General features: G+C 39.3%; 1 protein-coding gene across 2 annotated transcripts; it reads right to left on the reverse strand.

Moving 5' to 3' along the window:
- Nucleotides 1-12,291: 12,291 nt before the first annotated feature.
- NOX4 (NADPH oxidase 4) lies at nt 12,292-111,394 on the reverse strand. Of its 2 annotated transcripts, XM_056493451.1 has the most exons (18): nt 111,311-111,394; nt 110,445-110,540; nt 101,415-101,525; nt 100,702-100,786; nt 99,964-100,061; nt 98,081-98,108; nt 95,760-95,832; nt 91,322-91,402; nt 87,291-87,516; nt 85,167-85,331; nt 84,990-85,052; nt 70,910-70,970; nt 49,531-49,612; nt 26,311-26,430; nt 23,429-23,537; nt 22,817-22,885; nt 20,657-20,757; nt 12,292-15,897 (listed from the first exon to the last, which is right to left on the reverse strand). In XM_056493451.1, the coding sequence occupies exons 1-18, from the start codon at nt 111,365-111,367 to the stop codon at nt 15,777-15,779; spliced, it is 1,746 nt and encodes a 581-aa protein (XP_056349426.1). In that variant the 5' UTR covers nt 111,368-111,394; the 3' UTR covers nt 12,292-15,776. The 2 variants fall into 2 exon arrangements, with proteins under 2 accessions (XP_056349426.1, XP_056349434.1); XM_056493459.1 differs by lacking the exon at nt 111,311-111,394 and having other exon boundaries at nt 15,393-15,897; nt 101,415-101,521; nt 110,445-110,511.
- Nucleotides 111,395-144,179: the final 32,785 nt, after the last annotated feature.

Raw genomic sequence — 144,179 nt, forward strand, 5'->3', positions numbered from 1 at the left:
GCACATTCTTCTTCTTCTCAGGGTCATGCTTAGGGTTGTGTTTACTCCTGTGCTCAGGCATATGTTGAACCAAATGTTGAAGGACTTCTTTTCTTCATAAATGCTTCCCTGAGATGGAAGCTGGAGCTGCAATTTTTTAAAGAATTGGGAATGAGGTAATGCCACGAGGCTGTGCTTGCAATGTGATCCCACTGAATCAGAATGATCAGAGTCTAAACAGAACCTTACCTTTACATTTTCCTCTGTCTGGCCAAGGTATTTTGAAACAAGAAACTTCCCATTGCCATTAGGCAGCTGGATCAGGCTTGGGGAGCTTACCCTGATGGAATCAATGCCAAAAATGGAGCATTACAGTACTTGGTGCTTAAAAATCCAGATCCTGAGTATGTACAACAGGCAACCACATAAACCTCCACCTGTGGGCATTGAGGTCAGGCTTGTACAGAAGTATTTGTCAGATGAGGAGCCCACCACTTTGAATGTCTAGGGAAGTATTTGCAGCATTAGCACCATGTTGTTTCACATAATGAAAAAAAAATTAAAAACTTAGAGCATACCTGACAGCTTCATTATAAGGTACTCAGCTTTGCACATCTCTGGCCTTTGCAAGAGACTTCTTACCTCTGTCAAGTTTTTAATTTTCTAGGCTGGTCTCTTAGTTCTTCAGACTGTTAAGAGTCACATTTAGTCAAGGCAAGACAATGAACAGCTGTCAGTCTTTTTCATTCTGTTCTCCCTTCCACATTTTACCCAATTTTTTATTTTTATCACCTGGCCTCTCCATTGAGTTAAATCTGTAATTCACCATCTGTGTACCCACACATGTATGGATGTAAACTTTAAATCAGTCTCCATAGTGAGATAAAAATTGGCAGCAATGATACCTTGTCATTAAAAATGGCCTCTAACTGTAATTTTTGTAATAAGCTTTGAATTAGATATGAAATAACTCTTAAAACTACAAAATCAACTTATTTCTGCATGTCCATTTCTGCAAGCCCATTAGGCTTTCTGGTACCCTATTTCATAAATGGACATTTCCCCAGAGCTCTGCTCATTACCTCATTCTCTTGAGAGCATCAGTTATGCAGAATTCACATGATGCCAAGAAGTTCTAGAAATCGGATCAATTAATAAAATATGTAGAAAAACAAGTACTTTCCCCACATACAGAAAAAAAAAAAATTCCTCTTTGGAACAAGAATTTGGCAACAATCATTAATGCTGGATCCTCACTGTGGCTTAGCAATTCAGATCATGTTCCTTCATGAAACTTGATTCCCCTCCTATCATTCCAGACCTGTCTTATCTGACCAGAAAAGGGATCCCTGGGGGCTCAGTGGGATTGGCCCACAGTTTTGAGGCTGGTATAGTGGTGGTGTATTTACAGGAGTGTGTCATACAGATTTTAAAGTAACTTGGATGGATAAAAGCACCTCCCTGCTTTTCTTCACCGTTTTCAAGTAAAAGAAACATTCTCAGGCAACAATAAGCAAATAAGGCATTTTCAGGTCAATTACATACTGTCAACAAATTTTCACACATTTTCCTGTAATCAAAACAATGTCAAAATGCTTCTGGTTTGAATTTCCTTCTGCTTTCTTGGAAAACATAAGCACAACCATTTCAATGTGCTGCATTTTCGAACTGATGTACATCTTCCCAAGCACTTTTGACAACAATGCCATAAACATAAATAAAGTAGCCTGCAGAGCCCCTTAACTCTCAGGGCAGAGCCATGAACAAGGCTTTCCTTGCCTTGCATACCAAAACAACCTTCCTTATAATCAGATTCTGTTTTTCCCCCACCAGTGACTAATGATAGGAAATTTTCTACAACATTAATGTCTTTATCCACCTTCATTCCTTTGTGCAACCTTCTTCAAATAAATAGTCTATACATACCACAGAAGAAAATATATTTCTAGAAGAAGTGCTAAAAGCTTAACTTCTTTGCATATGACCCCTTCCTGCAACAGCAATAACATGAAGAAAAAAAAATTCTGGCTATTTTGTCACAGAACTGAACATATTAGGAAGGCATATTAAAACCTTGAAGGCCTGGACCATTTTCTCACAAATTTATGGGACACTGGCAAGATGGTGCTCTGCTAAATTTACAATGGACTAATTACATTGTCAGATGACCTGTATGAAATATATACATGGTTAAACAGCTTGAAGAATACCAAGTTATCAAAATGATATTTGTATACAAAAATACTTAATGGTCCAATTATGAGAAACTATGATTTTTTTTTTTAATTGAAGCACCACACACATCCCAAAGTAACAGAGCTACTATAGCCATTAGCTGATAGCAAAATATATATACCCATAGCAAAAATACAAATACTGAATTAACTATACATACTACAATAGTAAAAGTAGTGCAACATGCATGCATGTTTATGGACAGACACTATAAGAACTTTTTTCCAGCTCCTCTCTCATCTGGATGAAGTTATAGAAGTTTATAAGAAAAGCAAGTGAAGGTAAGATTTCTCAAGTCAGAACAGCAACAATTTGTTTTAAATTTCATCTTGCCAGTTGATACCAGTGACCACTGAAGATACAGACCACTAGAGAATTTAGGCTTCATGTCTGCTTTTACACCATCATGGACTTCAGATGCTACTTTAAAATTCATTTTAGTCTTTAAATTCTATAGTCTGTGGTCTCAATTATTTAATCCAGAGGGCTGATTTTCAAAGCATCAACCTCCTATTAATATTCAGGGAGAATCAGACCCTTAGCAACTCCCATTTGAGAGCAGAAATGAAAACCAGGCTTTTTTGTCTTCCTCACAGCTACTTCAGAAAATCAGCTCACTTCTAGTCAGAAAGACTCTTCCCTTTTAGCAAAACAAATATGCTTAAATCCAAAAGTCTAGACACCAGGTCTTAAAAGTGGTGGCCTTTTGTCTCATGCTGGGAGCCATGGCACTCTAGAGCACCAAACAGGGATGTCTGCAGGGAGGCTGCCACTTCAGAAATTGTGTTTAGCAGTCTGGGCACAGATGATAGATAGGGAAAACTCTGCAGTCATCCTAATTAAGGTGACATTCTCCTACAAGAATGCATACTGCTGTACAAAGTTACAGGAAGACTTGTTTGCAAAATTAATCTGTAGAGAGATCAGAAACTGTGGCCTAACAAAATTAAGTTTCAGGTAAACCAGAAAACAGTTGTGGGGAGGAAGACAAGATGCTGGTTACTCAGACCATCAGTCATCAATCCACAATGCACAATTTCAGACCAGAAAGCACAATATTATTAAGGTCAATCTAATGCTTATGCATATCCTAACAAGAAACCAGAAAGGGAAATGATAAATGGATTTGATGGAGCCATCAAATTCATAGGAATTAAATTTGGGAGGAGGTGGAAAATGAATGAGAAATGCAAATTATTTGAAGTCATCTTACAAAAGCAATGATGGACTTTCAGAAGAAACAACCCAAGTTGTTGCACTGATTACAAATTATTCCCATGTGCCACTCTTCAGCCCTCCTGTAACATCCACATGCCTGCAATGTGCTTTAGGGAACATTTAAGGCAAAGCAGCAGGTTCCCTGCTGTGAACAAGGCTGACTTGACTGCACAGCTCCTCCCCAGCTTTCAGAGGCTGGTGGGAGCAGCAAGGGGGTACTTACTCCTTTTACTCCAGAATTAGAATCAGGAACAGGTAAGGAATCACCTGTGTGTACTCCTCAGATGGTTTCAATTTTTCTAATGTTCAAATAGTTGTTTCAACTGGTTCTTCAGCTGAGATAATGAAGGACAGGGGAGCCAGTTCATATCTAACCAGCACTTACAGCCCATATCATGCTGTATTCTCCAAATAAATGAATATGTTCCCCGTAACACCAATGGAGGGGGAAAAAGTCCCTTTTGAAGGATTTTGTATCCTGAAAAGCAAAAATCCATGTCAGGTGTATCAGATAACCCTGGAGGGTTCTCAAAAGTTTTCACATTTGCTCCCTGACAATGTGAGAAGGCTGTTCATTTACTTTAGGAGATTTGGTCCATTAAATAACTTAGATTCATGTGAGGTTGATGCCCAGGTCAGGCAGACAGCTGCTGCTGAGCCCACAGCTGCTCATTTTCTCTCTAGAAAAGCTCACAGGTTACTGTAAGCAGTCTTTGCCTACTACTGCCCATCCTTCTGCTCTCCTCATTATCAAGAATTTGTCATGGTCCAGGATGCCCATATAGTGTTGAAGTGGGGAAAAGGAAGCAGCTTTTCTCTTCCATCAGGAGAACAGCAGACTGCAAAACATTCTTTGTTATCCACTGTAAGGATAAGGAGAGTTTATTATTTGCATCTGTGTTTTCAGCCAGGTTTTGTAGAAAAAAAAATAGATTTGTGTTCCCCTTTCCATAATCTTCTTGCATGAACATTGAGATTTCTCTCTTTATCAAATGTACTTGTGAAATATATAGTTTCCCATAAAAACTCTCCAAATATCAGACAGAAAATCAAGAGCCAAAACACATTTTGCCAAACCTCATTACTTGGCATGGGGAAGGTGAGTGGGAAAGGACATTCCTCTTAATGAAAAACACCATCATAATTTACAATTTTTGAAAATGTAAATTTTTTTCCTCTGGTAACTCTGCCCTGCCTGCCACTGACCCTGCTTTAATATAATAAACACCTTTTGCAGTTGCATATATTAGGAACTTCTCTAAATTGAAGCTGTTAGCTTTTCCTAAGTTTTTAGTCTAACAGCTAAAAATAAATGAGAAGGACTATACAGTTGTTTTGTGTTCTTTTATTTTTTTTTTATTTTGCTGCTGTTAAAGTCCTTATTCTGGAGGAATGGTACCTTTCCCCATCATAGTATCAACAATACTCTGTAATGAGAAAGTTAAAAAAACCCTCTGAGATCAATGGATGCAGTTTAACTACATACCCTTACTTCTCAAAAACAAATTACCCAGAATTTCTAGCAATTCTGAAAAATCTCAGAGAAGTCTGCACACTTGCATTAATCTATGTTTGATGTGCAGTTTTGCTATAAAAGCCCTGCCAAATGCAGGAATGATTAGGCAGACACCCCCCAGAACATTCAACATCTTGCAGGAAGTGGGTGCTTAGTCTGCAGTGCACCCTAAACACATCACAGCAAAGTGAATAATGAGTTCTAAACCAGTTGTTGCAGATTTGCTGTAGAATCAGCAGTGTCTTGAAGATGACAATAAAACAGCAGCTCTCAGATTGATCAGATCTATCATAAGCAGCATGGTCTGAGCACATTGAGAAATCCTTCACCAGAGCAAGCAGACTAAAGCAAATGCCCAGAGCACGTTTCAATGTCAGGCACTCAGGTGGGGAGGATTTCTACATGTTTCTGGTATGGGAAGGAACTTTGCTGATCACTGATTTTGATAGGTCAGAATCAGGCAGATGCTCCTTCCTTCTTCCACTCTGCTCTCAACAAAGACTGGCTGTAGTGGAGTGATATTCTTCCAAATTCCAGTGTGTGATGATGAGGATGAGATAATGAATTCTGCTTCTGAGGTGGCCTCACTGCCACTGATATCCATGGAGTAAGCATGTCACTCATGCTCTAAGGCAGAAAATTCCTCTGGGTGACTAAACAAGGGTGCCTAGTACAATTCTGGTACTTTGGGTATACTACCCAAGTTCCTGCTGTCATGCCAGAAGATCCTGGGTCTCCTGCAGAATATCTGTGAACCCTGTGTGGATGTATCAGCAAGTTTAGGGCATCACAAAGAGTACCAGAGCCTCTGCTATGGAGTGAAATCCCAGCCTCCCCTACCAGCAGTAATAAACACACACACACACACACACACACACACACACACACACACTGCTTCCACAATTAAGACAATATGTCATTAATTGAAATCAGGTCACAAACAGCAACTCAACCATGTTTTGCTCAGTCTTGGAATGGTTGTTTATTCCAAAGTCATGAAGCTTCCTTGTAAAGTAAATACCTTTAGAGTACAGTGCCATAATTACATGATGTATAAACACGGTGCTTTGTCAAATACAATGAGAGACATAAAATCACATTAAGATGATCTGCTAATATAACAGAATGTAAAAGTAACATCTGAACAGCAAAAGAACTCAGCAGCCAAATACTTTCTTTAGTTGTCAGGACTGCCATTAAAATAAAATGGCTAATTCAGATGAGTATTTTGGGCAAGAAGCCTCCTTTCCATACTGCAACCAGGATTTTGTATTTTAACTAAACAAATTTAAAATGAAGGACTATTTGCCAGGCAAATCAAAACCCTTTTCTGGTGTGGCTGTCCTCATTTTACTGGTAGGCAAAAAAAAAAAAGATGGGTTTTTAGAAAGAAACCTAATGCAGTTGGGTATAAAAATCCCAGTGAATTTGAATTCTTCATGTTACTCTGAAAATCCTAAGCAGAGTGACTTGTTTGTAGGGGAAGTGTAAGAACATGGGATAAAGCTCAAGAGCCCTGTCTGAGTCCTTTTTTTAGCCAATGGATTTAATCTACCCTCTGTGTAAGAAAGGGAAAAGAGTTCTGTACATGACTCATAGAAAGGAGAAGAATAAATAAACCCTGAAAAATAGGAAAAAGGAAAATAAAAACTCAGAGCTTTTTTAATGATCAGTTTTCTAGTTCTGGCTTATTATAGAGACAACTGGTAAAATTTTTCCTTCATTTTAGTGGAACTAACAGACTCAGAAAGCTCATTGTTTGCTCTTTGAAGGTTTATGAGGCATGCAGGTACAACAGCAATGTATTTAAGTCCTTCCAGTCAGTGAAACAGTTCTTCTGTTCTGTTGGGGGGCAGCAAGCTGAAGCTACAAAATGGGCTGTTTCATACAGCAAGAGTATGACTTGTTATAGACATGAACCCACTAATTACTATTCTTCTTCTTAAAGTCAAGCTTGGGTGAAAAACTTACAAATTAAAGTTCAGAGCCAAATTTTGCTTTCTGTTCCACTTGGAAACTAAGCAGACATTTCTCCTCAAAGAATTGTACCACATCCTGATCTATAAAAACATAAGAACAGATTGAAATTACATTAATATAAACAGGCACCTCTGAAAAGAACACTGAGTACTCAAAATTGTGGACATTTATGTGAATACTTTCCAAAATGGTTATCTTGCACATTGTACAGAGATATAAAAAGTAAATGTCGCCTTCCTTTCTAATAAATTATTTTCATTTCACCTCTAGTGGAAAAAATAGAAAATTACAGAACTGGGAATTCAGAAAGAATTTTCTGGTCTCTTCCTTTAGGGACAGGGAAGAGTAAGAGAAGAATGTGGCCAGAAGTGAAAAAGTTAAGACCCACAGCTACAGAAAAGACAAGACATTAATTTTTCAAGCACATTATACATGTTAACTGTAAATAACTGCTTTCACAGCTGATTTCTTAAAAGAAAAATTGGAAAGCTGGCCTTAGTTTATTGCTTTTTCCAAATTTTAGGGATGGCAAGAATTTCCGTTGTGGTCCACATCTTCCTCCCTGAGACTGGATTTTAATTAATTTGACTAGTGGGATAACAGGCTAAGGCCTTTTAACATACACTTGTACCAGTGGCTCCAGTTCCTGTCTGTTTACCACATCAAACTCTCACATGGCTCTTGAGTCCCAAATAATTGCCCAAAGTAAGACAAAAATAGATCATGTCTTCTTCCTCACAGCAACCCAAGTCTAGACCTGCTACAGACATTGCCTGGAAGGTTCAGATGACAGTGTAGACATGATCCTGGAGAGGTACCTTGCTTTAAAAGGAAGATGCTGAATTGCTGAAGCTCAGACTGTGGTACTATGGCTCAGTTTGAGCTGTACTTTTTTACTAATAAAAGTTGGAAAGAAAACAACCCACCAAAACCAAAGAATGCTTTGCTATTAGAAAATAAGAGTTTATTCAAGCTAGTTTCCACTCTTCTTTTAAGCATCTTGGAAGAATTATTTTAAATCAGATGTGTTTTGGACATATGAACATTTTCAACCTAAAAATGATGTTTTGGATTTTTTTTTTGGTGGGTTCTAAAAATGAAATTAGATTTACATAAAAAATGCAGAATCATAGATCATGAAAGAAACTACCCTTATACACATTACGGAATAGCTGGGCCATTCAAAATACTTTTATGGACATCAGTTTGAGGGAAGATACCCCAATTATGACTTCTCAACTACCACAGACCAAGAGAACCATTTCTTACCCAAAAGTGTTTCATCAAATTTCTCCTGCAAACGATCAGAAAGAACACAGAGAAAGTAAAACCCAGCAGGAGTAAGGGTTTCACATTTGGACTAAGGCTACCTGTTTCAGAAAAAGCTAATTAATAAGCTTCATCAATATGTGAAGCCTGGAAGAGGGTCCTGGTCACATCTGAATCTCAGTGAAAGCTCTTCCCTTCTCCACTCACAGCAGCATCAGGGCCTCCCTCTCAGACTCAGAGCTCTGTGCTGGGAGCTGTCTGCTTAACAGCACAATACTTCTTCCTTCCTTTATAAACAATGAGCTCTCAAGCTCCCAGAAGCAAAGAAACCAGGAGAGGAAATATTTAATCAGTGAAAGAAGGAAATTATATGCAGCGGATCAAGTAGGGGCTGTATGGAAATAGCAAATGCAATTGAAAAAAGAAACCCATTCCATCACTGTCCAGTGTCCTGAAATGCCTACCTGTGAAAGCAGAAGCATGGCTTAATTTCAATGGTAGCCACAAGTATCTGACTCTCACAGAACCAAATCCCCAAATCTCATTCAGAAGATGATGCAAGCTTTGCTCTTAGGAGTTTGCCCATTTTCTACACAGCTGCTCTTGTAGCACTGCCCCTCCTCTGGCTGCCAGAAGCATCTCCAGCACTGGGATGCTGCACCCCTCATCTTCCTGAAGGTACAAGAGCCCCATTGGACTGTGCACACCAGGATAATTATACAGATTGGTGTATGCTGCAATTAAAATGGAGGTCCTCTGCATTTCCCAGAATGGCATTTTCCTGAGTTATGGGAAACAGAGAGTGGCAAAAGTGTCCTAATAAAATTTGTGCTATGGAGGGAGAAAGAGCACAAAAGGAGGACTATGTGATACATGGGTGATGATGTATCCAGTAACCTAAAGGTTTAAACACACCTCTATATGAAGGCTAAGGTTATATGCAGAGAGGGAGAGAAGGATCTGAAAGCTCAGCTCCCTCTAATCTTCTGTAGTGATGGAGCAGACAAAGATGAACGAAGCACAAATGCATCCAGCTTCAACAGACAATGATATTTCACTATCAGGTGGTGATCCCCTGCCAAGTTCCATCTCAGCCACATTTTTAAGCTTTGGGGCATTATGTTTTTGTCAAAAAGTGTGCATCAAACTGTTACTAGGGCTTAAACAGTCAAAAAGAATAATGTCGTAAGTGAATCTTCACATTCACAGCAACTATTTTTTAAAAGTTAATTATGCTGCTCAGATACAATAAAAGAAAAATGCAGCACTTGTGTTGTCTCTGCAGAGATTTTGCCATTTATTCCTCAGGAACACTACTGGAAAAATGAGCAGGGTATATTCAGTTGTGGGTGGAAGGTGGCATTCACCATCCTCATCTGTTCTAAACAGTACATGCTTTCAAGCATCTAACACCTAATGAGGTACAATAACATAACCTCCTTCTCTGTCCCTGAACAACATGCTCCTACAAAGCTAGAGAAAAACACAGGGTGTGTCTATACCTTCATTAACCACAGAATTGTGACAGTACCCAAAGGTCAGACCAACTCATTGCCTACACAATTCATCCTCAGGTATGACAGCTCTGAGCTCCAGGATTCACAGTGCACACAGGAGGCTCAGGCAGCTCTGTCCAAAACACCTTTCATCTCACCCTGCAGACTCAGACCAAGAGCCCCTGACTCTCCCTTTGCCAAAGCATACCTAGGGCTCAGCATGGTTCAGAGATGTGACAGGCAGTGAGTTATCTGACCTAGCTCTGACTGCAGATCATGTCTCACTGATGTGCTCTCCTTAAAGCAGAATCCCAGAGTTGGAAAGGACCCACAAAGAATCATCACTTAAGTGGATGGTCCAACCCAGCCTTGCCTCCTCCCAGCAGCTTGCAGAGCTGCTGTGCAGCATTCCTAACCAGTGCTGAGTGCAGCCTCTCTGTGCTCTGTGGCATTCTGCATTTCTCTCAGACTATTCAAGGGAGAAGCAAGAGCTCAGAGGCGTTATTTATTCGATGTGAAGCACCCCGTTATCACAGTGTCACACTTCTAACACACAAACCATGACACAGCTCAGAAGGGAACCTGTGAGCCCTGAAAAATGCTCTTTTGAAATCAAAATATGTGCCCTGCTGTCGATGAATATATTCTTGGGTACAGCACAAGGAGGAAGTTTTTGCTTTTCCTCCCCCACCTCTCATCCAAATCTCTTCCCCAGGGCTGCAGAGTGAGATGAGCAACGTGACCTTGCAATGACAGAATTTTAATGAGTGACTGGTGCACCAAAAAGCGATGCAGCAGCGTCTCCCTGCTCAGCGTGGCTATGTACACTAGACATTTATGTAACACTGCCTCCCATCCTCAAGGCTGTCCTTTCCTAGGGTCAGCAGCAACAAACAAAAAAATTATTTATCAAACTGTCAAAGCTACTTACAGCTGACACAGAGAACTCTACACTCCAGGATTTTGGTGAAAAGGAGTTAACAGGTAAAGCTATTTGCTAATTCCACTGCTGCAGAATAAAAGTAGATGTTTTTTAGAAGTAGGTTAACTTGAAAGAGTAAAGGTTTTATTTCAAAGGAATTGCTTATTTCCAGGGTGTTGGCTAAAATACGCTAGTTTTCTTCTGGGCTTTAGCACTGAGTAGTGCATGGAAATGCAATGTCTCTGCATATATAAGCTCTCAACCCCCAGGGTGACTATATATCCACATCTGGAAAATGGGGTATGCTTTTAATTTCTAAAATTGAGGAGCTAAGAAGAATGCCTCCTCTCCCCTTGGCTTCCAGGTGCAATATATTTTACCCTGTTGCTGGCATTCATCATCCTCTCCTGCCCTCCTTGGCTTGCTCCTCAGTTGACAGCAGTTTACCTGGAGCTTCAGCACCAGCCTTGCCTCTCATCCAAGGGCTCTGTTAAGAAACAATCTGCAACTGGGGCATGTGACTTTTTCCAGCTTTCTGTGCCCATGTAACAATGGGACAGATCCACTGCTCTTACTACAGATCCAGCACCTGTCTCTTACAATTAGGATCCCTCCAGAGAATAACACTTCAGGCATAGCAAAACTTGAGGATTCACTGCAAGTTTAGAGATATTCATAACATCAGAGGAAGTGCACAGCATTCCTTGGTACCAAAATGGATCCCATCTCTCTTACAACATGGGTGATACAATTATTAGCAGGATACTAAACCTTCACATATCCTCATCCAGCCCTTTATGGAGAAGGATTTTTTGCTCAAAACCTTTGTGTCAGAGCATTCATTATACATGTCAGTCCAGAAGAGGACTCAGGGTTTTCAACCTTAAAAAATGCTAATTAATCTACTGTGCCTACAAAGGAAATTTCAGTTTCTAGGATTTACTATGCTTAGTACAGGCACTAAAATACCAGGTTCTTTATGGGAATGAAGAGTCTCATTTCAGTTCCATATATTTTGTCAATGCATCACCATAGTGGCCTTAATGAATGACACCAGCAGCAGAAACAATGAAAACACCAAATCACTGTTCACACTTGAGTCATCAGCTATATATATATATATATATATATGTATATATATATATATATATATATATATAAAACCCTGAAAAATGTACATTCATAGCACACAGCAGAAAACCTCTGCTCAGCACACATGCACCAGTGGCATTTTGATTAAACCTTCTCATTAAACCCTCTTGGCTAAAACAATAAAAACTGGTTGAAATTGTAAGGGATGGAAAATCAGCAGAAAAATAGAATGCATAATCCAGAGAAGAGCAGATCCACCTTGTCTTATATCAAACTGTTGAGTTTATTAAATGATTGCCAGGCTGAAGTGAAAATTAATCTCCCTAGAAGCCCTTTTATTTTTCAAGAGTAAACACTGCATTTTAATAACTATGCCTCTTCTCTGACTTATGGTCCTGGAACTGCTATAGGCAATGACTCTTTAGCCTCCTCTCTGCCACCCCTAAGCCATGTCTTGTGGTTTGAAACATTAACTTGGTGCATTAAATATTGAGTAGAGGTTTTCCTCTTAGGCTGCTCTTCTCCAAGTCCTACTAAACCATCACTTCTCTGCTCTCTTAGGCTGTTACAGCTGAACTACTGGTTTGCTACTTAATGCATTATCTGCCCTCTCTCAGACAGCTCCAAATCTCTTTGCCACCTCTGTGCTAGAGGCTAGAAGAGGAGAAGAAAAGACAAGGAAGAACTCACATGCTAGTAGTGGTACCTGGTACTGCAACAGGGCATTCTTGTTGCAGGGAAAGGGCTTGGTTTTCATCATGATATGAAAAAAATCCTGGTCTAAAAAGAGAGTCCTGAAATAATTCTGATGAATAAAACAAAAGAATCCCTCTGAACAAACACTGAGAGGTCTGCAGCTTTGTGGAAGACTGAGTGAAAACTGGGAGAATACAGGGCTGGATCCTTCCCCTGCCAGCAGGACACTTATGACAGACTCACAGGACACAGTTTAAAGTGCAAAGTGATGCTCAGTTATGTAAATCCAGTTGATCTGCAAATGTGGAATTGAGTCCTGTCAGCCTTCACTTACTTGTCTGGCACTGAGTTGTATTTTTACATACATTTTGATTACAGATATAAAAGCAATGGAGTTTAAAAGAGGGCTTGACTCTTTTGCATTCTGGAGACACACTCAGAAAGAGCAATTACAACATAGCCCATAGAAAGATTGTGTTTGTTGTAATATCTGCCACTCCTGCAGCCAAGTCAGTCACTCAATAACCCTTCAACCTTTTGCCTCTTAACAGAAGCATAGCTCAAGGGAAAGGGAAAAAGCACCTGAAGCTTCCAGACTTTCCCCAAACACTTCCTCACCTGGTCTAGTGATTACTCAAATCAGCAACAGAAAGGTTTACCCAAAATAAAACACAAGCACATTTGCATAGCAATTAGACAGATCTTTCCACTGCTTGTGCACCAAAGTGATCCCAAAACATTAATTAAGCCTCAAGACATCCCAGAAAGGCAGACAGTCCAGAGCTTGTTTTACAAGTGGGTCAGCTGAATCAGATACAGCACAAAGAGACAAAGAGGACAGCTTAGATCTTGCTGTGACAGCACTGCCTAATGTACCAACATGTGTTTAACATGCCTACAATCAGCATCAACTCCTGCAACAATGCAGAATAAGAGAACAGTACTAGTATTACTGTTTTAATTACAAAGTGTTACCTATACAGAAGCTGAGCCAGAAAATATAATCTGCTTTAGCACAGAGCTAACTGCAAAACTAGCTGCTCATTATATGGTAATGGAGCTGATATCTGTCAGAGGAGATGTAAAGCCACAAACAACATAGTGATTAGATGACTCTAAACTGTATTTTAAAAGCATGAGATACTAGATCCTGAAACTAGAGGAAAAGATCACATTCTAGTTGTGGGTAACAGATGCAGGAATGATTTCAATCACGCTTTAAACTAACAGCCACAAATCAAAGAAAAGTGTATATGGCCTACAATATCCAGTATCTATGCATTTTGCCAACAGTTTTATGTTTATTATAAAATCTATGCAGGCAGCATTAGAAATAAATCTTACTAATTAAAAAGAATCTAATCCTTTGCTGCACACCTCCAGTTTTACAGTGGTGAATGAATGAAATCCAGTAGGAAAATAATGGTCCTTTCAGCCTCAAAGAGGAAAAATTAAAATCAGTAGCTGTAATGCAGGCTCCCACCTCACACTGCATTTCTATTTTGGCTTCTCTCATCTGGGCTACTTCAAGAATTTCTGTGAGTAAGAATTTGTCTATCTCTGGTTCTTTCCTTCCTCCCTGGATTTCAAACTGGGCAGAGCCAGAGGTAAAGACTTCAGTGCCAAGTCTGGACACTGAGGAGCCTGTTGAACATTATGCACCTCCATCCTGTTGCTCACTGACTGCAACTCCTGAGCAGAACCTTCCAAGGCAAAGACCAAACTCACTCTCACTAGTTATACATACAGGATGCCTTATGCACCTACAAGAAAAATGCTTCCCTCTGAACACTTACACAGATACTTGCAGACTCCTATACAGAGTCTGTGTCCCCAGCAGAAATTTAGTGCCTTTCCCACTGAAATAAAAAAGGTATTAATTGGACAGCTGTAAATGAAATCAAATGCACTGCCCTCAATACAGGTGAACCACAGGTACAAGAGTTCTCAAGGCAGCCTCTGCAAACACTACACTGTACTGCTCCCACTGTACTATACTTTTCACCATGTTTAAGTGATGCTGCTGTATTAAGAGACACTAGAATGGTGTCTGTCTATGCCAGATAGGTGTCTGATTCCTGTTTAAATGCCCTCATCTCAACAAAGTAAGGAAAAGGGAGAAAAGAAGAAATAAAGGAAGCTGGATTGGCTATTTGGATGGAGAAAAAAAGGTGCTCCTCAGAACCAAAAGGTTATAAAGTACCAGTTTGAGCCTTTGGCTCTCCCATGGCATTTACAGGCAGAAAACAGCTAAGGGGAGGAGAAGGGAAGGAGAGCTTAAAATTGGGATGTTTTGAGATCTTCCTCCTCTATGGAACAAACTGAAAGCATTCTGCAGCTGTCTATCTGCACACACCATCCAAGGAGCCACAGGGCTGAGGGGTTTGTTCTCACTCTGCTGTACATCTGGTGTCATCCTGCTTTCAGTGCCACCAGGGCAAACAAGGGGGACTCCAGGGAAGATACTCAAATCACAGTCAACCAAACATACTCTGGGATCTCTAAAACTAGATTTGTGCTTCAAAACAATCAGTCAGCATCTGAAAGCTTGTAGTATTTGACATTCAGGGCATGTAAGTGCAGAGTGAGTGCAGCTTCTGTGTTGAGTGTGTTGTATAATAAAACTTCAGGTCCTGTCTGCTCCTGTTCATTGCTTTTCTTTCTCCATCTTTATGGCTGCATAAATCATAATTACTTTGCAAACTCACTGAATACTGAACTGATGCAAGATACAGAGTTCTCCACGTACAGATGTGTGCTTGCCAAAAGGCTGTGACTAACATCACAGCAGAGGCTGCCTGCTGGTGCTACACAATTGTGCTCACTTCTCCTTAGGTTAACTTCATTACAGAAGTAGACTGGCAAGAGTAACACTCTATATTTTAAATACAGAATCCCAGTTCTGCAATGTAAAATAAAATCTTTAATATCGAGTATTTTCACCTCAAAGCTGTAAGATTTGTATACCAACAAAAGCAAGAATCTGTGTTTTGCCACTTGGATTAACCTGGGGTTTCACTTACTGATCCAGCTTCAGAGGACTGAAGTGGTAGAAGTTCAAACATTCCATAGATTCTTCTTCTGTCAGCTTTTAAAGCAATTCTGTCTCTCCCCAGCTTCTGTACTTTTTAATTAACAGAAACAAATCCAAAGAATCACTCCCACCACAAATATTGTGTGAGTGCATTTGAGTAAAAGCACTGATTATTTGTTGGTATACTGCTGCATCCATCAGTCTTAAATAATCATAAATAAAAACATTAGTGCTATTCTTTGGTACATTTCTGTCTGTTTAAACCACAGCTGAATTTTTTCATTGTACAAACAAAAAATTGCACTTTTATCTTCTAGAGAGTCTTGCTCCAACAGACTTTCAGCTGAAGGATTCTTTATTGTACTCAAACCTTGTCCCATAAGAGTTGCTGCTGTTGCTCAGTTTATGAAGTATCTTAGAGATCTTGTTTGGTCCACAGCAGAAAACTCCAATGGTCTTCCTGTTATTAAAAAAAAAAAAAAGGAAAAAAAAAGTTATGACATTGTGAATAAACAGTAATTTCCAATAATAGACAGAAGTGGATCCTGGCCTCATGGTATTATACATAATCTACCTACATATAGATTTTAAGGTGAGAAGAGTTCACTAGATGATGCAGTTAGTTTTACTGAAGCCATCATATCACTCCCAAGTATCCCTACAACAAACCCTATTATTTATCTGACTAAGACAACTCTAAGGAAGAAGTGCTTCATCTTAGTCTCAAGATATCAAATGATGAAATGTCACTATTTTCCACTTTATTTTTCTTCCATGATTAATCACTTTTTTGTTAAAAATGTGTCTCACTATAAGACTTCCTTGGTGTAACTTATGAATTACACAAGCATATCTAGTCACTAACAGTGATTTGTTACACTAATGAAAACAGAGCACTACTAACCCATGATTAGTTCTGGCAGCAACAGAATAATTTTACGGCTTTACTTTCACATTAGCATGCAGTTTTTCCCTCACCATCTATATTGGGAAATCTTACAAAAAGTCAAACACAGAGTATGATCCTTGTTCATGACCCATAGATTTCTGTCTGGGTTCTTTAGTCAACCTGACTTTTTCACATCACTCAACTCACAACAGGTCTTTGCTCTCTGGTCACCTTAAAAATAGGCTGCAAGTCAGATTCACAGTCAGACAACATTTGAGGGCTCAGAACTGCAGCCATTATTAGAAAAAAGCACATCCACCACAGAGAGACTGAACCATTCACAATATTCACTATCTCCCTTTTTTTTAAAGATGAGGAGAGGGAAAGGAAGCAGAGAAAGACAATGCAATGCTGCCCTTTCTGTATCATGAAAAAATAAGAAATCATCTTCTTCCTGCTGAAATTGTGCCACTACAGAAAAAGATCTTAAAGATTTACAAGGATGAAGAAAAAGCATACAAGAGGGAACATGGCTCTAACTATTGTGATCTACAGCACTCACCAAGGGGCTGGAGGTTTTTTATCCAGTAACTATTTAATATGCAGTATTTTAGCATATGCAAGATAATCAAACTCAGTTTAGAGCTGTGCATGTGTCTGATGAGAGGAGGGAACTAACATAAGAAGAAATCTTTGGTGCCTACTGCCACGTGTACGTGTCAGGTGTCAGGCAGCTGCTGGAATAGCCTGGCAGTGCACACTGCCATGGTACAACTGAGCACCCAAACACCAAAAATCATCACAAAGTTATGCAGGCACCTTACAGTGCAGATTTGAATTGCCTTCAATGGCATCATCTCTCATATCAATCCATGGCAAAGTTGTAAGTCATACTTTTCTCACCCTTATGTTTATCTATTAAGTTTTCATGCTCTGGCAGTACTCCTTTCAATGGCAATGGATGTTATGCTGGTGGCTGAATTTGCTGCAATAATGAGAGAGCTGTTGCTTGTTGCTCTCAAATAAGATTCCTCAGCACTTGCAGATTCTGAACTCCCTCTAATCTGTGCACACTGGAGAAAAAGGATTCATGAGCTGCCAGCAAGACTTGGTCTTCTATTGTGTATTTAATTGAAAGAATTAATGTTGTTGTTGGGTTTGGGGTTTTTTTTTTGTTTGTTTGTTTTGTTTTTCTTTTTCTTTAGTCTAATTAGTACAGTGAACTGATTAAAAAACCGCAAAGAGCTCGGCTGCCCCTCTCCCTTTCATTACATATAAACAACCAACAAAGTAAATACATGTCTAAGCAGTACATACTGCTAATGTATTCCCATCCCAGCAACATCCTTCTGAGGTATACAGAATTTTTGGCTAGTAATCAGAACTAGGAAGGTTAAATGATTTGCCTGAAGTCACACAAGAGACCCATGGCTAAGGGCTCCTGAGTCAGTGTTCTGTGCAGTGAGCCCACCATCAGTACTGAGTCTGGACACCCCTCCAGGTACCATCTGCCTTCCTCCCCTGTGTCCCTGCCTGCAGATGCCTCCCCCTGCCTCACCCAGCTCCTGCCTGGCTGCTGGAACACAGACAGGAATGGGGATGAGGAAAGCTACTGCATGGAGCAGCACATTACTACCCTGAGCTGATGGGCTTTGACTGTTTATCCATCACCTGTTTGTGGCTTAGATGAAAACAGGCAGCTGTGCAGTCCTATGCCTGAAAATCTTCATTAATACCAGTAACATATTTACAGTTAAGGAAACTATATTATAAACCATTCTTTATAATGTAATAATTATAAACTTCAATATAGTATTTACTCATTCAGAGCACTAAGCAAGTAACTCCTCAGTGCTCCTGTGGGATGAGTAGCTCAGCACATATTCTTACATCCATTATGAACAGCAGGAATTGAGAGAGAGATTAAATACTTTGCTACATTGAGAGGACAAAGTCAGAAGTTGAAATGTTCCTGTTTTAAATCCCACATTCATTCCTAGAAAGAGGTTTCTCCTTTAGAGACCATGAGAAATGTATCATGGTGCTCCATGCTTTTTTCTCCTACAGGTATTAATGTCTTTTTCTAGGTCTTTCTGTACCTGGAATAAAGCACATGCCTATTTGAACTGAGCATGGTGCAAGCTTTTCATCCAGGACACAACTGAACAGGAACAAGGCTGTTGCTCCATCCCCCACAAAAAGCATGAAAAAAAAGACCAGTAATTTATTATATAACTGTTCCAATTCAGATTTCTGGGTCTGCAGGTGTCATATGAAATATGAACAGTAGATGGCATACACCTGCTCCTCTTCTCCTAAAAAAAATAAAGGATCAGGAACCTGATGCTGGGTTGTCCCATGTCATGCTCTGGAGGTCTGGCAAAGCTCAGACACTTACAAATGCACTTTGCTTATTTGGGACCCAAACAGCAACAGCAGCAACAATTCACAAAGCACACAGCAATCAGACAGCTACACAGTGAGAGCTTTGCCAGCTGCCTGTTTATTTATATGCAGCTTTTCCTAAAATCACAAGATAAAAACTGGAAAATATCTTGGCTGCCCATAAACAAGCCCAAGGGGATGATTGCAAATGTGAAAGTCTGAACACTGGCACCAGATGTTGGAAACAACTTGATTGACCTGTTTTGCTTTAGTTTGGTTTTTTTGGTCTCTGTATAGCAGCAGGAACACTTAGGTGGAAAGTTACAGAGAAATAAGACCTGAAAAAAAGCTAGTATATGACCTGGAAATTGGACTAGAGGGAAAAACTGATGTTCTCATCTCATCCAAGGAAATACAGAGAATAATTACCTACAAAAGGTAAATTTCTGCAGGACAGCTGAGGTTCACTACCCTGAAGGCTTCACTACTGTGCATCATTACAAGTAACTACATCTATAGGTACAGACCTAGATAAACCCTGATAAAGAGATGACAAAGAGTGACAAAGCCTATATCTTAGCAAGGTAATTAAAAAGAGTCAGGTATTTAGGTATTAAGGACACCTTGCTTGAAAATGGTGGCCCAATTTAAAGACCTGATGTGAAAATGCAGAGGAAATAGTACCTGAAGTCTAATCAGGAGTAATGCAATGGAAAGCAAAAAAGAAAAATCAAGTATCACTACTACTACTAATGGCTTCATCTATATTATGGGCTCTTACATCCTTGGAAGGAAGTGGCAGGAGCCTCATCATTTTCATCTTTTAAAACTGCACTCACACAGTTAAACAAAGACATTAGAATGGAGCATAAAAGGTCAACATTCCACTATGCAGAGATCTTTGAGCCCATGGAGCCAGCTTGGTTCTCTGAACTCTCCCTTTCTTCCCCATGGTTCTTTGCTCTAAACCCCTTCTCTAAGTGAAAACTCTACTAGAGATGTAGCAGCCTGCTCACAACATCCCCTATGATCTGAATCCAAGACCAGTATTGCCAGCAGCTCACACTCTGACACATTTGGCACTTGGTATTTCTCAGCAGCCAGGGCTCAGTGCTCCCTAGTCATATCTAGCCTCAGAAGAGAAGAGTCAACAAGCCACAGGCAGATTTCACTTTGCAAGTGCAAGAGAAGACAAGTTGTTCTTGAGGGAAAGTCCTGCAGAGCACCTCTCAACCTGATACACCCAGATTACTATCAACAGCTACTCAGGGGGCCTTGCTCCCACTCCACTGACTGTCAGAGGAGGATTAGGGAAGATTCACACAGTCCCTTCTTCCAGATCAGCTCTTGAAGCAATAATCTGCCAGTGGCAGGTAAAACACTCAACCAACAAAGTTGGATCTGGACATAGACATTCCATATGCATTTCTTCTCTGGTTTACAGTTGTCTTGTTTCAGACCATAATATGCTTTCCCAGCACAGTAAAAAGACATGGCCAGGTTTTAACAGAGAATAAAAAATAGCTAGAAATACCCAAAGACCATAAATCTTCCAAATAAAAACAATACAGTTAATTCAAATTTTTCCTTGTGAATTCTGTTTTAAACAAGCATTACAAAGTATGAATCAACAATTTTAGGAAATGTAACTTTATCTAAAACACCAGCATATGTTGAAAGCAAGACATTGCCACGGACAAGATCACATGTAATCTCTGTGCAGTGAGATGGAAATCCACTACTATTATTTTCTGAGCCACTGAACATCTCAGCTGCAAAAAAAGCTGAACTGCTCCGAGCATAAAAAAAAAAAAAAATGTGTTTCAGTTTGTACAGGCTATGTCTCAGCAAGATAAATCCCAGAAATATTTTCATACAGACATAGCTAGAAACAGATGTGCCCAGCCACTGAACTGTGGCACCCTTCAGGTGGATGAGCACTCACCTCCTATTGCACTTTGCTATGTCCTCAAACAGGAGCTTCCACCGGGGTCGGCCAATCAAGAGCCTGGAATTTAAAGCTTGATATTTTTCACCAATTATTTTCTGCAAGAAACAAAAAACTCCATCATTCTGCCTGGTTTGCAAATTGCCTCATATCACCCAGGGCTCCCATTTCTGCTACTGGCTGACTTGCCAGAGTGCTGAGGTGTAAAACCTGAGCACAAGCACCAAACAGTTGTGATGAGAACTGCAGTCCTTTTATGCACCAATACCTCTGCTCAGTACCTTTCCAATGGCTCTCCTTGGAGCTCCTTATACATTGTCCCTCATGCATCTGCTCATTAATTTCCACATTACCTTAAAACAAATTTATTTAAGCCATAAAACAATAACCACACTCCTATTATGCATTCCCACACTGGCTTTTAATGCTAAGCTGGAAGAAATGCTGCTGATGCAAAAATCATATTTCTGTCTGAAGTCTCTTTTAAAACTTTGTACAAGCAGCTATTAAGATGACTAGGTCTGAAAAAGTAACAAGGGAAATCTTAGTTTTCTCCCTGAGAGTAGTTTGCCAGCTGTTTTGAGCTGCTGTAACAGCAGAAAGCAGCCAGAACTGCTCCCCAGATGGAACCCACTCCATTCATGCTAACTCACCAGCACTCTGATAAGGTGAAATGCCCTCCCATTGCAGGCACAGCCCTGGGTGTGCTGCCCTAGTGCAGCAGCAAGAGGCAGAGAGCTGCACACACATTATCCAGGCTCCCACATTCCCTCCCTTGCTGAACAACCAGAAACACTGCTCACACCAATGCAAACACAGCCCTGGCCAGCTCAGCCCCCTCTGGGCTTTTACAGACAAGAGGCACCTGCTGCAGAGTGGGCTCTTACCACACAGGCACAAGGGCTTCTCACTAAGGGAGCACGAAGTGCAACTGCCCAAATTTTGGCAGCAGTCAGCACTTTGGACTAACATCAGGGAACACACCACCTGTATGGCCAGGGAGACTTAACTCCTCCTTGAGCAATTATGAGCAGCATCATGCATCATGGCAGTTCTGTTCAACAGCCACAAAAAAAAAGACTTTAAAGAAGAACTGCAACTAAAAACCTGTCTTCAATAAATTCAGCAGCTGCCTAATTACTATCATTATGAAGTATTAGTGTACTACATAGCACCAGAAAACTCCCTGTGAATTTACTATTATTTCACTTTCCCTATCTCACTGCGTTGCAGTCTCACTTCAGGTTTTAATTTTAACCTAACAATTACATACCAAGTTCATCAATTAGGCATTTTCAAACATTCCATTTCCATCAACACATGTTGTCCAGACATTACATTTGTCATAGTCATAACTACTGTAGCTATCACATCATTTAAACCACAGGACTGAGTTCCTACCAGAGCTGTGAATGTTATTGCTATCTCCACCAAAATCCTTTGGGCATGGTTTTTCAATGCATTTCATGTTTTGCACTAATTTTTAGGCTTGGCTCTGAGCCTCCTGTAGTCAATGGAAAACTTCCTAACATGGCACAGTAAAGACTTGTACCTAGGCTTATGTGCTAAATGATGTAAAATGAAGATTGCAAGCATAAATAGTTACAGGACATGCCAAGAGCTGGGGAATTAGCCTGGCCTTAGCACTGGCAAAAAATGTCAATTGACAGTTCAGTATAATTTCCAGTCTTACACATCAATAAATCTCTACCTTTCATCTATATATGAGACAATGAAATAAAAAGCTTTTTAAAATAGCTAGATTCTTTCAAAATATATATGGAAAAAGAAGATTTGGGCTTGCAAGTTCCCAGAACTATTCTGATTTGGTTCTTAGCCCAGAAACAATGCAGATTTCCCACTGAACACAGCCAACTGTCTGGTCTGTGGCCTGGCCTGGAAGGACCTCATTCCTAGAAAAGGAAGATATGGATTTCTGCCCACAACTAACCAAGTTAAGGGTACTGCACTAGATTCTCTTAATGCTGTGGGGATGAACTGGCTCTCTTGCTCTATTAATGGATCAGTCACTCAAGTTTATGGCCTCATCTCCTGTTTTTGCCATCTGCAGAAATCCCTTCTGCCTTTGACTGACAGTTTGCATTGCCTATTACTCCAAGGTCTGGTTTAGTTTACAAACAACATTTGGCCACCTACCTGTATTCCATCTGTTTGACTGAGGTACAGCTGGATATTTATATAGTCTGGCCGATTCTCCTGCCAAAGCTGGGAGGATGATAAAAACAGCTAGTGAAATAATATTCTTTTTCTGAATGTAAGTGTGAAGTCACTTGTGCCTACTATGCTGAGGGACATGGGTTTCAGCATCAATGAAGTAAGCTTCTTAATGAAGAGGATGTGCTTGCACAGCACATCATGCTGTGTAAAAATATTTTAGGAAGCTAAATGGCTCTTAAAATACACTTGAAATTGTAAATCCCACTCCCTTCTCAATCTGCCTACTAGCCAAATGACTAAAGGCCACTCAAGGCTTCCCAGACTGCATGTTCTGTTTCTTCCATCTCATAAAGCAGTCTGGACACAGGTAAGTGCTCAGGCTGCTGGAACATGGCAACACTGCACTGCAACACTGGTGATGGATACCCAGACTGGCTTGTGCAGCTCCAAGCATAAATGAAGCTTGGATCAGCTACTGCTGGAGCTCACTCGTTTAGAACAAGGCTGCCATTCCCTACAGAATGCCAGGTGTGTGATGTGGGCACACTTTGCCTTTAAGCTGTCAGGATCCCTCCAAACAACACCCATTACCTTGTTATGCAACATACAGAGCAGATCTGCGAACCAGCGGAAAGACTCAATGTCCCTGCACACCCAAATGAAGTACAGTCTTCTGAGCTTGTAGCATCTCCAGCCATCACTTGAAAATAAAACACGTAGGTAGTTAAAAATCAACATTTCAAAAGGAAACATTAATCAGGATGCTTTATATTTATTAATGGAAACATGAATTTCCTTTAGAAGCTAACTGCTAAGCTGCTCTTCAAGCTATGACACATCAGACCCTGAATTGCCCAACACAGCCAATTTGGATTATCCTGAGAATACTAAATATCTAGCACAGAGCTAACAGCCACCACAGACACTGCTTCCATGCTAGGAAGTTGTCAGCTATGCAGATGATTTGGGCAGCAAATATGGATTCATGTATCATCATCAAGCTTTTATTTCAAAGCAAAGGAGACATTCTAAGTTCAGGTGTACTATGTCAGTGCTTTATTAGGTTTATAAAGAGGTGTGTAAGTGGAAAATATTGACAAATGCAATCATGTCAGGACTTAATTCTGCCTTTCTATGTGAAAGGCTCTGGTTGATTTTAATTAACACTGTAGCAAAATCACAAAGACCAAATCAAATCAGGGCTCCATTGTGTTAGGGAGCTGTGTGACATATTCCAGACCTCAGAAAATGCTGGTGGATAAAGTGCAGCCCTGGGCAGATTCTGGCACTGCATTTAGAAAAACAGGACTCTTGTGTCAGATTTCTAATTCAATTAAAACACTAATAAGTACAAAGGATTTAACTAAATTAGGAAAGAAAATAGAAATAAAAATATCCTGATAATGAGCTCAAATAAAGCACAAGTATTCTGGAAGCATTTTCTTAGTTAGCCAACAGTGCTTTTTCTTGTTCTGATCAGTGAAATGGTCAGTGCACAGTTTCCTCCTTTTCCTCCCAGAATGATTTTCAGATAGAGAAGGCTATTCACTTAAAATGCCAATCCTAGGAGCCAGGCCTGGTCAAGAAGTTTCATGATACATCTCACCATACCCACTGTACCTTATTCCAAATTCCAGAGTTGCTGGCATATCCAGCAAGTATACAGGGTTAATAGCTATTACATTATTATATTATTATATCATTATATTATTATATTATTATATTATTATATTATTATATTATTATATCATTATATTATTATATTATTATATTATTATATTATTATATTATTATATATACACATATATAATATTAATAGATGGGGTTTTCTGATACTATTAATAAGATCTCCAACCAGTGTCTTGCCTCCCCATACCTCTGCCCTGAGGAGCAAGGATGGAGACATCAGCAGCACCACAGCAGCATGTAGAGCTGAGAACTCACCTTTCATGTAAACTCCCCTGAGAGTAAAAAAAGTGCTTTCAGACTGGGGAGTACAGTGTCATTCAAGTCCTGATTTTCAACCTTTTATTTGTTAACTGCTGACTTTTCAAACAAGATTTCCTCCATCTCTTTCTGACTGCCTAGATTAAGACAAGCACTTAGGAAGGGTCACAATCTGGTCAGATATGACAAGAGAACTATAAGCAGTAGCAAGAAAAATAAGTGCCTTTCACCATAAAAATGAATAAAAGAAGAGAAAAATTCAAGGCATTTTGTATTGAAATGCCAGCTCAGTAACAAAACACCACTCTCAGTGATGAAGCACTGCAGCTGGACAAGGAAGCTGGACTGCAAGACTTCAGCAAACAAGTCCAGCATGGGTTTGAAACAGCACCCCAGACAAGATGCCTGGGTCTACCTCCAACAGGATATATTGTGCAGAAGTGCAATCCCCCTCTACAATCACATGTATGTAATAATTCTTGTGTGTTTCTGTGTTACGCTGCCCATAGCAGCCATTATTTATGGACTCTTGTGCATAAAAGCTTTCCATAAAGTACATTATCATTTCTTAAAATAGGGCACAGGGTTCAACAGCTCAGTGGAGGGAAGGGCAGAGGCATGAACCAAATTATGTACATACAACAGGAAAACAACAGAGCAGGAAACAAGATTTCAAGGACAGGCTTTGGATCTCTCCTAGAGCTGCATGTCCTTGACACACCAGGACTGGCCTGGCTGCTCTGCAGTGCTGGCACCATGCATGTTCATACCTGCCAATATCTGCTTCCAAGCCAGGGCAAAGACACAGGCAGATCAGCCACTAAACTAGTGCCTTGTTGATGTTTAAATACTGAGGAGGGAAGCAGACTAAGACTGTTAGTTTTTCCCAGAATGATTCCCTTGTATATTGTACATTGCACAAGGGGAAGAGTGGCTACAAAGGCAGGTTATGGAATTAGCTCCTTGGAAGTCAATTTATGGCTTTATGCAGATAAATAGACATTGCAAAATCCTTTGGACACTAGCATTTTCTTGCAGTGTCTGTGCAAATTCCTACAGCCTTGAATAACAACACACTGGAAGAGGCAAACATCTAATTACCTGCTACTGGCCTGTCCTTGTGTTCCGTGACATTTTTGCTAAACACTATCAGGGATAATCCATCACAAGGAAAACAGTCATTTTATCCACCTGAGCCCCAGGCTTGCAGCAAAAATGTACCCTGCTTTTGAGAGGGTGATCTATATCTTCTCAGGAAAAGAAAATGAGGGAGCCCAAGATGGTCTTTGGTGGCAGGATACAAAGGCTGGTGACACTGTCCCAGTTCAGCTGCATCTCTGCCACAACTCTTTGGGTTACAGAGCTGGCATGAGAGGAGTTATGCCCTTTAGGATCACCCCAGTCCTCTACATCTTTTCAAGGAATCATTCACTTGTGCCAGTGGAAGTTTTCTAAGACCCTCAAAGCCTTTCTGACATGCACTGTGAACTGGGGCAAAATGGCTTTAAAGGCTTAAGCTCACTTACAGCAGTGTGTTGAGCACAGATGCAAATGGTGTAACCCCAATACCTCCAGCCACGCAGAGGCTGACCTCATAGTTCAGGGATTCCTCAAAGGGACTGCCAAAAGGTCCATCCACATACAGCCTGCATAAACAGAAAAAAGCACACTTTTAGAGGGAGCTGTTAAGATCAGACAAAGGTGAAGAAAAACAAGCTGGAATTAAAACCCCACAAAGAATTTGTTTTAAATTTTTATTAGTCTTGGGATGCAGAATGTGAAAATCTTTTTCCTGAAAACTTTTTGTGGACGAAAATGAATGCACAGGTGGTAAGAAAAAGTGTTATCTAAAATCTCTTGGAATGTTCCATGATTAGACAAGCCATTTTTTATTTGAACAAGTGGAGGTGACTAAATTATGGCTTCCTATTTTGTCTGGTGTTAGAGGGCAAGGAAAGGGCTGTAATGGAAACAATGACTTGGTTGGTCATACATTGCAAAGAAAGTAGTTTGGCAAGGCCTGCCTAGGAGGTTCATCTTATACATGTTTTCTAAAGAGGGAGAAAAACTGCTGAATTTTTCCCCTTTGACTCATGCCTATCATTATTATAACCATTTTATCCACTTGATTTTAAAGATTATTTAGGAGATTGTGTCCCATTTCCAACCCATTTTTAATACTTTGTATACTACTGGATAGTACATTGACTATAATTTAAAAGTTGGCTTTAGGTATTTTCAGAAGTTTGATCTCCTACAAGATCTTTCCAACACTGCTGACAATCTGAGCAAGGTCACCCATAGACAGCTCAAAGTTTATGGGCTGTAAGATTTCATACACTCTATTCTACCTATGGAAAACCAGCTGCATATCTTACCTTAGTAACAGATTCATCTTTAGAAACTGCTACAAAGAGAACTTGAACAGGACATTTACCCAAGGCCTGTTCTGTGTATGAAAGACTCACTGGATCAGCACTTTTTTAAAATTTTATTTAGGTAACTGCTGAACACAGCCAAGTGTGGTGGGACCAGCACTGTATGCAGCAGCTCAGTGAACAGTATTTGCCCAGAGAGCAAGCTTTGGCTTGAGTCCACTAAAAAGCACCAACACACATCCATTTCACACACACACACACACACACACACACACACACTGGTACTTATTGCACAACTAAGCTGCACATACTCCACATCTAATGAAAGGGCTAAGCATCTCCTTTGTAACAACAGCCAGAGAACTAAACGCAGAGAAGACATCTCTTTTCCCAGACAAAGCATTCCAAACCTCATCTGATTAATTCCTCTGGAGGACTGGATTTTAGCCATAACTTAAGTTCTCAGTCTGATCTCATTTATTTTAGTTTTGTGGTCTGACCCTTGGCATCCTCTTACCAGCCAAAACAACATCTTGTCTGGGTGTCTTTGGCCAATATGGCCCTTTTTAGGAATATTTTTCCAGATCTCTGCTATTGTTGCTTCATGCCTCACATGTTAGGTTCCTTCTTCTGTGGGTATTAATTGAACACAGAGAACTACCAACTTTCTGATGGATCTGAAGGCTCATCCTCAACTATCCTTAACTGTCTGACAAACTCCTTACTTGGTGTCCTACCCGGAGAGAAAGGGAGAAGACACTGGCCCAGCCACAGACAATATCAGAAGGCACTGGAAATGTTTTTAAGCAACCAAATTTTATAACTAAGCCATCTTCAACCTAAATATGCTTGCTCTTATTTCTGCACTTATAGTCTCTACAGTATTCTAAAAGTGTTCCCTTGGAGAATCTCAAAGCTTTGCAATGTCAGGTATGTTAGTTCCAGCATGATGGGAATATTAGAAAAACAAATTCACTCCTTAGGACAATCATATTATTTTACACAATGGGGCCAAGAAAAACTTAACTGGCCACGTGCATACAATATAAAAAGAACTTTAAGTATCTGCTCATTAAATATTTCCTCTTACATAACACTTTATACCACATTTACTTAACAAGGGTTTATTTCCACTAATGAAATGATACCACTGCTGGTGCAGAGTGCAGCAGCAGCTGCTTTAAGAGATCTAAAAGTTGCACTATTTTATGGAGGAGGTAAAGGAGCATCTCTTATTTAAACAAGCAACAGGGGAAATGATGAGAAGCAGGTTGTAACACTGAAATAATCTGGTCCAAGGGATACTCTGAAAGAAATCCACAAATGTTATGGGTTTCAGATGTGCATGTGACAGATGTAACAGAGACCTGATTTTGGGATGTTAGAGTATGTCAAAACCAGATAAAAGACCCAAAACAACTAGATAACAAAGACCAGCAACCTTGACAGTCCTGGCATACCTTATATACATGTTACCCTAATCAGCCCCCACCTAGCTAGTGAAATCTAGAGAATTACTCCTAAAGGTATGAAGGGCAAAAGCACAGGCTTGAGGGAAATTCCTTACATTCTGGACAAGGAGCATTAACTTTCCTTTGGGTACACAAACTTAGAGCCAACATTTTGAGTGAAAAACACAACCCAATGAAAAAAAAAAACAATCAAAGCACATTTTTCCAGAAATTACCAGAGTGGATTTGACAACAGTTATATACTGTAGGGATGCCACTTAACATAACTGCACTGCTTGAGGACTACCTGATTGTATGTATGTAGGTATGCAGAGGGATTAAGCAATTCTTGGAAAGTCTGAGTGCCTCTGAATAATACTGACATGATCAGGAGTGGAAAAATGCAAAACTAGATTTGGTCACCAGAAAACAGTCAAGCACAGTATATGCCAGAAATTCAAGAAACAACCTGCAATTAAATATGCATTTTGGTCAGAATGATCCAGTTTGTGGTCCATTAGCCCCATCTGGCCTGCAAAATATTTCTATTTGCCCACTGTGTCTTCCTGTGAGGGAATGAGGAGCAGTTGCTTGGGCAGCAGATGCACTCAGAGAAGCCAAGAGCCGCCTGCTGTGTCTGCATGTGGTCCAGCACAAAGCAGCCAGAAGTCACTTCTTCCAAGAGTGAAAAAGAGAAATGGGGGAAAACCTGCAGAAACATTGCTACTGTGTTAACCCACTCCACCAGAGTGCCTGAAAAGACTGATTCCAAGCATAACATGATCTCCCTAGAAGATTTTGTTGGAGGTCATAAACATGCACTATTTAATCCCATTTCACCAGAGGGATTATTTATAACTGAGACAACTGGACCTAATGCCTTAATGGCAGTGGCCATTCATCCTTTTCTTATTCAAGCTAGTGGAAGGAAGAAACCTCCTGATGCCATATCAAATGGCATAGGGTGGAACAGAGCAGTGATTCAGTCACAGACTTCTGCAGAGATTATGCAATTTTTGTTTCCTGACAACATGTTCCTACTTTCATTTGGTAGGATGGAAAAGTTTTGCATAAAAGCAGTTCATTATTGAAAATGAAATATCACAGCACTCAATAAAAAGCCAAGGGGGGTAAGATGACTTTTTGCTTCTTGAGCTGTGGCCCAGATATATCACACTACTATGCTATGCTCTCCTATCCCCCCAGCTTTCATTTAATTAACATGAAGGAAGGGAATGGAATTTTACTAAAAGTTTAGAAATTGCCCCTTCAGGCAAACTTATTCAAATAACAACTTGTTCTTTTCACATATATTCATTTCCAGTCTTAGAAGCTCTTGCTTATTATTGTGGGACAATTTTTTAGCTCAGAAAAAGATTAAAAAAAAAAAGCTCTTCAAAATAGAATACATCACAAAAAATAGCAGAGCACATTATTAAAAAGCATCTTATAGATATTTTCTATTTAAAGCACACTCCCATTCTACAGTGGTAGCAAAACAGCCCAACAAGCACTTAAACCAGCTTGTTCCAATGCTGGGCAATGCCACTGCACTAACATGGGCTGCCCCTAAACTGAGGGACACTGTCTGAGGGACACAGGCAGCTGTACTGCCCTTGAGATCCAAGTCATTGTTTTCCATTAGGAACTGCACAGTGATGTGTGGAGATATCTGCTCACACCTCTTGGACTTGGCTCTCAGTGCCATGCTTTACTTCAGGGTGTAAGAGCCCTTAGAAAAGATATTGCTTTGATTGTGCTTCACAACCCAACAGTAAATGATGTTATCACTTTTTTTTCTAGGCTCTCTGGGAGCTACTGTAAGACATTATCTGGGATATTAGTGGAATAACAGATGGATAGGGGAGTTAAATCAGGAGCTCGTAGGAAATTTTAATTAAAGCAGTATCATCATCTGCAAGCTGAACAAAATGCCTGGAAACAAAGTACTGCATAGAGCACAAAAAGTGAAATCCTAGTCTGACTGAAGTTTCAGGCAAAGCTTTTACCAAAGTCAGCTGAAGAAGGATTTATTCCAGCAGCATGAGATTTTATATCCTTGGCATTCAGTTCTTACTAAGATCCATGTGTAAGTATCTTTGTGTGAGCACACTAAGTTCTGGATACAAGTCACAAAACACAGTCAGTAAAGCTAAGGGAGCTGAATCCCTCCCCTGATTCCTTACAAAAACATAACTGACATTCCCCAAAATCATAATAAAACCAACTAAACAACACTTCTCCCATGCTTGTTCTTCTCTTTTACTTGTCCTACCACAACTGCATCTCAGAACTGATGGATTCAGCCTGAGAAATCCAAGTAACCAACTCTCTGATGGCGGAAGAAGTTTCCTTATGCTCTTCTGCTGCTCTAACTCTGCTGCACCAGAGAGATGCAATCACCTCTCTCTGATAACCTACAATATCAGCTTCCACCCCCACATGACAAATATTCAAACAAGTGCCTCCATGTTCCTCCCACATTTTCCTTCTTGCCTGGGAGGGAATCTCAGTAAACATCTGCAGAGCTATTTCATTATCTCCCTTCAAATTCCTTCTTAAGACTCCTCTTTCCTCTGATATCTGAAAAACCAGGCTGATGTGCTCACTGTAGCTCAGTCATGTTCTGGATCAGTACTGTTTCACTGTTTTCTTGAATTTTGCTGCCTGACTGTACCCATCTGCTGTCTGCTGTTTCTCCAGTTTAAGTTGGTTTGTCTCTGCTGTGTGGCTCTGTCTATCAGAATGGCTCCTGATGCATGACTCCTTCTTCAGGGCACCAGCAAAATAGAGATCAGAGAAGGACTGCTGGAAGCCATCCAAATCTGAAACTTGTGCCTGAGACAATCTTTCACAGCCTGCAGAAAGCAAAATGGATACTGCACTGTTCTAGAACATTTTGGAGTCCAAGACTCAATTCACATTTATCAGTAAAAGCCCAGCTACTACAAATTATGTGATTTTTCAAAGAAGCTGCATTTTCTGCTATCAAAGATTTTAAAATATTTTCTGCAGCAAAAATCAAGACAGCCACTTCATTTTATGAAGTCAACATACAATATTTGATGTCCTTATTTAAGCCTCAATCTGTATGTGTACACTGCAACACTATTTTACCAGAGGGGCTGTGATTACTGACAGCACTTCAGTACCAAAAACCTTTTACAAAAGAACCACTAGTGAACAAAGCATGCCATCCTTGGTTTTTATGGATTTTCAAAACTACAACAGCTTTTCAAGGTTTAAAAGTGTCACAAAACCTGGCATGTGTGATCAGAGATTCCCATGTGTTCTGACACTGTGAAGGATGATGTTTCCATTAATGAAATCAGTAGCCCCTCAGACAAGTAAGCTTGCAAAACCCAGTGGGTCCAATTAAATTTATATACTGTTTTGTGCAAGATTGCAAAGGGTTATGATTCTAATTCAGGTTTCATTAGCCATCCTCTCCTGATTTTTTTAAACTGCTTGAGTTAAATTTCTGGTCAATTATTCACATTTTTTTTCCTTACAATTTCAAATATATTCTTACGGTATGTACTAGAGCTTGCAGAAGTTTCCTCCCCTTTTCTACCAAAGCTGATTCCTTGATTAGCTAGTGAAGGATCTGATCATAACAATATGGAAGGCTCAAAAAGCTATAGAATCAATCAGCAACAAATTTTCTTCAAATAGAAACCTGCTAAACCATAATTATTTTTAGAATCCTGTAAGAACCATCAGTTTTAGTACATCTCAGTTCCATGTATTTCTCTCTGACTGGGCAAAGCAAAACAAAATCACCTTTCTCCAGCTTTTTATACTCTCAAGGGCACAGAAGTGACTAAAGAAGAATTTCCAGCTCTACAACATCCTTAGCAAGACTAAGTATGGTGAAGGCATGATGATAAGGGTAAGAAAGTGGCACCACATTTTCATGGATAATGCTCCTCCTGTAAACCACAAACTGAGATTTGTGGTTTTCTATGACACACAGTGCAGGTTTGAGAAGATTCCACTGGAGTGGGCTGGAACACTACAGCAGCAAAAGTTGTACAATCACCTTTTGGGAGCTGGACTTGTAACAGAAGAGTGGGGAGGAGGAGAGAAGAAGAAAAGAACCTCCTAATTATGAACAGAAAGTTCAAAAAAGCATGGGGATCGAACTACCACTGATAGCAACAGAAAACAGACTTTCACCTCTGGGGGACATCCTTATAAATAAATATGGCTCTTCCTTGTTCATGACTCCCACAGCAATCCAAAAGCAACCTCTCAGACCAAGTTAGTTTCCATCGGAACTGAATAAAATTATTTAAGCATTACCTGAAGTATTTATGGAGAACCCATATTTCTGACTACTCATTGCTGACTGTTACAGGAGAGAAGCAACAGTTTAAACCATTGACTTACTCCATTAAAAAGTCTGTAAAATCACTATGAGAACTGCAATCAAATATAATTATAAACTGAGGGAACTTTGTTCTCTGAAAGTACATGTACTTTCTGTACCACATTTTTGGGTCAATATTCTTAATTAATGTTCCATTAAGTCTTCTCCATAGCAACCTTTTAAAGGTCATTCTGATAAAATGTTCTCAAAATGTATTCCTTTGATTAAAGAAAACACAATTTCATTTTATTATAACAAGAAATTGTGTTGTACACCTTTTTCCTTACCAATTCCAATTTCTGTTTTGTGAAGTACCTTTCCTCTCTATAAACTTGTGTCCTACAAATTTTGCCTGAGGTAATCAAGAAAAATTAGAAGAAGAGCATTTGTAATGACTGCACCACCTATTGCTTTTTGAAAATTTATTCATTACATCATTAAGTGATAAAATGCTGCAGACCAGCAACCACAATGAGGTGGAATGTTCTGGCCATATTTCTCCTCAACCCATTCACTGACACAGCAGTTATCTGCTTATCTCACTGCAAACTGTATTTCTGCTTTAGAGTAATCCACTCCCTTATTTGATCTTTGGTCTCTTTCAATATTTACAGGAATCTTTCTGCTGCCTGTACTGCTGCCTTTGGTGGTCACCTCAGAGGTGATGCCATCTAACAGATGGGCTGGAAGCAGTGCCAATATTAGTCCTCTTCCCTGCTTGGTACATGACACTCACTGAGAGAGGATATCCCATGTCTCCACACCAGTGGAAATACCTGCAGCATCAGTTTCTGTAGCAGCCTGGAAGGCAAGGTGCCTAATGTTCATGTTGCAACCAGCAACAACAGCTGGATGGACAGCTGTGGAGCCAAACAAGGACAGTGGGCAGCAACAGCCAAGCACTGTCTGCACTAACACACTGTGAGAAAGGGCAGGATGTGGCTGGAGAAGGGGCCATACAGATGTAGGGCAGCACTTCCCTGGGACAAACATCCTTGTTCTGGCTCCTGGAGAAGAGCACAACACAGCACAGTACAACAGCAGGAATGAGGTCAAAAAGTGGGAATAGAATGTAGGGGGAGATCAGGACCACCAAAGACTTCCAACCCCTTTCTGTACTGATACTGCATCCTGATGCAACCACATTGCAGATTTCAGATGCTGTTTCAAGTTTTTCCTATCTCTAATTATTACACATGAACCAGCACTGGAAGTCTAACTCAATTCCCACAAGCCAGGGTTTGGGTATTTTCAATTGAAATAAGAATGGCAGAACTACATGAGAGTTTAGGACTCCCCTGGCAACTCTTTTCCAGTTACAAATATACTCAAGAGAGATATTATACCAAAGGGCAAAATACTTCTTTAGATAGAGTAGGCTGGGGGAAAAAGATGACCACTCTAGTGAAACATCCACACTGCTGTAGGCTTTCCCACTCAAGTCCAGTACACCTCAGGGATGGAGAAAGAAAAATTGGCTGACAAATCACAAGGAAGACAAAGTACAGGATTTAAAATCCTAGCTAGGTATCTGCAGAAACAAAAGGGGAGGAGAGAAGCAGCTGACTAAGTGCTGGCAGATACAGCTGGCAGCAGATCAATCTGAAGACAAGGACAGGAATATCACAGTTCTCTCCAAAGTCAGCTTGATCAGGCTCTTTGGACTGAATTAAGTAGAGATGAAGAACTCAAAATTAAGAGAATATAAAGAAAAGACACAGAAAGGCAAATCTCACAACAAATTCTTCAGTTGGAATGAAGCAATAAAATGAGATTCTCAATACCTGGTAAACTTAAACACAAATGTGTTATCTAAAATGCAATAAATCCCCTAGATAAAATTGCCATGTCTCACTGCTGACTCTTTTCTGTCTCAGGGCTTACATTAGGTAAACAAAGTGACTTTGTCCAGTCACAAGCCCATCTTTTATTTGAAAAACTCTCTTTTCAAAAGAAATGTCTCAGATATACTTCCTTTAAGGAAAAATATTCTCCATGAGCTTTACATCCTGTACAGGCCAGTGATTGTGCCTGTGGGACTAAGCTTCCTTTGGGACAGCTTCATGAAGCAGCTCATTACTGGCATGGGGTCTGTAAAATATCTTGAATTGCTTGAATTTAGCTGCCAGAAAGCCTAGAAAGAAATTCTCTAACTATTCCTCTGACAGTTGAAGAGAGAGGTCTGCAAGATAGTGATAATGCAACTTCAGATGGATTCCAGATGTTCAGTGATGGTCAGACAAGCTCATTTCCTTAGGCAGAGAATCTCTTATCTGGAAGGGGATACAGAAAAGTGGCAAGGCCAAAATGTAAAGAACACCTGCCCAGCAGTAGTGAAACATACACAGTTGGAATAAAATGGCAGACTAAGGATGAGATCACCCAGCTTGAAGCAGGGATTTCTGAAGTCAACAGAAGCCTACAGATGAGTCTGCACACAGATTCATAGGCAGAAGCTTATCATCTACCAGAAAATATACTGCATTACATCATAGATGAGCTCAATGCAGTCCTGACTATCTTGACCTCTTGTTTTTCTCTGACTATGCTCCAACTTCTTATTTCCAGTTCTAATTTTTAGAGTGAATGGCCCATTATTGTCTGCAGTGTTCGTTTCAGTCCTGCCAAGGCCCTGGATAATGACATTATTGTTCATAGGTGGCAGTGCCATTGCTATTACCTTTCTAGCCATACAAACATGCCTCTGTGCAGCTGCCTTGGGTTATTCAAAATAAAGAAATTTTTACCCTTTGAATTTTTAAGTTCCTTCAAGCTCTTACTTTTCTGTGTGCTCATATTAAACAGAGCCTTACTTTTTAGCATTGCTCTATGAGTTACATTTAAGAAGCTTACAGAGTACAGCTGATCCCAAACAAAAGAGGTGAGTGACTTGGTGACAGACAGAGAGATATGGAACTAGTTTTTAATTACTGTAAATACAGAATTCTTTTCCTAACCCTTCCCATCCCTGTTTTTCATAAATATCCTGATGTCTACAACCACTTGGTGTCAGACACTGCTGCAGCACAAGGTGACTGAGCAGAGCAGAGTCTGGGCATCACAGCAGGATGAATACCTCTGGCACAGAGTCAGGGTCTAAGACAAAGGAGTCTCTTCTGTAGGTACAGTATCAGTCCCTATCAACCAGAACCCCTGAAATTGTTCTGCACATATACAGAGAAACACCACTGATGATAAGACTGGTCCTATCATCATATACAACAACTCACAACATATGAGACTTCTTGCAGAAAATCAATGTCCTGCACCTCACACTGATCCCCATCATGTTTGTGATCACTGTGAGATGCAGATCCCAGGGCTGTCTCAGGTCTAACTTAAAATGACAGTTTTGACCAGCCAGAGAGGAGGAGAAGTCCACACTTTTAATCCCATCTCTCATGCTTACCCACTGTCATTTCCAGAATGTCACTTACATCTTCAGTAAATGCTCTTTGTTTGGGTGAAATCAGAAAGCAACACATTCTCAGAACTCTCCTCCATGAGACAGGGTTTAGTTTCAGTTTAATTAGCTTAATGCTTAAGTTTACTTGTTCAGTTGTGCCAGGGGAGGTTCAGGCTGGACATGAGGAAGAATGTTTTCACTGAAAGAGTGGTTAAGCATTGGAACAGGCTACCCAGGGAAGTGGTGGAGTCACCATCCCTGGAAGTGTTCAAAAATTGACTGTACAAGGCACTTAGTGGAATGGTTGAGTTGACTTGACTTAGTGATGTTTGTTCACAGCTTGGACTCACTTTTGGAGGTTTTGTCCCAGCCCCAATGATTCTGTGATTCTAAGAGGTTTCACACTTTAACACACAGACAAAAGGCTGTTATAAAGTATGTGCCTAACAATTTCCCCAGCCCATGTCAGTTCTTCTTATTCAACAATTTGTCTTTTGATGAACTGTCTGACATTTCTGCCTATTCCAACTCATCTTCCTTTTCTTCCATCCATCTCCTAAAATTTGCCAGATGATTCAGAAATTTCATTCCATCTGCTCTGATATACACTATCCTCCCTGGTCCAATATCATCCAAGGATTTAATTAACTTGGTGTTTACATGTCCCTCCTTATCATTCATTATTTGATATATTGAAAGAACACATCCCAAGATGAATTTATCCCTATTTGATACCTTACTCATTTTTAAACTCTTTGCTTAAGAGCTTTTTGCTGCTTCCCACCTGTCAACATTGACTTTTTCTTCATTTAATACATAATCTATATTCTTATCTAGATAATACTCTGCTGAATTCTCTATTAAAAAAAATATGATTCCATTACAAAACAAATGGCAAAAATGCCACTGACTTACATGATATCAGAATTTAGTTCTGCAGGAGCAAAAGGTGTATCATCAGGCAGAAATGCACTGTAAAAGTAGATTATCTTTAGTGGAACAGCTTTTTGCCATTTATACTGCCCTGGTGCCTATGTCTGCAGGTAAAGACAGTAGCATATGGGCAGTACAGTGTGGATGAAATTCCAGCCCTCTAGGTTCTGTGTATCTACTAAAGCTCATCTTTTTAAGACCTCACTCTTTATCCCATCAGCTGTGATCAGTGATTTAGGTGTTCCACATACCACTTACTTTGCTTCTGTTTAAGGATTCCCTTAACAGCTGCAATTTAAACAAATTGTAAAGGTAAAACTGGACAGACAGATGAATACTTTCTGGTTGTTCCTCTCTGACATTCTGAAAACCACATTAATGTTTTTCCTAATGGCTGCATGTATCAACCATTCACTAAATGACCACTGAACATTCTTAACATCACTTCAACTACTGTGAAAGATCCCTTATCAAAAGGGACTTCCCTCTTGGTGTAGGATGCAGTGCTGGGATTGACCCAGTCCCTGTCACACCTTTCTTAGGAGAACCCTGGCAAGCCAGCTTGACACTGTGTAACAGTATCTACCTGTTAGAAATAGTTGAATTTCTCACACAGAGATGAGCATTGCAAAAATGACTTCATTAAAAGTTTGTGAGGCCCATAAATACCCTGCAATGGTGGTCATGAATCTCATCAATAAGTGGCTCACAATCTTTAATGAGCAAGTAAAAGGAAAAGAGTACAACATTCCACAAAGGAGTGTTTCTAGATATTGTTGTTTTCCAGTTTCCATCTGTCCAACTGATGGCTTTTATCCATAGATCTGACCTGACAGCTTAAAAAAGGGTAAGTAATAGCTTCATATCTCATTGGAGAACCCTTGCCAAGACAAACAAATTAAGAAAGGGTAAAGATGACTGTAGATAAAGCCACCATCCTTGTTATTTCCTTGTTAATCCTATTTCATCAGTTTAGTTAACCTTAGATGACAGTGTTCAAATACCTGAGTGCCCAGGGGGGTTTTTAACACAGATGGCCTAATGGCAATAAAGTAATACCTGATTTAGAATTACTTTTGATATATATTTTTCTGTGAAGAAGTTTTAATGACAATTTCCCCTGAAATTTCATTCTTCAAGGAACCTTCAGTGCAGAGAAGAACAGACCCCAGACTCTGCAAAACTGAGACATTTTTTATTTTTTCAAATATGCTAAATATTTCAGTCATGATTCTTCTTGATGGATATCATAAGAAGGATCAAACAAGGGAACAAGCTATAATTGCCAAAACATTTTTACATGGTGCAGATGCTATTCAGTAGTGCCAGAAGCTGAGTGCAGGGCTTAATAACTAAATCCAAAGTTAATTTGGTGAGGGGGGTGCCTCTGACCACAAACAGCTGGCACAGCCAATGAAGACATAAATGGATTTCTTAAATTCCAGTGGTGCTCTTAAGAGCTGCCTGCAGCAAACCTGCTCTATTTTGCTATCAAATTACTGGAGAGAGACAGATCAAATTTTGATAGCTCCTGTTTGCATGGCTTCTTTAACGTGGATTCCTTAACTGTAGTGCAAATATGCACCAATAAAAAAAGTTAACCATCAACCATTACACATCCAGTTACTGCCATCTAACAACAGAAAGACAAACTATACATAGACACACACTAACTATGCTCTGAGACAGCAAGGCACAGCTACAGATGGAGCAGTGACAGCTAGGAAGGTTCCCCATCTCAGCTTGTGCTGACTCTGAAAAGAGGGAAGCAGGGGCTGAGCTCCAGGGACAACCCCTCTGCTGCACTTAGAGCTTGGAATTAAAATGTTCAAGTGCTTAATGGAACCATGTGTGAAAGAAGACTTGCAGATGCTGAACTCAGCCTGTTTTCTCATCAGGACACAGCAATTTGCAAATAAATTGACAAGAGATTCCTTCAACCTTCCTTCCTAGCACAAAACAGAGGGAGATGAGGCTGTCCATCAATACCAGCATTGCTTGCCTGTCACAGAAGAGCAGTGCCCAGAGGCTCTCATTACAGCCTGTGCCACTGAACAAGCTCATTACATTTTGCTCTGCTGATCCCACAAGGTAAACCTGCTCAATTGAATTAAGGAGTCTTTCTCATGTAATGTATGGACTATGCACAAAACAGAAAAGTACACCTTCCCTTCCCTGAAACTTCCCTTCTCTGAAACTTCCCTTCCCTTCCCTTCCATGAAACTTCCCTTCCATGAAACTTCCCTAAAACTTCCCTTCCCTGAAACTTCCCTGAAACTTCCCTTCCCTTCCCTGGCATGACTTAAATATGAACCAATGACTGTTACACTGGTTACAGACCAGCAGGGATCCTTCAGGACAGCAGCACTCAGAAACATTGGCACAGACACTGAATTGCTCCCTGTATCACATTAATAAATAGATTTGGGTACTTGCTAGTCCTTCTTCCAGCTTATACTAAAAAGTTATGGAAAGCCTGGGTTCAGTTCACAGCTCCAGAGTTTACCTTATACCAGCCTGAATGAAGTTTCCTAGATTTGAGCAAAGTGAGTGGGATCTCTCCAATGCACTTCAAGCTCTTACTCATGGAGTGATGTGCTGAAATCCTAGACATGGTTCCCTTGAAAACTGCAGTGGCAGGAGGTACTCCTGGTGTATTATTAAGAACACAGAGTTTCATCTTCACAATGTCCTAATGGCCAGGACATCAGGTTTGTGATTTTTTCACATGATAACATTACATCTACATGATTTGTCTTGTCTAAGTTGAAGCACAGGAAAATGGATGGCTCAGTTCTCCCATCATTTCTTTGCTTGTTCTGGTAAAAGAGTACCAGGTGATGAGGAAATTGTCAACAGGCACTTCCACTGCTGTGTTTTCCCTAACAACATTAGTAAGTAAGGAAAAAAAAGTACAAATAGCTTTCAAAAGTCTTTTGAGAAGGGATGCAAACACCTTCAAGAAATTACTGCAAATGCATGTTTGCATTTCAAATATTGTTTAGGAAACTTCAGCTATCCATGCAAATAAAATAATAATTTAATCTACTGTAAGACTTTCACAATTGGTTCAATATAATAAAAATATTCAATCTGTTCAGGTAATTTGTCAAAAGATGAATTTATTAAACCTTAAGAATATTAGAAATCACCAGCACTAAGGTACCTAGAAAACCTATTTTAATCCTGAATACACAGTATGCAATGAATGGAAATACAAAGCTATAATATCCTTACTTAACATCATGATGCACGATGCAGAGGGAAAACAAAACCTTGGAAACCCTCAGGCATTTTGCTTTCCTATGACACTTCTGAGTATTTTTTGAAACCAGAGAAGATACAGAGAACATTTGTAATGTAGGTAATCATTTCCATATTGGTCAAGAGGACTTGGGGTAAGAAGATTGACCCTGATGCTGTGGGGGTTTTTGGAGTAGGCAGCAATTTTGCTTTATACAAGCTCCCAGGGGAATGAGAAAGTTTTAAATGTTTGATTTTTAAATGATAGTTTGATTCTACATGACTTTCAACCCCACACAAATTTAATTTAAACCTTGTTTTATAAAGATACCTTGACAGCAATGGATAATTAAGACATAAAGCAAAGTGTTATGTGAAAGTTATTAGGCTCTAAAGCAAATGATTTTCATATCTTTTCTTTCTGGTTGGTGCCTGCAAGACACCTTCTCTCATTGCTTTAATGGAAGAAAAATTGTCACCACATTCTTGATACAACAGAAGCACTCACTAATCACTTCACTTGACACATGTGATGCCTCACCTTAGGTGCAGATGCTTAGACTAATTATTTTATGCAGTCCTGTAACTCACAAAATTCTTCTATTAAACAACAGCAACCAGGAACTCTGAATATCACCAAATTTATCTTCACCATCCAACAAATCACTACACAGCTTTTGTGTTTGGATTTATCTCCAAACTTTATTTAGTCTCCAATTCTGTTTGTGAACAGCCTCAGCCAGCTGATTAGGCAACAATCAGAAAGGATTTGGCAGCTAATATCACGGGCTGTTGCAGTCCTGCAGCTGCTAACAATGTTTTCCAGCTGCCAGCTGCCTGGCCATTCAAAAGCACTTGTGATTCGTGCAAACCACTTGACAAGGTCACAGAAAAGTTTCCTTGGGGCTAGGCTTGGCCCACTGTGCACAATCAACCAGCAGCCAACTCCTGTCCTCATGACTGAGGACAATTAACATCTGCAATAACATACTATAGGATGAGACAGCTTTTCCACCACTGCCAAACTTTACTTAATAGTTCATTTTGACTTCATAGTTCTGAGCTAAGCTCTAGCCCAGATGCTGAGACAGCTTCCTCCATGAAACAGGGCTGAGGTGTTTATTTGAGGATGCTCGGTTCAGGGTGGTCCTCTTGGCATCCCCCAGCCCAGGTCTCCTATACATTACTCTCAAGAGACAGGGAATGGCTGTTGGATCAACATGGGCCTGTTGCCATCTCTGACACCAAGAGTTTAAAGGCCAACATGCTTCATGGAAAAGAATTGTGAAGTGTCTCCCTTACAGATATTTTAAAGAGCCTGGTACTCAGAACTGAACCACTCTACCAGTGCCACAGCCCAAAAGGCTGCTGAAACTGAAACCCAGGACTGTCCTGAAAAGAACAAACCATCCTTGTCCATTTTATGCAAAGTTAGAACACTGTAACAGCCTCTATTGTCTTGAATGTTTGTGCTTTCCTCTCCTCTGCAGTGTTAAAGCATGAAGTGACACTTCTGGTACACATGAAATGCTTATCTGACATTTTACCTGCATCTTCAAACCTATTTGGCAAATGGCCAGAACTGCAATGAGTGTTGATAAATTTCTACATTGTTAAAGATCAGGAAGTACATTTATGGCTTATGTCTTACATGAAACACAAAGGATGACACAGCAGGCAGCTTTATTTTTTTTTCCCTCCAAATATTTAGGGGCATAATATCATCCATTTTGCCCTTTATTACAGCTGGAATCTTTCTTTTCTCCCTTTTCCACCAAGACTTACTAACAAAACACCAATCAAAGATGTTGCCTCCTTTAACAGTTTCTATGAAAGAAAACAGCCTTGGGGTCCCTCACTGAACGAATGGGGCCAAGAATAAAAATGGTAATGTGCAGGTAGGCATACAGGAGTGAATGAATGGTGCTGCCCCCTTTTATCCAGAATCACATGGAACTACAGAGCCACAGAGTGGCTGGAGTTGGAAGGGACCTCTGGAGACCATCTAGTCCAACCCCTCCAGCTCAAGCAGGTTCACCTGGAGGACTGCTGCATCCAGGAGGAAATTACTTCTGTCAACAACCAAAACTCCTTAGCATTTGTTTTTCCTCTTTTCCAGAGCCTGGTGCTTGGACTTCTGTAACTATGGTAATTGTGAAACTACTTTTTTTAAGCTAATATAAGCCATTATTTTTAAAGCTATGATAAAATTTGATTTAAGGGCGGAAGGGATCCTTTTAACTTCCTTACATAATGAATCAAAGAACCTCACTAATAATTTCAGCATCAAACTACTATAACTTCTGAGTTGTTTCAAAAAACATCCCTCAAGATATCTGGTGGCAGATAATTCCCCACAGTCTCATGATGCTGCTCAATAGCAGACATGTATGTATCAATTAATTGGCAAGCTTTATCAAGAACTATGCTCATAGTCCCCTATTGGTCTTACTCCATTCCCTGAATGGTTTCATCTCCCAAAAGTTGAGAAAGGTTTAATCCTCTTTCATTCTCAGTCCACCATTTCCCAATTCTCAACTGGGATTATCACAATGTTTTGCATGAAACAGTTCATGCCTGCTAATGAGCCACAACTATGCTATGATAAACAGGTAAGTTCAAGTAGAATTCTAGAATGCTTGGTACTTAAAAGAGAATATGTATGCACATGGAGCTTCAATTTTGTATGTAAGTTGCTGCACAAATATTTATATTTTTTTTACCCCCCACATCTTTCTACCTAGAAAGATTTGTACTTGTGCCTCAGGTTTCAGGTCTGAGCCCTGGTGAAGTTAGCAGCCTAATTCCCTTTAAGGGGACTGGTTCATTCTGTGCTGTTGTTACACGAACTCAAGGCTTTTGGAAAAAGAACAAAAGTGTCCTTTTTTTGCAAGATACTGCAGTACTCTGGCACTCTGAACAAATATAGCTTATGTCTCGAGGAATCTGTGACCCATATCTTAGTTTAAAATGTAGTCCTAATATTTCAAGATACTGACTTGGTCCTGTTTGATATTATCTGGATGGGTCCACATGAGTTCTTTGTAGAATCTGAGCTCAAAGGTGTAACACACAGTATGAATTACTGTCCTCTTTCTTTCTGTTTTCATTTCAGTTCCAAAAATATTTAGATCCAATACTTGCATTTTTATTCCTATAACATGACTGCTCTTTTTAATGAGCAGCTACCAGCTACCCCATTGCTACTTTTCTTTCAATTTCCTAAAAATCCCTAATGACAGGAAAATGCACTTTACTTAGAATGGAGGTTTTATTATCATGGAGCTCAGCCTTGCACTGGTTTGTAAACTCTACAAAACAAGGTGTTAAGGGGTTATCACTGCAAAAAGTCACATTAAAAAAAAAAAAAAAATTTAAAAAGAGACAAAATCTCAACCCCCTTAAATATTCTTTTCTATAAAAAGCTTGAATTTCTTTTAAAGGTCATTCCAGATTCCTTAAGCAAGTCTCTTATTTTAATCAAGTCATCAAAATTCTCTGAAACTCAGGCTTCTGAGGACTCTGACTGATGATGAGATAGTTTGCTTCTAGCCTGCATTTTGAAATGAATCTTGGAGCACTTCAAAACCAGTAATTATCATGCTTCATGTACAATGCTACACAAAGCATTAAAAGTGCTTGTGTGGGCACTTCTGAAAGGCTCCCTCATTTGGCAGTTTCCCATCTGATTTCAGCAATATGGGCAGGCCATGTGTTTTTGCAGTGGAAAACAGGACAGATGTTATTTCAGATGAGAGAGCCAACTGCACACAACTGGAAGGACTGTGGAAGACCTGATTTCTATTTCTGGTCTCATCCCAAGGAGAATTGTTCCTGGATGATGCTAGTAACTCACATCACAGTCCCATGCCTCAGTTTTTCCTCTATAACAAGAGGACATCTTTTGTAAAGCACTTCACAGGAAGCCTTTAATAGAAAACCACTCCATAAAAGTTCTCCACCCCTTTGTAAAATTAAAAATGTCTTTGCCTTTGCAATGAAGACTCGGTCATGAACACAGAGGTCACAATTTTTCCCCTTGAAGAACATCAGGGAAGATGTTGCCTTTGTTTCTTGTGCAAACTGAATGGGGTTTCAAGGCCATGATCCTGCTAGCTGCTCTCATTCATGTTTCAGTCTGGGATTCAAAGGAATCTCAGTGGATGCACTGATTGTGCAGCATCACTTCCAGCAGCCACAACTCACTACTTTCTTCAGCTAGACACAAATTATTTTCCTCTAAAAAGAAAAATGTTCTCAAGACAGCTGCAAATCAGACAGAAGTTTTATTCCTGGGGTATTATTTATGAAATTTTATCTGTTTCTTGGCTCAGATCTCAAGCTGTAGGAAATTGCCACAGATCCATTACAGATCCATTATCATTAGAATGAATAGCAATTGGGAACCAGAAGACACAATGGTTTAGGGAGGGCACTAACTTTCTGCCGTCTGTTTGTCTAGACTTCTCAAATGAGAACTGAATAACAACATTTAGCTTTGCTTGAGCTGAAACTTTTCAGCAGCTTTTCAAAGATGACCTTCACAAATATGTATTTGAACACACACACATATATAATATAAATCATGATCCTGTGTTTTCTGGGATTTTTGTGCATATACCAGAAGATACCTTAATTTACTGTGAATTTGTAACTTTATGATTGATGGAAAGTCAATGTATTTGAAATATTATTTTATCATATGTGCTAGGTTCTAAGTTCATTTTTTTCCCCAAAATTCAATACTTTGTCATTCCATTTAAAGAAAAGGATTTATTTCTTATACAGTCAAATTTATGAGTTTAGATTGTCTCCCTATTTGACTATAAAGAAGTACTGTTATTTCTCTATTTGCACATTATGGAAACAGTCATCAAAATTTTGTTTTTCTTCATTCCTGCCTTTTTCTTGTTTGTTTGCTTTTTTTTTTTTAATTCTTTAAAATTTTATTTTATTTTGTTTATTTTGATTTGTTTTAAAAAAATAAGTGGGAATACTTTTGAAAGGTTTTTAAATTTTGGGAGAGAGACCTTTTTTTAAGCCTTACCCTGCAAGAAATTATTATTTATTTTGTTCAAGAGAAGGGCAAGTTTTAAACTGACCTCCACCCTTTTGTATGGAGGTGTCATTTCAGATGATACAAGACTTTCTTGCTCAGCAGAAAATGCTACAGTGAGATGGCAGAAACTGGAAACTGAAGTTAAAAAACATTATCACAGGTGAAGTAACTGACAACTGAAACAAGCTGATCTAAAGGCTTGTGAGTTTTCCAGTTTTTAACATCTCAATTTGATTCTAAATTCCTGCTCTGGCTGAATGAAAAACTTGCTGCAGGGATTATCAGTAATGCTCTATGGCTTATGTTAAGAAGGGACTCAAATTAGCTGGAACATTAGCTGGAACCACTCCTTCTGTTCTTAAAATCTCTGAATCATCCAAAAACTTTTTTACCAAACCCACAGAAGATATGAGTGAAGACTGCAAATATTTCTGAAGGGGGAAAAAAGAGAAGCAAATAATCCATCTAAAAAACCCATATTTATGTGAGGATTTCAGCAATAACTTGAAAATATAAAGGACAGCTGAACTGTCAAGTCACTTCTAGACAGAAAAAACCTGCTAAAAACCTGCAATGCCAAAACCATGTACGAATGTCATCAGCAAAGCAAGCAAGGAAAGAATGAATTAGATACCAGCATGAGAAAAGCTCCTGCAGAAATGTGCTAAATGTGAAACCATTAAAGTTTTTTTATGTAATGCTCATTTGAAAAGTAAAGAGTTGGGATAAGATTTGTTGACAAAAGTTTGGTTTGCTGACAGACCTGATTGTGTTGGAGTAACTCCCCCCAGTGACTTCATCACTTGAGGAGTGATGGAGAGCAGGACCAAGCTGCAGATAAGTCTGTCTCTTGTTTTGTGAGCAGAGGGCTTTCCCAAGAGGCTATGTCAGCAGCAGCTCTGCACCCCAAACCATCTGCTTGCCCACAGCTGCAGGTTTATTCTTAGTTTCAGGAATGTGAATCCTTGTGGACATGGTAATGGCTTCATGTCAGCAAGGAGACAGGTTTTTCCCCTCAAAATATTTCTCTTTGTTTCCAGATGAGGTGGATAAGGGGGGTTTAGTGACATTCTGACTCCTGAATCACATTAGTTACCTGAGTATCAAAAAGACTTGCCTGATTAGACTGCTCTTTCTAGTTCTGTGACCTGTAACTACACACAGGGCAGTGTGTTTCATTAAAAACTCCACTCTAGGCATGAGGCTGAGCATAAGACTGAGCCAAGCTCCTTCTGCAGCCCTGTGGAGGGAAGTGAGAGGCCAAGCCCTGCAGGCTGGGCTGGCTGGGTGGGTGCTGTCCCCAGCTGGTGCTCATGATGCCATGAGACTTGCAGGCACACAGTAAAAAGTCAAGGTGATGTGCTGTGTGGCTTTGTAAGACTTGATCTTTGTAAGATCAGGCCTCTCTATAGTCTCCTCTGCTTGCCAGAGCAGGTATTGGCTCCGTGGCTAAGCCAAGGCTATCCAAAGAAAGCCCAGCAAACACAAGGACAATAAAAAAATCCCACATTTCTCCATCAGCTAGGATTGCAAAGCATGTTTCTTAGACACATTTATCCCAAAAAATACAGGAAAATGTCCAGGCATATTCTAGAAAATTTCTCCCAGCCGTCCCAGTGCATGAACATCTCTGAGAACAGGCACCCAAAATTATCCTGCAGTTACCTGGGAAAGAGTTCAGGTCTTAATGTAATAAATGAACAAGGACATAATTCAAGCAAGAACGACAAGGTTTCTATTTCTTCCAAAAGTTGATGGATTATAGTTTGCCCATTTAGCCTTTAATATTTATTGCAATAATTCTGAATATCCTGAGTGCCTGAGTGGTGCTGAACATCCTCCTATCCAATCTCCTTCCTTTGGACATTTGTCTCTTAGATATGTGAAAACTTTTATCCTTTCTACCTACTAAGCCCTGCTTAGTCAAGCTATTCAGCTAACTCATTACTAAGAATTCTCTTCTATTTTTAACCTTCAATATTCTTAGGATTTCTTTTATCATTACAAGCTCCAGTTTGTGCCCTATGACAACATCTCATTAAAATGATCTTCCTGCTCAGATCCTAATGCAGCACAACCAGACACTGCTCAGCTGAAGTCAATGAAGGGAACTGATTTATGAGATATGTCTCTGCATTACTTAATTTCTGTTAACTGACCCTTCAGTGAAAATGAGAATAGGAAAGGTAAAAAAATGGTATGGGAATAAGACAAAATATATTATGAAGATAAACAGGTTTTCTACTTTGCTGAACACAAGTACCTTGCTCAAAAGACAATTTCCCTGGGGATATTTGGATATGTTGAGAGTGTTCAATCAGTTTCTAAATGAGCTGTAATATATGATAAATTTCTGTAACATTTGCACCAATTAATGATGCTATAAACAAGAATCTATTACTTCTAAGAACATACACAAACTTCTTTTTTGGTTAGGTGCCAAAATGTGGTTGACTTTTGTATTTTAGAGGAATCATTCAACCTTCCCAAGTAATGTGTCTGAAAACATGTATCCTTTTTGTGATGCAAGGCCACTGTAACTTCAAACAGCAGCAGAGCTCCACACAGCCATTTGCTCTGTGATCTTTGAAGAGTTGAAAACATCCTCTGTCAGAAGACAAGAGACAACTCATTTGCCCATGAATTTGACATTGTGTAATATTATTAGTAGACTTTTTGCCAAGAATGCTAGCAATAAATTGAATGTAATGAAATGGAAAGTCAAACATCTTAGGAATGATTTATATACAGATAAGTCTGCTCTTTGAGGAAGGACAACGAATTGGTTTCTCAGACCAGTCTGACAATATCCATATCAAAAATCAAATAGTCTAAGCCAAGCAAAGCATAGTACTGCCAGGGTAACAAAAGATGAGGAGAAAAGTAATAATTCATGGAAGTCCTAATGAAACAAGCAGATCAATCCATACACGTAAGGTGCCTTCCATTATTCCATATATTGTACTTCCACAGTGTTCCAGTAATACAGTGACAATGGACAATGCAACCAAGAAATTGAGGGGGGATAAAACTGTGTCTCCCTTAAAGTCAAAGCAAAACTTCACCATTTTCAGAATCAGGATTTCATCCTTGAGTGCTTTTATTTTCAAGTATTCACAGTGAGGAGGTGACTGGCTTTCAGCACTCAGCCTCTCTAATTGCATGCTCTTAAAAAAAATTTAATTTAAAGAGATTTAAAGAGAATAACTAGCTTCACTGATTTCTTATTTATTTCAGAAACCTCCTAACAATAATAACTAAAATAAATAAATTTGCTTGTTTCCATCATCATTGAGGGACTGTCTTCATTCGTTCTTCCATCTCCTCCCTTTGTCCACCTGCACTTGCATTCTTTCATTGTTCATTCTGGTCAGGGTTAATGTGAGGACTATTTCTTCTTCTTTCCCCTCCATTGCCTCTGTTCAAGATGAAAGTGATTGTTTCTTCCAGTCAATAGAACAGCTAGTCAATATAAAAGAGCTTTGATTGTTTCACTCAGGTATGTCACTTGGAAAAAGAAGAGGTATGTCCAGGATACAAAATACATTCAAGACCTCTTAACACTCAACACTACTCTTTTGATCCCTTTAGGAATATAGGGCAAACATATATCCCTGAAAAAAGCAGAAAAAAAATGTTTCCTAGTGTTTTCAGGCCTTCAGAGGAAAGCCTGTTAAAATTCAAGGGAATCTGTCACCATTAATGATGGAATTCCAGACGACAAGAGTGGGAATTAGCCTGACAAAACATCTACCTGTGTCAACAGAGAAACTAAGCTCCATCAGACACTGATCCAGCTCTGCCTGAGGACCTTGCACCAAATCATGTACACTGCTATAAATGCTTTACTCTCCCTGGCTGCAAATAAAGATTTTATTTCTCCCAAGAAGACAATCTTACTTACTTGGGATAGCGTCTCTGCTGAAAGATGGGCAGAATCTCTGTATCTTGATTTGAATGGAGAAGCAGTAAATCCCGAAATCTTTCTGTCAGGACAAAGAAGAAAAAAAAAAAAAAAAAAGAAGAAAAGAAAAAAAAAACAAACCCAGACTGTGACTCTGCATTATATGTTCAGGCCACAAGTAAGCAAGCAGTAATATCAGCGAATTCTCTTCTCCAGCAATATTAAGCAGAGGACAAAACTAAGCATGAGGGACTAAAAAATCACTGTTTCCTGTAAAACTTTTTAATATTTTAAAATGTCTTTTCATTCAGTATTGAATTCTAATAGAGCCTACAAGTTTCTGAGACCTGCACAGAGGTCTTCTGAGTATCATGCACAGCCAGCTATAAACAGTCCCTGCCTTGAAGAGCCTAGTCTAAACAGAAAGGAGGAGCCCCTAAGAATTTACCAGCCATTCAAGGATCATAGTTTTTGAAACAAACATAGATTAGTTAACTCATATAAATTAAACTGCAGTACAAATCCTTCGGTAACTGACTCGATGTTTTTAAGGATGGTTGGAAGAGTAGATTGATTTTTTGTCATTGTTATTTATTTCAAAAACTGCATGATAGTTTTCTACATCTGCAGAGGTTGTTTCTCACATCTGCAGGAGGTAAAGCTTTTCTAACTTAATTTCACTGCCCACCAAATGAAGGGATGGTTGTAGTTTGCATAGCTCCCTTTCTCTTACACTGTTCTCTAGAGGTGGTTAGACACAGTAAGTCAAGTGGGATCTGTGACCTTCTATCAGTCCAGATTTCTCAGTTGTGAAAGATGGGAATCTCCTCAAAATTCAGGGATAGAATAGAATTTTCCACCCAGATTAAATTCCTTTAGTACATCTGGTAGCTCTCGATAACACAGGAAATGCTTCTTCATGTTTCCTTCTTTCTGTCCATCAACTGCAACTTTATTCTGTCCTACAGTGACACAGAACCATGCCCCTTCCACCCCCTAACCTTCCTTCAATACTTTATATCTGTGGCTGAAATTCTTCAGCTACAGGTGTTATAATCCTTCTTTTGCTAAACCACAGTTTGTAGACTGTGTTGTGTGTGGCAGCTGTACCATAGATTTCTCTAAACTAACTCTCTTCCACGAAAGTTTTCATTCTGGAAACTGAACCTGAGGATAAGTGAAATCCTCCTCCTCTCAGGCTCCCATGTGTCTTAAAATATCCTCTAACAACAAGCTGATGGATAAGGAAATTACAGGACAAAACCTCATTCAGCTTTATGTAATGTTCTGTCATCAAAACTAAACTACATTTATTTGGATACAATTCTGCTTTTTAGCCTCTAAAGTGGAAAGAAACCCATCCAAACCATTCTTCATAAAGCTGTAATACCTTGAAAAAAAGCACAGTTTTTCAGAAAGAAAACTCTCTTGTTAAGGCCTCAGTTTTAAAGGTCAGCTGTCTCACACCTCTAGTCTTTTCTCAGCTGGCTAAGATGTAATGCAAACATCTTGGACAAGATACCAGATCTGCCAGCAAAGAAAGAAGGGCTTATCTTTGTTCCTTTATTTCTACATCTCTTCATATTCAATTCTGAAAGAAATAAGCACTCCTACTTCCAAAATTCTTCTGACATCTTCAAAATGTAACTTAGTCTTCCTGTACCTAACTAGAACAAAGAGCAGATGTGGCAAAAAAAAATAAATGCAATAAATGCAATGCTGTAAAGATGAATGTAAAATCCAATGAATACCTTTCAGGAAACAGCCTGCTCACTGTCTTGAGGAAAAGCTTGCCATTATGCTACTTCTTGACCTCTGCTTGAAGTTTTAGGAAGATGGAAAAATTTGCTTTTCTTTCAGTCTTCTGGTACATGGCAGTAGACTGCACACCCACATGACCTATCATCCTTAAAGATGATACATTACCATCTTTGAAAGCCAATGTACAACAACTGAAAGGCTTCAGAAAGTTTTCACTGATGCAAAATATCCCCTCATGTTTCAGAGCTAGCACATCCACTTCCACCTCTGCTTCAGTAATCTCCTCACACAGCCCAAGCTACCATTGCATTTCCAGGCATCCTTTACAAACCATCCTCCATCCAAACAAGATCCTTTGTGCGTGCCTGGTGAAGGAATGGGAGGAAGTTTCCAGTGGCAAACACTGGGTGACAGCACTTCTCTCCATGACTGGAGGGATTCTGATCTCCAGCACACGTGTGAGACACCACGATTAAGGATCTGTCTTTGTGGTGGCACAGCTGATTCACTTCTGAGGGCTGTAACCAGGGTGACAGCAGTGTAAAACACACAGAAACAGGTTCTTACTTCAATGCTTCACAACACCACATCACACGTAGGTGAGTGAAGCTCTTTCCAGATCTCGGTAAAGATCTGTGACTCTCCAGGAGAGACAAAGGACATCTCAGTGAGTGTGCAGATATGTCCTGCCCCATTGTTCTGTCTGAGATGGATATCACCCAGGCAGAGAGCCATATTCCATCCCTATCTCCTACTCTGTGACTCTTTCTTGTGCTGCTGCCCTTTCACATTGATCAAGGCCACCTGGCTGCACTCCAGGACTCAATTCAGCAAGCAGTGATCTTGAAAATATTTTGAATGGTAATGTGACAGGGCTGGCCAGTACTGGAACAAAAGCTGCCAAGTTATGGCATCTGAAATTGGCCTGAACAGTTTTCCTACTAGATCTTGTTTTAGTTCAAGTCAAGTTTTTTTTCCCCCCACACTATGGCAAATTTCCCAGGCAGATGTACTTTCTTTTCACCATATGACTTTACTCATTTTTCCATGCAGCATGGTTTATCCTCAGACAGCAACCAAGCCCCACACAGCTGCTTGCTCACTCCCCCCATGGTGGGACAGGGAGGAGAATCAGAGGAGTAAAAGCAGGAAAACTCATGGATTGAGACAAAGACAGTTTATTAGGACAGACAAGAGAAGAAATTATAATCATGGTGGTAATAATAAAAATAATTAGAATACAGAAAATAAGTGATGCACAATGCAATCAACTCCCATTTGCCAACCAATGCTCAGCCAGTTCTGAGCAGAGGCTCCTGGCCAGCTTTCCTCAGAGTTTATGCACTGAACATGTTGCTATACAGTATAGAATATGACCAGTTGGGGTCAGCTGATCTGGCTGTGCCCTTCCCTACTCCTTATGCTTTCCAACCTTCTCACTGGCAGGGCATGTAAAGATGAGAAGTCCTTGTCTTAGCATAAAGACTACTTGGCAACAACTAAAACATCAGTGTGTTATCAACATTATTCTCATCCTAAATCCAGAACACAGCACTGTACCAACTATTGCTAAGAAAACTGACTGTTCCAGCTGAAACCAGGACACCACAGAAACACACTGTATGGAGTGTTGCACCTCATCTCAAAATCTGTTCTACAGCTTCTCCTAGCACATTAATCCTCCATGTCCTCCTTAAATCCTCTCAAGAGAAATGGCATGCAGGAATTGTGCAACCTGTCACTTTTTATGACATTCTCATGTACGTGTGCATACAAAGTCACTCTAGTACAAATGACACTATTGTCTTTAAGGATCATCCATGGAGCTGATGAGGGAGGTGACAAGAGCCTTGGCAGCTACTGACAGCACAGGTACTTTTGGTGCTCTTAGAAAAGTAAACATGAGAAGACTAATGTTACAAGAGAAGGCTTTTCAATTCACAAGAAAAAAGTCACAATGATAGCTTCCCAAAGGGGGAAGAATTTTTTCAGAAACCGAAGACCTTGTTCTAATTCATGGTTACAACAACAAATGAAAGACTTGAGAACTAATGAAACCAATAATTAGAACATTTTTACATTATTTTGATTTGCAATCAGTAGTTGATCAATAGAACTAAAACAAGTCACAATTTTTTCATTACTTGAATAATTTTAGAGAAGTGTCTTCCAAAACTGAGTCCCTTTTCCTGTGATACTTTTGTCTAGGTGTTAGTCCAATTAAAAAAAAAAAATACACGTATCCAAGGTAGATTACTTCTGAAAACTGGCAATTACCTTCTCGTTCCTCATTCTGCTCATACAATTTGCATGAGTTTAAGTCTGTACTAGCTCCAGGATTGTTCACATTTTTCTGAGAACAGCTATACCATTGATTGTTTTGTCACTGCTGAGTGTGACATGTGACACTGCAGCCTGTCTCACTGTAAATCTGCTCACAGGACAAAGCTCTCACAGACATCAAGAAGGGCTGGACAGTCACATCTTATGCTCAAACTTATGTTTTCATGATGATGAGTGCCTCAGCTTCCTCCTGGCTTTCATTTTCAGTGTACAATTCCTTCCAAATCCTTTACCAGTGAGAAATCCTCAGTTAAATTCAGGCAGTCTCACTGAGACCATACATCTTTAGTTAAACATGTAGCATAATTAATTACCTGTGATGATTGGAGACTGGTTGTAAGAACACAGTCTTATGCCCTGTCCTCCTAAATCAGGAAGGCTGCAGACTATAAAGAAGGGAAAGTTTGCCATTGAAATCTTTATGGATTTAACCTGTCCTATATATTTATACACCTTTCTTCCCTGTCCTTTATCTAATTTTTCTTCTCTCTACTGCTCCTCCTCCCAGCATAACATATTCAGAAGTCAGCTACTGGAATCTCAGTTATAAATGCCCTTACCATCTTTATGGTAATGCATGTTATGCCAAGCCAGTTAATCTACAAGGACAGAAGGATGCATTTCAAGAGAAATTTTCCCTTAAAATATTTAGATTAATGCCATATTTGTTCTCAAACAGAATGGGGTTGTGCTCAGTATGGTGAGTTGACAGAAATGTCAGAAAAATGAGAGCAAGAATGGGCACACAGTGTGAAGGTCACTCAAACTGGTTACACAGTCCAGTTTCCTTCTTCCAGGATACACTATTACAGAAGTGGAAAGAGAGACAAAGGAAATTTTTGCAATATTTTAATATCTGGGGCTTCTCAAAACAGAGAAAAATAATTTGTATAGAAGGTCCCTGTGAGTTAAAACACATTATTATTCACATTCTGTAGACAGAAACACACTGTGGCACAAAGAGCACTGGCCTTGTTTTTTAAAGCTGTCATGTCCCTGAAGCTCTTATTGCTTTAGCAATTCAAAAATTATGGCAAAAGTTACACACTGCAGTTGTGTGAGGATTGACTCTAAAAGTCAGGTCTTGTGGTTGTCTTTTCTTGCTCCTTCTTGTTCAAAATACCTTACAGAAAATAACAGCAAAGTCACTCCACTTTCACAGTGATTTCACTCTGCTGAATTCCAAGGGTCTTGAAAAATCAAATCCTTCAGAGTTTGATGGGTGTGAAGCTATGAGGTCATGGTACTATGTAACTGAATCTGAGACATTACTGGTTGGTTTATCCCAGCCACCTTTCACCCAACACCTTTAGAACATTTTCTGAACCTCTAATAAAAAAAGGTTGAATTGCATACAATCAACTGAATTAAGAACACTGTAAAACCAAGAGCAATTAGCTTAACAGGATAAGGATTTTTTTAATACCAGTTTTATGGATTTTTTTATTTAATTAAGTTAATAAGCATAAATAGAAATGTGATGAGAAAGCAACCAGAGAGTGGGAGAACAGAAAAGCTTCATCAGTTATAAAGTACAGAAATTGCAGGTCAGCAGCCAGCCAAGCTGTCTACCAAATGGTCTACCCATAGTGACACTCTTATATATTTGGATATTTTGTAGTGATATGGCTGTAATTACCTCTTCTGCATTCACTGAGAAACAAATATCAGCTCCACCTTTCAAAGGGACACTTCTAAGTCCTGCAATTTCAAACTAAAAACCTGCCTAGTTTTATGCAAAATGCACAGTGGTCTGAACACCTTCCATGTCATGAGTAAGAACTTGCAGTAATTAAAACAAAATACATTTAAAAAAGAAGTCAGCTTTCTTAAAGCTGATGATACTTAATAGGATTTGAGATCCACTAATCTGACTTGTTTTCAAGCTCAGTAAATTTGGAAATGCTGTCATAAGTAGTTCCGCAGTGCCTTGTAAAAATAAAAGGCATTTAGGAAGAAGTCTTTGCCAGTTAAGGGTTATAAAATGATGATGAGCAACAAGATGACATAAATGTCTGATATTTTAGTTTGACTTGTGGCTTATTAATGGCTGAAGGTCCTGAAGTTAAGGAGCTATCACTTCTCTCCTCTTCAAGTCAGTGCTACAAATATCCTCCATAAGATTAAAAGGGGAGGAAAAAAAAAGATCATAAGTTAATGCTGATGATCAAAAGGTTTCAAAATGATTACATCATCAACCTTGGAATTTCCCTGAAACATACATATTTTGCTGATAGAGACAGGCTTTTTGACCAGATTGAACTTCTATGATTCTCAGTCTATTAAGCCTCACGGACTTTAATTTTCCTATTTTTCACCACCATTTCCTTCTCTCCTGATCAGTTTTCTGAAAGACTGCTTAGGGTCATTATTTACAGAGTTACAGAAAAACCCTGAAAACTAGTGAAAACCCAGAAAATTGAAAACTGTATATAAACTCTGCTGTTTACATTTGTTTAAGGGAAATAGAGAAGCCTTTACAGAAAGGCAAGTGGATTCTTCATTTTCTAAGGTAAGCAAATAAATAATGATCATTTTCCTTTCTGCATTTTCTTTTACAAGACTTTAGTTTATAAGCAGAGAGGGGAAAAATAAGGAATTCAACACTAATCATTACATAGGTCTGCAGTCACTTTGGACTTCAAGTCCAAGTCACTCTGGACCTGAGGAATCTTCAAGATACTTTGGACTTGAGGAACAGTCCTCCTTTCTTTAAATAAAGTCTGTGTACGCCCTGATTTCCCTCTTAACCTGCCTTTGCATCCTAAAAAGCTCCTTATCTTTTCTCTAAATCTATGCCTAGCAGTTTAAAATCATTCTCCCTGATTCCAGCATCAGCAAATCCTTTTCCTGAATTCGAGGTGCTTTCTTGTGTCCTTAAATTGTCCCAACTGCTACATCAAAATTAGCTTGGATGGCTTTATTTCTAACTAGATCTCCCTTATTTACACTATAATCACACATCTAGCATGGTTTAGGTATATATAGCCATATGTCAGCTAATGAAGAAACAGAGCAAAAGGCAGCTCTTGTCCCAGGAACCTTAAAAGGTTGGAAGATGAATGATGGGAAGGAAAAAGCATCACTTGTTTTGTTTCCAAACAGGGAGGAGAGATTCTGAGGACCGTATTTAGACTGCACTGTGCACGATGGACCTGACAAGACATCACTGAGTGACCCAGACTGCCTGTTAGCTACACTGCCAGACCTGGGTCTCCCTGACAGCCAGGAAGAGAAGTGGACACAACACCAAAAGTCAAGCAGTCTTGATACCCACCACTGAGCTAGAAATCCTTCTGAAGGCTACACAGCAACTCCCTAGTGGAGCTGGGAATTAGCTGACTGCTGGTGCTCAATATAATCAAGGAATCTTAGTCAAGGAACATTTTTTGCTTTAGAGATAGATACTTACTATACTTGAAGACTATTTCTGTCATTCCACAACTCAGCTCTTGCTAAGTGCAACAATAAAACACGGTTTCTAAACAACACAAGACTTCAGCTTTCAAAAATACCTTTATAAATACATGCTCTGAAGGAAATGTTATTTATGCAGATTTTTTATAGCACTGCATTCTACAGTTGCTACCTTTGGTTGTGAAGAACTGTACTTTGCTTTTTGAATTCTCCAAGAAAAAATGCAGGGAGGATCAACTACCATTTCCTTCACTAATGCTGTACTTTTCTCTTTCATGACAAGCCAGAAGAAACTATTAGGCACCAGTATATCTTTTTGGGCTTTAAGATAATACAGTAACACATGTTCTAAAAAGTCCTTATTTCATAGAAAAAGAGAAAAAAATACAGTATGCAAAGCAGGGGGGAATTCAACTGGCTCTCTCTTTGTAAATTGCAATCTGATACAGAAACTGGAGAATCCCCAATCTTTCAAAAGCTACATGGAACTTTTTAACACTGAAATGGAGCTACTGGCCAGCTGTGCAATTAGTGCAATACTATCCAGCTCTGCACATCTCCAGAGGGTTTGCCTCAAAAGGCTGAGCAAAGGCACAATTCATCAGGCTGTACTGATTCACACCACAGCCCCCCTACTCTAACACCTGAATTCATTTGCAGACACATCTGTGGAAGAATGATCACAGGGTAAGACCCTTCTGCTTTCAAGCTTTTCCATGTCAGTGCATCTCCTGAGTCTAAAATGGTTTGTCTATTAAGAAATTCTTAGACTTCTTTTTAAAGCACTTGCCCAGTCCCCATGTAAACCTAATCCATTCCACACCCTTTGACAAGGAGTTCTGTGGATTTCTCACCTACTACATGAAGATTCATCACCTTATATTTGCTCTGAAATCTCACTGACTGTATTTGTTGGCCAAAAACCTCTGATACTGGCAGAAACTGTGAACAATCAGACACCACCCACCCACTCTTCCAGCTTTATGCATGGTTTTGCAGACTGTGGTTATATTACACTGAATTACATCTTTTTCAGGCTAAAGAGTCCCTGCATAGTCAGTTATCCCATGTTTGGAAGCCTCTCCATGCTTCTTTGCTGCTCCCTCCTGAACCCTGGCCAGGGTCATGTCTGAGTGATGAAGACCAGACCTGCACACAGGATTGAAGTCCTGGTAGCACCTCAGAAACACCCACCAGCTGCAGAGTCACCTCCTTGGCTTTATTCTCTACTCCACTCCTAATAATTTTTCTCTTTATTGCTGCTGAGCACTAAGCTGATGTCTTCATGGAAATAGTTATCATGATTCCAAAGTGTTATTCTTGGGCTGCCATGGTCTCATAATTTCCAGCCATGTGTATCAGCTTGTCATCAAACATATTGAACCCCAGCACATACCCACACACATACATCCACTGGTATTTTCAGCCAGGTCTAAAAATAGCTTTGCAAGTGTCATGTATTTTATACATTTGAACAAGCTACAAGAACTTTTCATTAGAGATTAATATGGCAGTCACAAAATAATGCAATTAACCCTATCCAAGACTGAAATTCTGTACCATAACAAAACCACTACCAGCCATTGTGAACTCATTCTTGGGCTTTTGCCTGTTCATGTTTGGTAATGATTTAAAATGTAAGCACTTCACTCTCTTACTAATACAGACACAATTTCATCACTACTCTCATATATGCAAATAAATTATTGTATAATAACTATATTAATAAGGATCACAGAATTGTTGAGGGCAGAAGAAATCTGAGGAGATAATCTATGTTCTAAGCATGGTTATAAAGAGCAGGTTGCTCATGGCCATGTTCAGTTGGGTTTTAGATGATAGATGATCTTTAAGGTCCCATCCAGACCAAACCACCCCATGATTCAGCAGGCCTGCTTGTGAAAAAATATGAATAGCAATATTTTGTGCTGTTCCCATTAATAGCCACCTTTGGATAAAACTGCAAGCCCATGTTGTATGACAAGAGGGACAGAGCCAATTAGGAGATAACTGTCCACACAGCTGAGAGACTTGTGGGGCAGGACACTGCCCTGCTGATCACCAGTGCTGCTGATCACCAGGGCTCAGCTGACCTTAGAGGGATCATCAGGCATCACCTGGCCTTGCTCACAGCCAGGCTGTGTGAATACCTGCAGGGAAGATGCTCAGCTGTTCCCAGAGGGGAATACTCGGATGCTGGATACTCGGAGTGAACAGTGCTGACACCCTGCACTGGAAATGCCTGTCCAGCCAAACACTTAGCTGAAGTGCTGGAAATAACAGTGGGGCTGCAAGTAAGAAACAAAAGCAGGAACAGGGTACTAAGGCACTCCATTGATCTCTAAAAACCATTTCCCCTGTGTTTTCAGCTGCCTCTTTCAGAGAGCACACACAAATTCTTCTCTAAAAGCACTAGTTACAGTGAAGCATTACACAGGATAATGTGATCAGAGCTCAGCTGGATCTTATTTCCTATATAAATTTTGCTAGTCAGCTGGGGATGATCCACTGGGAAGAAATGTACATTTTTTTCTAAAGATCTAATCACATCTGAGGCTCCATTTCTTATAACATCTCTCAAAGGGCATTATCAAAACCTTAGCAGGAAATCATTTGAATGACTGACAAATGAAATGAGCCATTAGATACTGTTTTCCTATTTTTTTTTTGATAGGTGATAAAATGTTATGCACGCAAGTGTATCAGAAAATGTATCCAAATCATGGTTTAATTTCACCCTGATGTGAGCAATTCTGTTATTTCTTCTTACAATTGAATTAGACAAGTCATTCTTGAGAACTTAAGCCAAACAACTGCCTGAATATAAACTACTACATACAACCTAGTGTGGCTTGTTTTCAGTTATTGTTAATTCATAATTTCTTAAAAACACCTATATTTGTTGACTTAGCACTAGCTCTTGTGTGGACTTTTGTTGAAATATGCTGTGGTCATCTCCATTTTGCAACTATAATGTTATGAACATAATTAAATATTAAACAGACATGTTTTTACATGATAGAAAGTCTGTTATTACTCAACAGAAAAAGTATTCCCAGCCTTGAACAGGAGAGGACAGCTAAAAAATTTTACTATTCAATACTAAACTGATAACTATTCTCTAGAATAAGTGGTTTAAAAGGATTTGGATCAAATAGTTCCTCACATAACTGTGAGGAAATTACTTGGCACATCTTTATCTGAAAAAGTGATTTTTGCCAATTCCTGTAAGCGTAAACTATCATTAGATATCAGTTACCAGTCACGACCTGGCACATATCCCTGGTGCAATACATCAATGTACAATCATAAACTCAACAATACAGAAATTATAAAATCCTCTTCATGGAGACATGACACTTTCTGGTGCATGTGAGCTGGGAAGTATGGGACACTTTTAAAGAAGTATTCTTTCTTAACAAATTTTTGGATTAAGGAATTGCTGCTTTTTTTGGAAATTGGAATGAGAAAATATCATTTGCCGTGCTTGTTAATAACAGGGCACAATTAGCATAATCCCCTCAACCCATTAAAAAATGAAAGCATCAAGTCACAGAAACCATAAAAATGTCTTTAATTGGGAATTTTGCTTTTTTTAAACCAGCCACAGCTAAGCTCAAGAGACACTCAGCTGACACAGTGCAAGTGAAATCCTTGAGGGAAAGCCCTGTGCCGTCAGGCTGGCACCAGTCACTTGGCAAAGCACAGCAAGCACCACAGCTTTGACTCTGAAATGTGTGTGGGTGTCTGTGGCATCTTCCTTGAGGAAATGGCATTTACAGCGTGTTCAGTGAATAAGGGAATATGTTAAATTTATGACAGGAGATAGTCCTTAAAGCTGCTTGTTGCAGTGAAGAACTAACTGCCCACTGATTTATTTTAATTTCATATAATATGAGGAGGCTTTTTGGAGGCTGTAGGTGTACTTGTTATCACAGTAAAACCCTCACAGCAGACACTTCAGCAATACCCAAAATAGCCAGTAAGCTCTGAAACTCTTCCTCTCCCCAAACCCCCTTCAACACTGAAAGAATTTTCTGTCATCTCCACTGAGTGCCTTTTTCTCCAACACATATTAAAACACTAATATGTTTATTTGGATACACAGACTTTCCAGGCTCTCTCCCCAGCAGAGAAGCATCCTCTTATTCATGATCATGGTGTTCACTACAGAATTTTAGGTTTTGCTAACTCTTATCTTAAAAATTTTCTGATTCCAGGTAAGTCACAAAGCTATGCAGTCCTCCACTCTATATGCAGAATAGGTTCCCTTCAAATTACTAAGAACACAGTGATGGCTTTCTATAAACCACTGTCCAAATTTTACTTCCTGTAGATGGCAAACATTTCCAATCAAACTGTTATTTATCAAAGATTTTGAAACTATAAGAGAAAAAAGGTAATAAAATTTTAAAACCACACCCAAATGCTGAAGGGATTATGTGTGGGAATGTATATATAAATAAAATACAGCACTCCATGCAAGTCATAGTTAAGTTTTCTCACATGCCCTTCTCTTTTCCCAGTTTCCTTGCCAGAAACTGCACTCTGCCAAGATATGAGTGTGTCTCTCTCCAAGAGAGAATGAGACCATGGCATATTACAGCAAATATACCCTAAGCTGGGAACCCGGCCAAGAGAAGATAAAGAAAGCTGGAGACATACAAATCCTAAGAGGCACTTGGGACAGCATTTACAAGTAATATTTTTGGCTTTCAGACAGTATTCTTGACCATATGAATTCTTTGAGAAACAAGCAGTATTTTTCTATTAAAGAGTTAAATGAACTTCTTAAAAAAAAAGGTGTTATATTTTATATTTTATTCATTTACTAGGCAATTTTATTGTTCATATTTCTGAAGGAAAAACTTGCTTTAAAAAGTAGCCAGGAATGTTAGTTCATTCCCTTCTATTTGCTTTGACTTCACTGCTTCTTTGTCAAACCTGCTGAAAGGCACTGCATGCCTGGAAGACAACCTGGTTCTTTCCAGCTGTTTCAGCTGATCTAATGAGAGATATTACTTCTTCCTACAAAATCTCCCTCTCACAAAATATTATGCCATTATTACATACTTTGGTTTTATCTGCTAGAAATGTTACAAATTATATTAATAAGAATCATGATATCCTTTTTGAAACAAGCTCTGACACTTTGTCCCCATTTTGAGGAAAAAAAAGCTTTAAAGAAAGAGGAAGAACAGGGGCATGCCAGAGCTGCAGAAATGTGGGCTATAATATCAGTGAAATGAAATACAGGCTGCATCCTGCCCATCAGCTGCTGCACTACATACCAAAGGGCTATTTATTGCTGTCACAACAGTCTACTCCATGTACCACAGTGCAATCTCCTTTGCATTTTGGAAAGTGATTTCCAGGCTATGAATTCCCTCCTACAGCTTCTCCTCACAGCACTTTAGTTAATACTGAGATAATTGAGTCCTTTGTCTCACAGAAATGCCACGTTCAGCATGTAGCAGCCAGCATTTCAAGTCTCCCTCAAAACTGGGATGCACTAGTAATTAATTTACTTTGCTATATCTTAAACTTTATAGCATATTACACTTAAAGTATTTCTGCCTCACTGCCTTTTGTAATTTAAGGATCTGATGAAAGGAAAAAACTGGGTTTTAATTACAGATTAATTTAGTGGACTGGCACTCACAAAAGGATGCCTTTGTATTAAAGCATGGACTGCACTGGCAGTTTGACTACATTCCCACTAGGAACCTGCCTCCACCTCTGTGCTCTGCACTGGGGTATCCAAACTTTGAGGCATAAGACCACAAGGTTCAAAGTTGAGCAGAGAGCTGTGACTAGCATGTATTTTTGTGTGTGCTTCATATAAAATGCATAGCCATAAATATTTTAAACCAAACTCCTCTGTTCATAGCAGATACCAAAATATCTGTTTGGAGAAGCTGTGGAAACTTGCTGAAACTTGGCCAGTTCTCCTGATATGATACTTTCAGTGAAAATTCTGAGGTTTGGTTTGATTTGTTTCTTTAAAAGAAGCCAATTTTTTAAGGCTACCACATACACCTGAATTCTATTTTTGCACTTGATAACTATACAAGTGGTTGGTGGCAGATTTTTATTAATAATATTTATGATTTAAAGGGATTCTTCTCCAGGGGAGGACAAGGCAGCTGTGGTTGCAAGATGCCCCTTAAAAATTCTTGGATGACAAACTATTTCCTTATGATGAAACTCAAATTTTCCAGCTCGTATTTGATGCATCTGAGAAATGATGCATATCCAAAAGGACAGGATTGAGCAACAGGAGGGGGTGGCACATGAATGCAAAGCTGAGTTGCAAGGGACTGTAGGAAGCTGAGGATAAAATTTGGGGGGGTAGGATTTGCCTTCCACAAACAAGATCAGCATTGATTTTAATGCATTTGGGAATGGAAAGCCATTTTGGAACAAGTAACTGCTGTTTCAAGGATGACTGAAATTCAGGGTAAGGACATGTAGGTGGCAAAAAGTGGAGTAAATGTACTTGAGAAAGAATGAGAAAATATACTGCAATAAAGAATAGGATATCCTAACTGTAACTTCAAAGCAAATATTATGCCAAGAAGCAGTTATATAACACCTGTTGTGAAAATAGGAAACCTCCTTTTTGACCACGTTATTTGATCACAATGACATTTGCAATGCTGTCAGAGTTTTAATCAACTCCCACATAATTAACTGCTGAACACAGCAGAAGTTCTGAGTGAGTGCTGGCCCCTCTCTCCCTTCCAATCCAAGCACCAGTAGAAACAAGCAGACAGGTAGGAGACACCAAGGAATGAAGGTCAATACAAGGTAATGTGACAGGTCAACCACCACCAGTAATGGTGGTGGAGAGGGTCCAGTGCAAAGAAACAGACAAATACCACATCTTAAAATTCAGATTTAATACCAATAACCAGATAGAAGGTTCCAAGGTGCCATGTTCATTTTCTGTATCTGCACACAAATGGGCAAAAACTAAAATGTGCACACATTTCCTAGGAGTGCCTCTTGTGCTGAAATGAGGAAAAAACCAAGAAAGAGAAGGAAAAAACAAAAACACAGGAAAAAAACTACTAAGTTATGTAATCACCACAAAGTTGAGATTCATTTTCACAAAAAGAGCCCAAGAAAGGTTGAAGCTGAAAACTCTGCAGATTACAACCCCAAGGTTGTAATACAGCTTCTGTATACAAATTATTCTGAGAAAGTATCAAGCATCATGTAGGAGTTGGGAGCATGTAAAGATAACTGTTCCTTCTAGTAATAAATTTTATAAATATCTACAGTTCCTACACAAGTTTTTCCAAATTTTTTTAAGATTCTAAAGCTGAAACAGATTTTCCTCATTAACTATGGCAATTTTTACAATCTGTTAGAAAAGGATCACAAAAAGAACTATTACAAATCTACTCTTAAGATATTTATTTAGTTCAAGTGCACTAAGTCAAAATTCCAAATCTGAAATGTGTCTAGTTTTTTCTTCTGTCCCCAAGGGAGAAGTAACAATAAACTGGGAACAAAGCTAAACATTTGGCAGGGATTCTTCAGCAGAACTTGGATGGCATCTAAGAGAATCTATTGCCCCAGGGAAGTGCAGATATGCATGAAGAGCTGGTATTTTGATGTGAACCCTTGTATTTCTCTAGAAACTATGCTCAAACAAAGGAAAATCCAGCCAAACTTTGTATATTCAGTGCTTGAAGCAGCTGTGTACCTCTGCACAGACACTATGTAAGCAGACTAACAGAAAAATGGTGAAAGAGGCAACTCCAGAACAGCAACTTTGCTTTCTTAAGAATGCCATCACAGCACACAGTGATTACAAAACCAGAAATATGCCTGGCAGTCCACTCAAAGACATGTCCTAGAGCTTTTCTCTCGTATAATTCTATTTTCAAAGTGGAGAGCTTTTTGCTTTTTTCCACTACATTCATTCTGATTCTATCAGCTGCTACATGCTAATGTGCTCCACAGGCTTCACTCCTGTAGCTCCTAACAGAGCTGAAAATGTCTGGGGCATGACAAGAAATCCTGCAACGTTGTGTTCTTGGATCAGTTCTTAACTACAGCAACATCCATACTTCCAGTGCATAATGTATCAAAGCATAAAAATAAATTTACATTGAGTCATGTAATTTTCTATAATCATTATATGATTAAAGAGTGCCTGGGATATGCAAAAATGTGGAAGTCTATAAATAACAGGATGCATCAGGAAAGGACCTTGTGTGTAGGAGAGAATTTCCTTCAATGTAGCTTTCTCACCCAAAAGTCTCTTTTCCCCTCTAGACGTAAAACTCATTAACTGTTCAAATTGGATTTGACTCAAGTTACACTGTTTTTGGTACTAAGTCAGCTGGAGTTCAACTAATGTAAAACAATCCAGGTCTGGAGCCAAAAATTCAGATGTGTTCACCTTCAGCATTAGTTCTTTAATCAGAACAAAAGGGCTTTCAACCCCTTTTAGTCAGTAAACTAAATCTGTTTTTTTTCTTCACTCTCTTAATCCTGCCTTTTCTTGATCTTTTTTCAGGAGTAAAATAAATAATGAGCATTAATGGCAATGAACAATATATTTATTATTCTTTACTGTACACTATGCTTAATTATACTGTTAAGGCATATTAACTTCTCAGTAATGCAACCATATCATTTGATTACTAATGTCAAATTTTAAAAAGAAAACAAGTAAACCTTTTTAGCACTCAATTCTGCTATCTTCCTCAGAAGTGTAAGATTCCCTGACAATACAAAAATTGTCAGTCATAAAAATCTATCAGTGGAAAATAACACCTATCTCATCTCTGTTGTGTTCTTCCAAAACCACACACAGATTTTGCTGGAACAACTGACAGCACCACGTCATTAACACCTTTACACCCTGCCAGGAATCTCATGGAATAACTAAACACAAAAAAATGTTACTATGGAATGGAAAAGGCCCAAATCAAACAGAGCTTGAGGCAATAGCAAAAGAGTTGACCAAATGTTCATCACCAGTGAGTAGATATTTTTAAAGAAATTCAGTAGCAGTTACAGTGAACCTGAGACAACCTTGCCACTTCCTATGGACAGACTTTGTAGCCTTATTATTCCTTCTTGTCATCTTCTGTTCCACACATGCCTCCAGTCAGAATCAGGAACCACTAACAATACAGTGGATACTTCAATGCATCTAAAACTGTTCCCAGGGTAACTGAACACAAAATATTGCCTCTTTGCTAGATGCTACACTTGATGAGAGGTTCCAGGTAAGCACAGGAATGCACAGCCTTGGGATGCTCCAGGCATCCCCTAAACAAGGAGCAGCAAGAGCTAAACACAGTCATGCAGATACTCCTGACAAATTCTCCCAGACTAGAATGCTCAGATCATTCTTCCTTCAGAGGCACTTAAAAGGCATCTGGTCAACATGAGAAAAATCCTTAATCAGGCTCCAAAATCCCAAACAACTGCCTTCCTTTTTTCTTTTTTTTTTCCCCCCTGTTTAAAAACAAGTAATTAGGGGTGTGTACTGTTTGCTGTCTCAGGTCTTACTCCATAGGGAATTAAACAAGATCCATGCTTTCATACATTTGCCATGCTCTGGAAAATTGTTGTTTTTAACTGAAAAATGGTTTGTTTGTTTTTCCCTCCTGAAATGTTCTGCTCCAAAGCTGGACCTTCCAGAAAAAGGACTGACAATATGTGACAAAAATTCCCATTATGCCATGTCAGGGCTCCAAATAAGGTTGCCTATACCTGAATGACCCAGTGACCAGGCATAACCCCATCTGTAGCCAAAAAAAATGAAGCAAAGATATATATTTTCTGATGAGAGTTGTTTATTAGGGTGGAGCACATCAGTATTCCATAACCTGTCTGTTCTGGCTCTGTGTGGACAGTTCCTGCACACATCACCACCTCCTGCTGCCACAACATTTCGTAACCTATAGGACAGAGCTCTCAGACTCAATGGCTGCTACTCAAGTGCTCTTATGGCATCCCTACAATAAACATCACAGTGCTCAGGACAAGCTTGAGAGTGTCTCTAGGAACATACACAACTACAGGATGGTGCCACTACTAAATAAAAATTATACAAATTACCATAGAGCACAGAACAGCATCTGTGCTGTAAACACAGTGCCACATCCATTTGTTCCAGAAACACACTGCAACACATCAGCAATGTTTCACTGCCTTGAGGCATGCAGTTCACCTCAGCACCTCTGAGTGCTGTGTATTTGTTTTCCACAAAAACACACTGCACAGCTTCTGATGCCTGTTATTTCTGCATCATCAATATCACTTTCTGTCTCACACCCTGAAGTTTGTCTGGTGAGTGAGACACATTGTCTTGATACTCTGCCATGCCTTTTTTCACTGCTGTCAAGTTGCTGGATGTGAGGCATGGCCCATGGTCTCCCTTTTTCCCTCCAGAGGTGCCAGATGAAATGTCAGCTTTAAAACTAAACAAGCTGTAGTACTTGAGGCAGCGGCAAGGACAGAAGAGACACAAGGCTGATAGATGACAACGCTAAAGACAAACTAGACAGTAAGTGGGATAAAAAAAACTTGAAAAAATTGTGTTGTAAATACTAAGCCAACAATTACTTCAAAGCTGAAGGAAAAATAGGTACCAAGAGAAGCAGAACAAAACAGGTACTTAGAGGGGATGGCCAGTAACAAGATCAGCTTATTAGCCCATCCATGCATCTCACAGCTCTGACCTGTGCATGAGCCACTGCAGGACCCTCAATGTTCCTGCAGGGTTTAAACACCTTCCTCAGCTTGAGGAAGCCACAGAGGAAGTCAGGCTGGCTCAGCTCTGCTCCACCACCTGCAACACCAACCTGCCTGTGTGCAATCACCACAGATCAGCCTCTGTAAACACATCCCACCCTGGGCACCCAACTCCAACTGAGCCGTGTTCCTCAGCCACAGGTCTCACAGTGCCATGGAATGTTTTGTTAATACAATAGGTGCTGACTTTAGCAGTCACATGTCAGCATAAGGACAGCAATTGCATAATCACACACCCATTTTTAGAAAGATCTATGATAGCTGCTCCCCTGATCACAATATCCACAGCACATGGCAAAAGACAGAAGGAAAAAACCAAATTAGAAACGTTTACATGGGAAAAATCACAACCAGTTGCCTAAACTACCTCCCTCTGAGGCAGTGAGATAAATATAAATATACAGATATATATACACTCTTTTCAATTAATGAAGACAGGAAGGTATGCTTGGGGCCTGGTTTGCCTTATCCTAAGCTAGACATATAAACAGGCCAGAGGTCTACAAAGGAAGCTATGGGAACCATTTCAGGTGAAAATATGTGCCCCAAAGGCATCTGAGGGCACATTGCAGCAATACCAGTGGCTGTGTGTCTGTTTTCTGTGATGAACATGAAAGTTAAGCACTGTACAGTTATTAAAACAAGCACAACATGGGTGAGAAATAGGAGATCTCAGATTTGTATTGGTGCTTACATAATGTAAGGGAAGTTTCTGCTTTTATCCAAATCTGCTTCTGAGGGGGGCAGATTCTCAGCTGTTCCAAGCTCAGACAGCACTATCTCATTTAAATGGAGCATGAAACAGGGTGTCTAGATTACCAGCAAGTTTGCAAAGGTCTCAGAGCTACTGTTTTTGTAGCTTCTTCCTCTCTTACCTACTTTTTTTGTCCTACATCTTCCATTATTCAAATAATTGATTTTAAAAAGGAAACAACAGTACTGCCTGAAAATTTACTAAGCATCACCTAAGCATTATTTCTAGAATGAATGACTTCTCCAAAAGCTGCTTCTTACAGGTTATTTTATTTGAAATCTAAAATTATATACACTGGATTGTGGGCAATAAATTGCTTCCCATCAACAGCAACTTCTCATCAGGAGTCGAAAATACTATTACCCATTTCCTCTTGACATGCAGTTGCTTTCCCAACCTACAAAACAAGGTATTCTATTACATTTTCAAAACCTCAGTCAGTCATAGTTAAGAGACTTGACCCAAAACAACTTGCAGAATTGGCTTGCCAGCAATCTGTACTCCCTCTCCTGTCCTTACAGCTAGTGGCAGGAGATGTTCCTTCATCATATCTCCCAGGTGCAGGCAGCAGAAGCTAAAGCTATCCAGAGAAGAAACACCTCAACTAAGCAGTTCTTCCCTGCATTTCATGGCCTATCTGCACCTCTCTTGTATCCTTTTAGTTTAGGCTTGTAATTGAGTTCTCTGAAATAAATCATCAGGTCTCTTTGGTGTCAGGTATAAACTGTCAGAAATGGGAGATGGCAGTACAAAAGAGAATTTTAATAAATAGGATAAAGGCTGAGAGAATAGGTCATGAAAAGACCTCAAATGACAGTATGTCTCATAAAAACTCCTCCAGTCTAATATCCTGTCTGCAGTAGCAGCCTTTAGAGCATGCTTAAGAAAGATAATAAGGAAAGTGGCAAATATAATAATCCTTCCTCAAACAGTCAGCAGATTAGAGACAATTATTAATTGTCACAGGGCTTAAGGGAATGAGAGAGAGCAGGGCTCCATGGTACTGATGGGCATAAAGGGCTGGATAAACTGTCTGCTTCTTGACAGCACATCTGACACTGGGAGAGATCTCTGCTTAGCAAAACTACCACAATAAATGGTCTCTGTAACGTGACAGTGTCCTGAATATCACACAGTCCAGCCTAGGCAGACCTTCCTTTCAGTGGAGGCTGTAGATAATGACTTGGGAGAATAATGCATAAATGCTACAAGAGAGAATTCACACCACAGAGGTAATCAGAAAATTGTAAAGGTGCCACTTACTTTGGAAAAATCATTTAGCTAGTACTTCTCCACCCCACTTTCCCAAATAGCCTACTGTCACCTCCCATGTAGGAATGATGCTCAACAACAAAAGAGCCATCATTCTGAGGCAGGCCAGAGGCTAATCTGCCCCTGTCTGGCCAACACTTCAAGCAAGCAGAGAAAATCAGGGGGATTATGGAACACGTGCATGTGGCATTACCCTCCAAGCCTTTGCCTGTTGAAGTCTTGCAGAGGCAAGTATGCAGCCAGACTGGAAAGTGCAACAAATATGCATAGACTTACTATCTCTGCATTGGTCTAATCCCTGTTAGGGGGACAAGCTCATTTGACTCAATTCCACAAACACACAGGCTGATAAAAATTAACACCAAGAACATTTCCTCCTAAGATGTGAACCAGACCCTGCTGTGTATCTGCCTTCCTTAGAAGGAAATGCTGTGCTGAGCAAGAACAAAGTCAGGCACTAAGGAATAAGGACAACTATCACTTGAGTGTACAACTGTCACAGGGAGCACCAAATTGCCCTACTCCTCTGCAGGGAATCCTGGCTTACACCCCTGGTCTGGAGGGCATTCAAAGAGCAATGGAAGATCATGGAAGAACATGAAAGCAAACCTGTAATCTCAGTGTACCACAGGCATTAATTGGCCTGGCTGCCATCCAAACTGCTGGCATCAAAATCCTCTTATCTGGGAGCTGCACATTGCAGCATTTCTGCAGACACTGCTATGCACAGAGGCACTGCACTGCACATGGGTAGCAGGCTGCCCAAAAACAAGAAAAGGAGGCAGAAATGGAGGAACGCTGAAAATTATTACAGTGCAATCAGAAGATCAGTTAGTAGCTGGGAAAACATGTTATTTGAAGAAATGGTACATCTGAATAAAGCAGGGATTGCATCAAGAATGTAATAAAAACAACTCTGGGAAAACAGGCATGAACAATCTCTAGTGAGAATACACTAGAGTCAAGGAACAATTGTGCTGAAGCCAGAAAGTGAGAACAGTTCAAGTAAAGGCATTGTCTCTGAAAAGGAATTGTTTTTCTACATACCTGTCCAGTCTCCTACTACTTTTAGGTGGACCCCAAACGTTGCTTTGGTATCTGTAGGGCACTAAAAATATTAAATATATTAAGCACCACTTCTGAGTAACAAAAAAAATAACAAAGTGCATTCAAAGTACAGTTGTTAAGATAGAACCTGGTGTAAATAGGTCATTCCAAAACAGCCACACCAGCAGCTGCACCCTTAAAGAAGCAAGTCTATCATCAACACAGCTGGGGAAGCTAAGAATGTCTAGAATCCATTCAGACTTAACCCTTTCTTCTGGTCACAGAGGAGTTTGGAGGTGTGATTTGGAACAGCCACTTCACTAAGCAGCACTCAGCAAGGATACCAAACACAGAATGGAAATACTCCTCTTCTATTGACACATCAGATGCAGGGATGCAAACTTCACACAATAAGGCCAGTGTTTGCTATGTCTCATTGCAGCATTGTTCAACAAAAATATCAAGATTAATTATCCATATAAAAGCAAGTAAGCAGCCCTTCAGGTGGGAAGTTGTATTCTGGCAGCAAAAAGGTCTGTTCTGGAGACTTCTGTAGGATTTTTCACTCTGGGCATTCCCAGGGCTCTCTGTGTTTCACAGGAAGCTGACTGATTTTCTTACTCAACTATCCACAGCCCCAGTTCACCACATCTTCCACAAAATTGTTTCTTATTCCCTGCTTCCATGAAGTTAATGGCAGAATACTCCTTGTCTCCTGCTAGAATATGTTCTAATCTGTTATATTTTACATCACCCTTATGACTAACTCTTTTCTGCACTACCTTGAAAAGTTATCCCATGAAAGTGAGATTTATTTCTCTTTAGACATTAGGAAACCTATTTTGATACTTGTAACCAGCTATGAGACATCCTCAGAGTTCTGGGAAAATCTCTCTGTGCTGCTAAATCTTACCAGAAGAAACATGCCCACCTGGACTGCATGGAGTGGATTTCCCCCAGTTTAAAAGAGGGAAAGAATATAGGTGATCTAGTAAAGGACCACCAAAGCAGTGAGAGGACTGGATAACCTGACGTTCAAAGAGGGCTCAACAAGGGAAAGTGCTTGGGTAACCCATAGAAGAGAAGCCTTGGGGAGATGTCTGTCTATCAATAACTGAACAAAAAGCTACACAGAAGATGAAGGTGCTCTCTATCTTCAGTACCATGCACAGCAACAAGACAAGAGAGCAGGAGTACAAGTTGTTTCAGGGGAAATTTCACCTGGATATAAGGAAAGTGTCCTGCATCACAGAATAGCAGCCAGGGAAATGGTACAATTTCTCCTGCTAATTCAGCTTCACATGACCCTGGATAACCTCACCCACAGCCCTTGCACCAGAAGGTTGAACCAGATGATCTCCACAGGCCTCTTCTGACTTTCAGACTTGCCTATATGGCTGTAATTTTAACTTTGAAATTTCTATTTATATTTTTTTTTTACTGCACAGAAGACTTATTTTACCCCTTTCATCTCTGTAAACACAATTATAGACTCTAAGCAGTGGCTTTTTTCCAGACTGTTGGAGAATATATTCCAGCAGCTTAAGAAATATTCAAAGGCAGTTTTTCATAAGTTTAATCATGGAAGTGGGTAAATTTTCCTGTGTTATTAACAGACCACTAGGAATGTGTAATGAAGTGCAATGAAAATATTCTCTTATATATTTCACCTTCATGAAATCACAGAATCATTTGACAGCTGAGACTAGAATGCACCTGTGCAGATTGGCTACTTTGATCCCCCTGCCAGAGCAGGGTCTGCAAGAACAGGTGGCCTAGGAGAGCATCCCACTGTGCTTTGAATGTCTCCAGGGATGGAGATGCACAGCCTGCCTGGGAACCTGTGCCACCCTCAGAGAAATAGTGGGGTTTCTCTTAGGTCCAGAGGAAACCTCCTATATCCCAGTTTGTGCTGTCCTGTCACTGGGTGCCTCTGAGGAGGCCAATTCTATTTTCTTCTCCCTCAGTTCAGCTTTCTCAGCCTCTCCTCATACTCAGAGATGCTCCAGTTCCTTACTCATCCTCATGATTCTTTGTCCTTCAACACATCCATGTCTCTCTTGCACTGGGAATTCCAGAGCTTCAGATATATTACTGATCAGAGAAGGGTGACCTCTCTCCATCTGCTGGCAACACCCTGCCTAATCCAGCTCAGGAAGCCTTTTTTGTTGGCTTTCTCTGCTGCAAGGGCACATTGTGTGTTCATGGTCAACCTGGTGTTCACCAGGACCCCCTGGCCACTCTCTGCTGAGCTCCTTTCCAGCCAGACAATTCCCATCATGTACAAGTACCTGTGGTTAGAGCCTTGGCTAAATAAAGCTGTGCCAAACAGCCTCAAATGCATCATGTCCTCTCTGAGGCTGTGAACAAAACCAATTAAAATCATTTTAAAACTGTGTTTTGGCAAAAAACATTCCTATTTTCCCCTTCTGCTTTTAATCTGGGAGCCCTAAGACACAATCCACTGTACTATGTTGAGGGCTACATGCAGTCCCCTACTCCTCCTTTATTGCCCAGTACACTGTCCAGTAGAAAATTATAAAGATTATTCAATCTTAAAATAAATTTTTAAAATGCCACTTTATCTTAGGTCCTTTTCCTTAAATCAACCTTGTTTTCCAAAACTTGAATAGTCTGTAATGAGAAGGGAGAGGAGACATCATTAAACTAAAGGTCACAAGTGCTTTTCAGTAATTCTTTCCACATTTTAAACTTGTTTGCAGCATTCATTTGATTAAAATGATATGATACACAAATTAACTGTTGCAGATACTGTAACTGCATGAAAAAAAAATGTTCATCTTGTTCTAACCTCAAGTGATCCATACCTTTAACAAGTGAAAGATTTTACAGGTATGAATGTCTACATTAATCAGGTTACCTGACAGCATTTGGCCTTTCTCCAAAAACAACTGGAAGCCAAAGGAATTCTGTTAAATTTAACAGAGCTGTGCAGATTTACACCCTCAGAGAAACCAAACTATGTTCTTAGCATTAAAATGGAAGACTTTCCTCAGTATACAATGCCTATTTTTATACAAAAATATTTTCACATTCAACAAAATTATAGTATTTTATATGTAGATAAAATTCAGAGAATACAGGTTGCTCTCCATCTTGATAAAGAAAACAACTTTCCATTTATTTTTTCCTTTTTTCCTTCGATCTAACTTGGAATACAAATGCAAGTTATCACACAGATTGTGCAACAATCCCTGGAGAACTTTATGTTTATAAACCACTAAATTAATTACATTCACCAGTAACCATAGCTCTACTATCTATCTCTATGCCAAGATAAACTGAATAATTTAACTAATTTTTAATACACTACTAGATTAATACATACTTCAAATATATTTTATTTATCTATTTTAAATTGTGATCATGGTTCTCTGTTGTCCTCTGTCTTGCTTTCATATGAATGCAAAGTGAGCAAACTAATTACTGTTAGATCATAGCAGTTCTACTTTATAGCCACTGTATAATGGCCCTAAGCTGCACCAGGGGACATTTTGATGGGGTATTAGGAAAAACTTCTTCACCAAAAAAGTGGTCAAGCATTGGTACAGGCTGTCTGAGGAAGTGGTGGAGTCACCACCCCTGGAAATGTCCAAGACATGCAGATGTGGTGCTTAGGGACACGGGATAGTGGTGGGGATGGCAGTGCTGGGTTAACGATCTTTGCCAACCTATGAGACTCTGATTCCACACAAAAATCAGCTCAAGGCAATGAGCAGTGGGGAAATCTGAAAACTATGGTATGAACATCTGTGCTTCTAGCTTAGAGTACCCTGAATACTTAACATCACTGTTTATCTGCTCCCAGTCAAAACTCCAGTCCAGAACAAGAAATGAGACACACCTTACTGAAGTTATTTTAATGTTATTAAATACTACTCAGTATTTTAAAACATTCTTTTTAGATGTTGGGGTGCAGGGAATGGGATGAGACAACAGCAAACTAGCAAGAAAATACAAATTTAATTCTGAAATGTTTCCAGTTCTGTGCACCTCTACCATAAGAGCTGTGAAGCCTCTTCAGAGAGGTGTTAAGTTTTAATTACTGACTATCACAGAAATGCTAATGCATGCACCAGGATAACACTGAGGAATATCTGTTATCAGAAGAAAGGAGATGAAAGGGATGCCCAAGTTACATACCCCCAGTGGCACTGCAAATAAAGCTCCTTACAAGTTCCAGTGGAAATACTGATCTCAGGTAAACTGCACCACCAAGTAAACATCACCTTCTGCATTTGTGCTGCAGTAGGTGGCCTGAACAGTGACCAAAATTACAAAGATCTGTGCTACAGCTGGAAGAACAAAGTGTCTGATTGGGGGAATTAAAAAGTTCACTGTGGGATTTGTTTACATAAAAGGAAACTCCTTCAAAGAAGTCCCTCACTTTGAGGAAAAAGCCATGATATGATCCTAATAGGGATTTGCAGATATCCTGGCAGGGAATGCAAACAGTGCAGTGACCCTGTTTCCATGCTCCAGCCTGCCAGGGTGAACCAGCTGCACTGCAAACCCTGGCTCATCAGCCCATCCTTGCTCCAGACCCAATGAATCCTTCCCCACACCAAGAGAAACACATCAGAGACCTGGCAGGTTTGGAAAAGAGGCAGAAGTGAGGGGGGAAAAAAAAAAATAAAAATAACTAAACACAACCAATGTATTTTTCCTCCTGTAAAATATAAAAAAAAAAAAAAAAGAAATGAACAGTTTTCAACTCTCTCAACTGACAAGAAAATGTGAACCTTGGAAGCTCAGTAAACTGCAGCTCGTCTGGTTTCATACAGAACTGATACAAACATTCCTAAAATTATTCATTCTGACATTAGAAAATGGAGAGGAGTGATGACAAACACAGGCATGCTATATAAAGGTAGCCAAAAAATAGTAGCTAGACTTCAGTCTGACTCACAGGAGGTGAACTCTGCAACACTGGGCTATCCTTGGTTTAACTAATTAATCCCATATAAAGCAAATTTCAGAGGAAAATAAAAAGTTACTACGTGGACTTAATCTTTTAAACACATTTCTGCCCCAAAGGCTTGGAGAATTTTTAAAATGTCTCTATTTATTTCTCTGTTTCATGTTATTTTACAAATTGGATTTTGGTTAAAAGCTTTTCCTGTTAGAGACTTGGCCTTACAGCTATCCTAATTGAACTGGCAGACATCATAACATCTTGAATGTGGGGAAATCCTAACCATGGAGCATGACTAAAGTATCAGGGGTGCCAGGATGATCAAGGCAAGACCACCATGCCTCAAATACTCATGGCTTCAGCCAGAGACCTGCCACAGTAGAGCCAACTCCCAGCAGGCAGCCCAGCATGCTGCTGCAGTAACATATCCCAAACATTTGCACTTTCCATTGCCATACACTCCTTGCTCTACAGCCTCAGACACCTGCAGCCTAGCTAGTGGAAAAAACACACCATAACACTGCAGGATGCATCACTGGGCAGCTGCAGTTCCAAGAAGGATCATTCTGGTCATCTGGGGTCTAACTTCCTCTGTAACACAAACCACAAACCCACACCCACTAATTCTCCTGAGTCTGGAGTTCAGCATTTGCTAATTCACTCCCTGCAATCTCAGTTGTTAAACTACTCTCAGTGTTAAAAATTACCTTTGTTTTCTTAAGGTCTCAATCTATGAGATGCCTATCTATGAAATCTACTTGATTTCACTCTTGCACCACAAGAAAATGCAAATTTTCAATGTAGTGTTGTCTTAGGGTTGTAAATAGACCAGTACTTGTAAAATGCACACAATGTGGCAGAAAATAAATTGTTGAATATAAAATATGAAATTTCTTCATTTGTCTTCTAGCAGGTCTGTAAAAATCCAACTGCTACTCTTGCTGCTACAGATGCACTACAAAGGTACACTCTTAGAAACTAATCAGCATTTCTTTTCCTCTGCAGCTCAACCAAGGAAAGAAACTTGCTGACTACCATTTCACCCCAGCAGGCACACTACACATCACAGAGCCATAGAATGGACAGAACCCATAGGGACCATCAAGTCCAACTCTCTATAGCAGAGAAAATAAAAATGTTTCAACCCTAGCAATATTTATGCATATATAATTTATGCATCTCAAGTTGCTGGCTTGGGGAAAAAAAAAAAAACAAATCACAACATTTCAAGACACTCAGGATGCAAGCCTTTTTCCCTCAAGGAATAAAAACCACAAGAACAAGGCTCCAAATCCTCCAAGGGCACACAGCAACAATGCACAGAGCTAACAAACACAGGACCAGGAAACTGAACAGCACAAAAAGGTCCAATCATCCCCAAGCACAACAATGGGCCACCTCCAGGCTCATGATAACTGGCTCCCAGTGGTCTGAGATTCTCAGGAAAAGAACAATCTAAGGACCAACAGGTTTTGCAGTCAGATCACCACCACCTTGAGGAACCACTGTGTCCCCCTGAACTCCCCAGTTCACACACTGCTGCTCAGTGTTTGCCAGGCTAAAGCAGAGAGCCCCACCAACCAGATGGTCTTAATTTCAGGATAGCAAGAGGCAAGGCACTTAATTTCCTCTAATATTTTAACTGTATTCATGCTTAAAGCTTGTGCTCAGGTTTTTCTTTTTTTGCTTGTTTGTGTGGGGGGAGGGTGTCATTGGTCTTTTCTGTTAATTTTGATGTTCTCCTGCAGCTCCTAGACCTTGCTCTAATCTGACTTAACAGCTAAACTAGAAGCACTACCTCTGATGGGAGAAAACACATTTCCCTGCTAAAGTCAGTAGATGCTTTTCATGTATTATAAATTTACTTCAATTGAATCAAAAAACTCCAAACTCTGCTTATTAGAGGGATCTGCCACCTTCTGTTTAAAGTATCTACTGAAGGAGAGCTTGGGATTCAGTGAATATGAGTGTAATAATTCCTGTGTTCCCTTCTCACCGAAAAAGATCTAAAAGTTTAAATAAAAGTTAGGGTTTACATAGAGTTTTATATAGACCTCACAATTATTAATCCCCAAACCAAACAAACAAGTCTAAGGAAACACTAAAGACATCTGCAATATCAATCTATTCTATTTTTGTTTTACTTAAATTCTTCATCAAACAGCTGCTAGATATTCTACTTCTATGAAGAGCAGACAAGCTCTAGGGATTTCTTGAGTTTGCCAGCAAGATGCTTCACAATTTCCCTAAACACTTTGCAAATCATCCCATAAAGACAAGTTTCATAACTATTTGCACAAGATATTTAACAAATCTTATTAGAATGTCATCATGTTAGACTTTGTTTTTATTGTATTTATCTGACAGTATGAACTTAGCTCTTGATGTCCTTACATACTTTTTACTCAGGCAACCTTCCAACAATTTTTTCATTTTTTTTAATGAAGTATTTCAGAATTTGGCCCCTAGGCTTTTCCTGTTGTGGATAGTTTATTTCTTAAGTTTACAGTGCAGGGCACATGTTCCTCCATCATCTCCTTATGCAGTACAAAATTCCTGGCTTAGAGAAGTTTAGAGCTAAAACTTCACTGCTAGACTGTTAAGATCTTCACCAATTTGAAATAAACCCTGGATTATCTAGGGATAAAGACAACTCTGGTTCTACAAAACACTGGCTTTCTTTTACAAAAGCAAATGTGCTACTTCTGATGTTGTTTTTACTGAGTATAAAATTTGCTGAGACTTCTGTCAAGGAATCAGGCCCAAAACCATAAAATGTACAGATCAGGGCCACTACCTTGTAATTGCATCATGTCTAAATCCAGATACCAAGTGGACTTCAACAAAGATGCAGAGGTAGTGAGGAAAACTCAATCTACAAAAAAAAAAATCATACCTAAAAAAAAAACCAAACAAACAAACAAACAAAAAACCACAAACTTAAAGGTAGAAAATCTATGATTAAGTAATAGCTCTGAGACTTTCAGGTAAACTATATAACTTGTAATGTACATTCAGAAACTTCCCAAGTAATTCTTCTGTCTATCCTGAGATGGTTAATGGATTTAAGAGTTTCTCTGCCTGGGATTCAATATTACTTTATTAATTTGGATACTAATCAAGCAAGCTTCTTCTTTAATAATATGTATTTGGATTTGAGTGGATGTGAATATCTGCATATGAAAACTTATCCTCTCCTAAAAACTCAGTTTTGACTTGTTAAAAAATGCACACATTCCCTCCACCCTCTGGAGTTTTCTTACTCATACAGAACTGTATGTGGAAGGAAAGGAAGAAACATGTTGCACTACAAATCCTCCTGATGCGATCTGCTTCAAATTAACCATCTGCTCAAAAATATGGAGAACTAGCAAAAGGGCAGAATTTCTTGGAGCTTTTTATTACCAGACTCTTCCAGTTTCTACTTAAATGGGATTTAAAAGCAGATTAAATGCAGCATTAAAGTAGGGGAGGTCAGAGCACACTGTGACACAGGAAAAAATCTCTAGTTTCAAAGAATGTTTCAAACCTCTTGCTGCCAGTAGTTGATCACTGCTTAGCTGTTACCAGAACTGGGATCTAGACACTGAATGAAGAGCCCTCTCTGGAGGGTCTGAAGAAACAGTCCCCCATGTTATTAATAAAGCACATATTTCATAAAGCCTTGGAGTCTCAAGTCTGGGATCTTTGGTTTGGCTTGTTTTGATTTTTTGCTTTTTATGTGCCACTTCCAAGCCACCTGTCTCTATCTCATGAAGCTACTAATCAGTGGATATGCAGAGAATGTCTTATACAGACACAGGAAAACTCAGCAAGTGTTTATGCAAGCTACCTGCATTTAAATATCAACAGGAGTATCTTTAGATATGTGTCAAATGAAAAAAAAAGGCAGCAAAGAAAACTTCAGGATTTTCAGACTTCAGCTCCAAGGAGGCAACAGGGGAATGACAACAGCCAGTGACAGCCAAAACTGTCAAAACTTTGGAATAACAGATCATTTGATGCTGCAATTATGGATGTTAGTTGCAAAACAGAATTTTCCCAAACCAAACCTCAGATCTGAGCCACATCCAAATTTAAAAGGATTCACCTCTTACTCTTGTCCTTATTTCAAGGTCTGTTACAGTCTAAATTCTAAATGAAGTGATGTAATTGTTTCCTACCTACCTTCCACAAGAAAATCAACACTACTGAAATAACAAGGTTACTGAGCTTTATGAGCTGCTGGGAGTAGACACCAGTCTTTTGATAGCCAAGTGGTCTAAACTGCAGCTTGTGAGAGTTTGTGCTTTGACTCTGTAGTGGATTCAGCAGAGACCTCATGAGAGAGCCCAGGACATCTTCTGAAGCACTTAAAATCTGCAAAACACAAGGGCTATTTCCATGAGGCCTACTACTAATCACTGCTTGCTAATGCAAGAAATTCCAGAAACACAGTGGAAAAAGTGCCTTAAGACACTAACATATTCTAAATAGGACTCTGCTTCTGATGCCATACATTAGCAAAAAAAAAAAAAAAAAAAGGAAGCATGCAGTCATGGATTCATGCTGCTGCAAATCATCAGTAACACAGCTAAGTGTCTGGAAAGAGAAGGAACTCAACACTAAGGGGAAAATGCATGATAGAGATAGATGGAAAAAAAGTAATTGCAAGCCTTAATCTCTTCTTGCTCCTACAGGTTAAAACAAAGAGCCACCAGAACAATGTTGGAGAAAATGAACACTCTCCAAAACCTTTAAAAAGAAAAAAGGTCTCTAAAGATTGATTTAGGCAATTACATTTAAGCTATATTCCACAGCAGACAAGTTCCACACTTTCCTCTAAAAAGTGTAAAGAAGTGTCAGTCTCAGGAAGCAGAGCATGTTTCTCTGGACGGTCTGATCTCCAGACCATACCTTGCACTTGATCTGAAAGTCAAGTCTCTTTTAAAAAGCTCATCAAGGGGAAAACAACCAAAAATAATTTCTCCATTTACAAACACTCAACTAAAGTATTTATACGCAGAACATAATTCTCCTCACTACAGATGAGAATATCTTGGACCTGACTGTACTCTGCTCAAATTCAAATTCAAGATGCAATAATGCCCTACCCAAAATAAGTAAACTGGACAGGAGCACATATAGGACTGAAAATGTGACTCACACTGTCTTACACAGCACAGCAACAGATATGTACAGTTGTGTTTAAAAAAAAAAAAAAAAAATGAAAAAAAATCATAGAACCTGCTAAAAAGAAAACTTTTTGTGGAAATGAAATCAAAACAATGGAGCAACGAAGGCACTAAGAAGTGAATGGCACACTATGCACACCTAGAGCTGCCCAGCAGGTCACTTGCAGGAATCCCAAATATTGGGCCATCTCTCCATGACCTTTCCCAGACCTCCCAAAGACAAGGAGTCACACTAGTGAACACTAGTGAGAACAAGTCACCAGTGAACAAAAACCAGTAGAAACACCCTTCAAAAATGGAAATCACACTGCTCATGAGAGAAAACTGGTATTTCCAAGTGTCTGAACAATGTACAAGTGACACTACCAGAGGGTTGAGGTGGGTGATCCTCCTTTATTCAGCACTGGTGAAGCCACACTTTGAGACCTCTGTCCAGTGTCCAGTGCTGGCTCTCCACCACAAGAGAGACATGAACATACTGCAGAGAGTCCAAAGGCCATAAAGACAATGATGGGACTAGATCACATCTCCCACAAAGAAAGCTTGAGAGAGCTGTGACTGTTCAGCTCTCACTTCTGGAGAACAGAAGGCTCAAGGGGACCTTATCAATGTAAGGCACCCAAAGGCAGGGTGCAAAAAGGATAAAGCCTCTTTATGCTCACTTGGTTGCAACTCATAGTTCTCCCTGGCTCTGGACTAAACACATGGGAGCATTGCCAGAGTGGAATGGGAGTGGGCTCAGGGCCTTTACACAGCCTCCCTGTGTGTTCCTCCACCCTGGTGTTATGTAAGAAACTGAGCTAAACTGTAAATATTACACAACCTCAAAAAGGGAAGGGACTAGTAAAATATCTCCACAACTCCTCCATGCTGACTCACCCCTTCCTTTCCACTTAAGGTTATTACCCACATTTAGGAGTACAAAGATATGCCTGAAATGGTCATTTCTTGTCTCTTAATCATACTCTAGGCACAGTGAGATATTTCACCAGTGTGAACAGGACATCACATAGAGCCTGAAGACAGACTTTTTAGCATAGCCTGTTGCAATAGGACACAGGGTAATGGTTTTAAACTGAAAGAGGGCAGATTTAGACTAGAGATAAGGAAGAAATGCTTCACAATGAGGATGGTGACACATTGGAGCAGGTTGCCCAGAGAGCTGGCAGATTCCCTACTCCTGGAAACATTCAACATCCCTGAGTTGGAAGGGGCTCTGAGAAACCTGATCTAGTTGAGGATGTCCCTGATTATTGCAGGGGGTTTGGACTAGTGGCCTTTAGAGGTCCCTTCCAACCAAAGTGTTCTATGGTTCTAAGCATTCTCAGTCTTCCCTCCAGCACTGCTGCAGTCATTGCTGAAACCACTGAAGCAGTGCACTTCCAGTACCTGAAACCACACACACCTTTCATGAATTTCTTGCTGTGGATCTGAGCCCCCCACCCCATCACCAACCTAGAAAAATAACCCAGGGATTACAATCATTCAACAAAAGAAGCAGCAATAGTGTTCCAGCTTGCTTGGTAACCATAAGTAGGTCAGATGGGAGTGGGAAAATGACTGTGCTAAGCTTTTGCCTACAAACTCTACCAACATTGTCCCACTGCTGGCATCATATTAAACAATGAAAAAGCCTTCTAAGCAGGACATCAGCCCACAGCATATTCTCTGACCTAGAAGGACATGGAAATATATCCCCTGCTTAGGCTGGGTAAAAATATTGTCATAGATCTAGACACTTAGAGTCCTCATTATGCTGTAAAAGTCATTTAACTAATGACAGCCTTTCTCCAGTAGAGTTAATGCTGTAGCAAAATACACTTGTGGCAACTCAGTGATAACTTCATATCTTGTAATAGTTAGAAAATATAGGTGATCTTGAAGGATATGACCACACTTAAGTGGAAAAGATTGAGCATGAACAGAAATTGCCTGGCCTAGTATTCAAGGCATTGTGCATGAGTGGAAATTGCTAATTTTTATGTTAGATATTTAATACATAATTGTAAAATTTATACAAATTCTAATTTATCAACTGCAATTGCATATTGAAAATATACTGCATATTATCTGTATATAACCCAGGACAATGACTTATTTATGTTCAGTGAGAAAACTTCAAATTCACAACAAGGGATCAATTCTCCATAGCTCCTAGCACTAGAAGTTCATGTACAAAAATAATTTTTCATAACATGCATTGTCATACTCTGCCATTATAAATACTGGATGAATTCTCAATTCATGCAAGGAACCTGACATCTAATTCAACTTCATCTTATGACCTCACTCAGTAGGTCTCTGTCAGCAGTCTCTTGTCTGACAAAACTCTCATCTGAACTAAGCCAAATATTTTTTATGACATTATTTCTAAAAATTAAAACCACAAAAATCCATTGTTTTAGCAGTGTCCTAATATAAGAAGACTAAATCTTTCTATATGAGTTCCAGTTTCCAAACTGTGCATTTACTAATAATGATCAAATTATTGCCATCATATTAATTTTGACCGAGATGGACAGTGAAAAATGAGGAACATGATGTTTTAATATTAACATTTAAATAAGATGTGCTGACTGGTACAGACCAGCTCTATAGCTATACCAGGGCAAAATGAATGGAAAGAGCTACCCAATACTTAAAATAAGTTCTTGAAATTTATGTGCCAATCACTAATGTAATAAAATGTAAATAAATACTGACAAAACCATTCCGCATAAATTCATTTATGCATGTAATTTTTCAACATTCCATACCAAGTAATCTTCTTGCACTATACGGTCTTAAAAAGTGGACTACTTCCACTAATAACAGATAAATAACACAGTTGTCTGGTTTGTACTGGTAAAATGAATAACCATAAAAACTTTGCAAAAGTGCCATTAATGCTTCACCAAGCTATACAGAGGCAGCTTCCCTTAAGTGAGATTCATTTCCTGGCACAAAATTGATTTTAGGTGGAATTTAGTGTGGCTGTGACTCCTAGCTCAGCATACAGATAAGTAAATGAACAAACCAAAATAAAACACCCCAAAAACCCAAAGAACTGGACCTGGTTGTGCCCTCTGAATATCAGGAATCTCAATTGCTCTACAGCACTAGCTATTACTCAGCAGGAATAAAATATCAGTTATCAGTCCAAACAAAGCAATCAAACATGAACATTTATCTACACAGTCTTCTTGAAGAAGAATGCCCAATTCAGGCAATCCAAAAGCATTTATTGCCATTGGAAAGAAAAGGCTTCCACTAATACTCAACCTCAGACTCTGCTTTTGTAGCAATATAGTCAGTAAGTACAGCAATTTTTTTTTAGCAGAATCTACTAGGTGTCTGCACTATGTATTCCCAAAGAACTGCAGATCTATTTATACACAATTGCATATTATTCCTGTCTCTACAGGTTTCAGTTCCCATTCTAGACCAGCTGAGTAAGTAGTAATCCTAACATTCTATGACCTCACTGATACATCACTTTTAGTCATCAATACATCTCTTAATATAAAAATAAAGCAGATGACAATTTTAGAAGCTTAATTTTTTTAGCTTGATGTTTTTCTGACTTTGAAAAAGGTAGTCACAGAAATGTGTTCTCCTTGAAAAAGGAAGGTGGCAAAAGTCCATTACAATTTGCGCCCCTTCTGTATTAAGGTCTAGAAATATGGCTAAAACTTCTTTTATAAAATAATTTTCAAAATCACATGGATTTTATTGATTTATTTATTATTGGTTTCCACTTATGGAAGACTTTGAAAAAAGTTCACATTTTCTTTTTCTCAGCAGTGGAGAAAATTAAATATGTATTGAGTACTGTCACACATAATAATCATGCCATTTCATATTCACTGGTACCCTCATAAATGAAACATGAGCTCTGCTGGAAAGAATTGTCACCTTGAGAGAAACAAAGACCATTTGCTTGCCAAATACAAATAAAAGAGAAAGTACAGAAAAGAACACTATTTCTTACCATTGTAAGAGTGAATGGATGGCTTTCCAGGGCAGACACTCTTGGGCAGTGGAGAATAACATACTGGAATAAAATGGTAGAAAGGATACATTCAAAACATTCTGTGATGGGGTACAGCCATAGCCATCCCTACAGATAATGGTAGCAAAGTGATGTTTTGGGGGCACATTAACTCACCTGGCCAGGCCTGGCTTCAAAGTGATCCTTGAGCATCCTGACCTCGAGGACATTGGCGGGGTGGGCCGTGACGGAGGTGATGGTGACGGGCTTGTTGCTGCGGATGTAGCGGTACAGCCGCTCCACGCAGTACAGGCACAGCGGCCCCGAAATCCAGAGCCACGTCTGAGGGACAACACAAACACCACCTCAGGGACTTCCAGCCTCCTGCTTCCTGTGCAGTGCCTTCAGGATCTCGCCTCACATCTAACAGCCACTGAAACCCAAGTTTCTGTGCAGAAACCCACAGCGCAGAAACCCAAGAATGTTCCAAAGCCTTCATCAGTCCAACCAGCAGCATCACCCACAAGCACAAGCAATTTCAATCATAAAACCCATCAGGAAAAAAAAATGCTAATGACCTCATTAGCTGCCATGTTATTCTGGTTTTATGCAGTTAGATTGCAGCTGGTTTCAGCAGTGAAAGAAACAGTACCAGAGTACTATGCAACTGGTTACATTGATGGAAAAATGCTGCCTGACTCACAGTATTATTTAACTATTACCTTCTTATTGTCATCTCAGGTTCAAGTAAAAACCTAAGAAAGCTGCATTCTTGTGCTATAGAAATTATGCTGATATAAAATCAGAGAGAAATAAGCACCTTTGAATCACAATCCATTTGCTCCCATGGAAGGTGTGTATGCTGGACAGGAAATGCCCTGGAAGTGCCCATTTCTCTGCACTGATTATATGGGGAGTCCTGGGTGACTGCTCCAGATGGAGACATTTGTAGCTGCTCAACTAAACCCCAGCCTAAGAGTCAATCACCGATAGCTTATGGCACACTTATCCACTAATTCCACATCTGCTCAGTCATTCAAACTGTGGCACTGAAGTGCCCTCAATCCTCATCCATCTTCTGTCCCTTCCCAATTTCTGACATTACATATCAAAATCTCTTGCATCTAGCAGAGCATTTACTTTCAACAAAGCCTTACAAGTTTCAGTAGCTCACAGCTTTTTATTTTTTTTTTTTTTTTTAAGTTGGTATTACAATATTTCCAAATCCAAAAAAGTCCTAAGTGGTGTTTCAAAGCTGTCAGGAGAACAGTGAGTAGCCATTTCTTTCCATGACTCTAAAGCAGGCATCTTAAGCCCCTAAGAAGACTCCTTGCTGTCCTGTGGGTCATAAGGAGCCACTGATGCTTATCATTCAGGAGTATTACCATAACAAAATAGCAATCCAAAGAGCTTTCTGGGAAGAATTCAATGTATAGAATTAACTGTTTCTTATTAGGATTACATGCTCCATATAAAAATGGTTTCCCAGTGCAGCTAGAAAGGAGGGCACATGCTCAACAGAAAACAATGGTGGTAATAATAAAGAAAAACTCCTGTGGGGTCTGTTATGGGACCATCTCAAATGGTGGGCCTTGGGCTCATGAACTCCATATTTGCAAGCTTCCTCAGGCTACTTGCTAATACAGCCCAGCTCATTTTTTCTCAAAAGAAAAGAGAAAATTTTGGATGAAGAAAAAGCTGCTGCCACAAAACAAAGAAACAAAAGGAAAATGGGAAACAGAAAAAGAAAAGGCTTTTCTGTCCCCACTGTCATCATACTCATTTACCCATGCCACATACAAAACAAGCCTGTCTGCAAACAACAGACTATAAAAGCCAAACCACAACCAACTGCAACCCAGAAATGAGTATTAGGACTTGCATCCGCATGGTAAAAAAGAGAACAAATGGAGCTTGATTATTTCAATTAACTGCTGCCACACAATGCTTACAAAAGGACCTTACAAAATGTTATATAAATGTTTGCTCTGAAATGCTAGGCTGTAAAATCACATTTTTAGCAGGATCAATACATCTCTTATGGTGTTGTTCAAAAAAGAACATTATGGCCAATCTCTTGACATTTTTTTCACCCTTTCTGTTCTATGCATCACATTGTAATGCACTTCAGGGTTAAATACAGATTGTTTTTGCCCCACCAAACCTTTGAATGCCTCAAAAGGTTTTAATAATATTTTCCATTATTAAAACATCTGGTCTGGAAAAGCAATAATTAGTGGTTATGGCTGACTGAAAGGCTTGGCAGGGCTTTTAATACCTGAAATGTGGGATCATACAGACCTCTGGGAAGTGCGACTGGAACCTGGGCTCCTCGGAACAAACTCTCACAAAGCTGTTTTGTACAAAGGGTTCTGCTGCTGGCAGGTCCCCTGGGAAAGGCTCAGTAGCAGAGTCAGGAACCAGCTCCTCAAAAGCCTTTGGCAGGGTCAGGTTCTGGAGTGTTTTGTTGGGATTAAAGCAACCAGGAGGGTGCTCCTCTAAATTGGTCTGGTACTTGAGCACTCCCCTGCAGGAAAATAAAAACAGTAAAGACACTGAAGTAGCAGTAAACAGCAAACAACTTATCTTCGTTCAGAGAAGACTTCAGAAAGCTGTCACAAGCCTCATCTTCTGTTAGAAATTTTATTCTGCTTGCCTTCAGGACTCTCAGTGAGATTGAAACTTTGCAACAATAGAGCCTTCTGTCACTAGAGGCAAGGTTTAACTTTTCCAGCTCACTTGGCACTCCCCCACTGAACAGCCTCAAGCTTAATACTTCTTGAAAGGGAGAAAATATTGTGGGGGCCTTGAAAAAAAATTTAAAAATCACATTTCCAATTCAATCACACACACAGGCTGTTTTCACCCATCCTCCCTACAGTCAGCAAGCCTTGTTTTTAAGGCAATCTTTCAGCAGAAGTGGCCTAAGTTGCCAAATCAAACTGCAGGAATGTTCCCACTACTTGTTGTTTATCAGGTTTGCACACAAATAGAAGGAGAAAAGGAAGTCCTGCATGGTAGCCAAGGAACCTTCCTTGCAAATTATTTTATGAGGTCCATCCTTATTTTATTTTTCCTCAAGCTAAGTTAAATTTACAGTAAAATGAAGTGAGAACTTTGAAGCTGCAGTTAGAAACTCTGAAGAAAGAATTGGAAACCTAAGACAACTTGGGATATCTCAGCACACAAACAATCCACTGAAAACAGGGAAGAACAGATAATAGTAGTAATAAAATTCCTCAGAAGTACTACTTGTTTCCAAATCTAGATTTGATGACAGTAAAACCACAAGGAAGAGTATTAAAAAAAAAAAAAAATAAAGCAGCTGAATGCCACCTGTAGAGGCTGGTGCTAGGTGGGAAATGAGGCATACTGAGGCAATGCCCAAAGGCTTGTTATGAAGGCTCAGCTCAAGTATGCAATCAAACGTAAGGACAGGTGCTCCCCCCTCCTCTCCTCAACATACACACAGCAGCAGCAGAGTTCAATTCAGAGGAAAGAGAACTAGGACATCTGCAATATTCCCAACCTAAATGGGCTCTGACAGGCTACTGGCAATCATCCCTACCAAAATGCACTCCTGACAGCTAGTAACAAGCTTCCTACATGGTCCAGTGAATCATGTCAGCTTGGAAGTTAAGCCTGCTCCGTCTTCAATTCCACATCTGACCCTGGGAGATTCATGGGAAGTGTCCTTGCACCTACACCCATGCTTCTGCCTGCATTTACTGCTCAGTCATGCCTATCACTTGCATCTGGCATCACTGCTGGTCACCACATATTGGCAAAATGACAGATACCCCTTGCATTACACTAGTTCCCTGCTCCATAAATATTATGTTGCCACATGGATTTAGCTGGAAGTCAAAGCCCATGCAATATTTTCCCAGTGAACCTGGCTTGCAGCCTGCCAGCAACTCCCAGCTTCTCTCTTCCCAGCACATCCCAAAAGAGGATAGCCTTGAGAGAAGCTGCAAACATGAGCAGCCCCTCCAGTGATCTCTGGTTTATTTAACCTGCTACAAACATGCTAGCTGAGAGGCAAACAGGGATTGGAAAGCTGCAGCTCAATAACTCCCATTTCTGAAGCTGTCAAGGAAAAGTAAGTTTTACACACCCAAGACCAGTGCCCAGAAAGGTCGAGCTCTGCACTGAACAAACAAACCACTAACATGTGACAGATGAATCACATCACTTCGTATATTGCTGAGAAGTGGTTGGCTGCCTGAAGGAACAGTTTAAAACAAAACAAGAATCCAGCAATACTGCAGAAATACTTAACTCCTAAGACAGGTAAAACCTCAGTCAACCTGCCTGCACAGTTCAGCTGTGGAAATGCCTTGCTCTGTACAGAAACTGGCTATGGGTCTGCAAATCTCTAAGACATCCCACACAGGAGTAATTTGGGCACCTAAGTATGGATATCTAAACTTCCTTTATTCTTAAAGACATCACAGAATTGTTCAGGTTGGAAAAGACCTCTAAGAACATAAAGCCCAACCATTAACCCAGCACTACCATGTTCACCACTAAACCATGTCCCTAAGCACCACATCTACACATCTCAAATACCCCCAGGGATGGTGACTTTATTGCTTCCCTAGGCTGCCTGTTCCAGTGCCTGACAACCCTTTTGGAAAAGCAATTTTCCTTAATGTCAAATCTAAATCACCCCTCATTCAACTTGTGGCCATATCCTATTGGTCTTTTCAATACCACTAATGGAGCCAGGAATCAGTCCAGTTCACCTCAATGTAGATCTCTGAAACAGCAAATTACATGAAACAACCTTCAGGCTCCATTGGCTGCATTTATCAGAACTCATTAGACCATAATGGGAAAGACACTGAGAAAACATGTAGAGACCTACATTTAGGCATCTTAAAGCTGAACTGACTCCCACTCTCCATGACTCATTCCTCTCCCACTTCTGACACTCAGTTCTTTCAGATTTGCACTGAATACCTCTGTAATTCAATACTAAGGAGGCTGCATACCAGAATATGCCTGTTCAGTGCTTGCTGTATTACTGCAGCCTTGGTTTGCAAACTTGGTAAATGGAACATGGTTAGGAAAACAATGGGCAAAGGATAATACTGTGAAGGAGATTAATTAAACTGCATGTGAAAAATACCCCTAAGGCAGTGACTGGAACAGATTGCCTAGGGAGGTCAGAGGATCTCAGTCACCAGATGTTTTAAAGAATTTGACAAACACCTGTCAAGAATAATTTAGCAAAAGTTCATCCTGGGCTAGGATGGGGAGAACAGATTAGATCCATCTTCCCCATCTATAAACAAGCACTATGCCTTTGAAAAAAACAAAAGAAAAAAAATAACAAACCACAAACCAAAAAACCCCAAAGAAACCAAAAAAAATCCCAAAACAAATAATCCAAAAAAACCCCAACAATCTCACTGAGAACTAAGGAATTGTGTGCAGAAGTTTCATTTGTTTTGAATTCATTATTTCTCAAACAGCATATTTTATTCTGCAACATATTCCTTGATCTTGCTAGGCCTAATTCCCTTTCCAAGTTTACTTTAAGCAGCAGGGCTCAGCGTCACACACTCAAGCACTCTGTGTTTTAGTGGATATTTGATGGCATGGAGAAATAAACCTTATTCAAATACACCTTCCCTTCTCTACACTCTGCTTCTACAACCACAGAGGAAACTCCAGAGTTGTTAATGGAACAGATTTTCACAGAATCATTGAGTAGTTTGGGTTGGAAGGAGCCTTTAAAGGTCATCTTGTCCAACCTCCAACCCATGCAGATGTCTGTCATAACTTCTGGAAGATGCTTTACCTTGCACAGAGATCAGTTTGTTTGTGCCTGATACAGATCTGACCATCAGCTTCATGGCACATAAACATTGGTTTGATGTTTGTGAAAAGAAGAAAAACTAACAAATTTTGTAAGCAAAGAGAAAGAGGTAATTAGTGAGATGCCATTCCCTCCCTCTCCTTTGGAGTCAAAAAAGGAGATAGAAAGGAAAATGTAAGGGATGAGCAACTTTGCTTCATATTCAAACAGGTAAGAGAGAGCAGAAAAAGAAACAACTATGTTTTCTTGATTTCTCATCTGACACTCATCAATGGAAATGGAAAAGGAATAATCTTGAAAGTGAAGAACTTTGTGCTAGCTGGCTATAACACACACAAATCTCCAAGCTACAGCCTGATCTTTATTTAAACACACACCAGAGGACAATGTCTTGTCCCAGAGCTGGCCCACTGTGCTCAAGCAAGCTAGGGAAAGGCAGCAATCAAGGAAACTGCTCTTTCTAGTTGTGCTTCAGGAAAAGTAAAAGTATTTTCCATTTACTTACCCAGAAACATGCAGCATCAGCAGCATATAGAAGACAAAGAAAAGGTTGTGTGTATACCAGAAGATGTCATAGTTTGAAACCCTGAAAAGAATAAACCATGGTTCAATGCTGTTTCAACTCAGATGGAATCACTGCTAATGAAAAGCAGACCTGTGCAAACAGGACATCATTATACACTACACAGTCATGCAAAATAGCCAAAAGCCCAGAATGTTTTCCCACAGGCACACTGTACTTGCACACAATTAAGTGTTGAGAAGAACAAGTGACTGGCAGAGAAGTAACAAGCTGAGAAGGAGAGGTAAGGGTGTAGAAGTAGAGCCAGGTGGAGAACTTTCCTCAAACTGGGAGACTTGACTGCTTTCACAGCTAGGTAGTGTCCACAAGATCCTTATAGCTGGAATAGTTCTTCCACCTCCAGTCTCAAAACTCAACCTCCTTACAGTGAGTGTCACCTTGCATTCTCCCTGCTCTTAAACAATAGAGTTTAAGGTGTCACTAAGGCTGCAGCACACAAACAGGTAGCATGGACAGCAGCAGAAGGGCCAGTGGGAAAGCTAAAAAACTTGTGAGGGTATGGAGTAGAAGGAGATATAGGAAGAATAGGACCTAGAGAGGAGACAACAAGAGCACAGGTAGAGAATTTTCAGGGCAGGAAGCCACATACATTAGTGCTCCAGGGCTGATGATCTTGGGAGGAACAAGAACATTATCAGTGTGAGATCGGGAGAGATGAAGAGGAAAGAGCACTTCCTTTAACCAGTAATTTGTTAGACAATATTTAAAAAAAAAAAAAACCCAGACCAAAGATAATACCCATCTGGAACTGTTTTCTGTTAAGCTGGTTTGGGGTTTTTTTTAGTAAAATAGTTACCAACAAACAATAATGAAATGGCTAAGAAAATACATGACTTCACAGCACACAAACACACCTCTCACACTTCCCAGCATGGCAGGAGGGTGCCCTCTAAAACAAAAAAAACCTATCCCATTCATAAAGCAAAACAATGATTAAATAAAAAATATTTTTAGCTCTGAGAACATAGTTTAAGAAGATATTCCTCTGGGACAGCTAACTTCTTTTTTTTCCCAGAACTTCTTCCCTCCTACGGTGTTCTACACAACCAGCTAAATGCTCTTCCTTCAATACAACTGAAACATATATTGCATCTGTTTCTGTCAATACAGGACTTATTTGTTTTCTTTCTCAAGAGAGGAAAAATAACTTTGATAATCCAAGGGCTACCAAAATCAAATCCAAGCCAGCAAAGTAACAAGGCAGGAAGCAAAAGGAGAAAAAAGGAAGCAAAGGAAGGAATACAGCAACAGCAAGGGGCTCTGAAACGCCCCCTCCACCCTGTCATTCTTCCCCTAGTCAGCACTATGTTAACACTCTTTCCTCCTTGAAGCTTCTCAAGCCTCTTCTTGCTCCCCACACCCTGGGAGGCATTTCCAAGCACTCATCAGCATCTATGAGGAGCTGTGGGAGTAATCATCAGTAACAGGAAAATAAGAACAATGGTGTGCAGAGTGGAAGCACAACTTCAAAGGCACTAAGACAGTAAAATTTACCCTGTGTCTCAAAACCAGCCACAGAATCCTAGAATGGGACCTTAAATATGGTCTAGGTTAAACCACGGTCTTGGAGCTCTGGTTTAATCTGGTTTCACACCACAATACCAAAAGCTGCACACTGCATGTTTTATTCTTGGGCACCTTTTTCAGAATGCACCAATTTTTCAAAATTTTGGTGATGAAAAGTCAGTCCCTGGACTGCTTCTGATATGTTGCTTTCAACAGCTAATTATTGCTACTGATTAAAATTACTGTACATTTCTTTCCTGAGTACATCTAAATGTCAGCTTCCAGCTCATTGAGCATTTTATTCTTCTTTCAGCACTCCTACAGATACCTCTTCTATAAAATCCTGGCTCCTCACATGTATCAAGTTGCTGTAAATGTGAGCAGGCCCTCTGAACTTCACCTTCTTAAATTATATTATACAGTTATGTAAATCCTTGAACCTCTTACCATGAAGCATATTTTCCAACACTAATAATTACATATTTCTTACTTATATCCTTAAACTGTGTATCCCACAGATACATAAAGTATTCCAATATAGCCAATAATCTTCCTATTGATATGAATTTATATAGCTCTTCAGAATACTTTTTTTAACCTTCTTAGGGCTTAAAATAGACATTATTCACAGAATGGATGCATTTGTTAGGAATGCAGAGTCCTGAAAATTTGAGGTAAGTTGAATATTTAATTTTGGTTAACCTACTTCATCATTTTGCAGACCTACAAGAGTTAATTCACTGAGAAATGTGAAAAGGGGAATTTTTCATGCTTTAAAGGGACACACTAAGCAGCATAGTTCTAGCACAATATTTTTAATCCTGTTACAGACAGTTTTGAAAAGGAAGATATATGTGGTAGTTTAGAAGATTAAATTGAAGACTAGAATATTTGGTTACAAAAGTAGATGGCACTGCAGCACCTTATTTTCTAATGTTCTTTTAAATACATAACTTCCAAATCTTAAACATCATTAATTTTAAAGTTGGCAGAAATGTCAACATTTATTGACAGGATTTATTGTGTTTTCTGATAACTTCATAACCCTACTGAAAACAACTACTGAACAAAATATGTTGGTCTAATTCTCAGGTATGACATGGCAAAAATTTAGAAAATTTTTCAATAATCACTTTCTCCTTTTAAAACATTAGCAGCTAATTTAGTCCTTCTAATACTTATTTGCACAGTTTACTGAAAAGGCAGGAAAATAAAGGCATACTCATTTCAGGAAGAACATACAAAGGAAGAAATCACTAAGGTCAGTGTGCAAGAGCAGATTAGGGCTGAAATCCAAGACTAAAACAGCCTCTGAAATATTTTTTAAAACATTCAGTGTCTGATAGTGAACATTTACAATTGACTTTCCTAAAACTGTACTGTATGCTCAGACATCATAGGGCACGTGAGAATCCACAGGGAAAGGGATTGAAGAGGGACCAAGAAATGCATGCAGCAACTTGTTTCCTTAGGAGGAAACACTATAATAAAGAAAAGCTTGAGCTCTATGCCTGAGGGAGAAGCCAGGATAAAATTTCCAAGTAAGAATTATTGCTAGGGTAACAGGAGATGGAGATTAACTCTTTTGGGGCCTCAATTCTGCTGCCTAGATGGCAGAAAGCTGGGAAAGTATTTTCATTCACAGTAACTGTTGAAGGAACTAAAAAGCATGTAACTTCAAAAGATGTTGTATGAACCCCAAAATTATTTCCAAGAATGTTTACAATTACATGTATTTTTCTAAGTTTCCCAATCACTAATACATGATGCTTTTCTAACTTAATTTGGCCTGGAAGACAGGACTTTGCTCTGGCTCAGTGTTGAGGAGTAAAGTAATAGTTTTATTTTTCCATCTTCCTAAAACTTTCTTTTGCAAGTAGAGCCATCTGTGTGGCCCATGTAATGTGCAGCCATGTCATATCTGGCACAGCAGCCTAATCCTGCATTTCTGTAGCCTCACAAAAGTCTCAGCCCTGGATGAAGCCTTTTCTACTGAAAATGCACAAGTATTTGCTGAATTTCTTTCTCAAATCACAGGATCACATTGCCAGGTTACACAGCTACTCAGGAAAGACAGATTAGTTCAACAAAGGTCATAGCCACGTATCTAATTCACACCAGTGCAGCACCATTAATTAATTAATGTTTGAAGATAAATAATTAAATATAAATAATTAATAATAATTAATAAATAATTAATATATCTTCCATGTTTCCTGAATTGATGTGCTGCACTTACACAGACACACTGTGAATTCAACCTCTGTAACAACAAAGGGGTTATTTTCACATGTTCAATTGCAGAATCCAGGCCTTAAAAAGACATCATAATTCACATTAAAAAGAATGTATCTGGCAGCCAGAAGCAGAGCTATTAAAAGCAAGGTTCTACTTCAGTAGCATAATTTTGTGTCAGTTTATTTCATTGCTGATAGTTGGAGGTTTGAGGTTATTTTTTTTGTTTGTTTGTGACAATTCATTATTACAATTAATTGGTGAAAATAGTTAAGATAACTTCTTATTTTTCTTCCACTGGATTAAATTTAGGCACTGGACAGAACTTCCCATATGCTGAGTTTACTGCCTCCCCTACAACCAGGAATAAAAGAACTATTTAAAATTTTAAAGGTCCACATTTTTAACTCAGCACACTCATTAAATAGAATCGCCTTCTGAAAAAATACTATCAGGTCATGTAATAGTTTTCTAAGAAAATTCAGCATGCTAATTTTACTGCAAGCTAGGAAAAAAAAAAAAAAGGACAAGAAAACTGGTGTTTTTAACACTCTAGTCAGTAGGAGAATATGATTACAGAAAATGCATTTTTCAGCATAATGATCAGATTGCATCTTACCTGATGGCATAGGTGGAAGCTGTACACATTAGAAATAGTACTAGCACCATAATGACTCCAGTCAGACCTGGAACTAAAAGGGACATAACTTACATTTGAACTGTGAAGAGTTATATCTGCCTACTATGACCTTTTAAGAAAGTGCAATTAGACATACAAATCATGATTCAATCAAACTCTTTAAAATATTTCTCTCTTGAGGACAACTCATGTATCAAACCAGATAGGAAAGACGAGTTCTTGTGTAATTTCCCACCTTCCCCAAGGAAAATTACCCTTTTCCTTGCATTTCACCAGGCATTTCAATTTCCAATTTGTCTTTGCTCCTGTCATTTTTTGCTTGCAACATCTGTGTCTAAGCAGGTAACTGAGAACAAACACTGTTTACTTGCAAGACTGACAGCACAAGTTTCTGTCACTTTTTTTATTCCAAACACTACACTCTGTTGATCATGACAATTAAAAACCTGTTCAGGGGCAGAATTTCAAGCAAATCAATTTCTATGCAAGCTGTCACTACAATTTTTTGCCAGCCCATTTCATTCTGGAATGAGTAAAAGCCTGAAATTACTCTCCATGGCATTGCATCACACTGGAAATTGTTGCCCTTAGAGCAAGGTCTGGGAGAGGGATCTGCAGCCAGCACTTGGGGAAGAAAGGTTAAAAATATTAATGATTTGACTCATTGCTCAAATGAAGACTTGCATCAGAATTAGTTTATCCTCAGGTATATTTTAAGTCAAAGGAGAGATAATCTCAAATCTTATCTTTTTATAAGCTTCTCAATACCCACTCATTGAAAAGTCTGGTACCCAAAATCTGACACACCAGAACTCACTCCTCAGTTTTTACAGCCCTGCAATCACTGGAAGCTTTGCCATGGACCACATAAAAAAAACTTGATTTCCCTCCTTCATGGAAAGATAGCAATTAAAAGCAGTAGTAATTAAAAAAAATATATGCATTCTGTCCACAGCCTCCTTTTTGATTTCTTTTTTCTCAGTCTGATTTGATGTGCAGTGTGCAATGAATCTCAACTCTGAACAAGTACCTCCAATGCAATTGCAGTACAGCACTTGATCCAGCTTTCTACACTGTCACTAAAGGCAGGGGTCACTTTTTATATCCAGTTTTTCAATTATCTTCTCCATCAAACTGAAATCCCTCACAATCCTGCCCCAATTTATCAGTTCAATGTTAGTGTTTCCTCTCTGCCCTGTCCCTGACTCTCCTTTCCTCCACTAAGTTTAATCTTGAATACTTGTTCCTCCCACAGTCTCCTCACACCCTTACACAAGGAGGTTCTTCCCTGGACTAATCTGAAAAGCTATCATCACTCCATAAATCCTCCTGATCCCTTATTCCTTCTGTTTGCTGTTCTGAACTGTCTGGGAAGAAACCAGGGGTTTTTTGCTTATTTGCACAGCTCCCAGTGCAGGAAAATCTTGGTCCTTGCCTGGGCACTCCTTAGGCACAAACAGTACATGTTAATTACCAATCATTAGGAGAGGGAGTGAATGGAGTAATTTTAAATTTAGGATAACCCTGACCTCAGTTTCTGTCAGTTCACTTTCTCCCTTCCCCTACTCCCAACCTTCCTAAGGGTTTTTGGGAAACACTGGTGTGCCAGCTGCAAATTCCAGCACACCTATTGTGATTGACAAACCTAGAACCATTGCTGTCTGTTCACAGATGTGATTTGACTGTGCCCTAAATGCTACCAAGCCAGGAATTTTGTGTTTGATCCAAACAAAGGAGAAAGTGTGATGGCACCAGGAAGGAACTTTATCTGCTTATGAAGCCTACAGCTCAGACTGGTGCCTGCCCCTCCATACCCAAACACTGGTCCCTTCTAAATTCCTGCACCAAGAATGTCTTCATCTATTTATTCTGTGTGAGTGTTGAAGCCTGATACCCATGTAACAGTTTAGATTGCTCAGAAACCCAACCAGCCCTTAAATAAACCAGCTGAAGCAAAAAGACTGGTTTGCTGTTATGTTTCTTTTTTCTAGAAACTGGATCATTTAGGAATTTGGTTTTAATACTAGGGAGAATCTCTGTTTGAAACTAATGGACTTCTGCTGACTCATCTGTACAAGAACAGATTTGAAGATGCTGCTTATCCTACTACTTGGCTTATGCAACTCCTGCCTTCTGACTTCTGGATAAGCAAACCCAGGTTGTATTAACACAAATAACACAACTCCAGATAGCTGAGACACAACAAATGAAGCATGCCAATACAGGACCAAAAGGAGTTTTGTCTGCAGAGTGATGATGATAAGCAGCAAACTTTTCTCATTTAGTTTTGCAAGACTTACCAGTTGCAAAAAGTAGTTTCCTTGGGTCCTGAAAAACAGACAAGCAAAAACAAATTCAACATATGAAATTTTGTATCTAGAATGTGAATAATTTTATAATAATAAGTAGCCCATGAAGCTCACACATTTTAAGACACATGCAGTCCCTAAATCTGGAAGCAGGAATGGATTTGGTATTTGGTAACAGTTTACATTGACTGCAATTCAACAAAAACTAAACCTTTGCATTCCCCTGGCAAAAATAATTCTGATCTATAATATGGATTCTGATCTAAAATCTATAATTTTACAGATAATTTATTTTTGAAACCTTAACTTTACTCAGTTACCTCATCCTTTTGGGAGGACAGAGTGGAGCAGAAGAGGGAGAGCTTTTGAACTTAAATGTAAGACAAGAGGCAAGAATGTTACTGCCAGCTATATCACCAAGAATTTGCAGCGGACCATAGTGAAGCAAGACTGAACACAAAGGATCTGACACGTGTGTCCTTCACCACATATGAAAGGAAGAGGAGATATTTCAACATCAGGGAAACTGCCTCACTTTCCCTGATCCTATACTTCAAGGGATTTCATCTTCACTGCTTGGAAGATTTTTATACTGAAACTGCAGTAAAATGCAGTTAGAGGAGGTGAGAAGTTTCCATACAGGACAGGAAAAATGAAGTGACCATTTTTCTGACCTTGTCTGCATCCAGATGTATGTACCCAGTTAGAGAAGATGAGAGCAGCATCCAGACTGTGCACCACAGTTTAAAAAGATATAAGTGGGACTCAGGTACAAAGGTGCAAGGGCTACTAAGGTCCTAAAATTCAGTAGCTTTGATCCTAGAGTGCCTAAAAACTTGCTATTGCCTCCATTTTCTATTGCAAAATTCCTAAGGCTGCCTAGTAGAGGCTTAGAACCTTGGCACATTCTTGCCTGAGGCAAGCTCCTGCTGATGTTCCTGATGAAGCAAAGTCTATCAGACCACTCCTAACACAAGCAGACACACAGCTCAACCCAGAAGCTCAGCACAACACTTGGTGCTGGCATGTCTGCCTGCCACTGAATAGCTGGGTGATGAGATCATTCACCCAGGGAGTGGAAGACCTTGGTTGCTGGTCCTTGTGAGCCTGGACTGAGTCAAGCTCCCCTTTTCCAGGAACCAGTGCAGCTGGGATAGGGTCATTCTAAATATTTCCTAATGGAACTGGTAGAAAAGAAATGCAAACCAGAGGCTAGAATGAACACAAACAAGAGAGAACTTGACTGTAGCCCAAGAAGAACGGGTGCTGGACTCTGGTCTTGCTTCTAAAATCTGCAAATATCTCTCCAGTGCCAAATACACAAGGACCTGGCCAAGGGACTAGGAATCTGATATTTCTGCAAGAGATCTGCACCACAGTCAGACAAGGCACCCAAATCAAGCATTTCACAAGCAGAAATCAGTTCATGTAGACAACTAATTCCATGCTTAGCATATTTAATCACATACGCATTCACTGAAGCTGAAAAATGCAAAATCAGTTTCAAATCTCACTGTATTCTAAATAATGGAAATGCAGAACAAATCTGCCCAAAAAAGCAGCAGAAATATGTTAACCAGGCCTACCCAAGAAACAGAGAGAAGCAGAAGAGAAGAAAGAGAACAAGGTGCAAGGTGAAAATTTTAGAAGATTGAATTCTCCATCTAATAATCAAACAGGACTGAACTTTGCTGGCTTTAATACATGATTTTTCCAGAGAAAGAAATAAAATCCACAGGAATCCACACCATGGGGAGTTTTCAGTGCATGAAACAGGTGCACTGTATAGATCACACAATAGCACTGAATAGGCAAATATTCATATATTTAAATGATGTGCTTAAAACTGAAATATGAAAGGAAAGCTGGCTCACCTCACCACGATAGTTTGCTGCATTTAGGGTCACAAATTCTTCATTGTAGTTCTCAGAGAAGTTAAGAGCATTCACCAGATGAGCAGCAACATGTAACACTAAAAAATGCCAAAAAACTGAGTAAAGCTGAGGATCAGCAAACAAGTGCTGGATGTTCCCTGTGGTCACCCAGATGCCAAGATATAATCACATCACCTGCATGAGATATACCAGGGACTAAGGAATTCTTGATTATTTTTCAAGAGTAAATATTAATGACAGAAAGCTGTAAGCATTTTAGGAGTTTTAACACTACAGCAATGATTTCTGTACTGCAATGCTTCAGCTGAGACAACAATCAAAGGTGTCCAACCAAGAATATTTCTTCTTCCTCAAACTGAGTAGCTGTCTCCACTGCTCCCTCCTCTGCAGGTAAGCCTGTGGTACCCTGCTTTTTCACTCAGATTCCTTAGGCACAACAAGGCTCACTTGTAATAACAGATTTTGACTTGATCTCACATACCTGTCTTCTAAGAAACTGGCATTTTAAGGAATAGCTTGACATTAGAATGTATGCCCATATGTTTAAAGCAAAAAATGAACCAAAACCCACACACATTTGAGAATGCATTTACAATTTAAGACGAGCAAGCACAGAGCAAGACTACCCCCAAATGTACTGCAGCAGAAAAACCACCACTAAGTACTGCATCAATGTGTTTCTGAAACATGCTGCTGCTCAGCACAGCAAGATCTCACCTGAAAAGATGCATATTGTAACACCACACGTCACATGGAAGGTTTTACTCTTATCTAGCAGCCTTCTGGTTTTCTTGCTGGCAACCTAGTAAGAGAAGAATTCAAGCAATCTCTTCCAAAACAAAGCAAAGAAAAAAACACTAATAGCACCTGTGGTGATATAACAGCAATTTCAGTGTTTACTGGGTTTAACATCTTTGCAAGCATAGTATCTAAATTTAAAACTACTGGATTATGCCAAGCAGACAGTTTTGAGGACTTAATGAAGAAATTACAGAGATGTCAAGGGTACATAATGTACCTCCTGGCCTTAATATTTAGGAATTCCAGTATTAATTGTGAAGGCTTCACTGACTCTTCTATAAGCAAGATCAAAAGGTATATTTGCATACATATGTGCATCTACAAGCAACAAATCTTATAGGTACTATCACATGATTAACAGAACTCACAAGCTCAATATGCAAGCACCTAGCAAACACAAATGTTCTTCAAAAGCGTTATTTATATTTCTGTAAAAGCAACTGGCAAACCACAAAGAAGCTAAACCATTTGTTTTTCTCCTGTGATAAAAAAAATGTATCAGGTTGGATCTCAGCTAAATGCCTGATACCTGCACCATGCAGGCACACAGTGTGGAACAAGCTGGGATGTAACAGATTTATTTTATATACTAACCAGAGACCAGCACTGCATTCCAGGACAGCACTCACCTTCTGGGACCCCCGCAGGAAGGCCAGGAGAACACGGCACATGGGCAGCAGCACCAGGCAGCAGTTGAGATTGAGGACAGATGCTGAAGCTCTGCTAACACACAATCCTAGCTGAACAAACATTGCAAGAGTTAGACTACAGGAAGGAAGGAATGGCACCTGTGTCAGTACTGCCTCTCTTTTCCTTTGCTGTGAAACCAAATGGCTCCTGTGCTCTCAGCACCCATCAGAATTCATGATGCTTTATTGTACTGGAGAAACCATGGTACACACAGCGTGCTACCCTGTCCTCACAGGGAAGGAAACAGCTCTCATCTTTGCATGAAGAAGTTATTAAAAATTAATTCTGTCAACAATAAATGACAGCTTTCTACCACAAGAGCCAATATCCTCATCAGTGCCCAAAGTCACATGGAAGAAAACATCTGAGACAACAGCAACCATCTGCTGAGAAATCACCTGAAAGCTTCAACAGACATAACTAAATAAAAAAGAGATAAATACTATAATGACACTACACAGACACTCGAGTGTAAAAATTTTCTGTTAAGCCACAAAAAAGATGTAAAAAAATACTGATTCAGTCAAACTGAAATGGTCACAGTGTTTCAAAGACTGTTATAGAATTGTCAAATAATTCCTTTACCCATTCACATTATGCAATGCTGTATTTGGACATGAAGAAAGTAGGTTTTCTTAAGTTTAACTGCTCAATAGCTGGGAATGGTAATGAAATCTAATTTCACTAATGCTTTCACTGATATATTTGGAACTTACATAATTAGAACAAAACCACTTGTCAAATAAATGAACAAAGCACACATTCATGTCATAAACCTGTATTTTTAATCTTATTATATTATCTCATTCATTTATGATTTTTAAAAGTTAGCAAAATGCCATTGTTCTCCTAGTTATTAGGTTGAATTACCATTTTACTAGCTTATATAAAAGATGCTTTTAGACTGTCAACAGATTTCTGGAAGGATATTTCTTACACTGTTCTCAAAATCCCATGTATTTCAACTCCTGAAATAAATTAGTAAAAAAGTATTATAATATTAAAGATAACTCAAATCCTGTAGGAGCATGTGAATGAGTTGAACAGGTACAAATAATCTAATAAAAATTACTTTAAATTTATTACCTTTTCAAAATGAAGCTTTGTAAAAAATGAGCATGATTTACTTTTTTTCATTGTTATCAAGAAGAAACAAAATTTACAGACTTAAGTTTGTGTCACAGAAATGGATGAATATATAGGCTAGTAAAACCAAACAGAATACTGCACTTCAGAATATCTTGCAAGAGGTCAAGCACAGCAGTATGAAAGGGTTTCTAAACACCCTTTCACATAACACATAAAACATTACACTGCCTGCTCTCACAGCTGGCAGCATCCATGTACCTCACCTGCTCTGTAGCACACCTGGGCACAGCACCAGGAGGCAAACAGAAAGTACAGATGCTTAATCTACCTGAAGAACCAAGATCTGCACCTATATCCTTTTTCTCTCCCAGGTACTTTACATGATTTAGTTAGACCTGAGTGCTGGGGACCTCCCCAGCTGACCCTACCACAGCACAGAGCAGGCACAAGGGCACCCTCTCTCAAAAGCTGTCCATGAGAAGTAGGAGCAACTACCCCACAAAACGTGCTCTACCTTGTTCTCTACCATGTAAATGTGCCATCTCCAGCAAAAAAATCCCAGGAACAGATCATCTCCAACCTACTGAATGATAGAAAATAAGACTAAAATGAGCCGTGTCACTTAGTTCTTTCCCACTCTCCAGATGTCCTCCACTATTTCTTCCAACGTGCTGTTAGTCCTCTTTTTCCTTACATAAAACCTCCCTTGCTTCTATTTCATCTGTTACTTCACTCTCTGATCACTTGCACAATGAGAAATTTTTCTTGCTACTCCTTCCTCATTAGCCATGTTCTTCAGACCTTAGGCCATCTTCTCCTCCCTGCTCTGGATCCTTCCAACTAGAAACGACCCTTGAACACACTGGATTTAATGAAAGGAATCAAGTCTCTACAATGCACTGTTTGCATACACAACACTGCCTCTCTTTTCATTAAATCCTCTAAAGAGGAACTAAAAATGAGCTACACACCTCATTGAGGCAATAACTTCAGAAACATGGTCATTAAAACATATAAGAATTTTTATTGGGGCTTACTGTTGTGCTACAGTATTGCAGTGATTAAATGAGCACAACTTGAAAAACTCAAGTATTATGTAGAAATAATGTTATGCAAACTCCAGAAGTAAACTGAACCATTTTTGTGGCTTTTGACTAACACCCAAAATCTGAAAAAGTTGCAATATCCTTAATGAGCAGTTCAAAAATTTTAATAACTTCTGTTGCATGACCTATATGATACATCATTAGTTTCTCAAGATTTTATATTGTCTTTGAGTTTAAACATCAACTGGGCATGACATTAGTTATCCAAGGCTTCCTTTACCAAGCACAAAATATTTTCTTACAAAGCTTCAGCAGAACAATAGCTTGGTCTAGAAGAGAGTCAATTCTACACTGCATAGTGTTAAATATAAATGAAATAACTCCCATCTGAGTTCAAGAAGCATTTGGACAACACTCTCAGGCACATGGTGTGATTCTTGGGATGTCCTGCTCAGGGCCAGGAGTTGGGCTGATGGGTCCATTCCAGCTCAGCATATTCTGTAACTCTGAGTAAAATGCCAAAGAATTTAACAAGTCTGAATCACCCATGATGTGTAGAAAAGGCTATCTTACTAACCTTTGTTTTTCTCCACTGTTTAACAAATAGCAAATATTCATTCATAATGCAATTACTATGGAAGAATGTCCTTATATTCAGCTTAATTCAATGCTCTCAATGCTATAGAAGAAAAAATAAAATAAACAAAAAAATAAAAGAGACCAGCAAACAACTGCACTTCCAAGGAAGTATGATTCAAATATTAAAATATTGTTACCAGTGGTTCATGTAAGGTTTTATTCTGAAGAAATAAAGTTCAGCAATATTTCCTGCAACAAGCCCATGACTGATTTGCAAACAATGGTAAATACGTTTAGAAATTCTTAAAATCAAAATTCAGGCAAGAAGAAAAAAAGAGTTTAAGTTTGCTTTTAACATATACTCAAAAGCTAAAAATATTACCATGAAACTAATTCTTTCCAAATGGTTTCCAACACATCTCTTTCTTAACTTCCTCTGCATTGCCTGGGAGGCATAGTAACAAATTAACACAGTACATTGTTGGATTTTTAAACAATAGTAGAATAAAGGATGATTTTTGCTCCAAGGCATCTCACTGGATCTAGAAGGGAATATATATTTCTTAACTACTTAATAAGGATGAGAGAAATATAATCCTATTTTGAAGTTTTTACTGTCTTTAAAAAATAAAAAAAGCCTGTTATTGCATGTTACCAGCACGTGAAATTTCTGCAGGATCAAAAAGAAAACAAATAACAAAACACACACACACAAAATCTCTGCAGGACACTGTTTCATCCAGCTTTGCTGATACTAAATCCAAGCATTCAACCACCTCCTTGCACAATCTGCCTACTTGGTGCAATATACACTAGTAGCTGATTTAATGGGCAAAGTAGCACAGAAAAACTAAAGGAATACTTGAATATGCAGATTAAATCTGTGGCAAAAATAGCAGGGAACTGGACCATCCATGAACTCAAATCCTAAAAACTAGGTTATATTTTTCCTGCAGACAAGTAAAAAGTGCCACCTTCTCCAAAGCAGCATGGAAGAGCTCCAGAATGTAAGTTCTGCAGTTATCCCTGTCTGATGTACAGCCCCACAGAAACCCAGATGGACTCCTGGCTGTGCTCATACAACACACAAAGTAGGACAAAGAAGTGAAGAATCAGTTCTTGTTGTACTTTGCTGTAGCAAGGATGAAAATGAGAAAATGAGCTTTCTCTGATAGGCAAATGATTCTGTATTAGATTGAGGGCTGAAGTACCTTACTGTGCACCCCAGAATTCATCAGTTGTAAAGACTGAGATGAAGGTTATCTGCAACTGCTGTGCACAGAAATCTGATATTTGATACATGATTGCAAAATGAAGTTTTCAACAAATACTGTCCTATCTCACCTTTCAAGTCAATCTTGTATCAATAAACGTTAGAATAGTGCAAACCATCCACACCAGAGATGGTGTGATTCTGTTTCTCAGGACTTCAGTACCTACAAGCAACAACCATAAACAGGTCATGGTGCAATAGAGACACCACACTTGATGCTGCTTCTTTCTTTAAAAATTTTCAATCTTCTTTGGTTCAGGGCACCTTGAAAGGTTCTAGCAATGCTAGAACATGCTGCTCTGTAGACACAGGTCACAGACCACCTCCCCAGATCAGTACTGGACAGCTAAAGTTAGTTATTTATCTAGGTGGAACAAATTGTGCTACACAACATGCCTCCTTTTGACTCAGCTTCCTTTCCTTCATAGAGTACTCCTTCTCTTGAGCACTGATAATCTAAGATGAAGGCCAGAAATTAACTGTATGCACAGCAATTATTCCCCTTAGGCCTGTCAAATCTGGCTGGAGAGCTAGCACCAAAAATATGAAGAAGCTGAAAAGAAGGAAAATGTGAGGGTAGGGGAAACCAGAACGTGTTCTGTTCACCAGAACACATGAAAACTTCTACAAAAGTTTGACTTGGTTTTGCTCCTGAAGAAAGAAAATTTCAAAGAAGGACTCTGTAAATCTCCATCTCATGTACTACAACCCTTTAAAAATCATTTTAAGCGGTGCAATATTTTTAATATGTATGGGGTATCTTCCCTGAACTACAGAGAATCAGGATTCTCCCTGTTCACTTGTAACACATCACACAGGCATTCTTTGAAGGTTTGCCATCTCTTATTGTCTACAAGTTTAGGTCATGTTCCCATTTTATACACAATGCCTTTGTGTAGGATGTACTCCTTCTTCTGCTTAAATCAATCATTCAAACTGAAGAAAGCAATTGACTTCATCTTGAGTGCAGTAATAGCTTCCAACTTCTCTGATCATCTCCAAGCAAAGGATCAAGACACTCAACTCCCTCCAATGCTGGGATGTGCAGGGTAAGCAGGTTTAGTGTGGCTGCCTAACAATCAATGAAAGTGGAATTTGGTCTCAATTAGTAAAATCTTTGTTGTTATGATAAACCAGCAAAAGATGTGAAATTTACTGGAACATCTGGTACATATTCCAAGCAGTGAATAAAGGTGACAAATGCTATGCACAATACTGCACAATAAGAAGGCAGCAATAAAAAAAAGTGAGGCAGCACTTTTTCTTTGCAGCCCCATTAATAGTTATTCAGTCTTTTCCTAAAGAGATCCTTCTGACAATGCATTTTCTTCACTTTGGTCTGAAACCCAGCAGCTTATCTCTTGCATTAACATTTGACTACATTACAGTTATTTGAGCAGGGACAAGAGAGGGGATGGGGAAAGAGAGACCCTTCATGCCATGACAAAATGAGCTCAAAGGTCTTTCTGCTCACAGGGAACTGAAGCAACAAGAAACAAGCATTTCATTGAATGCTGTTAAAGCAAGACTTGACTTCTATAAGGCCAGTACCAAATTTATGACTGATTTTTTTTGACCAGACACAATCAAACTTGCTGGGCAAAAATACAGCCAAGCTAGACTGAAGAGAGAAATCCTGAAGTCTGTGAAGAAATAAATCTAGATAATTTTATTGACTGAGTAGACCAAAATCTCCAACAATGGAGATTTTGGAGTAAAGTAATTTAAGACTCTTCCTTTCTGTAACTCATGCCTACTACACATTATAGTACCTATCATGAACACAAAAATGAGAATATTCCTTTCCTCTTTTCCAAACTCTTTTATAAGAGATTCATGTCTGTTGTGGATTTCTTCACAGGCTTCTCTTGCTTAAGCAATGTAAGACCACAAGTTAACATCTATCAAATCATTAAAAAAATGAGATTTTTTTAAACTTGAATTGTGTTTTTGAACTAGTGTAAATGAATGCATTCATACAGAAAGATTATGACCTACAGTGTTACAAGCAATTCAGTATCCAAAGGGATGGTTCATCAAAGCAAAAGTACTGGAAAGGGATTTACATCCCCTAGGTTCTGGTGACCCTGCACTGGCAAGTATAACGTAACCACAGACTTATTCTGGTGGGAAAGGACCTCAGGATGTCTCTGCTCAAACCCCCTGTTCTAAGCATGTTCAACACCAAACTCAGATTAAGTTTGCTCAGGGCTTTTTGCCCAATTAGGTTTAGAAAATTGCCAAGGATAGAGATTGCACAGTGAAGAATTTATGGTTTCATCAACAGAAGTCAAACTGAGCAAAGCAGAGATATTTGACACAAAATAACACTAAGTTTCCTGGTACATAAAAGGTTGATCAACCTCCTCCTACCAAATTACTGCCTTCTACTTACTTGTTCTCTTTGCACTTCCAGGACACCACCATGCTCTTAGTGCCTTTTTATAGGTGTAAAATTAAGGATCAGGAAGATCATCATTGAAAGACTGGGTGAGAGTTAGGTACCCAAACAATTTTAAAATCCTGTCCTAAAGTATCTTGTTCAACATCACAGAGAATGCAACTGGAAATAATAAATCTGAGCCTTGTTCTTCTCTAGACAACTGATAGGAAGTAAATACTTTCAGTGACCACTGAATGAAAGACCAACACCATTCTTTCTCCTCCTTCACATCAGAAAGAAAAGAGGTGGCATGAAAACATGGCACAGTTGAATATACTCAAAATATTCAGGCCAAGATCTCATTTCATATCATACTCTGATTTCCTACAGCAACTCTTCTTGTTCTCCATCCTGTTACTTGGTAAACAACAAAATTACCTGAGGTAAATATTTCCATGCTGCAAGTGCAAAAGTTCTAAGGCAATTACAGCCTATTGTTGCACACTAAGAAAGAAAAAAGCCAACTCCTTAGGAGACCTCTGTGAAAAAAACCAGAATTTTTTTAATTCAAAAAGTGCCACTCCTTTTTGTTAATTTTATTAGTTCTCAGGAAAAAGAAATCACTTGCCATGAAAGTATCAATTAAGGCGTTCAATCTGTTAAGACAAAAATTATCAACTGTTGAATTACAATTTAATCTAAATCTCAAAATCTTCAGACACCAAGAAATGGCACAAAGGCTTTTCAAACCACTCACACATGCACAGAACAGAGATGAGACTGGTTATGCAGATGGGCCATGGGTCAGTGGCTACACAAACCAAGAAGAAGGGCAAAAAATTCCTGCGGAAGGTAACAGCAGCTGTAGCATTGTTCATGCCATCTCCTGAAGAAACCAAAGTGGGTTCAGTTTTCCCAACCCTTGCAAAATAACCTCTATGTTTAATATGCATACACAGATAGATATAATGAAGAGAAAGGAGAAAACTAATCTTGGGACCTACTGAAGATATTTAGATGAACTGTAAAGAGTGTATTGCAAGTATATTTTACAGTCTTTAGTATTTTCAAAATGTTAAAATTAGTTTTATAACTTTGGCCAAAAGTATCTTTTAGATTTAGCTTTTCATTTTTAACCTTATTTTAGAAGTCCTCTAAATTTTTCCCACAGTAGCAGACACAACTATACAAACTTAAAAGCATGACCTCCTAGTCCTCATCTCCTGACCAAGACAAGGAATCTGCTGCCTGAGTCATCTCACAGGTTCTCAACACATTAAGTTACTTTGCAAGTGTCTTCCATTTTGAAGTATAACAAAACCAAAAAAAATCCTAACCAGATGATGAGTTGGTATGAGGCAGACGAGTCATCTGAATTGAGAGAAACTTGCTGATTGATACCAGCTGAAAGTCTGGTTCAACATGTTACCCAAGAACATTTGCTTTACAAACAACCCATTTGCTCCACCAGGAACAAACAGAGTTTTTAAAAGGATACACTTGGCTGCAATGTCACTAGAAATTAAAGTAAAATTAAACACATTTTCATGCTCTTTTTGTCAAGAAAGTCATCACCATGAAGGATTTAATTGTTGTCATTCCCTTCTTTTTTGCACTACCTTTGCTAAAATTCATTCTTGAACACATCTGAATCAACCATAAGAAGAAAGGAAAAAAAAAAAAAAAAAAAAAGGAGAAAACTGTATCAACTCAACTTACTCCTAAGCAAGATCACAAAACCTTATGGTACTGGTCACTTATGACAATATCAGCCATGTGAAATTATATACCCTGGATTTACCAAAAATAAACCCCAGAGGCTATGCAGCAGATTAGGATGTGCATCATCTGTGTTTAATCCCATGTCAACTTTGTGTCGAAATCCATTCCTGAATATGACATAGTGTTACAAAGCATCATGTTATTCAGCCACTTTTTCCCAGATTCTGAGCAATTTGTGGGCATTTTCCAGAAAGATGTTAACCCTTACTCTATACCTTTTTGGATAGAAGTTTTTTTTCAAATGACTACAGTGGGTAACTTCCCAAGGCAGGCTGATATCTCACATCTCCAAAGTATCCTTTTGGGTTCATCTGTTGCCCTTGCTAAATCAAAATACCCATCATTAAACCATCCAGAATCAAAGAACTTACTATTAGAAAACAAAACTAAAGTTATATACATTACAGTGAATTACACAGAACAGAATATCCATGGGAATGACAAAGACTGAAGATGTGTATTACAATAACTGGACTGGAAAGATTTTGCCAACATGAGTCCATAGCTTGCTTAATGTGTTGATGATGAAAAGTGGAGCTCCAGCCATTTGTTGAGCCTGTGTTCCTGCGTGCTGCTTGGAACACTGGGAGGGGAGAGAGGAAAGAATAGCTGTCCCACACTTGACTGGCTCTTTTTCTTCCCAAGAGTGGTCACTTTCTACTGCTAAATGACTGTCAGAAGGATTCCAGTAATTTCTTACTTTGAAGAATTAACAGGCATTTTGTGTTATCTTTGGTTAGCAAATGCATTCTGCCCCTTATCCCATCCACAAGCATCCCCAATTTCTAGGGCAAAAAGTAATGTCCAGGTCACTCACCCCTAACATCTGATGCAAATAGTAATACTGTAGCCCTTGATTATAAAGCAGGAAGGTTTTCCCGAAGAGCCATACATTGAGGGAGAGCCAGAAAAACTGAAATGAAACAGAAACAAGAGATTGTAAGTGAAAGTTACACGTGCAAACTATTCAGTGTTCATTTCATTCATAAACTCGTAGGTCTATAGCTTCATAAACATACGTAAATGGAATGTGAAAGCAAACTTCATGCACACAGTACACTTTAAAGTATTAAAAGGAAGTGCCCTATGTGGGAAAACTTCACTTTCACTGAACTTCACAGAACTTTTTGTGCCTTACGACAACCGAGAGCTGGCAAAGCACTCCCACACAAACCTTTAGCTGGATGTTTCATTTAAGAGACTCAAAGAATAAAAAACAACAAAGAGACAAAGGAAGAAAGAACTTGACCTCCAAGAAGCTGCATCTCTTCCCCCAAACTCTCCCGAAGAGAGCGGAACGAAGAGCAGGGCACGGAGGCGGGCACGGAACGGGACCATGGCATCGCCTGCATCCATCCATCCATCCTGCCAGCCGCGCACGGGGCGCATCCCGCCCGCCCGGCCGAGCGGAGCCCTGACCCGCATGGAATCCTGCCCTGCAAGGAGTTCTGATCTGCATGGAATCCTGCCCTGCACGGAGCCCTGCCCCGCATGGAATCCTGCCCCGCACGGAGTTGTGCCCCGAACGGAATCCTGCCCTGCCCCGCACGGAGTCCTGCCCTGCCCCACACGGAGTCCTGCCCCGCACGCCGCGACCCCGGGCCGGCCCCGCCGCCCGGCAGCACCCCCGGCCCCTGCCGAGCCTCCTCCGCGGGTCAGCCCCGCCGAGGGGACCCCCCCTACCAGGAAGAGGTGCTTGCTCCCCTCGTTGGCCAGCCAGCTCCTCCAGGACAGCGCCATGGTGCGGGACGCCCGCGGGGCAGCGCCGAGGGCGGGGGGCGCCGGGCGAGCCCTCCTTTTCAGCCGGGCCGGGCCGCCCTCCCCTCTCCCCACCCCTCACCCCCCGCCCTGGCTTCCGGCCGCGGGGCGTAGCGCTCCGGCCCCGGCTCCCTGCTCCCGGCTCCCGGCTCCGTGCCGCCGGCGCTGCCCTTTGTCCGAGCGCCCCGGGGCACGGCGGGGCTCGGGGGCATCCCCGAGGGCAGCGTGGCCTGCCCTGCCTGCCCTGCCCTGCCCGGCATCCCCCGCCGCGGGAACGGCGTTTCCCCGCAGAGAATCCCGTCCGTGGGGATCCCACTTGCCCGAGCTCCCCCCATCCCCGCCCGGGCTGAAATGCGATACGGAAGGCAGGAGGAGCGGGGGAGCAGCCGTGCGTGCTCTGCGGTGCGGGTGAAACAAAGGGGCTGTCCGAGAAACTACTGTTCGGGCAGTACGGGAGGCCCTCGGAAGCCGGGAAGGGACGGGCTGTGTGACTTGTTGGAAGGCTGATCCCGCTCCGTCAGGTGTCCCTGGAGGACACCAGGAGAGCCGCAGGCACAGCGGGAGTGCGGTCGAGCCGCAGCCAAGAAAAAGGGGCCATGGGCAATTCCACATCCAGTCTGGGCTGCTGCACTTTGCCGGCAGTCTGCTTTTACTGGTGCTCTTCCTGTTTAGTTTGGGTTTGGGGAGAGTCGGCTTTGAGTGAAAGTTGCTGCGGATCCTGATTTTTATGTTAAGAAAAAGCCTTTTAAAGAAATGCTCGTTGCTAGCAGCTTTCAAACAGGACAGCCGTGTGTGTGAGTCAGGAGCAGTTCTACCAGGCATTGTGGTGCACATTGTGGTTGCTTGCTCCTTGAGATAGCAGCAGAGGTGGCAGCAGAGCAAGGCTGCTTTTCTGGGAGATGCCAAGTCCAAGGAGCTGTGCTGAGTAGTCCCATCCAGTCCAGTTTGAGCTGGTTGTCTTTCTCTTACTATCTGGAAAGTTGCCATTTTTTGAGCTCCTTATGAGCCACATACCAAGGGTCCAGAGAAGAATGGAAGGACGCAAAGAGCCATCTTTCTGCAGTTTGTATAAAGGTGGAGGGAATGTCTGACCTGTGTGTGGTTCTGGGAATAAAGAGTACAAGTAGGGCATGCCACCTTTGAAACTCAGTTGAGGATATTTTTGCTGCAGCAGCAGCTCTGTCTCAACAAGTGGCAGGATTTCTGTGGCTGTATGAAGTTTTCGGTGAAGTTTGGAAATAGCAGGATTACATCCATTTTATATCATCTAATGACACTTAAAGGAGAACTAGTGGAAGGGAAAATATATATTTTGAATTTAAGACTCAGAAGAACCAGAGTTTGATGTCAAAGCAGCCCTAACAGCAGAAGAAATAGTACAGTTTATTTATCCTGTTTGCTATTTCCATTCACTTCCTTGCTTCTGTTGTAGTGCTGAGAAAAATGGAAACTGCTTACAGAGAATCAGGTGATGAATCTTCTCTGGACAAGCATCAAAGCTGGAATGGCACAAAACAAAACTTGTAGGATATGTCAGGCCTCATAACATGGGGCTTTGACCAAAACTTAAACCGAGGAGACACACACAAAACCAAAATAATTTGCCCATGCTATATTTGATAATTTGATATTTGAGAAATCAGCTTGTGCAGGATTTGACTGCCCACTCACTTGAAGCTGATGACTAATGAGCCAGCACTTCACTGCCTACTTACAAAGTGCCATAAGGCATGGAGCACATGACTCATGCTCGTCCACTTTGGATCCTGCATCATATCTAGGTACAGAGCAAGGAATGTGTTTTTGTAGAAAACACCCCTATTTTCCTTCTCCCTGGAAACAGCCAAAGGCTTTGAATCATTAGCCCAAGAAGAGTCTGGCAGAGACCAGTTCCACACTAATACATCTACATTCTTCCTCCACAGATAAAGCTGAGTTCATTTTCAGTTTTAAGCCATCCCAGATGTATATGAATGTGTGTCTTAAAACTTAAGAGCACTCAAAAATGACCATAGATGCTAGTATAATCCAAATAATTAAAAAGTTACAATATGACTCTCAAACCATTTGAGTTTATCTCTGCTTTGTGGGCATTCATCCTCTGATTATGATGGTCTTTGTGTTCTGTCCTACCAGCTGGACACACCAGTGCCAATGTAGGCAGCCCATCTATTGCGTTTGCATGGCCAGGTGTTGGTAGTGAGGTCTTCTGTGAGAAACTGCTGGAAGCTTCCTCCATGTCCAGCTGAGCCAATCCCAAGAAGCTACAGGACAGATGTGCCACTGGCCAAGGCTGGGCCAATCAGAAATGGAGCTAACAACTCTGTGATAGCACATGGAAGAAGGAAAAAAAAGAAAAAAAGTTATTGTGCAGAGGTAATTGAGGCCAGATAAGAGGAGGGTGAGAATACGTGAGAGGAGCAGCCCTGCAGACCCCAAGGTCAGTGCAGAAGGAGGGGCAGGAAGTGCTCCAGGCACCAGAGCTGAGATTTCCCTGGTGCAGCCCATGGTGAGGCAGCTGAGCCCCTGCAGACCACGGGGGTCCACAGGGATTCAGAAATCCACCTGCAGTCCATGGAGGAGACCCAAAATGGAGCAGGTGGATGCCTGAGAGGAGGCTGTGAACCCATGAAAAGCCCATGGTGGAGCAGGGTCCTGGCAGGCACCTGCATACCCATGGAGAGAGGAGCCCATGCTGGAGCAGGATTCCTGGTGGGACTTGTGACCTCATGAGGGTTCCACGCTGGAGCAGCCTGTCCTCGAAGGAGTGCACACCATGGAAAAGTGACCCATATTATAGCAGTTTGTGGCCAACTGTTGGGATGGTTGCTTCTCATTGGAGAAGTTCATGGAGAACTGTCTACCATGGGAGGGAGCCCATGCTGGAGCAGTGGGAGGACTCCTCTCCCTTAGCAGAGACATAATGACCATAACCCCCTGTCCCCATCTCCCTGCACCACTGGATATAGAGCTGGGAAGAAGGGAGGGATGAGGGGAAGATGTTTTTAAAATCTTATTTTACTTTTCATTATCCTGCTCGGATTTTATTAGCAATAAATTAATCTAATAATGCCTATTCCAGTCTGGTTTGCCTGTGACAGTACTTGGTGAGTGATCTCTCCCAGTCCTTATCTCTACCCATGAACCCTTTGTTTTATTTTCTCTCCCCTGTCCAGTTGCAGAGAGGAGTGATAGAGAGGCTTTGGTGGGTACCTGGGATCCAGCCAAGGACAATCCACTACACCTTCATAGAAACTGAACATACAATTTCTCTGATAGTGTTTCTTCTACTGCATTAGCAAAATCACCCTGACTGCACAGTCCACTTCCAGGCCTACTTCCCATCAACGTCCTCTACACTCAGATCTACTCTCCTGATGTGTATTTGGGTACTTTACAACAATTACTTAATTGAATGTTGTAGTCAATGTTACAGGCATTGCTTATAAGTTTTCTTGTGCTGGAATTCTGCCTGTATACCTGAGAGTGATCCAGAGTCAAATCACCTAAATTCCCAGGTATTTCCATCTGTCAGCATGTCACAACTGTCCTGCAAGTTCCTGCAGTGATGGCTTGTATTGTTGTGAGCACAGTCCTTCCAGTCTAGGGAGTGATCCCAGCACCTCATCTTCTGCTCTGTTGCAATCTGGATTTAGGCAGACAGGCCCTTAAATTCGACGGATATCCCTAGGGGATTTTGTCCCCTATGCCTTCTTAGAATACTTACCCTTAGCACTGAGATCATGGGAGGAGAAGAAAATGTTGGCACTGACTTCATTACAGAGAAAAAGTGCAGTGTGAGTGATTACAGCACTTGCCCAGCAGTGGGAGAGCTGGATCTTTCTCAAAGAGCTGAAGCCATTGCACTCACTTCCTAGTAAAGTTTTCTAACCACTGCTTTTCACTGGGGTCAGAGAAGGAAACAATCTCCCATTGAGTCACCGTGCTGCCAGGAAGGCAAGAGAAGGAGGTCAGAGAGAAAATCAGAAAGCTATGTTTGCCAAGTGGCAACAGCACACTAAGGAAGAGAGAAGATCATCTAGGAAGAGGAGATTTGGGATGCCAGCTCATTTGTCATTTTCATTGGAAGAAAAAATGTGGAATAAATTTCAAAATTCAACATGTTCATGAGAAAACTGCAATCACAGGAGAAACCAGAAACAGAAAGCTTTTCCCACAAATGAATTTGTATTTCTTGGAAACTTTCTCTTTAAACTTAAGCTACATGCTGTTTATCATTTTTCCTTTAACTCTAGCATTCAGTCACAACATAAGGGAAAAACAGCAGTCAAAGTGTATGTCACTGTGAGGATCTTTGCCATGTGAGCAATATCTTGTGCAATGGCATATGGCTTTTATGGCATTGCATGTTGTATCATTTCTTTCCCTTTTTGAAACTGGATCTTTACATTTGCTGCATACCACAAGATCAGCTTGCTTTCTAGTATGCTCCATGATGGAGTTGGAGGCCTCCCTAGGGTGGAATTCTTCTCCAGGTTTGGGTGGCAGCCAAGTTTATTAATTTCCATGAAGCTACAGTGATTCATGGTAAGGCATTATTTACTGCTGCCATAGTGCCAGGAGTAGGCATGGCATAGGCCCACAATTTACCTTATCAGAAAGGTAGCATTTATATCCAAAGACTTCCAATGACAAGTCAGACAACAATAGATGGAGTTCTGATCCTCAGTTCTCGTAGACATGGCAAAATGGGCAGCAAGGCATGAGTCCTCTGGTAGCATTAGCAGGCTGTGTTCTGCTTCCAGGGAGCTCTCCTAAGCCCAGCCATTCAGCCACTGCTCAGCTCTATGCTACAAATTCAAAAATAGGGGAGGTCCTACAGTATTTTGTTCTCAAATAACCTCCTACACATTCCTGATTCAAAGAAAGATAGCTTGAAGGCTCCAACACACGGCAACATCATTCATCACACAAGAATGCAAGCACATAGCACATGGGGAAAATGTGTATAATAAATACAGCTGGAGTGCATTCCATGACAATTTGAGAGAAATGTCAGTTATATTTATTTTTCCAACTATTTGCAAGATTTTCTTGAACAGTAATGTCAAAATTGAACCACAGATCTACGGATCATTAACACACTGCATCTTGTTCCTTGTAAAAGCTTTTAGGTGCTGTCTACATTCCACTGAATTTATGGGCCTTTCCCTGGTTTTGCTGTGAGTGGGAACCAGGTCTGAGAATAGTACAGGGATTAAATGTATACTGCATTTATTTTAGAGGCTCTTAGAGTCCCTCAAGATGGAATTCCACAGGTTTTCAACTAATTATTCCTGTATTTGGCCACTCAACTCTGTTTGAGAAGTTCTTTGAAAAAAAAGTCACCAAGCTGTTAATTGCAGCTGTTGGAGTGGGACCATCCATCCAATTCCTTATCCACCAAGTGGTCCATCCATCAAATCCAGTCTCTTCAGTTTAGAGAGAAGGATGTTATGTAAGGCAGTGTCAAATACTTTGTGCAAGTCCAGGCAGATGACACAAGTTGCTCTTCCTTTATCCACGAAAACTGTAACCTTGTCATAGAAAGCAAACTGATTTGTCAGACAAAATTTGACCTTAGTGAAGGGCTGTCAGTAATCACCTCCTTGTTTTCCATGTACCTTAGCATAGTTTTCAGGGGGATCCATCATTTTGGTGGGAACAGAGATGCCACTGTCTGGCCTGTAATTCCCTGTGTCTTCATTATTTCCCTTTTTAAAAATGGAGGTTATGTGTCCCCTCTTCTAGTCAGAGGGAATTTCACTGGCCTGCCACAACTTCTCAAATAGGATGGAAAGAGGCTATTCACCACTTCACCAGTTGCCTCAGGATCTGTGGATGCATCTCACCCAGTCCCATGGACTTGTGCATCTTTATGTTCCTTAGGTGGTCTTGGACTTGATCTTCTCCTACAGACATGTGGTTCTGCATTCTCCCTTTGCCTTCCTTGATTTGGATGGAGTGTCTAGAGCACCTGTTGGTGAAGACTGAGGCAAAGTTACTGCATTAGCAAATTTAACCAAAGCACTGAACTGAATATTATTAATGCTTCCAGACCATGAATAAAAGCTATTGGACAGAGCTGGTGTGGAAAAAAATGTTACTGAACAATTGCGCTAACACATTACCACTGAATATCAATCCCTTTTCAGTATTTAATAAAAAGGTGATAATCCCTCAAAGAGAGACCAGAGCTTTAATGGAATCATTAACAGCCTTTGAGTCTTTGAATAATCCATGAACTAAAAAAAAAAAAACTGGTCAAGAAAGGCACACTCATATCAGCACAGTCACTGCTCACATGGAATGGGAGAACTGGTTAAGAGCATGCAGCAGTAACTTAAGACAAGAAATAAAATGTGTCTCAGCTCACATCCCAAGGTGACATTAGTGCATGCTAACATTATGTCAGGGTGGATCATTCAATGCCAGGATACGAAAGTCAATGCCAAATAAACTGCAGGATCCAAGTTTCCCAAGGCACTCATCAAGAAAGCATCAGTCTCAATTAACTGAAAAAAAATTTGAACTATTACAGTACAAACTACAGCTCATATAGTTTACAGACCACAGTTTACAGAAACTCTTAAGGTCTACAACACAACATCCAAAAACTTGCTTATGCAAACATTATAAGTATCAACATTGAGTAAACACTCATAATTCCCCAACTCTTGGAAAAAGCACTTTTCCTTGGATGAGTCTAAAGCTAAAAGCATCAGGACTGCAGATCTGAGAGACTGGCACGTTATTCTGCATTAACTCTGCCAAACTGGCATTTGCACTTTTACTGCAAAGTTAGTAGGGCAGGAAAAAAAATCAGAAAGGCAAGGCAGAGGAGGGCGTGAGGCTAACAAAGGATGTCTGGGAAATAAAGTTGATGTCTATCTATGATTACAGTAAAAAGTAAAATCAGAAAAGCAGTTTTGACATAGCAAAAGTGACAAAATTTTTGTCAAATATTCCAGATGTTACAAATTCCTACCTGAGGGAGTGTTCATCCTTTGTCTATTCACATTGTCACACATCACAATCCTCTATAATTAATTTTCATGCACAACTTTATTGCTCTTATTTACTTTGGAATTACATTTGTCTTCATAAAACCTGCTTGAAGGAGTCCTGTAGACTACTTCTGTGGAAGTATACTGCTGTCTGCACATTTGAGAAAGAAGTTTGCATGGAGATGCAAAGAAGAGTTGGTCAGATATATCTCTCCTAATTATTCTGCCTTTAAACTTTGCTTTTTGAAAGATGCCTTTTGTTTTCCTTCAAGATGTGTCTGGCTGCCAGTACAGTCAGGCAATCTGAAAAGCCAGAGATACAAAAACATCTAAATGTCCACATGAAGGTGAAAGCCTGAAATTGCACTAGAAAAAACAAAACCAAAGCAACACAAAAACAAGAGAACAAACAAAAACAGGAAAAAAACAACATCCAACCAAAAAACCAACACAAAAGCACACAAGCAGAGACTGAAACCTGTCATGACAATAGTGCAGACTTCAGGCAGAAAAGTTTGCTGTGCCATACAGCTGCACTTGCTGGGCAGCTGAGGACTACTGCAGGCACAGGGAAAGTGCAAGATCTGCTTGGCTTGGAGGGAAATGGTGAGAAGGGATTCAGTCAGACAAAGCAGCTGTGCTTGGAGTTAAAAGTGTAAACACTAATGAGGCAAAGCACTCTAGCAGCCTTTAAATAAAGGGAAACATAAAGTATGTGAGTAAATAATTATACCCTGGTCATGGTTAAATTTAGTCTGGGAATTAGACAAGGTGCAGCAGTGTGCTGGAACAGCTTTCCAGTGAGAGTGGTGAGGAAAGATAAAAGAACTTGTGTTAGGTGTTAGAGCTCTATTGTTTTACTGAAATGACTGTATAATATCTCTCAGGGTAAGTGGAAATTATTCATTAAATGATCCAGTTTCAGAAAAGGCCTTCCCCTCCAAACACATCTTTCAGAAATCATCACGATAATCAGGAACTGCCACCCAGGACTCCCATCAGCCAGGTGTACCACTGATTTCACTACTCCTTCCAGTTTCAGTAGCAGGTTTTTGGTCCATAATTGCTAATTTCATTCTGATGTTTATTCTCAATTTAATATTGAACACAACATTTATCTCTCTTTCTTTAGATTAAAATCCTCATGAACTTTCTTGAGAATGTGATTCTTATTTTCTGAATTAATGGTCTTACACCAGAGTTCCTGTTTTTGTAAAAGCAATACTTAATTTTCCTGCTTGATAATTAATTGCACTGCAAATTTAACTCATATTTCTTGCTTAGTATGACCTACAAAGGCAGTCTCATAATGTCAGAGGATCCCCACCCCTTGCTCACTTTTCTGAAGCCCAGTGCCATGTGGAAATTTCAGGGGATCATGTTGCATTTAGTGCTAAGACAAGATAAACAGTATCAGGAAAGGTAGTTAAGAGAAGAAAGATTGTGAACATTATGGAGAGGATTACAGGGAATAGACTCGAATATGCTGTTTTATTCAATTAGGCTCTCATCCAGTAAAGGTCTTAGGGCACACATTTAACTTGGAAAAAAACTGAAAAAAACTAAAAAACCCAGTCTAACCTTGCCTACAGTTAAATAAAGGGATTTCTTTGCTCACTGAGGGCTTTCAGCACATATGTAACTGCTTTGTTAAAGCAAAGTCTTGCACAGGAATAATGAAAAGCAACATTGCTGAGGTGCATGGCATTATGTCAGTTAGGCTGGGAACATCATGTGGCTTGTACTTCTCCTTGTTCTCAGTGTTCTGAGTAACAGAGCCAGTTTTATTAGAGAAAGCCATTATGAAAAACCTTGACACAAAATGCTGCTGGCTTGAGAACCTTTATGAATGTCCTGGGGTGAGTCCCAAATTTACCTCAAATGTTAAATGCATTTCAAGTTTAATAACACATTTAAGAGTTATTGAATATCTAGGGGCTTAGTATTTGCTTATGACTATCGACACAGTTTTTTTGTCATACTATGCCTTTCCTTTGAAAAGTACCTAGATAGAAAACTAGGACAAGGCTTACTTACCTGAAATTTTTTGTGCCTTTGGGAGAAGCTGAAAGTCTCCTTACTGTATGATAGGGTCTTACATTAGAGTTAATGTTCCTTATTCTGCTGGGGTCACAAGCACTACACAAACCCTTGCAAATTAATGGAACATTTCTGGTGAGTCTACTTGAACTGAACCTACCAGCTGCATAATGAAAGGGGGATCTGGAGTTTGTGTGAGACCAATTCCACAAGTGAGAAGTTAAAACTCTTGCACCCCTCAGCTATGCAGAGAGTGAGCTGTTTCCATAACCATTTAGTGTCACCCCGACCACGTTCTATGACAGCACTGTTGTTTTTTCCTTATTTATGTGCTGCCTCTGAAATCTTTGCTGCAGCCACCTTGCCATATTGCAGGTCCAAAATGTGTTGGCCAAAGGCTTCTCCCTGAGAGCAGTGCCACTATGGATTATGTTGAGCCCCACTGAAATTAAGGGCTGTAACCAATTTCCATTCCCTCCACTGAGAGAAGCATAGGAAGTCACTGAGGTCCAGCAACAAAAAAGTTGTTGAAAATAAATATCCCCAGATGTGAGGCACATTACTGCTCTAAAAGGCAAGCATGACAAAGCTGAATTTATTGCAGGGCAGTGTTTGCTACATTTTGATTAAGGAGAGGAAAATTTACATTTGCACGTGAATGTGTTGCAGCACATAAACAAAACCAACAAATGAAAGAAATAGAAAAGGTGTGACACATTCAACAAGAGTGTCAAGATTTGTATCTGATGAAAAAAGCATGGAATGCATATGAAGATAATGTTGTTTGTTACTGGATGCCTTGCTAGAAAAAGATAAATGTATATCCTTTATGAACAAACACTTTTTGTAAACACTTACTCTAGGAGGAGGTTCTTGCATTCTTCATGCATGTTTCCTTTGAACATTTTTGCTTTCTGCAAGTCTAGCTCCAGCTATTAAAAAAAGAAAGGAATGGCATAGATATTAATGATATGTTTTCCTCAATTCATTTATATACAAAATTAATTGTTCAGTAATTCCAATTTCCATCATAAGGAAAATATATTACATAACTTTGAAAGACATGCTCTCATTCCATCAAATAATATTTCTTCTTATCATTATTCATCCTTTTTTTTTGTGAATTATTATGAACACTTTACAAACTAGAGTAGAGGAATAACATTTACTTTCAATTATGCTGGGCTGTTGGAATTACATCAGTAATTTGTTGCCTGAAAGCAGTTTCACTGTTTAAATGTTATTGAAAAGCAAAAGTTGTTTTTTTTTCTCTCACAAATTCAATTTGAATTACATTAAATCATTTAAATAGTGAATTAGATGCTTGAGTATTCTTGAGCAGATTTTTTGGATGTTCTTTTATTGCCCTGTACCCTCAGTGGAATTTTATCTATTCTTGCCTGCTTTAGAAGGCAAAAATGTGAATTATGGTATCAAATAAACAGCTAATATTAATTATTTTTCAAGAATTTAGAGTGGAAATATTTATAAAGATGTTTAAAATCCAAAGGTCAATAAACAGCATATTTTTTCAATAATTTAATGCCAAGCTAACTTTGCTATTTGATTAAGAAACACAAGGGGAAGGTGAAATACACTTGCCAGGAATGAAATGCATTTACATTTTCCTTCCAGTAATGGTAATGGGCTGACATCAGAAGCAAAAAGAAATAAACAAACAAGATACAGTCAATTTTCTGTGAAAATGAAAAACATTTTTCTGTAATTAAATTGCTTCCCAGAGGAAATAAATTTTTCATTTCAATGCCACAGTTTTCATCAGCTGACATTCCCCAGCATCTACAAGGAGAGTGCAGAAACACTAAGATACTAGCATTTTATAAGATTTTATTTGACAGAAATTAATGCTTTAATAGGAAAAGCTAGTTCAGCATGGGATTATTTGTATGAGCAGCTTGCTGTTCACTTTGTTTCTCAATGTTTTTCTCCTTTCCTTGTCTTGCTACACGTTGATGAAGGAATTCTTGGACACATTCTCATCATATTTCTCTGCAGGTAGAGCTACATGTCATCTAGATTGTTCTTCCACCAAGACATGCTTTCATGAGTAATCTGAGGACCTTAGCTACCTATCTAAAATTTCCAGACATACAACAATTTGATCAATATATAATGGTGAGTTTAAAACTATTTTTTGGAGCTAGACCCTGCATGGAGGGTTTTTGTGATTTTTTTTTTTTTTTTTGGTGGGTGGTAATTGTCTGTTTGTTAGGTTTTTGGTGCTGTTTTTGTGGGGTTATTGTTGTTTTTAGGGTTTTTTGAAACATGATCATTTGGTTTTCAAGATAACCAAAGCATGGTCCATGGTGGTAGTGGAGCAAATAAGAAAACTTAAAAACCTTAATCAAAATTATTTACTACACAGATAGCTACAACTACTAGGATAGTGCCTTCTTAAAGGAAGCAATGTTGAAGCAATGATGTTAAAGGTAGAAAGAAAATTATTAAGTAGAGGTTGATTTTACTCACCCATACCCAGTTGTGGGCAAATTTTGTCCAGGCTCAAGGGGAAAATCAAGGGAGGCAATTCCACATGCACTGTGAGAAGGGGTGTGTTAGGAGATCCTGCCATTAAAATGTGGGACTGGGCTGTCAGTCGTGTGTCTACAGGCCAGCAGTGTCACCTCACTGTCACCACCAGTGTCAATCAGCAGCCTTAGATAAGTTATCAGTACTATGACTTGTTGATTCCTTTGCCAGGAACTTTGTCTGTCACATCATCACCCGTGCCAGTTTCTGTCAGGAAACATTGCACTTCCTCAGTGCTTAACTTTGGCTTTGAGAAGTCTCAGCATTCCCCAGCACCAAAAGCACAGTGAATCCCATCCTCCTTCCACCAGTGATAACTTTTTTAAATAAAGGATTGCTCAAGCTGTTTTACCTCCACTTAGGCAGAGCATCCTGCTGCCATAGTAGATGCTCTACCAGCATAGCTCTGTTTCAAGTCTGCTGCAGAACCCATGATTTCCTGCTTGTTCTACTTCTGTACCAGCTGCTCTTGATACATCTGCATCTTCTCCCCATCCTCTCTGGCATCTGCATGCAGTAAAAGCAAGCCACACATTCCTTCTCCTCTCCCTGAGGGATAACATTCCTTAGGACAGTGCTTCTGAGCATCTGGGATTAGCAGTCTCAGGTGAGTGGAGAAGGTGGAGGCTTGCATACTTGATAGTCTTGCATAAGAGAGTGTCTGAGAAACGGGTTCTGCAGCCCTTGCTTTGAGATAAAGCACTCAAGGAACACTTTGATGTCTCAGCAAGATTGGGCAGGGAAGGATGAAAGGAAGGAGAAGGGCAATGATGCCCACAGCTGGAGTCACTTTAAAACCTATTGAACTGTTTCTAAGAGGTTTAGTAGGATTAGTAAAAACACTTACATTTGGTATTTCGTAGGAGTTTGAGCAGTATCATGTATATCAGGTGTTGCACTGATACAAATATTTACCCATTCAGCAGAATGTAATTCCTGTAGCATTTTGCAATCACCATCTTCTCTTCACCAGTCACACAGGTGTGAGGTAAGATACACTGCAAGGGCACCAGTCATACCTGGAGTTCTGAGCACCTGGATGGTCACCACATTCCCCAGGGCACAAAAATAGACATCATTGCCTGAGCAGTGCTAGCACAGCAGTGCTGCAACAGTTTATCACATCTTCCAGGCAAATCTGTGCATCATGAGTGCTGTTTGTCTATAGACACAGCACTAAACTTAATCACTTTTAGCAAAAATCCACGTGTGCTTATGTATCTATAAAAACATGTATATTTACTCACAGTAACATCTTTCTGTTGTATGCACAACCAGAGAAACCATTGTAATGCTAAATAGGAAAATGCAATTAACGATCCTAAAAGCATTTTATAGTTTTATTCATTTGTTTTATAACCCACAATATTTCTAAGTATAATTGTTTTCAAGTGTAAATGCCAATAGGAACACTTTTTACATCCATTTCATTTGCTGTGATTGCTTTAGCAATTTATACAGTTTATTTATACACTTCATCTTTTTAAATAAAGAACTCCCTGTTGTTTGGCATAAAATTGTTCTAATTAAACAAGGAATCCGAACCTACTACAGAGAAACTGAGTTCTTGCTAAAGAATGTTTTGAGTGTTTACCTGTTGTTCAATGTAATTTCCAATTATAGAATTCAGATTTTTCTACTGAATGCCAAGATAACATATAACTTTAGATTTCTCATTGACCGTTTTTCTTTGTCATTGTCTTAACTTCTGTAGAAGTTAAGAATTGGCATTTAAAATCTCTGTTGTTCAAAGCAAGCAAATAACCATGTATTTTAAGGAGCAGGGGTTACTCTCATAACCTTCCTGCAGCAGAATCAAAGACAGCAAGAACGACTTACCTGGGCAGAGTTGCAGAAATTAAATAAAAGCAAAACAATAATAAGTAGAACACTTGGAGATTTTCAGCACTGTTCCACATTAGTTTAGACAACTTATAGAGCATATTACTTTCTGAAAGCAAGAATAATTGACAAAGTATTGGTGTTATTTTTCTAATCACAGCTGTTGCCCTTCTGTCACTTTTATTGTTTTAAGGTAGCCTACATGATGATATTTTAAAGGAGTGTCAGATATGCTAAAGTGTGATCAGTGCAATTCTAATTTAGCTGGAATTTTCTCATGCTTTGATTATTAAACTACATAAATTAAAGAAACCAAAGAATGTCGTAAACTGATGTATAACAGGGATCTGTATCATGCTATATGCAAAAAAGGATAACCCAAAATAATTATGTAATATAGCTTGGTTGGTTATTACATTAGATATGGTCTACTTGTTATTTCAATGAACTAAAACAAAATAATAATGAACAGTACAACAGCCTAGCCTAGAGGCTGGAAAATTTGGCTTTTGCCAAAAAAATTCAGAAACAATATTGCAATATTCCATCTAAAATGCATCACTGGTTTACACCAAAATTTTGGTGCTTAAGCTTAAAAAACACACTTAAAAGAAACATTCTCATAGAATGGCAGAAGTACATTTTATATATCAAAGTAACTACTCATGATACTGGCTTACAACCTCCTTCTCTGTGACTTTCCATATTTTCCAAAGATAGGAGGCACGAGAAGATGAACTAAAGTCAAAGCAATTGATATCAAGGATACTAATAAGCAGAATAAGTAGTGCAAGCCCACTAGCATGACAAAGTTTTTGTGAGCATGATACTGAAGGATTTGAATCAGGCCATTTAAGTGGCTTTTGATATTTTTACAGCAAGCTCCTTTTAGCCAGAATGACAAAATGGGAAAAAGCCCAGTTTATGTTAATGATGGATTTAGTAAGTGGACCAAGAAAGTCAGCAGTACTGGCTGACAGGTTGGTGATTGATACTGTGATAGCAAATGAGAGGTAATAACCACCAAGGTACTTCATAATCTAAGTATTTTATGTTTGAGATGTCAGTGTAAAGCAGCAATTCACCATGGAGATTGATAAAAATACTAAAGAATTTTCCATATGAGGAAGGGCAATTCATAAATCAGTGTCAAAATTTTCAGCATTGGTGGCAGGGACAAGCTTCAGTATCTTCACATGCCATTTGTAAAAGGTCAGTAATAGAGCTCTAATCTTTCAATATTCATGTAATGCAGAGAAGTATTGCTGGTTTTAGTAATTCTAATGTAATCAAATCAATAAAAAATCTTGATAAACAAGTGAGGAGGTTTTTTTGGTTGCTTGTTTGTTTCAGGAAGGTTAATACTCCAGTGGCAGTGAAATGAAGTTCAAAACTATTTTGACTGTAATACATGATATTTTTTTCCTTTTTTTTTTTTTTTTTCAAAAATTTTAACCCAGTTTTTAGAGTCAGATATTTTAGACATGAAAGACGTTGGATCAGAGACTGGAAATGGGGTTCCTGGATTTTTCTCCTCTGCTCACAGAGCTCTCTTCTGCCCCACAGAATTCTACAATCCTTGTGTAAAAGAACAGTGTGATACCATCACCAGAGGGAAGACACTGCTTCCAGCCCAGTCTGTCTGACAGAGGATGCTAAAGCCACCCTCCCACAAAGCACAAAGGTTGAGTTTAGTCCATGAGCTTGAGAAATACCTCATCATTAATCTTCCAGCATCTTGACTGTATGTTCTATCAGAGTACTGAATCAAATCAGTTATCACCTTATTCTGTAGTTGAAAGAAAAATAATCCAAGTTCCCAGTTTGATAAGAATTTTGAAAATATCTGTTTAATGTAGTTCAGCTGTCATTAAAATTTTCAGATGAGAACATGACTTGTATGAAAGCAAGTAATGGGCAGCCTGCTACCTTCTGGGAAGAGATGCCTAGGGCCTGGGTAAAAACACTACCTTTAATAAGCTTGAGAACTGCCAGAGGTAAAATGATGCATCTCAAAGAGCATGAGGTAGTGCCTGAGCCTGGATAAAAGGGAGATATCCTCTCACTGTGCAGAGAAGGAGAGTTGAAATGGTTATAAGGATCATGAGCATAACTTTGGCATCCAGAACCATAATCACAAAACCTGAGCAAACTGACAGGGTATAAACAAAATAAGTGCTCTGGGGACAGCTCCAAGGAGCTTGGATGCTTGTGTGACAAGGTCCAGAAAAACTTCAGAAACCCCACAAGGCTGTGAGAAGACAGATATTCAGAATAATATGGTAGCAGACATAGCAGATTGACTAGATAGGAAAGTTTAAAAAGGGGTAATAAGGAGAAAAATCCTCACCTCTCAGAGGAAAAATAAAATAAAAACAAGACATGCCAACCTTTCATATCAACCCAGACCTGCTGAGGGACAAAAAGTCCAATTCAAACCTTTTCTTTTGTCCTCAAAAACTGTGTCTGTGGTCTTAACAAATCTTGTGGCTTGAATTTTTTTCTTTTTTTTTTATTAGATCCTTTGATGGAGATGGCTCAGCAAATGAACCATCTTGCTGTTCAGAACTGTCTTTATTTCTATTTTTTATTTATCTATTATTTGCTTTTTCTTTTCTTTTCCTCTTTACCCAGTGTGTGGCCTCACACTTTTGTGTGTTGCATTGCACACAGAATATTCTGTTTCCTTAGGAACTTTTTTATTGTGTGCATTACTGCAGAAAATAAACACCTAACTTTCACAAATTTGCATGCAACCTAGTGAGATATCCTGCTTTACAGATAAGAAACTAAAATGCTTGCTGATTCTGAATGGGTCAAGTTCTTTAGTTCTAAATCCCTCAATTTTTCCTTTTTCTGCTCTCCAGTTGTGTTGGCTTTCCACTTGTTACATTACAAGCTTTACAAGATCAATAGCCCTGCTCATCTTTTGCCTTGTCAGTGCTGAATAAACAATGTGGGATGATAGAAGATAATTTTTTCCCACACAGATTGAGAAAGAATTTGCGGTTTTGGCCACCTTGCCAGCCACATGTCAAGTATTGGTTAGTTAAACAACTGCTTGAGGAAGAGAAAAAAATTGGACTCCCAGTCCATTTTCTCTGCCTCCACTTTTTCAAATTGGTTCTCTAGCCTATGCAACATATAGGCAGATTGAGTTCACAAGGGAATTGCTTTAGGGAATGTGTGCTCTCTCCAGCCCAGAAGTGCCTGTACTTCTCCAGACTAAACAGAGCAGATATATCTCCCTAGCACTTGCAGAGCCTCTGCAGTTTTCAAAGTTGACTGTCCCACAGGCTCCAGTCTCCCTGCAATGCTAAATGACCCAAAATGCCTGAAGACAACATGCTATTTATATTATTATTTGTTGAATTCCAAGCATGCAAGTTCATATTATAAAAGTCTGAAAAAATGCTTTTGTGTGCAATATCCATTCCAGTGTCAGACAAATGGCCTCATACATTGTCCTATGCCTTAGGGCAGCCAGCAAAAAAAAAAAAAAAAAAAAAAAAGAAGACAGCAAGAGTCTTAAGGATTCTTCTGCATATTAATCTTCCTGCATTTCACTCTTTGTGGTTCAGGGAGTCCCTGAGTGTCAGTAGGGGCTTTTGTTTTTTTAATAATTAAGGGGTTTTTTGCTTCCACTGATTGTCCATCACTATAAGAACCATGTAGGCTCCACAGGTAAGAAATTCTACAGCTGAACAAATATTTTCTTCGCCCACATGAGATCACTTACCAGTTTCATCTGACATCTCCTATTTATGGTTTCAGAAGTACAATTGTTATGCACTAATTTTTACCAAAACACTTAAGGTTTTGAAGATTGTATGTATCCTTCCTCCCAAAGATATGTTTATTCTGCTGTTAGCTCTGTCTCAAATTGGTTGCCTTCTCTGTTCCTGTCCTGGGTATACTGTAACTATTTGGAATAGGATGGATGCTGTGTAGCACTGGTTCAAAAGTGCCCTGACATTGCTTCTAGCCTATATAATTCAAATATATGTAGGGAACAAAATTTTACATAAAAGAAATTGAATATTTTAGAATTAAGAGAAACATATTTTTATAATCATCTGCCAATTGTCAGTTTTAGTCAGAATTAATGAGAAAGATAAACAGCTTGATTAATAAACCCAAGAAAAAATGCTGTAATGTGTGTAAAGGCTGCACTGAAGAGGCAGAGAAAAATTGCCACACTGTAGATCAAAGTTATGAAACAAAATGAATCATGTGAATAAAAAAATAATAGCTTAGGATGTTGTGTCTTGTTGGGGGCTTTTTGTTTGTTTCTTAATGTTGAGTGGAATAAGAAGATATATATCAATATTTAAGTAGCATTAAATCTGCAGGTGACAAATCAAAGTTGATGTGGAATTATTAAAAGACACAGTGACCTAAGTTCCCAACATTTTGGATGTTAATAAGTCACTTAGCTAAATCTCATCAAGAATCCTGCTTACTAAGTGATGGTACAGTGTGGCCTAGCAGGAGAATAAAATTAAGAAAATGCAAAGAAAAGGAAACTCTAGAAATAATGATCAATGTCCTATAGCATTTGAATGTAGAAACAAACTGTGAAAAGAGACATTATTGAATAAGGGTGATCCTTGAGAATCTGTAAGAAGCTGAGGAACGAATTTGTGAGAAGATAGTGAGGAGAGAAATGTTGCTGTCAGCTGGGAAGGAGCTGCAGTGTGACAGCCTCCAATCACAGTTGCATAGAAGAAAAATAACTAAACACACACCAGCAAAGAGAGAAAAATGGATAAGTTTTAATTGCCTCAATAGAGCTGGTTTTAGGCACATCTGAACACAAATCAGAAAGGTCATCTGAAAGAATGTGAAGCTGCTAAGAAACAAAGGAAAATGGAAAACAACTTTTCAAATAATGAGAAATGGGAATAAGGAGAGGAAGAACTCCCAGTCCTTACCCTTCTTAAACAGCATTTTGTTGAGTTTAATTCTGTAAAACATTCAAACATAACAAACAATCCACCAAAAGCATAAAAATAAGGATCAGGCTGCTGCACAATTTTGTAGAGTCATTCATCAGGCCTGACCCTTAAAATTGACCAAAAGCTGAAGGCAGGAGGAGAAAACTTTAAAATGCTTCAGCAAAGCTGGCTTAGGGACCTCCTCAGACTTCTCTATCAGTCCCTTGGCATGAGGGCTCTTCTTGCAAAGCCAGAAATTTGTCAAGGATTGTAAGGCTATGAAAGTCCACAAATAATATTTATGCTGCAATCAGTTGCTATGAAGCCATACAAAGTTTCACAGGGCAAATCACACTGGGAAAAATTCAGATCAGACTCTAATGCAATTAACTTCATAACAGGGAGGTCATCCTAGGGGAGAAAGCAACACAACGAGGTCTCATTGAATTTCAAAATGCAGTTCAGATCCAGAAAAAAGAGTGGGCTTGTCCTCAGAAAGAATAAAGTTAATAGAAGTCATTGTATAAAAAACCTCCATTGTTATGAAGGAAGAACTGAGAGTTCCTTGGAGCTGCTCAGCATCTCATTTGCATTCAGTGTCATCTTCTCATCCATATGTGCAGGTGGAAAAAGGAGGGAGAGCAGCCTTCAGAGGCCCCTGGAGATGGAAACCTGCAAGTCTGAGTCTGCACCAAGTGTCATCTGGGACAAGACATCAGCAAAATGTTTCTGTGGCTTATGCCTTCTTATTTCTGGTTTGTTTTTTTTTTTTTTCAAAAAGATGTTTCTAATTTCAAAGCAAGAAACCTAGATTTCTTGCTTTTCTACAAATCAAACTTACTGTCTACATGATTCTCTATTTAAAGTGAATTTAGGTGAATCTTATCTGTAAAAGACATTTTACATTTTGGGGGGCAACCAGTTGAAGTAAAATATTACTGTAGGTGTATCTATCCCTCTGCTTCATGTAATCCCCACTGCATTCCAAATCTTTATTGCAGTGGCAGAGGAAATGATCATGGCACAAGTGGCCCTGATTCTACCCTTAAGGTGTTGTAAAGCACTTTACATTCAGGAAAACTTGGCAGGTATTAAAAGGGGCTATGTTTTTTCCAACAATAAGCTTCTCAGGAAACACCTGTTCTACCATTATTTATACCTTCATATTTTTCAAAAAGATGGGTTTCAGTGATCTTTTCCCACTCTGTTTCCACAGCTAGCTCCATTATTTTATGACTTGCTGTGAAGTGTTGGAATTATTGCTTTTGATTGGAAAGAAAGAGTGCTTAAATCACAGTTTCCAAACAAAGATGCCCAATCATAATTTACAGAGATCCCATTTAGAAGTCCTGTCAAATCTGAGAATGACAGGTTGGGAATTTAAACAGAAATTAATTCTCAAAAAAGCAGTCATAAAAGCAATATCCAGTTAAGTTCATCCTGCCTAACTTTTGTAGTATCACATGTCAAAGGACTTTATCCAGCAATTACTACAGTGCAGAAGTACTTTTTCTTGATGATGTTTCTTAAAGATACCCATTCTCATTTAAACACTCAAATGATAATTCAAAAATCTTCCATAGATCTTACTAGTTTATTAGCTGTTCAAATTTTTTACTTCATTCCCAATCTGAATTGATTTGTCATTGGTTTCTAGAGATTGGCAGACATACCTTGTTCTCTTAGGTCAAACAGCATGTACTGACAGATTTACTGTCTTCTGTCAGGCACATATTTCTATTTGCAAATGAATTAGGCTTAGTTACCACATCTGAAAACAAGCTCCAAATTTCTCACTTCTTATCAGAATGTTTACGAATTGCTTGATGCTTCTTTTTGAAGAAATTTAACAGATCTAGTAAAAATGTTCTAGTAGTGAATATTCTCTGTTCTGCACACAACTGTAACATCACTTCTTTCCATATAACTTTATTAAGAAACATATTATTCATAGGTACACTCCAAATGCAGTGGTAGAAACCTGTTGATACAATTGAGCTGTACTTCAGCTTTCATGTTATTTAAAAACTACATGTGTGTTAATTTTTGTTTTCTTTTGAGCCATATTAGCCAGCTCAGAAACACTGGCCAAGACTAACACAAAGCAAAATCAGATGCTTGCTGATTTGTTTAAGGAAAATAAAAATCACATACATGCTGCACTTACAAGCATGAGTATAGTTTCAAGCAATTGACATTTATAAATATATACTGGTATCACTGCTTTCCTGGAGACAGTATTAGCAAGTTCATAAACTTGCCCACAGAGCAATTTTGAAGACTAAGTATCTTGAGTATTCGTGCCTCAAGATTTAGTGTGTTTAGATATTACAATTACTTGAAGTTTAAATGTTGTTATGAAGATTTTAAACTCAAATCAGAGAAGAGGAAACAGCCAAAGAGCAGAAGAAAAACATCCATCAGTCATTCCAACTGAGATAAACAGAGACTGAATAACTTCACTTCAGTTTGTTGTTTTTTTTTTTTTTCCTGGCAAGATTTTCTGTTTTTAATTTGCTAGAGACCAACTTGTTGATTTTTTTAAATTTTTTTTTTATATTTGCCTGTCTGGAAAGACCTGCACATGAACCTGAGGGAAAAGGAGATGTACTCAAAACAGTAGCACAGCATAAAATGTTCAGACACTGGATAGGGATGACCTCATCCTATTTTGCCTGAGCTGACTGGCTGTAAGAAGTAAGCTTGCCATTAATGTGTTCCAACAATTCTTTGGGGAACTGAAGTTCAACATTAAGAGGCATAATGCATTCCTCTTCATCCACAGTAATACAGTGCATATTTTGGAAGTTTAAAATGAAAAAAAAAAAAAAAAGAAATTAAAGGAAACTGAAAGGTTAATTGTCCCAAAGAAATATTAATGAGGAATTATGATTACTATAATGATTAATATCATAAAGGAATATATCACAGCATGCCCTGCATGCACTGTAAACAGTAAGAGAAATTATTCAAGATATTGATTTGAAGTAGAGAAAAGCCTGAACAAATTAGAGGAAATAAATTCACTCCTGAGCACTTTTACTCTTGTTATGATATCATTTGACAAGAACACATCTTTTAATCTCTCTTCTAAGAAAAACTAAGGAAAAAACTGCTTTCTCATAAAAAATGAAACTGAAATTACAATTATCTAATGGAAAAGCTATTTTCTAGTGAGACTATCCCTGCAAGTTCATCTCATGCTGTTCACATTCCTGTTTTCTGCCCTCCAGCATGCTTAAATGAGCTTCCCAAAGCCACAAAGCTGCACACGTTATTTGGCTTCATTATCTCTCTCCATAAAATCAATCTTGTCACATTAGTCAAAGTCTGAACATCTCAGTCTGTTTTAATCCTAGTTGTTTCTTAAGTTCCAGGAAACAAGCTGTGTTCCTCACGTGCTTACCAACAAAACCCTTTTCAGAATAACCAGGAGTACCCTTCTAGCAAACTGGGAGAAGATGATAATTTGGCACTAGTGGAAGCAAACTTCATAGTTGTGGCTAGGCACATCCAGAACTCTGTCATCCACTTACACATTGACTCCAGAACACAGATCTGGTTCCTCATCAAGCCTGGACATTTTCTTCTTTTCTGAAGGAAATGAGAAACACTGGGGCTTCAGGCTGCAACAAGTCTGCATGTTCCTGTTTGTTGAGAGAGGTGTGGGTGCAGAAAAACAGACACAGAAAAACCTCTCTCCAATATTTTAGAACAACACAGCAATGAAACTTATTTCCCCAAACTTCATAGGTTTTTACAATTCATATTTTCCATTAAAGGAGCAAATTAAAATTACTTCTATTCATAGAGGCATTTATTTGGGGTTGTGGGATCTTTTTTTAATCAATACAACATTGCATGGCCTATAAATATCTTCTTCCTGACAGTTCTTAAGACATGAATCACCTACTAGACTGTAAAGCAGAAAGCATGATGCTTTCCTCCAAAAAAACCAAATGTGCAGTCTTGTTAAAATGTTTTTTTCCCAGTGGGACAATAGAAGAGTTCTGAGAAGTCCTAGAAGGAAGGGAAATGTTTTATTCTCTTTTTGCCTTTGCTTCAGAAATAACATCCGTTCCAAAGACGTGAAGGGATGGATGAGAAATGTTCAGAAGTGGAAAAATGAGCAGATTTAGGCTGCTCTAATTTAACTGTAATAGAGGAAAATCAGAGCTATCATATAGAGACACAAGAATTATAAATATGAATGAGAGATTTTTATATATATTTTATTGAAAAGCATAATTAATTATATAATGGGGGGGAGATTGTTGCTTCCTAAACACTCCTGAGCAGTAGAGTACGAGGCACCTTGATACACAATCACAGGACCAGCTAATTCAGCAGAATATAAATATTTCTCATTACTCATGTGAAGATAAAACAATCTGAAATGTGTGAGAAATTGAACGTGGCACTAATAAAGAATAGACCATGTACAAGTATAAAGGGGAAATGACAATTGTCAGAGTTGCCAAATGGTCTTGTGCTCTGTCAAAATCAGTCCATTCTCATTCTGCTGAAAAAAACATCATGACTGAAGGAACCTCTTCAGTCAGTGTACTCAGACCTTTGTGGAACCTCTGGGAGGTTTATTTCATAAACTGATTAAGTTATTTCTAAAAATCATTCTCATTTCAGTTCTGATTTTCTTGTTAGTATTGAGCGATCATCATACATCTTCATTCTTCAGAACCTAGATACTTTATTTTACAATCCAGCTTAAATGTACTTACACTCTCTAAAATCTATCCTGAATTTGCTCCAATATTCTCTTTCAGTTTAATTTCTGTTTTTCTAGTCCTTCCTTTTCAACACTGTCCACTCAAAATCTGCTTTGATAAGCCAAATATAGAACAGGGATATTTTCTGGGGTGGTCTGAAATCTTGCATCCCACTTATGTACCAAGGCTGAGTTATGACTCTTTCCTGGAAAGACACCACAATCACAGACAAGTTTCCAGAGCCTTGGTCAATAACACTGATAGTTCCTTCTCTCTGGCAGAAACATGTTGTTCAATATATCACAGAATTTTGTTTTTTGTTTTGAAATTCTTTACTGAACCAAGATAAGGGAAATTTATTGTGTCTCTTTTTTTAGCAAAACCCAGAACTCTTATCAGAGAAAATGTTTGGGTTACTGTTTGTTTGTCCTGGGGAAGTGCATGTTGCCTTTTCTCCATTTCGCAAATACAGTTCACGGGTAAAGGCTTTTCTTCTTAAAATTATATTGTAAAGTCTTTCATGCAATCAACTCAGTCTGACATAATCTGTTTTATCCTCTCTACAAGTTGCACTTAACTTCTGCTGTCTCTGCCCTCTGTGCCCCACCATTTGGCTATAAATCTAATACACTCATGTTTAAAGCTATCAGAATATAAGAATTCTCATTATAAAAGCTATCAGAATATCAGAATTCCAGAATGAAATATATCTCACTCTCCTCATATTTACACTTTCTCCCTTGGATGATAAGAATCTTGAGATCAGCTTCCACTTCAGTTCTGGTAATTTTTAATCAAGATATTGATTGAATGGAACGCCAGATCTGGCCGTTTGCAATACCTAAGTTCCTACTTAGAGTTTCTGCAAAAAGCAAAACAAATGTTTCTTGTGTCAGGGAGAAGCAAGAGCAAGGCTGTTACGTGGGGGAAGATGAGCTGGGAGCTGCAGACGATCCCAGCAGAGGCTTGCTGCAAGACCCAGATATCTGAGTACACCAGGATATTGAAAAGAGCTGTTTTGTTGGCAATCCCAGACAAAGGAAGGTGATGAATCCAGTCCAGCATGTATCTAACGGAGCCAGAGAGGCAAGAGACAAGCTGGAAGCAAGACCAGAGACAAGCCAACAAGATAAGAGACTTAGACAAGAAATGCATACAGTACAGCTTAGGCAAGGCATAAAAAACAATCCCAGCTTAAGCAGAGCTTCTGGCCAAAGGACAGAGGACAGGGAGTGGAGGTCCCAGTGGGAGGTCAGTCAGGACAATACCCTACTCCAGTGCACTACCCTACTCCCAATCACTGCACAGATTTGACAAAAAGCAGAACTATAAAGGGAAAGGTTGAACTGTATAAACTTGAGAAAGAACCTAGAAACAGCATGTTCAAATGAATAATTCTTTGATGCTGACCCCTTCACAGCCACCCTCTTCTTCAGGCATCCAATGTACAATAGAACCCCTTCACTGTTTTTATTGTTCTTACAGCATTTTAGGACTCTCACTATGGAAATATGATAATAATAATTTGTAAAATTATTATATCAAACCTACAGTCATGGACCAGAGTTTATTATTTTCATTAGGATGTGGCTCTACTCCCACCAAATAAAGCAAAGCAGTGATTTTTCAAAGTTTTCCTTCATCTTTGCATCATTTTGGCTTTCCATTATGCCTAGATACAACCTGTAAAGAAGCCTGCTTATCTCACTATATTGTAATCTCCTAGTAGAGACTTTTTGCATAAAAATTTAGCTAGATAAAATGAAAATCTTAACTCATCAAAATCAATAAAAAGTTCTAAGATTCACCTCAGTCTTCTGCCACTTTCTCTTTTTAAAGCTGCAGGCACATTTGATATCATTTCTAGATTCCCAGTAATTGTAGAGACTGGATTTGGTTTTTGCTATCAAGAGAATGTCACCAAAGGTCGTACCAGATGAAAATATTACTACAATGTAGCAGAAGATAGGCTGAGGCTGTAATGACAGGTAATGCATGTTTGGATTTTGAAGGCTTCTGGGATTTACAGGTGGAAGAGCATGGCCTGAAGCAACAAGATGTTCAACCCCTAGCCAGGGAACACCAATGGCATCCACTTTAGTGTGTCTGAAAGAGAATGGGGAAGAGAAAAAGGAAATAAATAAACTTCTGCCAGGTAATTTGTCATGGTTTAGTCCCCAGTTTAGTGCTCCTGCTGAGACTCTCCAAACCACACTGTCACTCACTCTCCCAGGCTGGAGAGGAGAATTGGAGGCACCAAAGGGAGGGGGTTGAGATAAGAACAATTCACCAGAAACAGCTGTGAGATAAGAAAACAAGCAGTAACAGCAATAATATTAATCACAAAAGTGTTCAATAGAGTGTACATGAAAAAATGCTCTCCCCCACAGCCAAGCCACCCTGCCTGGTCCCTCCAGCTCAGAACCAATGCTGCCCACCCTCTCCCTCCAGCTCAGAAGCAGAGCCACACAGCCACTCCCTCTGCCACTCTTACTGGACTGGAAGGAACCCTTCCTCCTTGGAAGGGACTCCTTCTCCCTGCCCTCAGCAATGACATGAGGTGCTGTAGAATAATCTCCAGGTCCTGGACATGGCTCCTCCTGGCCACTGCAAAAATTAACACTGGCCTGGCTGGAACCACAACATAATTGCATCTCCAAAAAATATATTTCCCCCCTTATTTCCTTATACAGTAAGATCAATGGATGGTGGATTGATGGATGGGTGATGTTGGATGGAGCCTCCAAATCCATATGTGGTTTTTTTTCTGTTTCATATTCTCTCTTATTTTCTGTTGACTGCATTGACACAAGTCAATGAAAGGTGTTGCTGTTAACTTTCATCACTGAAGTATTTTACATGAGGAAGTACAAAATCTGGTGACACAAACCTAAAGCATGACTGCAGTCATAGTGCTTTACAATTAAGACAAGGTTGATTAGGGAGCAGTTTTCTCTCATCTTGCAGATGGCACAGTCTACATTTTGTAGCTGGCTACAGCTTCTGTCAAGAGAAAGCAGATGGGGATGTCATGATATTTTCATAGTGGGTATCCTGAAACACTGTAAGAGAAATAAAAACAAAAAAACCCCTAATGATATACAGACTGCTAATACTTCCCCTGCTGTAAGAGGCAGCATTAATTAAATATATTCATAGCTAACTAACTGCAGATTGGAAGGAGTACTGGGACTGAAAGGTTGCCAGTGTAAGATGAACAGTGACAGCCAACAGTCACATTGAAAAAAGAAACAAAACAACTTGTTTTTAGGCAGTGCCTGGGAAGAGAGACAATTTCTCACAGGTGATCTGCAGTTGTGCCCATTTTTGAAACTTAAAGCATAAAATATTACTCAAAAATAAATAAACACTACCAGCAGTACCCAAGGATGCCAAATTTCAGATGGCAGAGGTTTCAGCTGCAGGGTAGAAAAGGTTCCCAAGACAATCTTGCCCTGCTTTGAAATGTCACCTCTCACTCACTTACTCACTCTATCTTTATTTAGCTTTCTCTTGAGATCTGCCAAGCCCAGTAGCATTTCCTCCAGAAGAATTTTTTTTATAAGCCAAGGAGTTATTCCCAAAGGGAATGAGCCTTTATTAGGGAACAAAAAGGGCATCTGGTTCAAATCAAATAGTGGATCAGAGAGCAGGAGTATTTTGTCTTTACTGATACAAGACTTCTGCAGCTTCCAGTGAACAGAATGGGGCACAGAATGCCAATTCAATTAAGCAGCACTGTTTCCTCTGACTCCAGCAGGGAAGTTTGCTGTTGCAAGGCAGAGACTCCTGGGAGCTGCTAGTTACTTCCTATGTGACCTTGGGCAAGATTCTTCATATTCTCATGCCACAGTTAGCTGGCAAGAGTGTTGAAGTCTTAATTAACATGGGAGAAACATGAAAGAGACTGTAGGGAAAGCCCAATTTTGTCATTGTTACATTCCCATTTGGACTGGTTGACACATCCCTTGCTCCTATTGATCAGATTCCAAAACTGCCTCAGTTTTAAAGAAATTAAAGTGGGTATTTTGATATGCTGATTTATAAAATAAAAAGCTAATCGAGTCAAGTCTAGGAGCTTGCTAAAAGAAGCAGTCAGGACTCCCTGGAAGAAGCAATCAGGACTCTGATCTCCTCTTTGTCCCAGTACTGCCTTGTGCTTGTGCTTTCCTGAGTGCTTCATGAGCTGGTAGTGCTCACTAGAGGCAGGAAAAAACACATCTCCCCACATGAAAATGTGGATTCAGAGAGCAGATCTGTCTCAGTCAGGTCAGCCAAGATCTTGGGACAGCAGGAACACAGTTCCAGAGAGTCCCAGTCCCATCACAGTCCCTGTGTCCCATCTATACCTTATCCATGAAACTTCCCCTCTGTGCAAGCAGACAAATGACTCGTTTTTTGGATATGGAGCCCAAAACCAGTAAATGTGACTCCTTTCAAGAAGCAAGGGGCAACCATCCAATAGTAAGAGGCCTTAAAAATCATAAAATATTAAAAACAAGTTTGCCCATGCCTGCTTTGCACCCCATGGTCCGGAAGCCAATTCTCCTTCTTTCCTTTGTTTACTTCTTTCAGAGCTCTTTCTGGAGAGATGGACATCTGATAAGTGAGCCTGGAATTGTTGCACAGGAAGGTATAAGACTAAGTTTAAAGTCTCCAATAAATATTTAAACTATTTCATCATAATCATACCACAGCATCAAGAAAGCTTGCACATTAACTACAGCAGATGAAGGGCAAAAGAGAAGGGAGGAATGCAGTGACATGTTTCAGAGGGAAAAAAGTTCACACTTTCAACCCTCTGTGTTTTTTCCCAATGACAACTCTTAAAGAAAATATAAAGTGGAGAAAAAAAATTGCTTTCTCTTTCAAATTAGAATTTAATCTGGCTAGTTTTCTCCACTGATCATTCTCCCATTTTTTCAATACTGTTCAATCATTTTGCAACAAGCAAGAAAGGACAAGAATAAAGGGAAGAAAAAATTTCCACTTCACTGAAAAAAAAAAAAAAATCATCCACTTCCTGCTCATTATACCTTGTTTGGCCTAGTGGAAGAACATGATTTCAAAAGCTGGATTTATTTTTTTATTTAATTAAAGTTATTTCAGTGAAGGCTGGATGTTGTTGATACTGCAAAATCAGTACTATTGCCTCTAGCAGAAGGGCCTAGAATGAAAAATTGTATTAGCAGTTGTTTTGGTCCAAGGCATATTCATACTCTGTTTTAATGTTTGTAAAGTAAAAATTTACCAGTAAAGGTGGAAAAAAATCTTTCTCATGCTTGCTTGTTCCATGAAATTCAAACTAGCTCCTACAACTACTGATGAATCAGATCCATATACCTACAGTGCACAGACATGCTAACACATGATTCCCTTTGTTTGGCTCTAAATTAAGAGTCATGATTAGTTATCCTGTGGTAGTTAAAAATCAGAAGTTTGTCTTATGATCTTTCTTGCTTTTAGAAGACTGATGAGAACCAAACTATATTTCCTTGAAAATCTTTATTTTTGTTCTGTTTGTTCCCACCCTCTTTTGAAGTCCTCTGAAGCTGGAACTTGTCATATTTGTTACATAATAATTGCATAATCTTCCATTTTTACCACCCTTATTTTTAAGGTTCAGCCACTAAGGGCCATACAGAAAAAAAGCACAAAGCTCTCACTCCAGGATAGATGATCAGCTGAAAGGGCCTGTCAGCCAATATTGCAAAGATAATTCTATGCTCCACCTTAACATAGGAGAACTAGAGGGCAATACCAAAACATTGATTAGCATGCATTCACATTAATTGGGGTAAGAGAAGGCATGTGTCCTTCAGAGAACTGGCCTGTCATCTTCAAACTTGTGTTTGAAATTAATTTTATTTAACCCACAGAGGATAAATCAAAACATTTAGCATACCACTAAATCCATCATGAACCCCTTGCAAAGCAGAAGCTAACAAACATATCCCAGACTAAGTACTTGGGAATTTTATGGAATTTCAGCAGAGAGAGACAGGGCAGATTATTTATGACCCATATTAATAAGTGTGTAGCTTCAGTAACACAAGCAGTATGTTATCCCATTAGGTGTGCAGTGGCTCAGGTCCATTGGAAGCTGACCACTTGCCCTCCAGTGAGCATAAGGATTTGTTTCTGGCACAGCAGGTATGTTTTCTTTCCATGCTGTGCATCTACCCGACCAAGATGGTTCTCTTTCACTTTTTAGCTGCTGTAAAGTCCTTGCTTTGAGCTGAGGAAAACCAGAAGAAAAGCCAAGTAGTGTAGTCCTTACCCAGGAAAAGTACTGTAAGACTGCTGTTCACATAGAAAATAGCAGAGGCCTTTCTCATGGGATCTTTATGGTGCAGCAGATTCTCAGCAGAAATAAATAGACTAATCAACTGTCCTCATTCTTTTCCCTACTCTTGTCGTGGTCTTTTCTGCTAATTGCACATGTTTCTGGAATCTTGAGATTTTTCAAGATAGGATTCATTCAGGACACAATGGAAGAAGTGGCTGTTACCCTTCACAAATAAGTCAAGTAGTATAATGACTGTGACCTTGAACTTCACTTAATTTCTGGCTAAACTGCAGAATTTTTAGGAATATGAGTATTTTTTTCCTCCCCTTCCCACCCCCTCCTTTCTCTTTTTTTTTACTAATAGAATGTCTAAAACTACAGTGGTAAAACAAAGTTAAAAAAACCTCAACAAACATAAAATCAACATTGAGCCTATTAGGAGGCAGTTTGCAATATAGGATGAGTAAATTTTATAAAAGATATGGGAATTGTTTTTAAAAATTTAATCACTCAGGTTATCAGACTCACTGGGCTATGATGGTTGACATTAGTGAGGTTACAGTCTCAAGGATGAAACAGGACAAAGACTGAGACACGGCAGGGAGTTAGAACCAGAGGATCTTTACAGTCCTTTCCAGCCCAAACTGTTTTATTATACTTACTCACTCAGTCCTTTAGGATCCATGTGATTTTCAGTAGGTCCATGAACAGCCAAGGGAACACACACAGAGAAATGTTTCAGACACTTGGTACTCATAAATACATTTGCTGCAAATAAAACAATTCACAGGGTTGCAGAACTAAATGCATTTAGCCCACACATGGCTTTATATAAATGTAAGCTTTACAGCATTACAGGCTGAGATTTTGTTTATAAGGTGACTGGGATGTTGTTGCCATCAGAAGGGCTTCTTCCCTTTTAAACAGGCACATTTTGAAAAAAAATGTTTACCATTCATTTATTAACAGTTACTAAGACCCAGAAATGTACAAGTAGCTGTGTGAATCTTTAGAGCACTGATTAGTTTTTATGCAGCTTTGAGAGTTGTCATAATTTGCACCAATTTTCATAAATTTGACACCAATTTGAAATAAAGTGACCAAATCACTAACTCTAAACTGAGTTAATGCCATTAGACTTACAATAATACTTTCTTGGATACACAGTGTGATGAAATACAGGTCAAAGATTTATAGCCTTTGCCCACCCAGAGCAGGTCAAAATTTCCTTTTTATTTTTAAAAAACCTATTAATAATTCATATTCATGGACTGAGCATTAATTTGTTGTATCAAACTTGAAAAACAGGGTAAATTTAGTAGAGATTCTGATAAACATCTGTAGCTCTTGTTCAAAAAATAATAAAAACAAAATTTATTTTTCTTGGAAGGTCAGCCTAAATGTCACGTTCTGTTTGCCTTATCCATAAAGATAGGATTTATTTAGAGAAGCAATTCATATGACACTTAGTGTTCTAAATTCCTAGTCCCATAGCTATCAAAAGTATCTCCTGGCTTTCTTACAGCTTTTCTGCTTCATCTCTGAACTCTGCAATTGTTACCTTTAATATTTAAACATAAATGCATCAATACTTCTTAAAAAAACCTGTGAAGCATGGGCTACTCTTAAAAATAAGCAGTTATATTGTGCTTTGCTTAAACATAATGAAAAAATACAATGTGCAAAAAGAAGAGATTGGCTATATATACAAAAGTGGGTTTTTTGTTTTTTTTTTTTTTCCTGACAGCATAACAGTTTATTGCTTGATAGTCATAAAACTGAGGCAATTTACTTCTCAGTTGAAAATGTCTGACACTGGTTTTCACCACCCTTCAGGAGTCAGGTAGAAGCCACAACAGAACCAATCATTTTTAATCATATGACCAGACTTTCAAGAGTCTTGGCACAAATTTAGAGGCAAGGATTCCTGTGGTCTCAGCATCACACTTACACTGCACTCCTCCACTCTTTGTATAGAAAGCAGCTCAGCTTGTCTGCAAGAAGCAGCTTTGGCACAGTAATTCAGAGCTTCACACCAGGTGATTTCTCCAGTGGAGAATCTGAATAAAGCTTTAGAAACAAAAGAAGCAGTGTTAGTTCAGATCTCTTTTCTAAATAACATCAGATATTTTGAGAGTTCAGACACACAGAATAGGTCTAGAAAAGTGAATTTTTACACAGGGTAGTCACAGCCCCCTGGATGTCAACCAGTCTTTTTTTTTTTTTTTTTTTTTTAATCTCATTATTTCATTGTTTTAATTCTGCCAGCCAGACTATGATGCTAATGCCTGTTTGATGTATATGGTTTTTAAAATATATTTGCATATAAAATATTTTAAAATATTTCTGATTATGCCAATGGTAAAGTATAAAAGGGGAGGAAAAATTCTGTATTTATGATTACTTAGGTTGTCAACTTAATAGGGAAGAAGGAAGTATATTACCATAGAGATCCTGAGCTAATCAGAGGTTTGTAAGCATTATTGCTGTATAAATGATGTCTGAATCTCTTTGAAATTCTGGAATTGCTGACTATTAGTTATTTTGTATAACCAGTGTCTTAGAAGGCCAAACTAACCAAACTCACTTATTTTAGTGTCATTAGTACATAGAAGAACAGAACCATGGATCTATTACTGACCCTGGCACAGTTCAGTGCCTCAGCATTCCTATTGCAGGTCACAACTGTTCAAAGACCTCCCATTTCTGTCACAGTGCATAAATCAAAATATATCTAGCAGTTTTATGTTAGGTTTTGAAGAGAGCTTGTAAAAAGGAAATGCAGTTCCAAAGCACATGCTTGAGAAGCACCTTCAGAATTTTGAGCAGTCTTTTTAAATGCATGCTGCCAGCAAAAGCTAATACCATGACAGTAGCAAGATTATCAGTGTGAAGCATTCTGAGATAATGACTTAATGAAATACTTCAGTTTCAACACAGAAATGGACTTTAGTAACTATTCATATTAAATAGTGATGCATAAATCAGGACATACAGTGTAAATGCCTTATGAGCTTTAGAAATACAAGAATACAAAAAATACCATATCTCTGTTTCTTGGTGGAAATAACAATGAAATAACCAGAGAAAACAGAAATAAGGGTATTTACTAATATAAAGTAAGTGAGCCAAAGAACAGTTCTTCCTCAACTTAATTACCTATTTTGTTGCACCCTGCATTGCAAACCTTCTCAAGTGCTATGTATTGAGTGCACAGGTTGAAGTCTAGAGTTAGAATAAGAATTAGAGTTGTATTTTAAGGCTTGATCCCCAATGCTTGGTATGCTCCCCAATTTTTTGCCATCTGTGTTTAAGAGACAGTATTTTTTTTTTGGCTGTAAAATAAAACAACAAAAAATTGTCCCCCTGGCTTAGAACACAAATATCAGCATCAACACTAGC

This window comes from Oenanthe melanoleuca, chromosome 1 (genome assembly GCF_029582105.1).
Source record: "Oenanthe melanoleuca isolate GR-GAL-2019-014 chromosome 1, OMel1.0, whole genome shotgun sequence".
NCBI classification, from domain to species: Eukaryota; Metazoa; Chordata; class Aves; order Passeriformes; family Muscicapidae; genus Oenanthe; species Oenanthe melanoleuca.

Bases quoted from the DNA above. Each gene is read 5' to 3' on its own strand.
- NOX4 (XM_056493451.1), bottom strand. From the start codon at position 111,367: ATGGCGCTGTCCTGGAGGAGCTGGCTGGCCAACGAGGGGAGCAAGCAC. The intron at 70,971-84,989 runs GTAAGAAATAGT...TAATATTTTTAG, and splicing joins ATCCATTCACTCTTACAATG to TGCCCTACAGATACCAAAGC. The intron at 15,898-20,656 runs GTGAGTGCTCAT...TTTTAATAACAG, and splicing joins ATAGCAAAGTGCAATAGGAG to GAAGACCATTGGAGTTTTCT.